Source organism: Marmota marmota, unplaced genomic scaffold (genome assembly GCF_001458135.2).
Source record: "Marmota marmota marmota unplaced genomic scaffold, marMar, whole genome shotgun sequence".
Lineage (NCBI taxonomy): Eukaryota > Metazoa > Chordata > Mammalia > Rodentia > Sciuridae > Marmota > Marmota marmota.
Window position 1 is genome coordinate 12,206,247 of NW_026000075.1, and position 121,766 is coordinate 12,328,012.

General features: G+C 35.3%; 2 protein-coding genes across 12 annotated transcripts in view; one reads left to right on the top strand and one right to left on the bottom strand.

Moving 5' to 3' along the window:
* The first annotated feature begins 26,385 nt into the window (after positions 1 to 26,385).
* Phc3 (polyhomeotic homolog 3) lies at positions 26,386 to 107,861 on the top strand. 10 transcript variants are annotated; one of them, XR_007351651.1, is made up of 17 exons: positions 26,386 to 26,462; positions 29,839 to 30,004; positions 34,952 to 35,107; positions 36,162 to 36,239; positions 58,268 to 58,426; positions 60,405 to 60,503; positions 66,822 to 67,068; positions 73,312 to 74,183; positions 74,485 to 74,532; positions 78,973 to 79,126; positions 84,247 to 84,497; positions 88,315 to 88,474; positions 91,196 to 91,310; positions 93,111 to 93,243; positions 93,343 to 93,574; positions 96,896 to 97,028; positions 98,799 to 98,936. XR_007351651.1 is itself a non-coding variant. In XM_048814310.1 (16 exons), exons 1-16 carry the CDS (start codon positions 26,449 to 26,451, stop codon positions 98,951 to 98,953), a joined length of 3,039 nt encoding a protein of 1,012 aa, XP_048670267.1. In that variant the 5' UTR covers positions 26,386 to 26,448; the 3' UTR covers positions 98,954 to 107,861. The 10 variants fall into 10 exon arrangements, 9 of the variants coding, with proteins under 9 accessions (XP_048670267.1, XP_048670268.1, XP_048670270.1 ...); XM_048814310.1 differs by lacking the exon at positions 96,896 to 97,028 and having other exon boundaries at positions 98,799 to 107,861; XM_048814311.1 differs by lacking the exon at positions 96,896 to 97,028 and having other exon boundaries at positions 34,964 to 35,107; positions 98,799 to 107,861.
* A 2,556-nt stretch (positions 107,862 to 110,417) lies between these two features.
* Positions 110,418 to 121,766, bottom strand: part of Gpr160 (G protein-coupled receptor 160) — a 49,386-nt gene continuing 38,037 nt past the window's right edge. For both annotated transcript variants that reach the window (XM_015494347.2, XM_048814318.1), the window contains exons 2-3: positions 114,668 to 114,765; positions 110,418 to 111,580 (exon numbers count right to left, since the gene is read on the bottom strand). In XM_015494347.2, coding sequence (XP_015349833.1) covers positions 110,498 to 111,514 — 1,017 coding nt within the window. In that variant the 5' untranslated portion in view covers positions 111,515 to 111,580; positions 114,668 to 114,765 and the 3' untranslated portion in view covers positions 110,418 to 110,497. The remainder of the gene's footprint in view (positions 111,581 to 114,667; positions 114,766 to 121,766) is intronic.

The following is a 121,766-nucleotide window of genomic DNA, read 5'->3' on the forward strand; positions in this document are numbered from 1 at the left end:
CGGGTCCAGCACGCCTCCCCGCCGCTGTCGCCCCTCCCACCTCGCGGGCTCCCAGGGCCCACATTCCGGGGGAGGGCGGACGCAACCATCCGACCAGTTCAAGGAGCCTTCGTGCCGGGCCGAACCATCCTCGAGGAGGCAGAAAAAAAGAAGAGAGCTAAGGAGCCGCTAGTTATAGCCCCAAACCTCCAAGAATCGCGCTTTCCGTGGGAGCCATGGTAGATCATTTATGAGTATCGGTCTGTAAGAATCCTCTCCCCTGCAGGAAACATGGTCGTGGTCAAATACTACAGCATCTCACCCCAGTTCCCAACTTGGTCGCGTCCACACTCAGCCTTCTTGGCACCTGGGATAGGTTTGTCCTGCGGGTTTCTGGGACTTGGAGTCCGGGTGGGATTCTGGGACTTGTTCCTTCTGTGTGGTGTGCCGCGCCTTCGGGCTGATGGTCAGACTCTCTAGCTCCCCCGGGCGCTGTGGGCGTAGAGACTAAATACAGCTTGGGTGTCTGAAGGCGCTGGAAATCACTGGGATTCGTCACGATCCAGACTTTGTTCTCTGATGAATTCTCTCCAACAATTCTTAAATAATCTAAATGACAATGCCTCTTTTGGGTAACATTTGGTTACCTGCTCAGCAAAGCTTCTTTTATGGAAAGAATTTAATATTATATGTAACAAATGTACTAATGAATGTAATAAAGGGAGAAACTCAATCAGAAGATATGAGGGAAGACAAACTTTTCTTCCCTCACGGCCCTTAGTAGCAGGACCCCTGTGCACTGTCATTGGATGGAATAAGTGCACAATAAATACTTTACCAACCAGCATTTGTTGCATTGACACTGGCTGACCAAGGACTAGAGGTGTTTTTGTTTGTTTTTTACTGGAGATTTAATCCAAGGGCACACTACCACTGAACTACATATCCAGTCCTTTTTTATTTTGAGACAGGATCTCATTAAGTTGCTCAGGCTGACCTAAAACTTGAAATCCTCCTGCCTCAGCCCACGGAGTTGCTGAGGGCCACAACGCCTGGTTTTAACCAAGGATTAGAAAGAATCTGTCCCTGTAACTTACTCTCTCACTTTCCTCAAGTCTTGGCTCTATCACAAAAAAATACTACAGTTACTGGTGGCATGAATCCAGGCCCTGCGACTGTTCTGGAACCAAAACGTGCCAAGAGTTGGAATAATCAGCCTAGCGTGATGGCCCACACTGACAACAGGAGGGTAGCAAGTTCAAAGACAGCCTCAGCACCTTAATGAGACCCTATCTCAAAATAAAAATAAAAAAGAGTTGGGGATGTAGCTCAGTGGTTAAAGTGGCCCTGGTTTCAATCCCTAATTAAAAAAAAAAAAAAAAGATTTGTAATATTCAAAGAAATAGCTTTCTTTACGACAGTAAATTAGGCTTAGGGGGTTGACTCATCAGAGTTATGTGTAACGCTTAGCTTCTTATGATATTCTCCCACTGCTATGAGCTTGCATCATATGTTTTAACGAAAATTTCCAGAGCTGAGGATGTAGCTCAGTGGTGGAGCATGCAGCATGAGGCCCTGGGTTCAATCTCTAGTACCATTTTGAAAAAAAAAAAAAATCTTGTTGAATAACTTACTATCAAGTTTTCTGACAATTGGGTACCTGAATCAGCATGTTAAATATAGAAATTGGATTACTGGAGAATTTGATATGGGCCAAATCTGAGATTACATGATGGCTTACTATGGGTGGGGGAAACGCCTTAAGTCATGTAAAGAATAAAATTTAATAAAGAAATGAAAGTTAAGGTATAGGAAACATTTTTTTTCATCCTTATTCCTTAGCACTTTTGAAAAACCCTTCATTTTCCTCATAGCATACATTGAGGGCAACCATCATTACCAAAGGAGGTTTTCTATTTACTTTATTCTCTAGAAGAATTTGTAAATATTTATAATTCACATCAATAAATAAGTACTCTTTTTTTAAAGATGAAAACTATTAAGAGCAGAGTGTGGTGGTGCATGCCTGTAGTCCCAGCTACTTGGGAGGTTGAGGTTGGGGGATCACTTGAGCCCAAGAGTTGGAAACCAGTCTGGGCAACATAGTGCCTGTAAAAAAAGAGGGTGGGGGAGAAAGACACAAGAGCTTTCTGCTGCGATTACCAGGGAAAGCATGGCATTAAAAATTTTAAATAGCTTTATTGAGATATAGTCCACATACCGTACAAGTCACCCATTTAAAATATATAACTCAATAGTTTTTAGTATATTCACAAAGTTATACAACCATCACCACTGTCTAAATCCAAAATATGTGCATCACCCCAAAAAGAAAGTATATATCCATTAGTAGTTACTGGCCATTCTCCTCAGCTCTAGTGAACACCAATAGCTTGTATTGCAATGGATTTTCCTGTTCTAGACATTTCATATAAATGGAATCATATAATACGTAGCTTTTTTTTTTTTTTGGTGGTGGTACAAGGGATTGAACCAATTGGCACTTAACAACTGAGCCATATCCCTGGCCCTTTTTCACATTTTATTTAGAGACAGGGTCTCACTAAGTTGCTTAGAGCCTCACTAAGTTGCTGAAGCTGGCTTTGAACTTGTGATCCTCCTGCCTCAGCCTCCTAAGTCACTGGGATTACATGTGTATGCCACTTTTGGTGTCTGACTTCTTTCACTTTGTTTAATATTTCTGAGATTCCTCCATGTTGTATCATACATCAGTACTTCATTCTTTTATATAGTTAAATAATATTCTCAACCAAAAGGATGTGTTAATGCTACCATAAACATTCATATACTAGTTTTTGTGTGGACATAATTTTTAATTCTGTTGGGTATGTATCTAAGGGTAGAGTTGCTGAGTCACATGGTAACTATGTTTAACATCCTGAGGGAATGTCAAATTGTGTTCCAATCTACCATTTTACATCCCACAAGCTTTGTTGCTAAGGGCCTTGGTACATGTTACTGGATTCAGTTTTCTAATATTTTGTTTAAGGATTTTGCATCTGTACTGAAGAGATTGGTTGAGTTGTTTTCTTATGTATTTGATTTTGATTATCAGTTTAATACTGTCCTTATAGAACTGGTGGGAAGTATTCCCTCTTCTTATGTTACTTATAATAGTTTTTGAGGAATTAGTGTTAATTCTTCTTTAGATGTTTGACAAAATATACCAATGAAGACATCCAGGCCTAACTTTTTTCGTTAAAAGAAGATTTTAAGTGACTAGTTCAACTATTTTACTTGTTATAGGTTTATTTGTATTTTCAATTTTTTTCTTGGATAAGTTTTGATAGTTATGTCTTTCTAGGAATTTGTTCATTTCATCTAATTTATTTACAAAATAGGGTTGTTGATAGTATTCCCTTAATAATTCTTTTATTTTTGTCAGATTGGTATTTAAATTTAAGCCCTCTTTCACATACACACACACACACACACACACACACATTTTCCTCCTTGGTCAGTTGAGTTAAAATTTGTTAATTTTATTGATCATTTCAAAGTAACAAGTTTTGATTTTGTTGATTTCTCTAAGATATGGAAAACAGCAAACCCCAAAATAGTGCGGCCTTGGAAGAGGGAGTAAGGAATAAGGCCAAACATTGATAAAATTGATCATTCCCCAATACATCCTTCTCAGTTTTGAAGACAATCCCTGAGAAGGATATCCATCAAGCTGAAAATGGCAGTCTTTGGGGGGAAGCCAAAGCATCGATCATTCCCCAAATAAATCCTTTTCCAGTGACAGTATAATGGGACCATGAAGGGAAAGAGAGAAGCACTGAATGCTGACCCCCCAGACCCACCATTCTTCCCCAAGTAAAAACATTGCCCAGTAAAAACGAATTTCAAATTCTCACAACCTGTTTCCTGAGTGCCCAAACTGACATGCTTTGTCAATAATTAAGTCACCTCTCAGTGGAGCATGTATAAGCACAGATTCCTCCTTTGGCCAGTGGCTCAGTTTCTACCCAGAAAATGTGCCCACCAGATGCATGACTTCTCTGCTGAACAAAGGCTTTGCTGATCAGTGAAGTTTGCACCCGGCTCCGTCATTTTGTGCTAAAATTTCTCTATTGTTTTCTGTTCTTTTTCATTAATTTCTGCTGTAATCTTTATTATTTTTTTTTCCTTTTTATTGCTTTTGGCTTACTCAGCTTATTTAGGTGTAAGCTTAAGTTACTGATTTGAGATTGGTTTTGCTTACAGCCATCAAAAAAAAATACTCCAAACACTTCTTTAACTGAACCACATCAGTTTTGGTATGTTGTATTTTCATTTTTATCTTATGACATTTCTATTTTTCTCTTGATTTCTTCTTTTTAGAAGTGTGTTGTTTAATGCCCACATGTTTGTGGATATCCCAAATTTCCTTCCATTATTGATGTATAATTTCATTCCATTGTGGTCAAAGGACATGCTGTTTTAGTTAGCTTTTTTGTTGCTATGACCAAAAGACCTGACAAGAACAATTTTAGAGGAGGAAAAGTATATATGGGGGGTCAAAGCAGTTTCAGAGATCTAAGTCCTTAGATGGCTGACTTTATTGCTCTGGGCCATAGGTAAGGCAGGACATCGTGACCTAAGAGCGTGCCAAGGAAAGCAGCTCAGGACATAGTACCAGGAAGCAGACAGAGAGAGAGAGAGAGAGAGAGAGAGACTCTTCTCACCACTGCCCAAAGGCACAACACCAATAACCCACCTCCTCCATCCATACCCTCTCTGCCTGCTAGTACCACCCAATTATTCCCTATGAGTGGATTTATGCACTGATTAGGTTAAGGCTCTCATAACCCAATCATTTTACCTCTGAACTTTCTTGCATTGTCTCACACGTGAGCTTTTGGGGGACACCTAATATTGAAACCACAACAAATGCTTTTTATGATTTCAATCCTTTTAATTTTATTTAAGCTTGTTTTATGGTTAGCATATGGTCTATCTGGGAGAATGTTCCATGAGTACTTGAGAAAAATGTGTATTTAGCTGTTCTTAGGTAGTTTTCTGTTGGGGATGCAAATCAAGTCAAGATGGCGCCTGGCAGTTTGCCAGGAGGAGTGGTTTGTGAAGCAACGCCAGCGAGCCATTTAGATGGTGGGGATTCCTTATTAGCTGACTGCTGTATCTAGATGATGCTAATTGAGTCAAGCTGTATGTAATCAGTTAGGTATATATACCTCTGCTGTCCCGCAATAAAGGGGCTCCCGCTTAATAAAGCAGTTCCCACTTCAATCTCAAGTTGCTTGTCACCTCCCGGTTATTTTGCCCAGCCGGATTGCGGCATATGGTGGCCCATACGGGGAACTCCAGGATGCTCAGGGGTAAGTGACAAGGTAAGCTGCCTGTCCCTAGAAATAGATAGGACAGGAGGAAAGCTGCTCACCCCTGGGGAAGCAAATAGGGTGACAGGAGGGATGGCCATTTCAAGAAAATGCAGAAGATTGATACAGTGTGTTTTTGTTTTGTCTTATCTTAGTGTGTTGTGTTGTCTTTGTTGCGGAGGTATGGGATCAGTAGTTAGTGGAAATCAAGCCGAGGGGGTGTTAAGTGAATTGCTAGAGGAAGGAGGCACCCCAGTAAAACCAAGAAGAGTTAGGGCATATGTTGATAAAAGCCCAGAAACTCTAGTCAGAAAGAGGAAGAAGGTTCAGAGGAGGAAGGACTATCAGGGAAGGAGTTACAACAAAAGGCTGCTACTAACCACTTTTCATCACCAGAGGGTGCGTGAAGGGGTGCAGCGTGGCAGCCACCGCGTTCGCGAGCAGGTTGTGGCACAGCAGGGCCCCCCGCCCGGGGAGCAGGACACTGCGGCCTCAAGCCCGAGCAGGGACCTGCCTGCCCGACCTGGAGGCACAGTCTCGCAGGCTCTTGCTCCCTGTGCAGCCTGGTGGCAGTTTGAGTCCAGGACACTCCCCGGGGCCATCTGAGGTTGCCAGGGGACAGTGATAGGGAGAGAGAATGGCCTTCCAGCGCCACCTGAGGAAAACAGCTTCCTTCAAATTGGCAAAATAATGAAATGAAAAATTTGAACATTTTAGCTTTGGATGGGAGCATAAAAATTTGCCAGCAAGGTGCCAGTGGAGACTCAGAGGGCTACCAAGGATCTTGCCACCTTCCTCGAGAGGGTGGAAAAGAGCCTCCAAAGGAAATTCCCCCCAGGGTCCACTTCAGGATTGGCCCTGCTTTATTAAAAAAAAGGGGGGGGGAACAACCCGCCCTTTTCAAGCCTTCTGAGCTTTATAAATGCAGGGCTAGCAATATCTCAAATCCATAACAGCTGAACTCCAGTTTTCAATTATGGTGATAGCATTTACCTTCAGATGCTTTGGTATTTTACAGCTTTCACCACAGCTGCATCAGCTTATAGTTATTATCATTAAAGTTCCTGACCCAGTGATTGTCTGGAGTCGGGGGTCTGTTTGTGTGTTTCCACAGGGAGAACAGCAGCCGATTTGGATTCCAGAGAGACTAACTAAAGCGATTTCTACAGACCAAAAAGAAGATGATTTGGCTCAAATCCATAACAGCTGATATCCAGAACTCTAGTTTAGCTATCCTTACATCTGCAACAATGGTTCTCCCACACCTGGAGGCTAATGAATAATGAGCACCATTAAGGCCTATTTCAAATGTAAAAAACCTTGAGGCTTACTTGTGGGAATACCTTCAAACACATATGCAAGTTACAGGAAGAAGGATGAGATATCAAAAGAAGAGTCAAACCCAGGTGGTAGCCAGGATGCTTTTTTCTATTTTATTTTTTGAGCTCATACAGACCTAGGTTAATGTTTTTCTGATCAGTTCTATTTTGTTTTGATCAACCATGGAGTTTTTAAACATTGCAATGGAGATTTCACCTGTGAAAAGCTACAAGGCCTCTATTATTGTGTTATGTGTGCACACTTGTGTTATGTGTTGTATGTCTGTATATGCATATGTCCATATATCATTTATGAGGAGCGCTCATGAAAATTTAAAAAATGGATCCAAATATTTTTTATTCACATGATTTAAACAGTTTAATTTAAATTGGGTATTGTTTCCTTTTCATTATATTTAATAATTCTGTTCAGGATAATGTAAATTGTTCAGAAAATTGTTTTCTTAGTGCCTGCTGGAATGCTACACAATTTTCTTTAGCCATCATTGCCAGAATTCCTACCTTCATCCCAGTGCCAGTGAAGACAAAAAAAGAAGAATTTCCAGTATTACTGAAAACCAAATGAGACTTCGGAATTACAGCTACCAACATCACAGCTGTTGCTGTTTCTGCTGCTGCTACTACAGCTTTTGCGATAGCTATCACACAAACTGTACAACCTGGACTGTGTATCACTTCTATGCATTATGAAACTATTGAAACAACAAATTGTAACTCTTTTTTTTTTTTTTTTTAAGAGAGAGAGGAGAGGGAGGGGGAGAGAGAGAGAGAGAGAATTTTTTTTTTTTTTTAATGTTTATTGTTTTTAGTTTTCGGCAGACACAACATCTTTGTTTTGTATGTGGTGCTGAGGATCGAACCCGGGCCGCACGCATGCCAGGCGAGCGCGCTACCGCTTGAGCCACATCCCCAGCCCCCAAATTGTAACTCTTAATAGTACCAGCGTATCTTTGCTGACAGTGTCATTGGTGGTACAGTTTTTCCAAGGGTTTCTCTCTTGGAGTCATCATATGGCTTGGTATCGTGGCATTTTGTATCCTCCTCCTCCTTTTGCTTGTGGCAGGTTGTTTATGGTGTTTGTGTAAAAACCACTATGGTCATTATCCACAAGTATGGCTAAATAATGTTGGGCCAGTAGTCAAAGCCAGGTAAGATCCAATTACAATGGTACCAACCTAAGACAGGAGGCTGACAATTTGAGGTCAGACCATCCAATGACGGGTAAGGACCATATGTAGTATTGGACAACCTAAAACAGGCACGGTCCCTAAGCCACATACTGGTTGTTTAATAAAACAAAAGGGAGGAGATGTTGGGGATGCAAATCAAGTCAAGATGGTGCCTGGCAGTTTGCCAGGAGGAGTGATTTGTGAAGCAACGCCAGCGAGCCATTTAGATGGTGGGGATTCCTTATTGGCTGACTGCTGTATCTAGATGATGCTAATTGAGTCAAGCTGTATGTAATCAGTTAGTTATATATACCTCTGCTGTCCCGCAATAAAGGGGCTCCCGCTCTATAAAGCAGTTCCCGCTTCAACCTTCAAGTTGCTTGTCACATCCCGGTTATTTTGCCCAGCCGGACTGTGGCAGTTTTCTATAGATATCACTTAGGTTTAGCTGGTTTATTGTTTTTTCAAGTATACTATATCTTTATTGGCATACTGCCTAGTTGTTCTATCCCATAATAAAAGTAAGATACTAGGGGCTGGGGTTCTGGCTCAGTGGTAGAGCGCTTGCCTAGCACATGCGAGGCCCTGGGTCCGATCCTCAGCACCATATATAAGTAAATAAAGGTATTGTGTCTAACTACAACTAAAAAATATTTTTTAAAATGTAAGATATTACAGTCTTCAATATTTGAATAGTTTTCTCTCTCAATTGTTAGTTATTGCTTCATGTATTTTGGGATTATGTTATTAGATTATATATATTTTAATTTTATATCATTCTGATGAATTAACACTTTTTTTATTATAAAATGTCCATCTTGATTTCTAGTAACGGTTTTTGTTTTAAAGTCTATCTTTCCTAACATTAATATAGTCACTATAATTCCTTGAAGTTACTATTTACATGGTATATCCTCCCTCCCATTCTTTTATTTAAAACCTGTTTATATCTTTGGATCTAAAGTATATGTCCGGTATATGACACAGAGTTGTTGGAACTTGTTATTCAGTCTAACAATCTATGCCTTTTGATTATTAATTCACTTTTAATGTATTGACATGGTTGGGTTTACATTTGTTGTTCTTTTTTCTTTCTTTCTTTCTCCCAGGCTTTTTCATTTTTTAATTTGGGACAGGGTCTTGCTAAATTGCAAAGTCTGGCCTCAAACTTGCTATCCCCCTGCCTCAGTCTCCTGAGTAGCTAGAATTATAGGCTGTGCACCACCACACCCTACATTTTCTTTGTTTTCTATGTCTTATGTCTTTTCTGTTGTTGCTCTTTTGTTAATCTTTTACTAAATCTTTTACAATGACTACTTTCAAATGTAATATTTAAATGCCAGCAGTGACTTCTTGAATACATATTTTTGAGTTCTTCTCTTTTTGTGGGGAGTACTGGGGACTGAACCCAGGAGCCCTTTACCAGTGAACTACATCACCAGCCCTTTCTATTTTGAGACAGGGTCTCCATAAATTGCTGAAGCTGTCTTTGAACTTGCCATCCTCCTGTAGCAGGCTCCTGAGTTGCTGGGTTACAGGAATATGCAACTCTGCCTGGGTTTTTGTTTTGTTTTTGGTACTGGAGAATTGACAGCATGGGTGATTTACCACTGAGTTGCATTCCAGCCCTTTTTAACTTTTTAGAGACGGGGTCTTGCTGAATTGCTTAGGACCTCACTAAATTGCTGAGGCTTGCCTCAAACTTGCAATCCCCCTGCCTCAGCCTCCCAAATTGCTGAGATTACAGTATGTATGCACCACCCCACCTCGCTGGCTCTTGAGTTACTTTCTTAGTAGTTGCTCTGGGGTTTAACATTAGCATTTAAATTTTTTAATTTATTTAAAATCTAAAATTTATTTTAAAAATTTATCACTTCTATCTCACATGTATAGTAACTTCATTCCCATATAAAGGAATAGAGTTCCATAGGAATAATGTTTCATAGTTTGGTGATGTTCTGTAATACACATGACATATAAATTTATTAAAAACCAAACGATTAGGGCTGGGATGTGGCTCAAGCGGTAGCCGCTTGCCTGGCATGTGTGCGGCCCGGGTTCGATCCTCAGCACCACATACAAAGATGTTGTGTCTGCCGATAACTAAAAAATAAATATTAAAATTCTTTCTCTCTCTCTCTCCCTCTCTCACTCTCTCTTTAAAAAAAAAACAATTAATTATTTTAATTATCTGCATAATTTTATGTTTTTTTAAAGACTTTTTTTTAGTTGTAGATGGGCACAATATCTTTATATTATTTATTTATGTGGTACTGAGGATCAAACCCAGAGCCTCATGCATGTGAGACCAGTGCTCTACCACTGAGCCACAATTCCAGCTTTAATTTTATGTCTTATAAAGAAACGGAAACAAGGGAACAGTTGTATCCTAAGATGTGTCTGGGTATGTATCTCTTCACATTTATCCTACTTTATGAGTTTCTTGGATGTTTGTTTACATTATATTTTTTGTTGAGAGCCACAGTTTAGTCAGAATGACATCTGGCATTTTTGCGAGAGGGAATGGTTGAAAGGTGACCCTGCTCTGGGATTAGGGCGGCTCCAGGGGATTAGGGCGGATCCAGGATTAGGGCGGATCCTGCTGCCCCTACTTTGGAGTTCCCATTGAGTTCTGAGAGAATTGGCCTGCGGAGCCCTGTGGAAGCAGTGTGTTCCTGGGAAGTGTGTGTAGAGTGCCGGTGAGAGTTCGGGAATAAAAGATGCTGTTTGAATTTACAAGGCCATGTGGCGGCTCGATTATTTTGTGCCCAGCCAGACTGCGGCAATTTTTCATCAAATTTGTGGAGTTTTAGCTATTATCTTTAGGTACTTTTTTTTTTCCTCTTTCTTTTCCTTCTGGTATTTCTTTCATGCATGTGTTGCTACACACACAGTGGTATCCCATATTTCTCTGAGGATATATTTTTTTCTCCTCCTCCACCCTGTTCTTCAGATTATATAATCTCCACTGATCTTTCTTCAACTTTACTGATTCTATGTTCTTCCAGTTCAAGCCTCATGTTGGGCCCTTATTGCAAATTTTTCATTTCTGTACTTTTCAACTCTATGTTTTCAATTTGGTTATTTTTGTTTTGTTTTGAGTACCAGGAACTGAATCCAGGAGAACTTTGCCACTGAGCCAAATTCCCAGCACTTTCTATTTTTTATTTTGTTATTGTTTCAAACTATATATTTTCATTGTACCAACTTGGATACAGAAGACTGGTTATCATTGTGGTTGTTCACTTGTTTGTTTTGGTGACATGTCTAGACTAATTCAACAAAGTCCACTTTGCCTACAGTATGCACTCTCCAACAGTGCTCCTTAGAAGAAGTGGCTTTGGCATGCATACTGTCACTCTGCTTTCCCCCTCTTTCTCTCCAGGTATGATAGCCATATTTGTAGCAGATTCTCTTTGTCTGTTTCCCTCATCTCCCTAAATTTTGGATGATTTGCCTTTGTTGATGTCACTTTCTGCTAATTACTAACTGACCACTCCAATGTTTTTTGGTTGGTTAGTTTGTGGTACTGGGGATGAAACCCAGGATCTCACACATCACTTCTACTGATCTAAATCCTCTAGTGTTTTTTGTTGTTGTTGTTGTTGTTTGTTTGTTTGTTTTAAATATTTTTAGTTGTAGATGGGCAAAATACCTTTATTTTATTTATTTATTTATTTTTATGTGGTGCTGAGGATCAAACCCTGTGCCACACACATGGGCAAGCGCTTTACACTGAGCTACAACCCCACCCCACTCTAGTGTTTTTGATAATCCCCTGAGGGATAAATTGTTCCCTGGTCTGATCCTGGTCATTTTTTATTTATAATTTTCATTAGGTGTGGTTGTTTTCACTGTGGAAATGTTCATAAAGTTCCTCATTCTAGAAGTACTCCGAGGTGTTTTTTTTTTTTTTTTTACCCCTCCAGTGCTAGGGATTGAAACCATGGCTTCACATATGCTAGGCAAGTGCTCTATCACTGAGCTACACTTCTAATTCTCTGACGCTAATTTTTAAAGTCAGTGTGATGCAGTTAACATAAATATAAGGTACAGTAATGCATGCAGGACAATCGGGATACACAAGTGTCATTTTTAGTGACAAAATACTGGGAACTATTGAGCCATCTCTTTAATTAAAACAATAACAAAACAGAAGCCAGTAAAGGGGTTTAAAAGGAACCTGGTAGTCATATTTTCAGGAAATATGACTTTTCTTATTCAGACTGGTTGCTTTAATGAGAAAATGACTAATCAGAAGAGGCTGACCTTTATATTCAATCAGAATTAGCCTTACCATTTGTGCCTTTCAGGAAGGATCAAATAAGAAAACTGATTTGCCACGTTCTTTATATCATCTTAAAACTCTTGCCACTGGCTCTTTGGTGTCTGTTTCTCAAGTGAAGATCGAATGATAGAGAATGTGAAGGCAATGATAGATAGTGTGTAAAAGTCTTCTAGCCCATTTGTCTTTCTTTTTCTTGTTTTTTTTTGGGGGGGGGGTACTGGGGTGCTTAACCACTGAGCCACATCCCCAGCCCATTTTTCTATTTTATTTAGAAACAGGGTCTTGCTGAATTGCTTAGGCTGGGGATGCTAAGTTGCTGAGGCTGGCTTTGAACTCAAGATCCTCCTGGCTCAACCTCCTGAAGTGCTGGGACCAGCCCACTTTTCTCTCTGTTGAACTTAAAATGATGCTTACTAATGCCCTCCACTTTCATAAGCCTGTCACCCTTAGCTAACTTCAGTGATTTCACTGAACCTGTGATAATGTCATTCAAAGGAGAGAAAAGTGTTCCAACTGGAAATCCTGATCATTTGAAGGGATTTTGTGCCCTTATGGGACTAAACATTGGGCACTGGCTGGAGCTATATTTGTCTTTGTTCAGTATAATACCATTAATAGGAGAAAACAAATTAATGCTAATTTACATAGGCTTAAGAGATTTATGTATTCTTGGCCAATATTCTCTTCTTTTGTGATCATTAGAGTGCTTGCCCCAATGTGGAAAAAAGAAATAACCTGCTTAAAAAATGGCAAATGAAGGAATAAATAACAGGCACACAGATTCTGTATGATCATTTCCTCATATCATACTATTTTACTTAACCCATGAAAGCAGAAGTGAAGACCAGAAATGACTAAAACTCCAGATTGGAGTGAGACAACAGAAATTAATGAGATAATTTAGTTTTTATTCTGTTAATTAATCTTACTGGGTTAGCATAGCTAGCTAATGTCCCCTTTCACTTTCTGTTCTTTTTCTCCCTCCTACTCCTACTCTATTTCCTCACCACTCTGTTAACATTGCCTACTTTATCTCTAGGTCATATCTGGGTTCTCCCTTCACTCCAGCCACATGGGTTAATCTATATTATACTTCCCACACTGCAGATAATGACATATAGCAGATTGAGCCTTAATCTAGTTTGCCTTTGAAATATAATTGCTTTACTTTGATTTTTAAATAATATAAAAATTAATGTTGTGCCAGGCATGGTGGCACCTGCCTGTAATCCCATCTAAGGCAGGAGGATCACAAGTTTGAAGCCAGTCTCAGCAACTTAATGAGGCCCTCAGCAACTTAGAGAGACCCTGTCTCAAAATAAAAATATAAAGAGTGGGGGTTGTGGCTAAGTAGTTAAGTGTCTATAGGTTCAATTCCCTATGCTCCCTACAACAAATGTTGTTCCCTGACAAAGGAAGTTCATTACTGATGCCAGGATATATATCCTCTGGTTATATCCTCTGGTTATTCTGAAATGCCCTCTCGAATGCAGTCCCCACCATGCCTGCCTGACTTCCCTGCTTCTCTTCGTACACTATTTATAAACTTGTCTCTGCCACACAGGCTTTTATTCTTCCTTTTCCTCTGTACTCCTGCTCTACAGTTTATACACAGTATCATGCTACTTTAATTTTCTTTTGACATATTTATAAGGCTGGGATTGTAATTAGTTCACCTCTGTGTCTCCTGTACCTAGCATCTACTGAGCGCTCAATGACATCTGAACAGTATGACTTTGCTTCGTGTTCCTATCTATAAGACAAAGGTAAAAAAAATTCTTTACTTGAAATTGGAATAATTATTTAATTCTTAAAATGTAAAATTATGTGTGTTATGATTTAGATATGAGGTGTCCCCCTAAAAGCTCCTTTGTGAGACAACGTAAGAAAGTTTGAAAAAAGATGAAATGACTGGGTTATGAGTGCTTTTAAAAATATTATTTTAGTTGTAGATGGACACAATACCTTTACTTTATTTGTTTATTTTTATATGGTTCAGGGGATTGAAACCAGTAATCCAGTGCCTCACGCATGCTAGGCAAGCATTCTACCACTGAGCCACAACCCCATCCCTGAGGTTTTTTTTGTTTTGTTTTTATTTGTAGGTGAACACAATACTTTTATTTTTATGTGGTGCTGAGTATTGAACCCAGTTCCTGAGCACTAACACTGAGCTACAACCGCAGCTCCTGGGTTATGAGAGTTTAAACCCATCAGTGCATTAATCCCCTAAGGGATTATCTGGGTGATAAATGTAGCAGGGAGGTTGGGACTGGAGGAGTTGGGTTGATGAGGGTATGCCTTGGGGTTTATATTTCATCTGTGGTAAGGGGAGCTTTTTCTCTGCTTTTTGGTGCCATATCCTGAGCTTCTTTCCCCTGCCACACTCCACCATGATGTTCTGAGTCATCTTGGGCCCAGAACAATGGAATTTGTTTCTATGGAATGAGACCTCTGAAACTGAGACCCAAATAAACTTTTCCTCCTTTAAAATTTTTCTCATCAGGTCATTTGGTCACAGCAGCGAAAAAGCTAACAAAAACAGTGGGATAGTCATACTCCTGTGATTCCCATGACCCCACCGCAAATTAAATTTGCCCAATGTTAATATAAAAAGCAGTAAAAGAAGAAGTTTATTCTAGTGACCCACACAAATGGACAGGTCAAGAATCAGAGAAGTCAACAGTAAAAAGGAAGAAGAAGAGAAATTATAAAACATTTAATTAAAGCCATGGAACACTAAAGACGTCTAAGAAAACTCAACATAATTAACTTTTATAGCCTTAATTAGTACCAGGAACCATGCCCTCTCCTTCCTTTCAAGAAAGTTGCAGTTCAGATATGATGATAGGAAACAAGCTAATAAAGAAAAAAAAAAAAGCCAAATAGTACCTATTACATGCCAGTAAACAATAAAGAATAATTGCAATAGCACATGAGTGCTACCTCATCTTCTTTGAGAACCAGAAGAACCCACTTGTGTCTGGCTATACTGCAAGGCATAAATAGACTAATAAGATGACACAGTGAAAGAGACTCCTTCAAAATACAGAAATTTCATCTAGCAGTATCACCATTTAATGATGTTTGCACACCAAGTACGCTGCCACTAACAACAATTAAACATAAAATCTAAGCTACCCTTCAATTTGAAAAAATGCAAATCTTTTTGAAGCTGTCGTGTTCAATTGAAAATGTAAACCTATTCTAGTAAAATCTCCCTGTTCCAGTGGCTCACTCACCCAGCTTTGGGCCTCCTTCCGTAATCCAGTTCTCTCCCACAGCCTCTGGTGTGAACATCTCCCGCTCTCATTTCTCCATGACCTCCACCTAGTTCCTGTTGGACTCAGTATTTTCATATCGAATTTCTGTTGATCTCCAGTGAACTAAGCCATATACTATTTTAGGCCACTGATAAATCAGGAGGAAAAGCAGAGCTAGTAGTGCATAGTGATTTCTGGCTGCCTAATTGTATATACAATGTCAATGGGAACACTCCAGAGATAAAGCTGCCTGTCAGTTTACCTGCACACTGTGCACAATGTATTACCTGCACACTGTGCACAATGATATGACTTTCTACTCTAGATAATAACAAATTATGAAGAAGCCTGTAACTAAATTGGCTCAGGGCTCCAGATACTGAGTCTTTTAAAGCAAAGCTACCATATTATATGCCTAAAGAGCAGGAACCTTACCTTTTCTTTTTCTTTCTTTCTTTTTTTGTATCAGGGATTGAACTCAGGGCCATTCGACCACTGAGCCACATCCCAGCTCTATTTTGTATTTTATTTAGAGACAGGGTCTCACTGAGTTGCTTAGTGCCTGGCTTTTGCCGAGGGTGGCTTTGAACTTGCAATCCTCCTGCCTCGGCCTCCTGAGCTGCTGTTATTACAGGTGTGCACCACTGCGCCCAGCTTACCTTTTCTTTTTAATACTTACAAAATTATAAGTATTGAACAAATAATAAGCCTGTAGCTATATCCTTTTAAATACTAAAAGTTGATGACACCGTAGAAGCAGGGCAGAGCAAGTCCTTATTTCCTGTTTCCCTTATTAATTTAAAGCTGTGACTTGAAAAGTTAATTCAGCTTGCTGAGCTGTCCATTCACTTAAATCAAACACAATTCTTAGGGAAGAGTTTGAGCTCTCATTTTACCAAACTTGGAATCTTTTAGGCAGAATCAGGGGATATAGAATTACTAGCTGGAAGTTACTCTGTATCATTAAGGTTGTTTTCATAAACTTTAATGTGTACATAAATTAGGTGGGGATTTTGTTAAAATGAATAATTTGTTTAGAAGGGTTAGGATTGGGCTTCAGATTCTGCATTTTACACCAATTTTCACATGTTGCTGCTATTGCTGATCAACCCATTATGGTTTCAGAGGCAACAAATCTAGGCTAACATCCTTCTTTCATAAATGAAGCTCAAAGTGAAACGATTTAGTGATTTTATACTTGTTTATATATATATATATATATATATATATATATATATTATATATATTTAAAAATATTTACTTTTTAGGTGTAGATGGACACAATGCCTTTATTTTTATGTGGTGCTGAGGATCAAACCTGGGTCCCGCCCACGCTAGGCGAGCATTCTACAGCTGAGCCACAATCCCAGCTCCTCAATATATTTTTCATTCTTTTTTACTTGTATATGGACTCAATGCCTTTGTTTTCATATGGTGCTAGGATCAAACCCATTGCCTCACACTTGAGAGGCAAGTGCTCTACTACTCCAGCAACTCATTCTTTTTTTCTAGTGATTTAAAAAATGTGTTCTTATTAGTTATACATGGGGGTCAAATGTATGTTGACATGTTATACATATATGGAGTATAACTTCCCATTCTTCTGGTTGTACATGATATAGAATTACATTGTTTGTGTATTCATATGTCACATAACAAAGTAATGTCTGATTCATTTTATTGTTCCTATTCCCATTCCACTTCTCTTCCCTTATTCCCACCTCCCCTTTTTTTTCATTCTTTAGCATAATTTAAGAATAGCATGAATTTGAAACAGGAGCTGATTTTTTGGAAGGTGAGGAAAAAGTTATGAAACTTGACAAAATTTTTAGTTTTGCTTTTTGTGTTTTATTTGTTTGCTTTCCAGGATTTAACAGCCATGCTAGCAATGTGTGCTGAATTCATTGTTATTTGAGGATCACTTTAGCCCACAAAAATTGTCACAATCAATAGGGTTACTGTATTACCACAGATCCATGGTAATGTTCTGAGGATCATGTCATGATATGCATTCTTTCTCATTTAGTCACCTTTTATTTAGCCTCAAATTTATATTTGAACTATATAGTAGTTTTAAAGATTCTGCTTCTGTTCAGCAAGGCACTCCATCTCTTCATCGCATAATAAGGAAGCAAGCTCAATATGAGAATAGAAACAGATTCTTTCTCTACTTTCTGACTCAGTAATTTAAAACTACAACTCAGAGTTCTCTTTAGAGTTTAATTTACTAGGTTGTAGGGAGCAATTCTACTAATCTTCCTTATCCTTTTAAAATATCTAAAACCTTTTAGATAATGATATTAAGAAATTCTTTAAAAAATATGTGTACTAATTATTAGGGCACTGGTCTCTCCATTTCTCTAAGAAAGCAACATTTTCAAATCACTAGAACATTTCCAAATGAAAGACTATGCTTCTTCTCCAAAGTCTCTTACTCTAAGAATACAAGCTGCTTTCTTACCCCAACTTCTAACCAGGCCTAACCTGCTTAGCTTCTGAGATCAGACAGCAGGCATGTTCAAAGTGGCATGGTAGTAAACTAAATAGTTGTATATGTCTATGGGACGATATGAAACAAAATGAAACTTATGGTTAATAACTTTTTATTATTTTTTTGGGGGGGGGTATCAGGGATTGAACCCTCTGAGCTACATTCTCAGCCCTTTTTACATCTTGCTAAGTTGCTAAGGGCCTCACTAAATAGCTGAGGCTGGCTTTGAACTTATAATCCTCCAGCCTCAGCCTCCTAGGTTGCTGGGATTCTAGGTTTGCACCACCACATCCAGCTAATAACTTCTTATTTTAAAAAATGAATTGTTTGAATGCAGATAATATCAATAAATCTGCAGTATGTCCACTGGGTACAGGGCTCTATATTTCATATAATAAACTATAAAATAGTTGAGGCAGCCTACTTGGGAAGGCCACACATAAATCTGTGACTAATCAAATAACATTTAACATTATATAACAATCCAAAGCAATAGAGCAATACCAAACAATTTGTTGTTAGTTTTGTGTAAGGGAAAGTAGGACCTATAGAAATTCAGAGAAAGGAGTAATTATGTAGAGTTAGGGCAGAGTTGTTTTTTTTTTTTTTGTGTGTGTGTGTGTGTGTTTTAATCTCTGATAACAGTTATCTCAGAAGATAAGCATGGTATGAAACAGAAGCAGTTGTCTTTCATCTAGAAAGGACTTTCATCAGGACTAACTGAAAAAAAAAAGTTTTATCAAGACCTAAAAAACTCTTTTGTTAACTTATAACAATCAGAATGTAATTTCAAAGGCAGCTAGAACCCTCATTTGACATAAAATAGGTTACCAGCTGCTATTTAGTTTTTCAAGGTCCACTCTAAAACCCATTCTATTTTAGAAATGTAAAATTCTAGGACCTCTTGGGAACTTATGGTTTGAAAAAGTCATTAGATTGTCAGCTTCATGTACAAAGCTTTGCTATCACCAAACGGAGTCTAACATTTGGTATTTGTTGGTTGATATTAGAAATCTCTAGTCAGCTTTTCATTCATTGAATGTTTATTGAACATTTATCATGTCCTAGGACTTTATTATGTTTTATGCTAGACATGAAAGTAGAAAATAAAAACCTTTCCCTCAAGGAGCTCACAGAAGCATACTTGTATCAATATTTATTTAAAAACATGTGATAAGAGTCAAGACTATTCAATAATGAAGAGTAGTTTAGCTGTTGTTTTGAACAAATAATGTTGGGACAATTTGACATCCCTCTCAAAGGAGTAAAGGTGGACCTTTACCTAAACCATTTACAAAAACTAACTCCAAATGGATCAGAGACCTAAATGTAAGAGCTAAAACTATAACATGCTTAGAAGAAAACACAGTAGTAAATCTTTATGACCTTGAATTAGGCAATGGTTTCTTAAATATGACACCAAAACCACAAATAATAAAAGAGAAGATAAATAAACTTAAAATTAAATAAACTCAAAATTAAAAATGCTAGTGGATCAAGGAAACATTAAGGAAGTCACCCTGGGTGGGGATGTGGTTCAACAGCAGAGTACTTGTCTGCTTATCCAGTATGTAGAAAGCTCAGGGTTAATTCCAGCACACACACACACCCCACATACACACACACGTGTGCACACAAAGGCATCCCACAGAATGAGAGAAACATTTAAAAATTGTATATCTAATAAGAGACTAGTATGCAGAATATAGAACTAACTCTTACACTAAACAATAAAAAGACAACTCAATTTGTTTTTATTGGGAAAAGATTTGAATAGATGTTTCTCAAAAGAAAATATTAAAATAGACAATGAAAATATAAAGATAGTCACCAAGGAACTGCAAATAAAAACCATAATAAGTCAAATACAGTGGCACATGCCACTGACTCCCAATGACTCCGGAGGCCAAGGCAGGAGGATTGCAAGTTTGAGGTAAGTCTGTCCCCACTTTCCCCCAAAAAAAGTCCCTGCAGTAAGAGCACATTTGTATCACTTATACCTAGTTCACTGCAGTTACAGAACACTTTAGCATACACTATCACATTTAGATCAGTTGATTTCTCCCAGTAAACTCACCTGGTAGAGATTAGTGTTAGCTCTGCTTTAGTGATCAGAGGTTAAATAAATTGCCTAAGAGCATCCAGCTGAAAATCGGCATAACCAGCCGGTTAAAAACTCAGGGTTTTAACTCTAAAATGGCAGTTCTGCCCATCAGTCTGCATAGAACTAGACAAACATTCACACACACACACCCATTCCCCACCCCCAAATATTGAACTACCTGGAAATGTTCCATACATGTTACAGAGTAGATTGCTTCTGGGCTTTTACAAATGCCATATTGAAACAGGAAATTTACTGTAGATTAAATAGTAAAGAAAATTATCAGCTTTTTATTGTTTAAATGTATTTCCACAGAGCTACTTCAAGGAAGTAACTATTGTTCCTCAAAATAAGTATGCCAATATTACACAAATTATTTTATTAAAGTTATATATAGCCAGGCATGGTGGCACTTGCCTATAATCCCAGCAGCTCAGGAGGCTGAAGCTGGAGGATTGCAAATTCAAAGCCAGCCTCAGCAATTTATGAGACCCTGTCTCAAAATAAAAAAAATAAAAAGGACCAGTGATGTGGTTCAGGTGGTTAATTACCCCAGGTTCAATCCCTGGTACCAAGGGGAAAAAAGCTATATAAATATGTAATATATATTTATATAAATCATTATAGCAGAAATCATTCTGAAATCAATGTATATCATACTGTGCCTTGTATGCAGTGTGCAGTATACATACTACAGCAATAATTCACATGACAAAATTAATCTATTTAAAGTATATTTTTAATGTATTCACATTTTTGTGCAATCCTCACCGCTACTGAATTTCAGCATCTATTTGTCACCCACCAAAACATCCCACACTAATTTTGTCATTCCCCATTCTCTATAGATTTGCCTATTCTGGGCATTTAATATAAACGGAATCATAAATAATGTGGCTTTTAAAGAAGTAACATCATTTATTCAATACATATTTATTGAGTACTTAGTGTTTTAAGAAGCAGGAATACAGCAGTGACCAAAACATGGTGCTTACAACCTGGAGGTTGGTGAGAAGAGTAAATAAATAAACAAATATGTGTAAAACATAATATCTGTTGAATCAGTGTGCTAGAAAGAAAAAATTTATGGGATATGGAAGGAAAGTGACAAGAAGACCATGTTAGGTCGGTGGTAAAGGAGTACTCTCTGAGATGGTTGAACAAAGGTTTTCATGAAGTGAAGAGATGAGACCAATGTGAAAGGCAATATAGAACAAGAGCTAACGAGAAAAAGGAGGCCAGGGTGGCTGGAGTAGAAGGAGCCAGGAAACTCACACAGGACCTCATAGGCTCATGATGAAAACTCAGGGCTTCACTTAAGAGTGATGGAAAGACAATGCAGGATTTTTAAAAATGTTTTTATTTACTCTTTTCTTTTTTTATGTAAATTTTTAAAATTTATATATGACAGCAGAGTGCATTACAATTCTTTTTACATATATGGAGCACATTTTTTTCGTATCTCTGGGTGTATACATAGTATATTCACACCAGTTCGTGTCTTCATACATGTACTTTGGATAGTAATGGTCATCACATTCCACCATCATTAATTACCCCATGCCCACTCCTTTCCCCACCAACCCCTCTGTCCTACCTAGAGTTCGTCTATTCCTTCCATACTCCTGCTCCCTATCCCACTATGAATCAGCCTCCTTATATCAAAGAAAACATTCAACATTTGTTTTTTTGGGGATTGGCTAACTTCACTTAGCATTATCTTCTCTAACTCCATCCTTTTACCTGCAAATGCCATGATTTTATTCTCTTTTATTGCTGAGTAATATTCCATTGTGTATATATGCCACATTTTTTTTGTCCACTCAACTATTGAAGGACATCTAGGTTGGTTCCACAGTTTAGCTATTGTGAATTGTGCTGTTATAAACATTGATGTGGCTGTGTCCCTGTAGTATGCTGTTTTTAAGTCCTTTGGGTATAGACCGACAATGCAGGATTTAGCAGAACAGTGACAAGTGTAATTTACATTTTCTCTATAGGTTGCTGCATGGACAACAGAGTGTAGGGGACTAAGAATGAAGGCAGGGTGACCTGTCAGGAGTATATTGCTGTAGTTTAGGAGAGAGAAAGGTGGCCTGATCTATATTGATGACAGTGGAGGTAGTAAGAAATGACAAATCTGATTTGTATTTTGGTGGTGTATCATGGTCTTGTGGCCAGAAATGAGGTGGAACTGACAGGATTGCAAGAAGTCCACAACACAGTGAGTTGGCAGAACCAAGATTCAGATTTGTTTGATTCTAAAGCCCTACTTACAAAAAGTCCCCTAGGCTGATGCAATGCTGAGCAAACACTAAGCATCAAAGCAGAATGGGAAGGACTGTACGCAGCACCTCAAGTGTTTCTCGAGCACCAACACACTTGTTCTAAGGTCTTGTGGCATATGACCCAAAACTCTAGACTGGATGGATAGAAGGTGCAAATTCAAATTCTGCATGTGCTACGGATTGTTCCTCCATGTGGATTCCATGACTTCTAAAGGCCCTTTCAGCTTTAGTGCTCTCTGTTGCACCATTCAGCACCTGGAGGGATAGCCACTGTGTACAGTGCCACTCATTGATACAGAGAGATAAGAATGATAAGCATAGAATTGTTACAAGAGTAGGTAAGAGGTGGCAGCACTACAGGTTATGTTTTTGGTTTCAATACTATTCAATTTAGTTTGATTTTATCATATTACTTTTTCAATTTAGCGAAAGCATTTGGTTTTAGCATTTTACTTTAAAGAAAAAGAGAAAGCAATTCTATGTATTGTGCCACTCCAACTTACAGGATATAATAAAATTTTATGCCTCATTCATCCAAATATCCAAGTGTTAATCATCTCAAAAAAGTATTTTGTGTCTATTGAGTATAAAGTACATTTAATGACGTTTATTGAGCAAATCTGGATGGAGGAAGACCCTGGTGAAAAGTTTAAAAAAAACTTTTTTTTTAGAGTTTACAATTTAGCCTTTTTGGATTTTATAACAATCTTGCAAGGTATTATTGTCCTCCCTTTTGTTCACATTACAAAATAAAAATTGGAGCAGTTAAATCACTTGCACAAGGTGGCTCATTTGGTAAAGCAGAAAGCTCAGTATTCAAATCTGGGTCTGCTGCACTTTCTGTCTCACTACCTGGGATTCCATGACAGCAATCATGGTCTAGGTGGCTCCCAGGACAGGGTACGTCCTATATTAACTACTCTGAAAGGGTGAACAGTGATCTAGAATAGGGGTCAGGAAATTTTCCATAAAGGACTGGATAGTACAGTATACTTATTGGCTCTGTGGGTTGTTAGGTTGTTGTTAAGAGCGAGACTCAACTCTGCCCTTGCAGCCCATCAGTCATAGACAATACATAAAGGAACAAGCAGGGCTGTTCTACAAAAGGATTTTACTTATGGATAGCGGAATTTGAATTTCATGTAATTTTCACAACTTTATCACACAATATTATTCTTCTCTTGATTTTTTCCTCCCAATTACCGGAAAATATAAAAGGCATTTTTACCTTGATGGCTGTTCAAAAACAGGTGGCAGGCTGGATTTAGCCTTTGGGCTGTAGTAATGTCAAGACTAGTGCTGTTAAATAACACTTTCTGGGATGATGGAAATGGTCTAATCTGCATTGTCCTATGTAGTAGTGGCTAACTACATGCAGATATTGAGCACTCAAAATATGACCAGTGTGACCAAGGAACTAAAATTTTGTTATAATTTTTTTTTTTCTAAGACAGGGTCTAACTATGTTACTCAAGTTGTTCTTGAACTTTTTTTTTTTTTTTAAGTATTTTTTAGTTGTTGATAGACCTTTATTTTATTCATTTACTTATACGTGGTGCTGAGAATCAAACCCAGTGCCTCATACATATCAGGCAAGCGCTCTACCACTGAGCCACAATCCCAGCCCTGTTCTTGAACTTCTGGGCTTAACTTATCTTCCTCCCTCAGCCTTCCCAGTAGCTGGGACTACAGATGCATACCACTGTGTCTGATTTGGGACTAAATTTTAACTCAGCCCTCCTTTCCATTCCTGTTGCCCTTATCATTTCTTTAAGAGTTAATGCAGTTTCTCAACTAGTCTCCCTGTCTCCTATTTTACTTTCTTTCCAATCCATCCTGCACAAAGCTAAAGAGATTTTCCTAAAATCAATTAGGATCCTAGCTCTTTTCCAAGGTACTATTACTCCAAAGTAACAATTCATATGAACTTTTGAAAGTTCAACCTGTCATCATGCCACATCCACATTTTCCTTAAGAAAGGAAACAAAGAGGTTGAATACTTTCCTCTTGTTTGATCAGATAAGTCATAGTTAAGTTTCTTGAAAGTTGTCCATCACACTTGTTCTCCTCTGTTTCATAGTGGCTTGCTGAATAATGTAGTGAAGGAAATTTGGCTTTGTAGATGGAGAGCTATTTAAGCTTAGGAACCATTTCTGGTATATGTTAGCAGTCAGGAAAGGCACCTAATTACCTTGAGCCTCACTTGAAATTAATGTGACTTCAGTGCTAAATGAGAATGATGATAATTATATTACAGAGTTGTTGTGAAGATCAACAAATGAGTTAGGTGGAAATCTTTTGCAGTGAGTAAGAAGCTATACAAATGTTAGTTGTTGTAATAAACAGAGTCTTTAAATGGTTCTAAAAATCAATAATGATCTAATTTTACCTAATGTATTTTCTCATTTTGAAAGCCAATCGGCATGAGGCCACAAAAGGATATAGGCTTTCAGTATCCAAAGGAAAGGGGGATGAAAAAGAATTTTGGCCTATTCAAATACCCTTGGGTTGTGTATTAGTCTTAGGTCTAAGATGGTGCTTTCTTGCACTTCTGTTTTTCTAAATAATAATTTCAGCAATAAATATTAATAGACAGTTGATTCTAGAGAGAAGAATGACAATGACATCATATCAAATCAGAAAGAAAAAGTAGTAATAGTTTTAAGCATCTAAGGGGCTTTTCAAAGTATCTTTCTCAGTGAGTTCTAGTAGGAAGTGAACTGCTATCAGTCAGGAAGAAGATAAAAAAAACAAAACAAAACAAATGATGTTATCAAATAAGAAAAGGGACAGCTTAAATTCACATAAGTATTTTTTTCCCTTCCTTAAGCACATCCCAGAACACAGGATTTCTAAGGATAAGTATACTTTTCATTGGAGCACATTACACTTTTAAGATGAATTTACACCAATACCTCATTCTTAGTTCTTGAAATGAGCATGACTCCGCTGTCTTACCAATACAAGAGACATCCTTGCCAGGCACAGTTGCATAGACCTATACTTTCTAGCTACTCTAGAGACTGACTCAGGAGGATGCAAGTTCCAGGCCAGCCTGGGCAACTTTGGGAGGTGGGTCTCAAAAACAACAACATAAAAAAAGGGCTGGGGATGTGGCTCAAGTGGTAGCAAACTCGCCTGGCATGCATGCGGCCCAGGTTTGATCCTCAGCACCACATACAAACAAAGATGTTGTGTCCACCGAAAACTAAAAAAAAGAAAATAAAAATAAATATTAAAATTCTCTCTCTTAAGAAGAAGAAAAAAAAAAAAAGGACTGGGGATTTAGCTTAGTGATGGCGAGTCCCTGGGTTCAATATCCAGTACAGCCAAACAAAACAAACAAAACCAAAAAATCTATTGTTTATGATCGATATTCTTTTTTCTACAAAGAGTAGTAAAGATTTTTTTTTTTTTTTGTTCTTTGAATTTAAGGTTTCCAAAGAGATTGATGGGTCTGTTCCAAAGCACTAATGTCTATAAAAACCACTCACTCTCCAGATTGACTTATTTCCGGGAACACATCTTTACTATTTTATAGTTATAGTTAATATTTTACTCATCTTTGTATGTTTGTCTCACCCCGCCTCAGAGGAGTTGGCATATAGTAAAATGTACTAGCAAACTGGCGGCCTTTCTTGTTTGTGTCCCATGCTATTCAAGTCTGCACTCAAGCGCTCACTAAGCCCACTAAGCGCTCACTTAAACTCTCGTGGAAGAATTTATTTCTTAACCACCCACTCACCAGCATCTAAACATCACCTTTGAACCCGGTAGAGTGACCTCTGGGTAGGACCACCAAACTCAAGCGCGTCCCAGGCTAACAAGCCCCATGGTAGCAGCACCGAATTTCCTTTCTCTCTGAGACCTCAGCATCTTCGTGGGTATTTTATTTCGAGACCCTCTTTGCGTATTTGTGTAGATATTCTTCACATATTTAACTTAACAGTCTACGCAGAACTTATACCTTTCTAAGAGGAAGATCCCGGGCAAGAGAAAGTAAAAGCTTGCAAATGAGATAGTGGAAAATAAGGTGGAGAAACCTGGTCAATTCAGAGACAGCAGGCGCTGACGTGGGCGGGGTATTGGCAGCTGAGGACCCCACATGACCATAGGGGCCGACCCCGCCTCTCTGTCCGCCGCTGGGGGGCGCATGCGCAGCCCGTGCTAGTGATGGAGGAGAGAAGATGGCGGAAGCGGAGTGAGTGACTTGCTGGTGACTGATGTCGTAACCGGGGGCGAGTGGGGGCAGCGACACGTTCCTCAGTAGAAGAGCTCAGGGCTCTTTCGCTAGCAGTGCATGGAAGGGAAACCTGAGAACTACATTTTTCTGCTGGTGCCTGCTTGGCCCTAGTCGGGGGGCGGAGGCGAACTGAAGGGTCCAGTTGCCCTGCAGGCGGGAGCGCCCCTTCTGCCGTCTGGACCGGGTCGGCAGAGCACTGAGCGCACGGTCACCCCTGAGGCCCTGTCCGCTAGGGTTCTCCAGGAAACAGATTCCTGTGGGCCCCTCAGGCGCTGTCACCCCTTCAAGTGGGCCCTGCGGGCTGCGTACGCCAGGGGCCCGCGGAGGCTGGGTAGGGCAGGGCGGGCACTGCCAGGCCTCCTTCGTGCTACCATCCTTCCGCTCCGGCGCCTCCCCGCTCTCAGCCAGAGAACGAGAGACCCAGCTGCCCACTGCCCTCCCGCGGTGGGGTAGGGCGAGGGCTAAGTGTCTTGGCGCCGGCCTGAGGGCGGCGGAGGTTGCTGCGCTCTGTTGAGGCTGAAAACACCCCGGAAGGAAAGATCTTTCCCTCGGGTCTCTGGCTGCAGGGTTGCTGTCTCCCTAGAGGGCCACATTCTTGTGTGGCAGTGTGATGGTATGCTTAGTTAGCGACTCTAAAACTTAAATATTTCTCGGGTAGGCCTCTTGTATACCAGAACTGCAGTCTGTATTTTGCAGGTATTTATATGCACAGACGGTGGAGTTACCAAAACTGTTCTTTTGTGCCAGGCCTCGAAATGCAATACCATGGTTTGGCCTGTTGCCCTCACCGATGCCTAGAATTTGTATTAGACTTGATGCCTAGAATTTGTATTCTCTGTGACCATTTTCGGTTAGTAGTTAGAACTGTGCCTGGGTTTGAGGATATGGTTGAGCAGAACAACTTTAAAAGTACCAGACTTTAAGCTGGCATTTTGCATATCACTTGGTGCATGGCACACACGTGTTATGATAGGCAGTAATTTGGTAAAAAGTTTTCCTTGTCTACTACTGATTCTGTATAATATTGAACCATATGATACTGTGATTTGATAATTGGAAGGCAATTTGAAAAATAGCGAAGAAGTGTAAAAACATGATTCACTTCCTTTTTCCGTTTTCTTTTTGGTACTGCGGATTGAACCCAGAGGTGCTTTACCATCGAGTTACATACCTATCCCTTTTCATTTTTAAAATTTTAGTTGTAGTTGGACACAATACCTTTATTTTATTTATTTATTTTTATGTGGCGCTGAGGATCGAACCCAGGGCCTCGCACATGCTAGGCAGAGTACTAGGTGAGCCCTCTGCCGCTGAGTCACAACCCTGTCCCTCCCTTTTCATTTTTTGTTTTGGGACAGGATTTGGCTGAGTTGCTGAGGCTGGCCTTGAACTTATTATCCTCCTGCCTCAGTGTCTCCAATCATCATTTTCTAATAAAAAAGAGTAACTGAGGAATCAACTACTTCCTTTATTCTTTCACTTTTTCTCTTTTTTTAAAATCTTTTTAAAAATATTTATTTTCTAGGTATAGGTGAACACAGTGTCTTTATTTTACTTTATGTGGTGCTGAGGATCGAACCCAGTGCCTCATTCATGCTAGGCGACTGCTTCACCTCTGAGCCACAATCCCAGCCCCTCACTTTTTCTCTTAAAAGGAGATTGGTTCCTCAGAGCCAAATACTGTTTACATAGTGATATAGAAAAAAGGAAATTTGTACATAAAGGAAGTCCTATCAGGATAGTATATGAGTACCCAATTAGTGCCAAATTCCTTTTGCTTTTTGTGAAGTAGAAGAGTTTTTGTTACATTCTTGTCACACAGGTTGTGTTTCTCCGGAAGAAATGACTGATAAGAAAAGGCAGATAAAAGAAGGAAGATAAAAACAGTATAATATCAAGTGTATTTTTCATTATTATGTGCATTATGACCCTATAAAAATTACAGTAGTTCTAGCTTCTAACAATATTGAAGCCCTTAGAATTGATTTTTTAGTGTTGAATTTAATCACATATGGATTCTGTATTGGGAGAAATTTTGTATCACAATATAAGTGGAATTTTAATATTGGAAGAAATAGAAAATTTGGTACAAAAATGTACTTTACTGTCTATACACAAGGAAACTGTATTTGAGGAAAATTACATAGTTATGCTGCTTTTAAAATTTAGAGCAATTCATCTTGAAAAAGATTTCTATAAGGATGTGGGAAGTTGCTGTTAACTGCTACCCTTATTTCCGTAGAGTAATCTGTTCTTAAGTCAAACTCGATTATTAGAAATAGTAAGGACAGGGCTGGACTGCAGCTCAGTGGAGGAGCACTTGCCTAGCCCATGTGAGGCACTGGGTTGGATTCTCAGCACCACATATAAATAAATAAATTAAATAAATATATTGTGTCCTACAACTTAAACAAAAATTAAATAAAATAAAAGAAGGACAGTGTTGTAGAGCAATTAGAGAAAACCTGGTATGAATTAAACTTTTTTTGTTAACTCTTTTAAGATAACTTGTTTTTTAAGTAAAGTGTATATAGCAACCAAAACTAAGCTACTCAACAGAAGTCATATTCTTTTAAAATGTATAAATACGAGTGACTGTAATTTGTTGTAATCATCAAATGAATGCAAAGAATTGTTTTAAAGTACTCCAATATTGCTTAAATTTTTATTTTTCTAGTTAGTGTGGTATTCTCTTACCACCTATTTTGATTTTAAATCCCTCCTTTCAATATTGCAAAGATAAACTTTAGACCAGGTTTTGTCAGTTACATATCTTGGCTCACTTAAATTCAACATAGATAGATATTAACTATTAAATATCCTATGTATATGTATTTTTCCCTTCTAAGTGTTTTTTTTTTGTGCTAGCTGTATTTTGTTTCTTTATAGAGGCTTAGACTCTTGCTGATTATTTTCTTTTTCTTTTTTCTTTTTTTTCTCCTGGTACCAGGGGTGCTTAACCACTGAGCCACATCCCCAGTCCTTTTTTTTTTTTTTAATGTTTCATTGAGAGATGGGTTCTTGCTAAGTTTCTAAGGCTGCCTTTGAACTTACAATCCTCCTGCCTCAGCCTCCTAAGCCCAGCTTGCAGATTATTTATTGAAATGAATTTTTTTTTTTTTTTGGTACTAGGGGTGTTTAAGTACTGAGCCATACCCTCAGCTTTTGAAGTTGCTTAGGGCCTTGCTAAGTTGCTGAGACTGGCTTTGAAGTTGTGATCCTCCTGCCTCAGCCTCCCAAACCACTGGCCACTGTGCCCAGCTGGAATGAATATTCTTTAAAGCTCATAAGATTATTCTTTTTGTCAATATAAATCCTTTGTGTTATCTGCCAGATTTAAAGACCACAGTACAACAATGGATAATGAACCAAACCCTGGAGCATCTTCTGTGTCGACAACAACCAGTAGCACAACAACCACCACCATCACCACTTCCTCTTCTCGAATGCAACAACCACAGATTTCTGTCTACAGCGGTTCAGACCGACATGCTGTACAGGTATTTCAGCTATAATGATGAGTAAAATTAGACTTGGAGTATCATATTGCTTTTTGTTTAAACCAGATCAACGTATTGATTCAGATCCTCAAATATACAGTTATAATTGTTAAGATCTGGGCTGGGGATGTAACTCAGTGGTAGAGCACTTGCCTAGCAGGTACAGGGCCCTGGGTTCCATCCCTGGCACTGCTTAAAAAAAAAAGAAAAATTGTTAATGTTTGAAACAACCAGCAGTTATTTAATAATTATACTGTTAAATAGTTTTTTAACATTTATGTGTCAGGAAAATTATAATTGGAAGTCTCTTGATGTTGCTCTAAAGAAAAGGTACTCAACATAGACCCCTAACATGCAGAATGACTCTAGGTTCAAATTTTGTGTTTGAATCCAAAATATAGACTTGGGGAATTCTTTTCAAGTCTGTAGTTGCGTTAAGAGGTTTGTTTTAAACCCATGTGGCCTAAGAACCCTAGTAGGAAGATGCCTTCTATAGTTCCTGGGGCAAATGGGAAAGGAAATATTTAAGAAGAGTCTTGGGCTAGGTCACTTATTAACTTTTAATAATAATGGAGATAATGTGGTATTGTATACTACATGGGCATTGCATTCTGATATGCTGTTTGAATCCCATTTTTGTTATCATCAGTATCTATGTGGCTTTGGGTGGGAGGCACAATCTCCTTGAGCCTCAGGAGACTAAAATGAGGACAAGACTACCTTTTTTATTAGTTTCTTTGAGGATTAAATGAAGCCTCTAGAACTCTGTGGAATATATTATAGGTACTTAATAAATACTAGTACTAGTATCTATTGAACAGTTGCTATGTGCCAAGCATCTGATAAATACTTCATGTGGATTATCATGTTTAATTCTCACTACACCTCTATAAAGTAGACATATGGGAAAACCAGTATTTTAAGTAGGCTAAATAATTTCCCGAAATTCATACAGCTAGTAGGTTTTCTGATTTCAAAGTCTGCACCCTTTATACCCTGTGAGTTCTTGTGTTTTTCTGTTATACCTTCTTGCTTCCTCTACCTCCTAATTGCATTTTTTTTTTTTTTCAGTCAAGGAGGGGCCTTGGGAATGCTAGGCAAATACTGTATCACTGAGCTATATCCCCAGCCTCTCTAATTGTATTCTTAACTGTTTGTGGTATAGTCTTCTCTCTGCTCTATTTTTCTCTAGTGTAATAATTATTAAACTGTTCTGTGGTTTAGGATTTAGTTTTCTGAAGTCACTGTAGAGTGGAATCAGAACTGTTGGGGACCCAGCCAGCTCAGCAGAATTCAAACTGGAATGGAGAGTATGCATTTAATGTTCTTCACTTTTCTCTGAGGCAAGGGATATGGGGGAGAGTATCTAGATCTTTGAGATAATGGGATTTTTTTTTTTTGTGAGGGTGGGGTACTGAGGATTGAATTCAGGGGTACTTGACCCCTGAGCCACATCCCCAGCCCTATTTTGTATTTTATTTAGAGACATGGTCTCACTGAATTCCTTAGTGCTTCACTTTTTGCTGAGTCTGGCTTTGAACTTGTGATCCTCCTGCCTCAGACTCCTGAGCTGCTGGAATTACAGGCATATGCCATCATGTCCAGCTGGTGATAATGGGATATATATATATATATATATATTTTTTAATATTTATTTTTAATTGTAGTTGGACACATACCTTTATTTTATTTATATATTTTTATGTGGTACTGAGGATCGAACCCAGGGTCTCACATGTGCAAGGTGAGTGCTCTACCTCTGAGCCACAACCCCAGCCCCATAATGGGATATTTTAATATGACATTTCATTTTCTAGTTTTCCCTTAAGATGGATGTATTAATAAAAATAAAGTATTATTGGAGATGTGTAGATGTAGATATACCTCACAAATATCTCTAACTCTAGTTGTTACAAAGATTATGGAATTGCTGTCCTAAAGAGCAATCAAATCAATATTTATTGAGCTATCTAAGTAGTTCTTTATTCTACCAGTTTTTTTTTTCCTTAGTCCTGTGAATTCTCTTTAACTTGTTAATTCCTGTAGAGAAATAAAATAAGAACAATGTTCTGTACCTGTAACTTGTATTTATGCAATGCCAGGAGTATAGTGTTGAATAGTAATAAAAGATTACCAACTACAGAAAATTACTGCACTCTGATAAAATTATGTCAAATAGAGTGTTTATTTGTTTTTTCAGTTTGATTTTTAGAATTTTATTATAGAATTAAAGAAGATATATAGATTTGTCTGACAAGAAAAGATAAATTAATGTAATTCTGAATTACTTAATGCTGGTCTGTAGTCCTCTATAACCAGGAATCAAAAGCTTACATTGATTTTTGTGACAGGAGTTTTTAGCAAGTATGCAATTTGCCATTGGAGAGATGACATATGCATGCCTGAAGTAAACAATAATTCATGGAAATGTTCTTTCTTGAAATTTGGGTTCATGATTTTATGGTTATAGGTGTCCAAAATTTAGATTGTGAAGCTATAGGATTATGGCTCTATTACTTCCTAAGCACTTTGGAAACTCTGGTTTGATACTAAGATTGGGGTTCTGTGCTGTTTTGGTTACTTGGGCATGATATGACCTTGGGATGTGGCTGCAGAGGATTGGACTTATCTTTTGAAGAGATGCAGGATTTTTCTCTGGTCTTAATAGAATACTCGACTTTACCACATTTATCTATTTGTGAAATTTCATGATTAGATTTTATATTATTAATATTCACAAACACTTTTTAGGAGTCTTTTTAATACTAATATTTAAAAAAAATTTTTTTTTTTAGTTGTAGTTGGATATAATACCATTATTTTATTTATTTATCTTTGTGTGGTGCTGAGGATTGAAATTGAACCCAGGTCCTCGCATGTGCTAGGTGTACGCTCTACCACTGAGCCAAAACCTCAGCCCCAATACGAATAATTGTATTCTATGTGGAAAATTAAGAACTCTGACATTTAAAAACATTAAAAAATAATTATTGAGTAATTTTCAGAAAAAGAAATAGTTTTGACAATTTTTGTAGGATTTTCAGACACTTAAAGAAAAGTTCAAACCAGAAGATAAAAATTACCTCTAACTAGCTATCCATCTACAGTACTCTTTTATGTTTTTCTAGACCCCTAACGTGCAGAATGACTTTAGGTTCAAATTTTGTATTTGAACCCAAAATATAGACTTAGAGAAATCTTTTAGAGTATTCCTACTCATCTGTTGAGTATTCTACTCATCTACAATCTCCTTGAGCCTCAGGATAAAAAAAAAAAATCAAATGCAATTATAAGAAAAATACAATTATGAGATAGAGGAAGCAAGCAGGTATAATAGAAAAACACAAGAACTCACAGGGTATAAAGGGTGTAGACTTTGAAGTCAGAGAAGCTACTAGCTGTATGAATTTTGGGAAATTATTTAGCCTACTTAAAACACTGGTTTTCCCATCTATAAAATGGAGATAATAATTATGTCTACTTTCTCACTACATCTATAAAGAATTAAACAAGATAATCCACATGAAGCATTTATCAGATGCTTGGCACATAGCAATTGTTAAATATATACTAGCTACTAGTGTATATTGAGTACCTATAATATATTCCACAGGGTTCTAGATGCTTCATTTAATCCTCAAAGAATACTCAGATTACTGAGTTATTTTGATATAAAAATGATTACTCAGTTAATTTGGTATAAAAATGACATCTTACTCTAACTTTCTTCACCTGCTAATATATTTGAGAATGTTCTTATTAATAAATACAAGTCTGTATCTGCACTGTGAAATATGGTAGCCATTAGCTATCTGTGTACCTATTTACATTAAAATCAAAGTTCAGTTAAAGTTAAAAACCCAATTCCTTAGTTGCATTAGTCATATTTTCATGTTCAGTAGACACAGATGGCTAGTAGCTACTCTACTAAACAGTGTAGAGCCATACTACTGTTTGCAATGGCTCCATAACAAAATATTCCTCTTCATACCTAAGCCCTGAATTCTTCCAACTTTTATCCAAAAAATTATACCAACTTAAATTCTCACTGACAGTGTGGGAAGATTTATTTTCTCAAGTAAAAGTATTTTAAATCTTTATCCATCTGACAGTCGGAAAATAGTATCGTTTTAATTTGTAAATTTTTTTTTAAAGAATTTGTTAGCCTTTATTCCTCCTTTTTATTTTATAACTTTATTTTATTTATTCATATGTGGTGCTGAGGATTGAACCCAGGGCCTTGCACATGTGAGACGAGCACTCTACCGCTGAGCCATAACCCCTGCCCTAATTTGTAAATTTTTGATACTAGTGATATTAAAGATTTCTTCAAATACTTATATGGTCCTTTTTAAAAAAATATTTTTAAGTTGTTGATGGACCTTTATTTTGTTTGTTTACATGTGGTGCTGAGAATTTGAATCCAGTGCCTCACACATGCTAGACAAACACTCAACCACTGAGCTACAACCTCAGTCCTTGTATGGTTCTTTTATGGATTTATCGCTACTGGGTAATTTAATTTGTATAATTAGTGAATCCTAGCAATATGTAACTGGGAGAGAAATATGTTAATAAACTTGAGGACATTGAATCTTAAAGTAGTAAAATTTTAAACTGCCATTTTTATACTTCATTTTATAGTTAAGATAAAGGTTGGGCTGGGGCTGTGGTTCAGTGGCAGAGTGCTTGCCTAGTATACATGGGGTACTGGGTTTGATTCTCAGCACCACATAAGAATAAACAAATAAAATAAAGGTATTCTGTCCATCTACAACTACAAAATAATAATAATTAAAAAAAAAAGATAAAGGTTGAACTGGAGATATGGGTGAGTGATAGTGTATGTGCAAGGTCCTGGGTTTGATCCCCAGCAATGGAAAAAAAAAAAAAAAAAGATAAAGGTTGAGATTATAATTTGACATTGGTTCAATTGACTTATCACAGGTAATTCAACAGGCATTGCATCGCCCCCCCAGCTCAGCTGCTCAGTATCTTCAGCAAATGTATGCAGCTCAACAGCAGCACTTGATGCTGCACACTGCAGCTCTTCAGCAGCAGCATTTAAGCAGTTCCCAGCTCCAGAGCCTTGCTGCTGTTCAGGTGAGACTGAAATAAATTAACAATTTTTAAGGCCAAACTTTACATTTTCTTCAGATACTTACTGAAAATAAATACCCTGGGTATTATTTCAGAGTTCTCATAAGTCTTGTGATTATTTGTGCTAAAGGAGATGTTAATAGACTACCAAATAGAAGTTAATTGGAGGAAAAATGAATATGTTTTATAATTGTTGCCAGCTTTTGTCTCTGTTTTTTATCCAAAGTGGATGGTGGTATGGTTTTGTATTCAAAAAGTTCTAGGTACAACAGTGGCTACTTAGGGCTTCATGAATTATATTTCTATTTTTTGAAAAAGTAAAGTTTTATTATGTAAATAATTTATATTAAAAATATCAATCAGTATAAAATTTTAAGAGGCAAATAAAATAGAAATGTTTCTTTTCCGTATGTGCCATTGTGTCCCACTTTCAGAGGTGACTGTTGTAACAATTTAATATATATCCAAAAATCTTCTATATAAAAATGCATATATACACTTTCCTAAAATCTAATCATATTATTTCAACTAATAACATAATTTTATGATTCAATACCTATGTTTAAATTTTTTTGTTAATATTGTACAACTTAAATAAAACTGTGTGAGATTTAATCTTAAATCTCCTCATCAGAGAAGGATCTCAGTTGAGTGAACCTGAAAAAAGTTTACTTCTGTTATTGATAGATACCAGATGTTACTTCTTTTCAGTAGTGTAATTTTAAGTAACATCATGTTCATAATATGACTTAGGAAACTGAAACCCACTGGCTCTTGATGTAGCTCAAATGTCTTTTTTGTAATGGTAGAGTGGTGATTCAGCTTCAGAAATGTCAAGAAACCTGAAGAGTGAAACTGACAATGAGTACAGCTAATCAGATTAGCTTTTGGGCCTGTTTTCACCATTCATATTTTTCTTTTCTTTAAAAAAAAAAATCTGTTTGGCCAAAGATTAAATTGAGCTTTGGTTCTTATTTTGTTTTTGTGTTATGCTGGTAGCAGAAAGGTTTTAACTTCAGGTTTTTGCAGGCATATTATAATGGTCTTATTGTTTTAGGCAAGTTTATCCAGTGGAAGACCATCTACGTCCCCCACAGGAAGTGTCACACAACAGTCAAGTATGTCCCAGACATCTGTAAGTACCCTACGTTTTTTTCTTGGATTTAAAATTAAAAAAAAAATTTTAATTACTGTTTTCCAAAACTATACTGTTGTAATTCATGAAGCTATTAGTGTAGATTTGTTACATACCTTAAGTAATAATAAGTGTTTAGGAATACGAGTGATGAAATTGGAGAATTCAGAATTATCGTTAAACTTCTGAAAATCTTAAGTTTTAATAACCATTTTGTGGGGTTGGGGTTGGGGTTGTATCTCAGCGGTAGAGCACTCACCCAGCACATCTGAGGCCCTGGGTTTGATCCTCAGCACCACATATAAATAAATAAAAAATAAAGGTACATCAACAACTAAAAAATATTTAAAAAAAATATTTGGGATATGTATTTCCTAAGAACAAGATTGTTCTTTTATGAAACCATAGGAAAATTATTAGATTACAGAAATCTAACTGATATAGTATAGTTTATGTTGGAATTACATCAGTTTTCTCAGGTTTGTCAGCCTTGAAACTAATGTCATTATGGACCATAGTTTTTTTTAGTGTGTGGCTGACTGTCATGTGCATTATGAGGCATCATCCCTCGAAGTGGATACCAACAGCAGACTATGGCTTTCTCCTTCCCCCCAGGTGACAACCAAAAATGTTTTATGGGGGACAAAACTGCCTTTGGTTGAAAACCATTGTGTTATTCTAAAAATGTCCTTTCTATACATTTTTCCTGGTCCAGTATAGTAGTACTTTCATATTCTGTAAAATTGACTTTAATAAAATATAGATTATAGGTTTTAAGAAACTTAAGAGGAGCTTGTGCTATATTCTTCAATTAAGGATATGGTCTTTGCTAAGTACATTCTGTGTTCAGCATGTAGGTGTTTTTCTAACTATTGATCTGCATTTTTAATTAAAAAATTCTATTTTTAGCACATAAATATCCTGGATTATGACAAAATTCGTTATGAATATTTTATCTTAACTCTCAGCCTGAATACTGTAGTTAATGATTATTAATATCAGATGTCTTGATTTAATACAGATGTATTAAGGAAAGGCATAGTAAATACTTTGTGTGTTAGTTGAAGAATTATAGACAAATTATTCTGTGAAATATGGAATAACATTAAGATATATATGTGTATGTTCATATGTATAGAGTTTTGTTGTCTTATAATTAACAGATATCCTTTTAAACTGTTTTATTATGATTTTCTGTATGTGACATTCACAGAAATTAAGATTCCAATGATTGTGCTTATTTTTTTAATATTTTTTAGTTATAGGTGGATGCAATATCTTTATTTTATTTTTATGTGGTGCTGAGGATCGAACCCAGTGCCTCTTGTGTGGTAGGTGAGCACTCTGCCTCTGAGCCACACCCTAGCCCGATTGTGCCTATTTTTTAAAAATAATTTTTTAGTTGTAGATGGACACAATCCTTGTATTTTATTTATTTATTTTTATGTGGTACTTAGGATCGATCCTAGTGCTTCATACATGTGGGGCGAGCACTCTACCACTAAACCATAATCCCAGCCCTGATTGTGCTTATTTTTTATGACATGGTTAATGCTGCTTGTTATAACCAGGCAGTATTGTACCATGTAGTAGGCACTTGTGAATGACTGGTTGGGGAAAAGAAGCATGAAGGGAGAATAGATGTCTAGTGTGAAATAAAGAACAATATATCATATATCACATTTGTTTTATTTATAAATCCCAGGTAGCTAGTCCTCAAATGAATTGACTAGCAGTATATATTATAATGGCCAAAGTAACTTAGTAAATTGAGGTTACTATCCAAAAGAGAGGCAGAACGTGGTAATAGAAGTATCTAGGTAATGATAATAATGAGCCATTAGGTGGCAGTCTAATATTCATAGTTTTGGTTATTTTGAGGTAAGTTTTCAGGTAAAGTGAAGCTATGGGAATGGTTTAGCTTCCAAAAAGGATTACAGGGTAGGCTGTTGAATAATTAGCTAGATTGGTTGGGATATAGAGTCAGAATGGGATCTCAGTGAGGAAATGAATATTATATAAAAATCAAACCAGATACCTAGACATATAACCTGGGGAAACTGTGTAGTTTGGGAAATAAACTTGATAATTGAATGTATAGGTAACTAGCAGGTGCCAGCTTTATCTTCTTTCTCCTTATGGGATCAGGATAGCTAATTCTAGACTAATACTAGTAGTGATGGTGGTGATTTTATGGTTGTTTGACTCTAAAATTAATTGGGACTGAACCTTTATGTTGGTATCTTCAGCACTTCAATTGAAAGAGGGTAAGGTTTAGTTAAATTTGGCTTGCCAAAATGAAATCTGAACCAATTAAAAACTTTGCTGCTGCCAAAAAAACAACAGAAACAAGGTTAAAAGTAACACAGTAGAAGAGAATATGTTTGCACCATGTATGTCAAATGGCTTTTATTTCTAAAATCCAAAATGTTCTTTTTTAAAAATATTTTTTAGTTGTAGATGGACATAATACCTTTATTTAAATTTTTTTTTTAGTTGTAAGACACAATACCTTTATTTTATTTATTTATGTGGTGCCGAGGATCAAACCCAGTGCCCCATGCATGCAAGGCAAGCATACTACCACTGAACCACATTCCCTGCCCCCAAATGCTTTTATATTAGCAATATAAACAATGAACATTTACAAAAGACTCTAATTGGGAATTAAAAAAAAATTTTTTTTAGTTGTAGATGGTCACAATACCTTTATTTTGTTTATTGTTATGTGGTGCAATGATCAAACCCAGTGCCTCACCCGTGCTCAGCAAGCACTCTACCACTGAGCTACAACCTTGGCCCATAACTGGGAATTTTTAAAAGAAAGACTGGGTTGGGAGTACATCTCAGTGGTAGATCACTTGCCTAACATGCCTGAAGCCCTGGTTTCAGTCCCCAACACCAGGGGTGGGGGAAGGACTACTTTTGACTTTAAACATATAAAAATATATTTATTGTATTAATAATAAATATATGTAAAAACAACCATGATGTCCCATTTTTACCTGTCAAATTCAAAAGCAAGGCAAAGCATTTAAATAATACTCATTGCTGGCAAGGATGTAAAATATTTGGCACACACATATACTATTAATGGGAATGTAAATTGGTACAACTTTTCTGGAGAGTTATTTGGCAGTATGTATAAATATTTAAAATGTGCATGCCCTTTCATATGGAACTCTTTTTTTTAAAAAAATTATTTTAGTTATAGATGGACACAGTACTATGGGAGCCCAACCTTTTACGTGACTGAGTCACACTCCCTGGCTGGATGCTGAGGCACTCAGTCACAGAAATGTTGCAGAGCTTTCCCCACCCTTCTTGGGTTTGAGGGATGGTGTCTCGTGCATGGGTGTGTCTTGCTATAGCCCCATGGGTGGAGCTATGCTCACCTGTTCCTTTGTAATATAACCCCTTGCCCTGTTTAGGATAGAATCTTCCATGGAAGTGCCTTGTGTGTGTCCCCTTCTCTTACTGTGCCTTTGGGTGTGGCCTACCCATATGTCAGTCAACCTGGTGACAGTGGACATCATGAAGATAGACTCAGCCCCCTGAAACCTGACCCCTTGCCTCATTTGAATAGCTTCTCCCCAATAAAAAGGGTCAGCATGTGTGTGCTCTCTCTCTCTCTCTTCCTGCGGACCTTTAAGGTCAGAGGAGCCATCACAGCGACCCCAAAGAAAAAGGTATTTGTGTCTCTTGTGTGGTTATTTTGCGCAGCCCAATTAGTCCAGTTTCTCTGGAGTGGCCCCTGAGCCTTTTAGTCGCGAGAACAGAAACCCTGCACAGTACCTTTATTTTATTATTTATTTTTATGGGATGCTTAGGATCAAATCCAAAGCTTCACACATGCTACAACCCCAGCCCCTCATATGACTGTTACTTTTTACTGATATCATTAAAAATGACAGGACTGTGGATGTAGCTCAGTGCTAGACCATTTGCCTAGTATATGCAAGGCTATGGGTTTGACCCCAGTGCTGCAAAAAACACAAAAAACAAAACCAACCCCTCCCCTACATAATTATGTGTATATGCATGGTTTACAGTAGTAAAGCATTATATACAATCGAAGTGTCCATTAATTGTAGGACAGTTAGTGTTAATTCATACAATGGAGTACTGTAGCTACTAAAAAATGCTATACATGTGCATACAGATAGACTTTGATTTTTATTATGTATTGAGTATAAAGAGCAAGAATGCATAGTATGATCTCTTTCATTTTGATTATTCTATTTTTCAGTTCTAAAATTTCCATTTGTTCCTTCTGTATATCTTTTATTTCTTTGTTGTGACTATTTTTAATCTGTTGACACCAGAGGGGATGCTTCCCATAATTGCTGAACTGTGGTGGAAATTCTGGCTCTTCACTGGACCTCTATGGAAGCTTCCCTGACTGGGAGGAACAGGAGTGCCTTGTTACTGCTTCCTATGTAGTCTTTCCACCCCTATTCTGCACAGTACATTGTGATGGTGGTGGTAGTTTATTACTACTTGGTTGGGATGAAAGTCCTGGCTCTCTACTTGGCCTTTTCTGACACTAATTAATTATAGAGGGTTGATTGAGGGGATGGGATGCCTTTGCAGGTGAAAGTATAGTTTTTTGTTGTTGTGGGTGGAGCCACAGTTTTTTCTTTAGTGTTTGCCCATAGTAAAGTAATTATTGTCTTAAGTTTTTTGTGTTGCTGGGCTTTCTCTTTCCCGATCCTTTGGCTAAAAAGAGCAGGCTTTTGTTAGGCTGTTTTGTTTGTGCCCATTGGTGTCTGGGTTACTGAATTCTTTAGTTCCAAGTTTGGGTTATATGAGACAAAAAAAAAAAAAAAAGACCCAGGGAACTCACCACCATGATGTACATGGAGTCTTCAGTCTCCGGCCAATCTGCTTTTCTTCATCTTTTGGTATCTTTATGTTTATTTTATATGTCACAAGGGTTTTTAGTTGTACTTAGTGGGAGGAATAAGGAAAAGTACATCTCCATCTTTCTGAAAGTAGACTTCTTGTCATTTGACTTACTTTTTAAAAGTTCTAACTATACAAATATCTGATTATGCAGACAGAAAACCTTTAATAATACAAAACAGGTATTAGTGGTTATCTCTGAGAAAAGAGGCTGAAAAGCTTTGTTAATATTTATGTTGCCTAAATAAAATTAAAGTTTTTGGTTAAGAGATAGACAATAAAAGTGATAGAGCAAGCCCAGCATGGTAGCCTATGTCTGTCATCTCTGTAATTTCAGTTACTGGGGCGACTGAGGCAGGATGATTGTAAGTTCAAGGCCAGACTCAGCAATTCAGTAAGACTCTATCTCAATTAGAAAAGGATTGGGGATGTAGCTCAGTGGTAAAGTGCCCCTGGGTTCCATCCCAGTACTGGCGGTGGGTGGGGAAGTATAGAGAAAAAAGTATAGAGTGAAAGTAAACATCCCTTTTCCACACTTGCCTTGACAAAATTTGTGTGACGCTCTCCTATTTTATTACTTGCATTTATATATATAAATGCAAAAAAATAAGTCTTGTGATTAATTTTGTTTTAATGTAAGTGAAGTACCTATCTATATTATTCATCTATAGATAGAAAATATTCTATCTAGACTTTCTCTTCTAAGTATTTTGGCATTTTTAGCTGGAAAAGATTATGTGACTGGAAAAGTCAAAAGTCCTGTAAATGACTCAAGGGGTACTTGAACCTCAATAAGGTTTGCCTTGTTGCTTTTTGGCCCTGGAATCTACATTAATCCCAGATATTTTGACTTCAGTTCACTGTACTATTCTCCCCAAATGGGGAAAAACTTGGTTTTAATAGCTTTTTAGTTATATTACTAGACAAGATGAACTTTTATTTTAAGCTCAGTTAGTTTTGTAACTTTATTAATTCATGCATTCACTCATTCACCAAATACTTATTGAGCATTGAATATGTGCTAAATACTGGTCTAGGTATTGGAGATATAGTAAAAGAACAAAAAAACATTCCTGTAGTGGAGCTAGGGATACATAGTCAACAAGGGTACAGTAAGTCAGATAGTGGTAAGTACAAGTACTGTAGAGGGAAATAAAGCAAGGAAGAGGAATGGGGTGGAGGGATTTGCTGATTTACAGTGGTTAAGGAAAGCCTTGTTAATAAAAGTAGCATTTGAAAGAGGATAAGGGAGGCAGACATGCTCAAAAAACAGAAGGGAGGGCATTGTGACTGGAGTGAAATGAAAGTGACATGTGGTTTAGAGATGACATCAGAAAAGTAGTTCTAGCCAGGTGTGGTGGCATACATCTGTAATCCTAGCAACTCGGGAGGCTGAGGCAGGAGGATGGCAAGTTTGAGGCTTGCCTCAGCAGCTTAGCAAGGACTTAAAGCATTTTAACAAGACCCAGTCTCAAAAATAAAAAGGTCTGGAGATTTGGCTTAGTTGGGAAAGTACCCCTGGGTTAAATCCTGGTTCCAAAAAATAAAAAAATAATCATAAAAGATAATTCTAATTCTAGTCATGAGATTATTAGCCTTTGGATTTTACTTGAAATGAATTGAGAAGCTATTGAAGAGCAGTTTATAGGGGGAAGTGACAATCTCACAGAAGTAACATGATCTCACACTGGTTTTTAGCTTCACTCTAATTTTGAGAGCAGGCTGTTAGAGGCAAAGACAGAAGCATGGGAGGGCACTTTAGTGGTTCTTTTAATAATCCAAGTGAGAGGTATTGATTCTTGGACTGATGGTGATGATGGGTGAGGGCTGAAAAGTGGTTAGCAAGATTCTGAATATTTTTTTCTTGAACATTTTATTATGAAAGTATAGCTAGCAGGTTGAGTAAAAGATGTAAGGAAAGGCAAGGAGTCAAGGATGATTCCAGTGTTTTGGCTTAGGAATCTAGAAGGATGGAGTAGTAAGTAGGTGTTGGGGAAGAAAAGCAGGAGTTTGGTTTTGGGTATGTGAAGTTTATGATGTGTATTAGACACACTTGTAGTTGTTTAGTAGGTATTGGACAGATGAGTTGGGAGTCAAATGGGAGTTTCTGATGATTTAACTATTGTTTGTGGCATTTCATAAGAGAAAGTTTGGGAGAATGGAGATGAGGCATCTGGGTTCTAATGTTAGATTCTGTGACTGACCAGTCGTGTGATTTCAGACAAGTTATTTAACCTCCCTGTACTCCGAGTTTTTTGTAAAATTAAGAGGTCTAATTAGATTTATTTTTATTTTTTTAAAAGTGTTCTCATCTAGGTATCTCTGGATCTGGATCAAGGAGAAGGTTTAATAAATGATGATGTGAACTAAATTGCCTCCCTGAACTCATATGTTGAAGCCCTGACTGGTTGTATTAAAAACAGGAGGCCTATAAGCTGGGGTTGTGACTCAGCGGTAGAGCACTCTTCTAACACGTGCGAGGCACTGGGTTTGATCCTCAACACCACATAAAAATAAATAAATAAATAAATAAATGTCCAATTACAACTAAAAAAAGTATTAAAGAAATAGGCCCTTTAAGGAGGTTGGGGCAGGGGAAGGGCAAGTAGATCTCAGTTTTAGGGATTATTATTGTGTGGGATCCTGTGTTGGTCCATACTAACAAGGATAATCTGTTTCAGTACTTTCAGTGCCTATTTAGTGTTAGGCATAATGTCAGGTACAAAGGATTCAAAGTGAACAAAGGTTTAAGAGCACACTGAGGATACAGACAAGTAAACTGATAAGAATGTGTTTTGGTGAAGTATCTATTTTTAAAGGTTACATGGAAAATAAATTTTGAATCCCTTATGGAACTGAAAATTCTCTCCCCATACATGTTTTTTTTTGGCGGGGGGTTACCTGACCACTGAGCCACATCCCCATCCCTATTTGTATTTTATTTATGACAGTGTCTCACTGAGTTGCTTAGGGCCTCGCCATTGCTGAAGCTGGCTTTGAGGTTGTGATCTCATGACTCAGCCTCCCGTCCCTATATATTTTTTGTAACTATTGTTACATGAATTTTATATTGAAATTAATTATTCTTTGGAAATTTGAAAACAAGGATTGTTTTCAAAATTTTAGTTATTGGGACCTGGGCTGTAGTTTAGTGGTAGAGCGCTTGCCTAGCAATTGTGAGGCCATGGGTTTGATCTCCAGCATCACAAAACAAAAATAAAACAAAATAAAAACTAACAACAGAAAGAATAAAAAGCCCACCAACTTCAAAATTTTAGATATTGCTGAAAAAAAGGCTATTATTAGTCTCATTATCATTGCTCTGGGGTAACTGCTTGTTCTTTCTGGAATCTTTTAGATTTGCCTATTATTCTCTTTTAGTTTTTTATTTTTTCTTAAGTTTCATGAGGATATGTCTAGAAATCATGGTGTAGGACACTTGTACGACCCTCTCTGGGTGAAAACTAGGTATTTAATGTTCATGTATGTGAAAATAAAAATTTAAAAGGAAAGTTTTCCTGTTGTTTCTCTGTTCTTGTTCTCGCTTCCTCCCTCCACCTCTCTCTGTCTCTGTGGTGCTAGGAATGGAACCTAGGGCCTTTTGCATGCTAAGCATGCACTCTGCCAGTGGGCATCTTCGCTCTCTCTTTGGAGCTCCTTGGTGAGTTTTGTTTTTTCTGGATTGATCTTTTATTTCTTTTACCTTTTCATTCTTTTTCTGTTGTGGGATGTTGGACTTTTTTTTTGTTTTAAACAATTTACTTGAACTCTCCCCCACCCCCCCCCCAAGTTTAGTTCAGCCATTGTATTTCCAATTTCTAGGAGCATCTTTTGTTTGCTCATTCTTTTCAGATGATCCTGTTTTTCTGTATGGATGATATTTATCAGACTTTTTATTTTTTATCTTTGTTTCATTTTTTTTGTTGTAGTGGGGATTGGATCCAGGGCCTTGCACATGCTAGGCAAGCATTCTACCCCAGCCCTACTTCTCAGATGTTAAAAACGATTTTCTCTGTTTCTCTATTAATCTATTTTCCTTAGGAACTATCTTAGTCTTTTTCTCCCATTGTGCTGCTGGGTTTTCTCTTGTAAGAGAAAGCTATCTTCTTTTCAAATTCTTAGTTTTCTGCTTATGTTTAAGAGTGCATGATTGTCAGTTAATTAGGTGGGTTTCCTCCACTGCACTGAAGGTACATTTGTCCCCCTGTAGGGCCTTTTCCTTAGCGGAAAAATTGGAATGTTGGTGTTTGCATATGGGAATAACAGTGATTGTGATTGCTGCTATATATTGGTCTGTTTGGAGTTAAAAGTGCACAGGTATGGAGATGACAGTTTAGTTGTAGAAGTTAAGTTACAGTGTCTAAGTATCCATTTTAGAAACCTAGCATTTCTTGGGGCTGGGCTGTAGCTCAGTGGGAGAATGCTTGCCTGGCACATGGGAGGCGCTGGGTTCGATCCTCAGTACCACGTAAAAACAAATGAACAAAATGAAGGTATTATGTCCATCTATAACTAAATATATTAAAAAAAGAAAGAAAGAAAGAAACCTAGCATTTCCCTGGCAGTTCCTTTGACTTAGAGAAGAGTCCTGTCTTTCTGGAAGGTTCAGATGCTGGTTGTTCTAGGTGTTAAGTGTAGTGAGCTTATTATACGTGAATCTGTTTTGTGGGTAGACTTTCAGATAACTCTCCTGTTTTTAGCCACACTTCTTAACTCTGCCCCTATACCTATAATCTCTGGGTTTACTTTTGCTCTTGTTTCTTCCTTCGCATATTTTGGATTATAGCCACCTTCACTCTTTTATAGAAATGTGATAGTATAATTTTTTACAACTTTTTTTTTTTTTTAGTTGTAAACGGACACAACATCTTTATTTAGTATTTTTTTATGTGGTGCTGGGGATCGATCCAGTGCCCCAAGCATGCTAGGCAAGCGCCCTACTACTGAGCCACAACTCCAGCCCAATGATAGTATAATCTTGATACAGATGGCACCTCCTCTCTCTTTTTATTTTAGTGTATGTATGTCTTTTGTTTTATGTTGTTCTTTTATATCCCAGTTTTTTTTGTTTTGTTTTGTTTGGTACTAGAAGTTGAACCGAGGGACAATTAACCACTGAACCACATCCCCAGCCCTTTTTATTTTTTATTTTGAGATAGAGTCTCACTAAGTTGCTTACAGCCTTGCTAAATTGCTGAGGGTGGTCTTGAACTTTAGATACTCCTGCCTCAGCCTCCAGAGTCTCTGGGATTACAGGCATATATCACTGAATATGCCACTGCATATGCTTGTTGTTTTGAAATCATTTAAACCCATAGAAAAATAGAAATACTAAGCAGTGAACTTCATATGCCCTTCTTATAATTATACCAATTGTTGTTTGCCGTATTTGCTCTATCTCTGTATTTGTATATAGACTGTTTTCCTGACGATTTGAAAATAAGTTTATTTTAAAAAATATATTTGAAAATAAGTTGTAGGCAGCGTTACCCTTCAGTCTAAGGAGATTTTCCTGCATAGCGACAATATTGTTACATCACACCTAAGAAACTGAACATTAGTACACTAATATCTAGCATGTGGTCCATATTCTGATTTCCTTTGTAGTCTTCCAAAAAGGTTATTCTTTTTATAAACTTTCTTCCCATCCAGGATTTAATTAAGGATCATAGTGCATTTGAGTGTTCTTTTTGTCCTATAATATAAAAAAAGTCTCCTTGTCTTTTTTTGTTTTTCTTTCATGACATTTGAAGAGCTCAGTTCACTTGTTGAATGGAATGTCGTACTGTCTGAATTTCTCTTTCTTCAATCCTTTTTGTTATTGTGTTGCTATTTTAGTGAGTCTTAGGAGGGAGAAGCAAATGTTCATTGATTTTAAGTATGATTTTTAGTGGCTGAATAATGTTCTATTATTTTCTCTTTCTGGTGATTTTAATTTTCCTTGTTTGCTATTATAAGTAAACCCACATTGAATAGCCTGCTGCATATCTTTGTATACATTTATAATTACTGCCTTTTAAGGTTCCTAAGATTCTACTTACTGGGTTAATGAAACGATTTTTAGATCAAGACCCTTAAAAATGTTCAGTTTTCTTTTAAACATATCTAAATTAGAACAATCATTTATCAAACGAACCATTAACTGTTTGCTTATAATCATTTCAGTGTCCTCATCCTCTCATCTATTTTAGGAAGTACTTTAAGTTTTAAAACTCATTGTTTCCAAGGATTGATTCTTTAGACTATAATTTCAAGTGGTAGAGTACTGAAGCCTTTTCCAACTATTTGATACCAATCTAAAAATCAAAACTGTAGTCTGAATGTTTATATGATCATGAGCAGCTTTACTGTGTCCTTGTAAAATATTTCAGCAATTTAGAAAAAGTAAAAAAGTCGTAAAAGTCCCCTTCAGCCCCATGTTCTTTTCTGTCTCTCCTCCTTAGTTTGCTGTTTACTCCTTCAGATCTTTTCTTATGTATTATGGACATAGATTTTATAAAGAAATGTGTGTATATGTGCTTAACACTTTTTAAAAAATACAGGTAGGTATTTTGCATTTTGCTTTTTTCACTTAGTATGTCGAGATCTTTCTGTGTTATCACGTGGATCAGTATTTAAGCTATTATATAGAATGGTGGAATTTATTTTATATAATCATCTTTTTTGTTGGACATTTTAAGTTATTTTTCCAGTATCTTCATTGTTTTGACATTGCAACTTTTCTTTTTTGGGTTTATAAATCTAAAAATATTGGGAGATTGTGAGGTTGCTGTTTTTGTTGTTTTATTTTTGCCTGTTTATTACAGAAAGTGGTAATTTGTTTTGTTTTGTTTTTTCCAGTACTGGTAATTGAACCCAGGGGTGCTTTACCATTAAAATATACCCCCAGCCCTCTTTCTTTTGTATTTTGTTTTGAGACAGGGTTTCCCTAAGTTGCAAAGGCTGACCTTAAACTTGGAATCTTTCTGCCTCAGCTTCCTAAGTAGTTGGGATTGCAGGTGTGTGCTGTCTTGTGTAGCAAAATTGTCTATAACAAATAGGAGAGACTTTTTTTTTTTTTGCTGGGGATTGAACCCAGAGCCTTGCACGTGCTGCCCCTAAGCAACATATACTCCCCCCGCAGCCATTGTTTGATTTCTCTATTAAAAAACAGCAGTAGCTTAAAAGTCCTTTGTGGATATATTATTACCTACAATTTCTATATAACACTGTTCACTTACAGATATTTGAATTCGACACAAACAGGCATTTGAATATACATGTTCTCACTGAATAAAGTTTATAAACTGCTTTAAAGTGATAAAAGCAGAACAATGTACTAAGGCAACCATTTTTTAAAAAGGAAAAATAATAGCATTTCTATTCTCATTCTAATGTTTATGCCTACATGGACAATAATTTTTAAAAAGTGAATACAAATAATTCCAAATTTTATTTCTAGTAGGCATTATCCTTTAACATTTTGGTGACTTTTCTCCCAGATATCAGTGTATATTTGTTATACTTCTATATTGAATCTAGCCACATGTAGTTTTGTGAGTATACATTATTGTGTATATACAATGCCATTTTCTTTGTCAATGTTTTTTACATATATAACATGTATAGACACAGACATTTGTTTGTAATATACAAATGGGATTATACTCTACATGTTACCCTGCAATGTTTTTCACTGACCTGTGGGCATAGAATATAAATGTACATAACTCCCTTTTAAAGTCTATAAAGTATGTACGATATACCTGATTGATTCTGATCAAATGGCAGAGGTGGCTCTCAAAAGGGCTTTGGCTATAGTGAGTACTGTGGGCCAGACACTTCATGGAGCTTATGAAATAGGGCTCAGGGAGTAAGTTCCTTTGTGGAGGAGAGGACTTGAGTTCTGAGGTAACAGAATTGACCAAGGCTTTAAGAGAAAGAGAATTAAGATGAAATTGACAGAGAAAATAATGGAAACATGTAAGGGCATCTGGTTTAGGTGAGTAGAACAAAGTAGAAAATAGACCAAATCCATAAGGAAAGGAAGAAAATTCTGTTTTAATTAGACTGACTGGGGAGATAATTTCTTGGTGATCTGTTGGCCTTCATGGATCAAGTGTTTCTTAGTAGACAGCTGCCTGCATTGTTACTTGCTATATGGAATTTAAAAGTAGATATGATACTTATTCTTCTCTAGCCTACTGAGTAGCTGGGATTACAGGTGTGCACCATTTTGAGACAGGGTCTTACTGAGTTGCTGAGGGTCCCACTAGGTTGCTAAGACTGGCCTTAAATGTGTGATCCTCCTGCCTCAGCCTCCCAAGTTGCTAGGATTACAGGTATGTACCTACCACTGTGCCTAGCCTTTCTTGCATTAAGAGAGAGAGAGAGAGAGACCGAGGCATTATTACTGCAGAGTATCCAACTCATAGAAATAAGAGGTATAAAAAAGAAAAAAGGATCCTGAATGCCAAAATACATGTCAGAAAACCAGGGTCCAGCTCTACCCACTGAGTGATTTCGTTTAATCTTTGGAGCAAGTGGTACACAAAAAGAATATTTTTTTTCTTATTTATTTATTACATAGCACATCAAAAGTGAAGTTGAACTGATATCACTATAATATTTCTACATTTTTTACTCTGTTAGGTGCTATACCAAAATTTTTCTTCTCTTTCATTCTCTCACTCTCTCTCTCTCTCTTTGTATTTGGCTTAAATATTACATGAAAGCTGAAAGCTATGTATGTATGCCTTAAAATAACATGGCATTCATTAACTTAATAGACTTTTATTGGATAAAAGCTATTTCATAGATTTTGGATATATGAAGATGAGTCATACCTTAAAGAAATGATTGTTTAGATGGGTGAGATAAAAATATATGCTAGCTGGGCATGGTGGGGTGCATGCCTGTAATCCCAGCAACTCAGGAGGCTGGGGTGGAAGGATCATGGGTTCAAAGCTAGTCTCAGCAACTCAGCAAGGCTCTAAGCAACTTAGCAAGACCCTGTCTCAAAAAAAAAAAAAAAGTATGTATGTGTGTATACACACACACACACACACACACATACATATGTTATACATATATGGGCATATGTAATACATATATATGCATATATGATATAGTTGAGCATGATGACACACAACTATAACTCCATCTACTCAGGAGGCTGGGGCAGGAGGCAGTCCAGGCAACTTAGCAAGACCCTGTCTTAAACATTTTTTAAAAGACTAGGGATATAGCTTAGTGGTAGAGCACTTGCCCTGAATGTGAGAGGCCTTGGGTTTGATCTCAGTACTAGGGGGGTGCGGGAGAGACAAGAAAAAAGAGAACAAGAAAGAATTTTATGGTAGAAGTATATATATGTATGTTAGCAATGAGGTAAAGTGTAGGGGAAGTAGTCAATTCTTTGGGATATAGGGATGCCTTTAAAAGCTTATTAAAGTAAGTGATTTTTGAAGAGTTGTTCACTGTATGGATGGGGAAGACACTCATTCCAGTAAGGACATTGTTACTAATGCCATAGGCCTAAGAGATCATGACATTTTAAATAGCTTTGTATGGATAATGTGAATGATGTGTTTACAGGAGTGAGAGGGGATAATAGGGATGTTATCAGAGGAGGTTGACCATTATCCAGAAAATTTTTCTATTTGGTACTGGGGATTGAACCTAAGGTCCTGCTTGCACTAGACAAGTGCTTTACCAGTATACTACATCCTCAGCCCTATCCAGAATATTTTTAGGTGGGTAATTAATATTAATAAAATCAGGGAAAGGAGAGGTAGAACAAGTTGGTGGCTAAATAAAATCAGATAAAGATTATTTGGCAAGTAGGAGGAGATACAATTCCAGTGAGGTAGAACAGTTTGCAGCTGTTAAAGTAATATCGCTGGGAGTATCAAGGGCTAGACTCTCAAACTAAGTGATTAAAAAAATCAAAAGGGAGAAGAACAACAAAAGATGTAGAAACAAGACATATGACTATTTGTTTGTGTGTGGTAAGGGTGAAGAAAGAATCAGAATGATTCCCAGATAATATATGTTGGGGGGAATTTTAGAAGATGATAGTGCCATCTTCTGAGAAGCTGGTATAGAAGGAATAACAGTCAGTTTGATGTTTAAACAACTTGAGTTTGAGTTGATAAGAAACACCCAGAAAGAAGTATTCTGTAGGTATTTGGATCTAGAGCTCCAAATTGAGAGTCATCAGGATTGGATCATCATGGAAGTAGACATGATAATCCATGTCTACTAGGAAGTGAAGGATAAAAGTGTTGAGGACAAAGGATGAACATTTTGTGGTTAGATCAGGAAAAAGAGCTGGTAAAGAAGACCAGGGGGTGATCTGAAAGGAATCTCCAAATTTGTTAGAGATCATTAGTGACTATTAATAATTGGGTTTCAGTGATGTGATAGAGGTAAAATTCAGATTACAGAATGATTTTGTATTATATTTATACGTTGAACTAAAGATTTAAATATTTTATTAAAATTAAAATTATGAAATAATTGGAAGATTTAAGTTGAAAGGATTAAAGAATTGGATAACCAACTATTATGTACCCATTATACTTTTTATTTTTAATTTTTTAAAATTTATTTTCTGTAGTACTATGGATTGAACCCAAGGGCCTTAACCACTGAGCAACATCCCCAACCTTTTTCTTTCTTTTTCTTTTTTTTTTAGTTGTACATGGACACAATGCCTTTATTTATTTATTTTTATGTGGTGCTGAGAATCGAACCCAGTGCCTCACACGTGCTAGGTAAATGCTCTACCACTGAGCCACAACCCTAGTCCCCCCCACTTTAAAATATTTATTTTTTAGTTGTAGTTGAACACAATACCTTTATTTATTTATTTTTTAATTGTTTTTATTTTTTAAATACATGACAGTGGAATTTATTACAATTCTTATTACACATATAAAGAACAATTTTTCATATCTCAGTATATAAAGTATGTTCACACCAATTCATGTCTTCATACATGTACTTTGGATAATCCAATGATGTTCATCACATTACACCATCATTGCTAACCCCCTATTTTTTATTTATTTATTTTTATGTGGTGCTGAGGATCTAATCCAGGGCCTTGCATGTTCTAGGCATACTAGTTGAGCTAGGTGTGCGCTCTACCACTTAGCCACAACCTCAGGCCTCCCCAGCCTTCTTTTATATTTTAATTAGAGACAGGGTCTTGCTGAGTTTGCTTTGGGCCTCAGCCTTATGAGCTGCTGGCTTTATAGACTCATGACACATCACCTAGCTCAGCTTACTTTTTATTATTTAATGATTATAGACTCATGAGGAGTTACATATGAGTCTTTCTAGTTTCCTGTAGTCACTATTCAGTACAACAAATGTCCTGGACTACTAAAATGCTAGAGTCATTTTGTTTCTGATGTCTCAGTACATTATTGTTGTCTGCGTGCTATCATTTTTTGAAATTAAAAAATGTTTTAATTGACAGTAAATTGTATTTGTTGTGTACATATTTTGGTGTTTTGAAATATATATACATTGTGAAATGGTTAGAAGATTTTGCATTCACTCTCTTTGCCTGTGATTATTAATTATAGTGAACATGGTATACAGTAAATCTTTTGAACTTATTCATTCTACCTAACTGTAATTATATGTCAGTCGACAAACATTTCCCCCTAATTGCTCCAGTTTCTAGTAGCCACCATTCTACTCTTATATGAGATAAACCTTTCTAGATTCCACATGTGAGTGAAATTCTGCAGTATACGTCTTTCTGTGCCCGACTTATTCCACTTAACATACTGTCCTCCAAATTTATCTATGTTGCTGCAATTAACAGTATTTAATGCTTTCATTACAGCTGAATAGTTTTCCATTTTGTATATATACCACATTTTTGTTCATTTTTCTGCTGATGGACACTTAGGTTGATTCTATACCTTGGCTATAGTGACTAGTGCTGCATTAAATGTGGGAGTGCAGGTATCTCTTTGACATACTGATTTCATTTCCTTTGAGTGTATGCCTAGTAGTGAGATTGCTGTATCATATGGTAGTCCTATTTTTAATTTTGTGGGTCATCTCTATACTGCTCTCCATAATATGTATACTAATTTGCACTCCCAGCAACATTGTGTAAGAGTTTATTTTTTTTCCATATCCTTGCCAATACTGTTATCTTTGATAATAACTATTCTAACAGGAATGAGATGATATCTTGTTGTGGTTTTGATTTACACATCCCTGATAATGAGTGATGTTGTACATTTTTTCATATTCCTGGCCATTTGTATGTCTTCTTTCAAGAAATGTTTATTCAGGTCCTTTGTCCTCTTTTAAGCCTGGTTACTTATTCAAAGGTTTACTATTGAGTTGTTTTGAGTTACTTATGTATTTTGGATTAATCTCTTACCAGATGTGTAATTTGCAAGTAAAGTGTTTTCTCCTGTTCTGTAGGTTGTCTCTGCATTCTGTTGTTTGTTTCTTTTTTGTGTAAAAGCTTTTAGTTTGTGATCCCATTAGTGTATTTTGCTTTTGTTGTCTATACTTTTGAGGTCATATCCAAAAAGTCAGCTCCCATACCCATGTCTTAGAACTCTTTCCCTATTTTCTTCTGGTGGTTTCATAGTTTCAGATTTTATAATTTTTAGTGTAGAGGTCTTTCACTTCCTTGGTTAAAGTTATTCCCAAGTATTTCATTTTCCTGTAGCTATTGTTAATTAGATAGTATATAGACATATTACTGATTTTATATGTCTAATTCATATCCTATAACTTCACTGAATTCATTTATTAGATTTAATATTTTTGATAGAGTTTTAAAGTATTTTATCTATTTAAGACCATGTTATTTGCAAATAGTAATAACATTTGGATGCCCTTTATTTCTTTCTCTTGCTTTGTTGCTGTGGGTAAGACTTCCATTACTGTGTTGGGTATAAGTGGCAAAGTGGGCATCTTTGTCTTGTTATAAATCTTGGAGAAAAAGCTTTCGTTTATTCCCATTCACTATCATGTGAATGGCTGTGGGTCATTGCTGTGGGTTTGTCATGTATTATCTATTATTGTCTTGAGGTACATTGCATCTATACCTAATTTCTTGAAAATTTTTATTATAAAGGGATGTTGAATTTTGTCACATTTTTTTTCTTCCTGGATCAAAATACACTTCCTGGATCTGTTGAAATGATTATACAGTTTTTATTCTTTAATTCTGTTAATGTGTTGTGCCACATTTATTGATTTGTGTATATTGAACCCTGGGACGAATCTCACTTGATTATGGTGAATGATCTTTTTAATGTGCTAGTATTCAGTTTGCTAGTATTTTGTTGAGATTTTTGCATCTGTGTTAATCAGGGATAGTGGCCTAGTTTTCTTTTGTTGTGTCCATATGTGGTTTTGGTATCAAGGTAATGCTGACCTTGTAGAATGAATTTAGAAGTATTACCTTCTCTTCAGTTTTTTGGGAATAGTTTGGGAAGGAATTGGTATTATTCGAATTCAGCAGTGAAGTCATAAGGTCCTTGGTTTTTCTTTGATGGCAGACTTTTTATTACTGATTCAATTTCCTTATTATTGGTCTGTTCAGATTTTCCATTTTTTTTTAAATAATTTCATCTTGATAGATGGTATGTGTCTTTTTACCAGTGAGTTTTATACTTTCAAATTCCCTTTAATATTTATTGTAAGACAGTTCTGGTGGTAACAGAGGAGAGTTTTTCTGGGTACAGTCTTCTTTTTTTAAAATATTTTTTTAGTTGTAGATGTACACAATATCTTTATTTTACTTATTTTTATGTGGTGCTGAGGATCTATCCCAGTGCTTCATGCATGCGGGGCAAGAGCTCTACCACTGAGCCACAACCCCAGCCACCCCACCACAGTCTTCTTGATTGGCACTTTTTTGTCTTTAACACTTTGAGTATAGGATCCCACTTTCCCCCTTTCTTGTAAAATTTCTACTGAGAAGTTTGTTACTAGTCACATTGTAACTCCTTCATATATAGTTTACTTCTTTTATCTTACCGTTCAAAATCCTCTCTTTATCTTTAGTCTTTGACAGTGTGATTAAAATATGTCATGGGATAGTCTTAAATTTTGAGTAAATATTGTTGGAGATTTTAGACCTTTATGTACCTGGATATTTAATTTCTGGGGATTGAACAAAGGGATGTTCTATCAGAGCTATATCCCCAGCCTAAGTTGCTGACACTGGCCTTGAATTTGTGATCCTCTTGCCTCAGCCTCCCAAGTTGGTGGTGGATTACAGGTGTCACCACCATGCCGGGATATAACCTATTTCTCTTTTTTTGTAGTTCCTTTTGAATACAAATGATTTATGCATGTGTTCTTTTGATGCCGTCCCATAAATCCTGTACTCTTGGAGCATTTCTTTTATTTATTTTTTCTTTTCTCCTCTCTATATTTTCGAATACCCGTCTTTGGGTTTATCCATTATTTTGCTTAATCAGTTCTACTATTGATGCTCTGTTGCATTTTTTTTCATTTATTGTATTTTTCAGGATTTGTGTTTGTTTTTTTTTTTTAAATCAATTGCTCTTTTAAATTTCTGTGACAATTTTCTGACCTTTTTGTTGTTGTTTACAGAGCTTCCTTAAAATAGCTATTTTTAATTCTTGGTCAGGCCATTCATACGTCTCCATCTTATTAAGGTCAATCACTGACAACTTTTGTCCATTTGGTGATGTTATTTCCCTGATTGTTTTTGATTCTGGTCTGCATCAATTAAGTAGGGACTTATCCCAGCCTTGTACTCTGGCATTTTCTGGGAATGTCCTTCAATAGCAATCCCTAAACCCATGATTACTGCAGCTGTGGTAGTTATGGCCATAAGCCCTGGATTGCATGACTGGTGCAGAGTGGGCTGATATCCTGTGACTTCTGAGGCTGGCTCAACACTGGATTGGAATCCTATGATTGCTGAAGCTAATTCAGCACTGGGGGATACCAGAAACCTACTGTTGCTGAGATAAACCTGCAACTGAGATTTGTACTGAACTCAAGGCTTTTTCAGTAACTTGGTGCTGGTGGGCTACAACACAAGACCTTTACAGAGTTACCATCTGATGCCAGTAATATAAAAGTGTTCTTCCTACCCTCTTCAATGTGTCTATAGGCTCAGTCTGGGTATCAGCATGGAGGTCAAGGGCTGTCAAAGTCTGCCTGATGATGGGTTTTACTATTGGAGGCCCAATACTGAAGTCCTATGATTCCGACCTCTTCTTTCCCCAAGCAGATGGTATTTCTATCCGTGCTGTGCTGCTGCCTACAACTGGGGGAGGGGTGACACAAGTAATATAAAAGCGTTCTTCCTACCTTCTTCAATGTGTCTTTTATTATTATTATTATGCTATAACCAGATACTGAGATCTCTTACCAGATTTCTTTAGCTTTTGTGAAGGTAATTTCATACATGAATAGTCATTCAAATTGATGGTTCTTCAGAGGGGTGATGACTGGAGAGTCCTCTTCCACCATCTTGCCTTACCCCACTCTGGGAACTAGACCCTAGATGCTAATCTATCAGGATGGGTTGTGAAACTACACAGGAATCATAAATTTAGATTCTTACATTATACAAGCCTGGAGTTTTGATTCTCATAGGTTCCTCCCTCCATCCCTCCAGTACGAGCAGGCCAGGTGTGAGGCATGAGTGGAGCTTTTTCAGTTCCCTTTTCACATACTGACCAGCCCTTTTCAGGATATTGTCTCAAAATTTTGGGTATTTTGTCTGCGTAGCCCCAACATACTCCTGTAGACGGCCTTGGGAGTCAGCTGGAGCTTTTATCTCTGGCTTTGTGTTTTTTTCTCTCTCTCTCTCTCTCTGGTACCAGGGATTGAATCTAGGAGTACTTAAACACTTGAGCCACATCCCTAGCCCTTCTTTTTGTGTTTTATTTAGAGATGGGGTCTCACTGAGTTGCTTAGGGTCTTGCTAAGTTGCTGAGCCTGGCTTGGAACTCACTATCCTCCTGCCTCAACGTCACTGGGATTACAGACGTGCACCACTGTGTAGTTTTCAATTTCTTTCTTTCTGGCACTTGGGAATTTCCTTCTCCCTTCCTTCTTTTTGAAAAGGGCTAGGGGTATAGCTCTGTGGTAGAGTGTATGCCTAGCATTGTGAGACCCTGGGTTTGATCTCTAGTACTGAAAAAAAAAAGTGGGAGCAGGATTTGAGGTTGAATTATATTATTCTCTTTTTGAAAATATTTATTTTTTAAATGGGTGATAGATACGTGGTTGTGAGCTAAAATTGGAAAGATAAAAATAAGTGTATGTGTCTTCTTTTGCCTTGTTCCTGTACCAGTCCCATCCCATCGCCTTTCCCTAGAGATTGACCATACACTAATTTATTCCAAAAAGCAGTTTTAAACTTTATAAAGTAGTGATTATAGTTTAATTTCATAACCAATATTCAGGATTTTCCCCCATATTTTTAACAAGTGGTTATTGTGTTTTCTTCTGCTCTGAGAGCATGTAAGTTAAAACTTTATATTTCATTTCTATGTTTTTATGTATGTTAATGGATTATCTGTGTTTCAATCTTTGTTCACTTTAGAAACTCCTCAAAATGTGAATTTGACAAAAAAGCATAAATTAATGATTAGATTGTTTTATGTGAAATTTTAAAATAGTAGAACTTTAACCCTAATTTTTGGGAGGTAGTAGAAATGATATTTTAAGATATTGGATCTTATTTAAACACAATGCAGATATCCTTAAAAATTGTCCCAATTACTAACCAGTCCATGCTGTTGATTGCAAAGGTACAAATAATTGCTCAAAGTCAGAAGTCTGTCAAAGATAAAGGTCTCTGCTGGGTGTGATGGCAGCTTGGCAGCTAAGTCAGGAGGATTCTAAGTTCAAAGCCAGCCCCAACAATTTAGCTGGGCTCTAAGCAACTCAGTGAGACCCTCTTTCTAAATAAAAAAGGGGCAGGGAATGTGGCTTAGTGTTTAAGCACCCCTGGATTCAATACCTGGTACTGAAAAAAAAGATCTCTTTTGGGTTCCCTAGTCACAATTTATACCACTGATTGCCTAACTACAGCTTGGTGAAATTTAGTAAAAATTTAGGCTAGAAATTGAAGTCTTTTTGACATAATATGTTTTCTTCCTTAGATCAACCTCTCCACTTCTCCTACACCTGCACAGTTAATAAGCCGTTCCCAGGCTTCCAGTTCTACCAGCGGCAGTATTACCCAACAGACTATGTTATTAGGGAGTACCTCCCCTACTCTAACGGCGAGCCAAGCTCAAATGTATCTCCGAGCTCAAATGGTAAGATACGAGCTACCAAAGTCTTTCAGTGTTCAAGGACTTAGAGATCAAATGTTTCTTGATTTGATGCAATGAGGAATTTTTAATATTTAAGATAGTGCCTAACAATTTTGTGTATATGATCAGTTTCTTATACATTTATGAAAGTTATAAAAATTCTAATTTGAATTAATAATACTTCTTGGTAATAAATAATATTGTTAACTTTGGGAAGCTAACAGATTCTATGACATAAGAATGGTATTTTTTAATAAGTTTACCAATTTCAAAAACTTTTTTCACATTTTAACATCTCTGAAATTGCATTTTATCTTACACTTAATAATTACTACTTACAATGGTACATAAATTGTTATATATTTTTGACATGTTAGATTTGATGAAATAGTTAGAAGTGTTAAAGCCTCATTATTAGCCATAAGTAAGAGGTTATATCCTGGGACTGTCTGAAATCATATTGGAGTGCCTATAATTTACCAGATGATTCTTAGCTTTGGTTATTCCCATCTCAGATTCTGTATGGTTGTATTATTAGGCTTACTTTGATTTTTTTTTTTTTAATTAACACAGGAATGTGAATTTGGTATTCTGTGATTGGGTACATACTGTTTTTTCTAATTTAATTGTTGAGCTTCTTTAAGGAATGTAGAAATGGTTGACATATATTTTATTTGATGTCTTTACAGGAAGCTAGACAAAAGCTTTGGCCCTAATGTACTTTTTTGTGTATTTCTGGATCCCCAGTTCACCACCTAAAATTGGAAAGGAAGTTTGCAGTCACATTTCTAACAGTAAATAATGATATGACTAACCTGTTATTCACAGATTATTCGAAGTATTACCATATTTCTGGGTCCCCTCATGATATCTTCTTTAAGTAATAATGTTACTTTAAAATAGGGCAGAACCATTTTAAATGGTTGCTATTTGGCCATTTTTGACCTCTAAAATTGATAGTTCGTATGGTTCAGAATAAATGGAATATCTTCTCTTTGGGTTAGTGTTTCCAGGATGTTTGTTTCATAAATTAAATAAAATATCTTTATGTGAAAGTTATACTTTGTTGTTAAATTCACTTGAGTTTAATGAAAGACTAAAGAAGTTTCAAAAGATCCCATAATTGGTTGTTTAATTTAAATAGCAGTGAGGAACTGAATAGTCCTTAAAATAATCTTGAAATAATATATTTATACATTCTTTGAAGCAACTGTCATAAGTTACTAAATTGAGTTGGATAATGTGAGTGAATTGTATTGCCTTAGAAATTAATGACATTTGTTTAACGTTAAAATTTTGAAAGAGATGGTGATGAGTGAATGAATTGAGTATGACTTTCCTTTTTTTTTCTTCTTTTGATGTGAAGCTCTTTTGTTCTATTTTAACATTTTGTGGCATTTACATTTAGAATATTTCTTTACAAATAGTTTTTAAATCAAAAGAAACCTAGGTTTGTCCTTTAGATCTTCTCTAGCTGAGAGAAATGTTATAGTCTAGCGTGTGGCATAGTTATGCTCGTGGTAAAGAGGACTGAAGAAACTTTTTAGTGTTTCTTTTCATGTTTTTCACTGAAATTTAATTTGTGTCCCAAAATAGTAATTATAGTTGTCTGTTTTAATTTCCCATTTTAGGGATCCTGAGATTGTAGTTTGAACTGGGAGAAAAATTAAGTATGACAGCTTATTTGGGACAAAATTTAGTCTGAGAATTTCATATTACCAAAATATATTTTCTTCTTTGAACACTGATTTATTTTTGTACTCATCGAATCATGAGCTCTTTCAAAACCGTTTGATTTTTTTTTTTTGAGTTCTCTATTATCAGAAACTTCCCTTTGTCATGTAAAATGTTTTGCTTAGGAGATATTCCTAAACTGCATTGTCTTTATGTCATAAATTTCAGTCTTTCTTGCCTGCTATACATTGTGTGTGGGACATGTTCTTTTGTCTTAGAGTATTTTTTTGGTTTTCTGTCTGTACAGCTGATTTTCACACCCGCTACCACTGTGGCTGCTGTACAGTCTGACATTCCTGTTGTCTCGTCGTCATCGTCATCTTCCTGTCAGTCTGCAGCTACTCAGGTGAGCTTGTCTAGCTTCATAATGTGGTACTTGAGGTCTGGATTTTTAGGTTAAAGATATTGCATTTGTAGTTCAACTACTGATGGTTTCAGAGCTCTTTGTCATGCATTTCAGATTGAAATTTTATAAGATACAATAAGAATTCCAAGAAATTTTTTTTGTTTTGTAGAAATTATAATACAATTAAACAGATATTTAGGTTGTCTGACATTCATTTATGAGAGTTATGCTAATAACATTTTTAGATTTATTGTAGATTTTTCTTATTATATGTGACTTTATTTTTTGCAGATTCATCTTCAGGCAACTGTGAAATAAATCAGGGTGAATGATGGATTTTAGATTTAAAAATCAATTAAATTGGGCAAATTTTAAATTTAAAAAATTAAGTAGAATATTCTTTTATTTGATGCCATGGGAAAATAAACCTACCTTTCTCCTTACACCACTCATAAAAGTAAGCTAGAAGAAGCATGCAGACTTAAAGATAAAAGCAAAAACTGTTAAACATCTAGAAGAAATCAGGAGAATATCTACAAATCCAGGGTAGGCAAGGCCTTTTTAGATAGGATACACAAAAACACTAATCATAAAAGAAAATAATGATAAGTACTTTTGTACTCATTGAATCATGAGCATTACTTTATTAGAATTAAAAATGGTTCCTTAAAAGACTTCCTTAAAAAAGTGAAGAGGCAAGCCACAGATGGAGGGAAAATATTCATAATACATGCATCTGACAAAAGACTTGTGTCCAGAATATACAAAGTATGTTTATAACTTAATAATTAAGTTCTAAGGGCAGGAGAATCACAAGTTTGAGACCCACATCGGCAATGTAGCAGGACTGTGTCTGAAAATATAGGGCTGGGGAATGTAGCTCAGTGGTAGAACACCCCTGGGTTTAATCCTCAGTGCCAAAAAAAAAAAAAAAAATCAAACAAAAACAAATGGCAAAAGATTTGGAGATGTTTCACAAAAGACCAGTAAGCACCTGAAAAAATTCTCAGCATCATAATAATTATAGAAATTCAATCAAAACCATTGTGAATATTACCATACACTTAATAGAATGGTAACATGTTGGTGAGAATGTGGAGCAACCAGACTCATGCATTGCTGGTAAAAATGTAAAATGAAAAAGTACAACCATTTTGAGAAAAAAAAAATTGGTAGCTCCTTATATAGTTAAATATACATTTAACATATGACCCAGCAGCTGTCCTCCTAGATGTTTTCCATGAAAGATATGAAAACATACATCTACATAAAGACATAAACTTTTAATGTTCTTGATAGCTCAATTCAGAATAACTCCAAACTGAAAATACCAATGTCCTTCAAAAAATTGTTGTGTATTCATACAGTGGAACACTACTCAGAAAGAAGAAAGGAATGAACTACTGATGCATCTCAGAAACATGTTTAGCAGAAGTCTAGGCAAAAAGAGTATATCCTCTGTGATTCCATTTTTATGAAAATCTAAAACAGGCAAAACTATCCATAATAAGGGAAATCAGATTAGTGAGTGGTATTTGGGGCAGAAGGTGGGGGAGATTGGGAAAGGGTATGAGTCAACTTTTACGATGATGGAAATGTTTTACATCTTGATCAGGGCAGTGGTTATATTGTGTGTATATAACTCCTAGAACTGGTTCATTCATTTCATTGTACACAAACGACATCTCAATATATTTGGTAAAAATGATTTAGAGTGAATGAAGTTTAAATAATTGAGTAGAATATTACTTTGATACAGTTTTGTTATTTTTCATAGTAAATGTTTTAGACTCCTTATGGCAGAAATGGATGTTTATTATAAGGATCTTAATCTTCTAGTAATAAAAAAAATGAGATAGTTCTTTGGTATTTTCCATATTACCTCTGCATATTATTTTCTTTAGTAATAAAGGCTAGTTTTCACATGAGTGTATGAAGGTGGTAGTCAGTTAAACTCAGGGCTGTTACAAGGAATAAATGTGACAACAATCAAAAAGTACTTAGCATAGTACCTGCTATACAATATCATATAGTACTAATTACTATTTTTGTTCTACATTGTCTGAAAATGAATATAAAGTTGGTTCTAGGATTTTAAGTAGCTAGTAGTAAAGAGAGAAACACAACCACTTAAAGGATTTACAGTTCTCAAGGTAAAAAAAACCAGTTGCTTGGGAAAACACAACTGTTTTTAACATGCTCTCTAGAACACAATTTGTTTATGAGTTCTCATGAAGAAAAAATCTTAGGGGTGTGTGTGAGAGTGTGCGTGTGTGTGGTATAGCACTGAGGAATCAACCAGGGACCCTTTACCACTGAACCATATCCCCAGCCCCCTTTTAAAGTTTTTTTATTTTGAGACAAGTTCTCAAAGTTGCTGAGGCTGACCTTGAATTTGGAATTCTTCTGCCTTGGCCTCCTAAATTGATGGGATTATAGGTATGCACCACCGTACCAGGCTTTACAACATCTTTAATGTGAGTATAGTCAAATTAGTTTATTAAAGTATAATCCCAGGTATTCAGGATGCTAAGGCAGGAGGTTTGTGAATTCAAGGCCAGCCTAGACAGTATAGCAAGACCATGTCTTAAACAAACAAGTAAATAAAAAAGTGGTCTTTGAGTCCAGTTTGATGTGGTCTGTGTGATGATCTGTCTTAATTCAAGAATGTGCTTTCAAGGAACTAGAGAACTGGATTGACCTTTAGGAATCTCTTGACAAATGTTTTTTTTTTTTTCTTTGCTGGGCTTTGGAAAGGGGAGTGAATAAGGCTAACAGTGGTAGGTGATGCTAAGGCTTTTTAACACTGAGGGTAACTTTCCTCAAGTTCAGAACTGTTTTGGAAAATTTCTGCTCTACTCTGATTTAAATTTTTTTTTTTTTTTTTTTTTTTTTTTGCAATTGTAGATGGACAGAATGCCTTCATTGTATTTGTTTGTTTTTATGTGGTGCTAAGGATCAAACCTGTGCCTCACACGTGTTAGGCAAGTGCTGTGCCACTGAGCTACAGCCCCAGCCCTTTACTCTGAGTTTTAAAATTATATTTGCAGTTTCTAAAAAAATTGTATTTGTAATTGATAGATATTTGAAGTTTTATTTTAATATTTTAAGCTACAAAAGTCAATATAGCATTTAATTTTTCCTCAGCATTAGACAGTTTTTATAATATACTATTAAAAATGAGAAATTTGGGATATCTTACCCTTATTTATTATTTTAAGTGCTCCAGTCCTTCTATCATGCAAAAAGAAAAAATAATTTTAGAAAGATATTATAGGGCAAAAGATATATAGAGAGAGGGAGGAATAAGAAATTTCATTTACCAAGGGTATCTGGGGAATGAGAAGGTGACAGCCATTAAGATGTACCTTGTATAAAATTTGTCCACAATAGGTAGGCTGTGTATATTTGATGTAATAATAGTTAAGGGTTTTTAAAATTTGGATTTTGGAAATTATAATACAGTCTTTCCCATCAGCATTAATCTCTGCTTAGAATTGTTAAATCTGAATCTTAGATAAGTACTATACAATTTGATATAGAAATTAATAAAATCCATTCATAGTATGTATATATATCTATCTGGTTTCTTTTTTATAAACATCTGTGTCCCAGTCTCTGCTCTATGGCCATACAGATAAAAAATAGCTAGAATTTAAAAGCTAGAAACTCAGCTTTGTTGCCAGCGCTGTGATATTGACTCTTAATTTCTTAGTTACCTTGCAATGATAGTATGCTATGATAATTTCTACAGCATTTGTTTGATTTGAATTAAATAACTGATGTAAGAGCATTTTGGCAGTGGAGACTCACTATAAAAATGTAAGGTGTGAAAATTAGCAAAAATACTTAATGCAAAATTAGACTCAAAATCAGAATGTTTCCCTCGTTTGATAATAGGAAAGGTTCAGGTGAAATGAAAATTGGATATAGATTGCCCCAATATTCCTTGTCTTAGGATGGATTTTTTTTTCTCCCCCCAAACCAAGCTCTGTCAAGGAAATCTGAACATGTGGTCTATTAACAGCTAAATTATGTTTTGGCAATATAGTTTACATGGTTGGGATTTGTGTATAAGTTTTTATACACACACACAGAGATATATATATATAGCATTGTATATAAATATATACACGTGTATTTTCTTGCAGAATTCAGAAACAACGGGAAAATTAGAATGTACTCTAGAAATGGATATGGTGCAGGTTTTAGGATTCATTGTGTCAAATCCTCATTTATTGTGAATATGCTTTTCACTTCAAGGAATGCTCTCAAGATTTTCAGATGATTATTTACCCTTTGGTTATCATTTTTGCATAGTCTGTTTTATAGATTATTTACAGCTAACATAGATTCTATATTGTCTTTCTTTACCTGGGAGATTTTAATGTGCCTCCATCAGATACTTTGTTGAGGTTTTTGGGGTATATGTGAACAGATTTCATTGTTAGCCTGAGAACTGAGTATACTGAAAGAAAAACGCTGTGTAAGATGTATTTCAAAATCAGATATAGGAGAATACCTGAGATTTGTGAAGTTTTTGATATGTTTAAACACTGAAATGTAGGGAGTACAAAAAGGAGTGTTGGGCTGGAGTTGTGGCTCAGCGGTGGAGTGCTCATCTAGCACCTGTGAGGCCCTGGGTTCAATCCTCAGCACCACATAAACATAAAATAAAGGTATTGTGTCCAGCTACAACTAAAAAAAATAAAATAAAATAATTTTTTTAAAAAAAGGAATGTTAGAGATAGAACCTATTAGCTAGCCATAGTCTCAGTATTTCACAGACACATACATTAATAATTCTAAAGTAAGCTAAGACATTGTGCTGTAGGCCAATATGATCCCAATTCTATGGAAAAATCCTTTTAGAGGAAAGGGAAAAAATTGTTTTCCAACAAAGGGCTTTGGGGTTATTGCTCTAGGAGCATGAATGGGATTTTATTAGGCTTGGAAGAATGGACTTCAGGAGATAACTCTGAGGTGGATTGGCATTTAGGCAAGAGGAGTTTGTGGGGGAAACGAAGGAAGTGCTAGATATGTTTTGAATGGGGAACAGAACAGTTTGGCAAGAATGTGAGAATTGTGGGCTAGAGGAATAGAAAATGCGGCACAAAATGGTTTGGGCCTAGATTGTGAAGGGTTTGAGTAGCAGTCTGAGAAATACCTGCATTGGTGATTTTATTTTTGTATTAAACTTTAATAATACAGTGGTTATTAGTCCATTATGTTAACATTGATAACTAAATATTTGAGAAAAATCAGATGTTCCATATAGTTTCACTTAGAAAATTCTTTCAGTAGCTTAGAATAGAATTGATTAAAACTTAGACTTCCTAACATGAACATTTTTTCAATACCTGCTGTTGACTGAACACTACATTGGAACTTGGACAGAAGAAATATAGCCTTTAAGCATCAATTAATGATGTATTTTAAGAAAAAGGGCACACATGAAACTGAAAAACACTTATTTATAAAGCAGCAGTATGTTATTTGCTTTGTCACTTTGCAATTTCTTTTACTTCAGTTTCCTTCTCAGGACCAGTGCTAGCACTAAATGTATTTGGTATATTTATTCCAGATAAGCAAGAAGTTAGGCAGCTTACTTTCTGCCTTGCTGTTTGGAAATGTTATAAATCTCAGGTGAGAGTAATTGGGATAATCCTTGCCTCCATCCACATATAGTATATGTAGAATAGCCCCAAGTATAGATAGGAGCTATCACACAAACCATGAACAATTTTTTCAGTTCCTGAGAACTAGTTCTCAGAGGCAATGAGTGTTCAATAACAGCAACAAAATTTAACTAAATTAAAAAAAGAGTTTCTGAAAATGCTCTTAACAAGTATCACAATGGGGTAGGTGATTTGATGAATTAATTTTCCTTCTTACAAGATTAATATCCCCTTACAGTCTCTATAGTTAGAGCTGGTCACTTTTAATGTTATATGTTACAGAGTAGTTTCCTCATATTCATAGTCCATTTGAGATATAACCACCCACACACTCACAATCTGTTGTCATTTAGTCTTTCATGATTCATCCTTCCTCTGCATTATTCAATCCCTCCCTTCCCTTTCTCTCCCCTTACCCCTGCCCCTTACATCTTTTTAAAAATTACTGCATGATATTTAAGATGTGATTACTTAGAATAATTCTCCTTTTCTTCAGGATTAACCACTTGTTTTAAGTACTTGGAATGTGTGACAAGTATAATATAATATAATATAAATGTGTTGTCATTGTTGTAATTGTAATGATTACCACATCAAAATCATCTGTTTTCATCCTTATTTTCTGTTATCTGATTCTTAGGTTCAGAATTTAACATTACGCAGCCAGAAGTTGGGTGTGTTATCTAGCTCACAGAATGGTCCACCAAAAAGCACTAGTCAAACTCAGTCATTGACAATTTGCCATAACAAAACAACAGTGACCAGTTCTAAAATCAGCCAACGAGATCCTTCTCCAGAAAGTAATAAGAAAGGAGAAAGTCCAAGTCTGGAATCACGAAGCACAGCTGTCACCCGGACATCAAGTATTCACCAGTTAATAGCACCAGGTAGGATAAAACTTTTATTTTATACTTGCTTTGTTTATTTTCTTAGCAGACAGAGCAAAAACAAAGATGTCTATGACTTGAATAAGAATGACATTTTAAAATGTGAATTTCCTGAGTTAAAGAACATCTCTCTATGTAGCTTTTTAAAAGGAGAGATTTAAAAAGCCCAATAGCTAAAACAGTAAAATAGACATTCTTTGTTAATTGATGGTTGACTAATGTCTTTATTGAGTGCTGGTCTCTCCTTGTAGAAATAAAATCTTTTAGCTTTTAAAAGAGATTTGCCTACTATGTTGCCTATAGTTTATTATATTTTAGTGGAACAAATTTAAAAGCTTCTAAAAAAGCAAATACGTTATTCTGTTTAAAGTCATCTATGGGAAGAATTTGTCACTTTCCAAAAATGAGGACTATGCAAATAAGTAAAGTTATTTTCCTTACTATGTTGTTTTTTTTTCCCCCCTCTCTGATTTCATCTGGGAGAAAGATGTCAGGGAATCGGCTAAGTCACTTTCATTCGTGTCAAGCTTTAAAGCTCACCTGTGCTTCCTCTTCTTTCTACAGATAACCTTGCCTCATGGTTCTTACACTGAAAATGTTGGGGCCATCCCATCCAGTGTGAGCTTCCTATCTCTTACATTCATCTAAGTATTTTTTAGGATTGAGCTTCCTTCACTTCTAATAAGATAAAGTGTTACCTGCTTTCTTCTTAAGATCAATACCATTTGCTTATGAGCCCATCTTTTTTTTTAACCTGTTCCTGACCTTGTTTAATAGTTACTGTAGCATGTTTTATCTTCTCATGCTGATCCTTTGCTTCTCGAGCATGTTAGGTCTTCCCTATTCTTAACATATCTGCATATTTTCGACAGCAGTATAACTGTTATTTATTGTGTATGTGTGAAAGAGATGCACTAGGCTAGACACTTCATAAAAAAAAAAATCCTTTGTTCCAACAATCTTATTAAGCATCATCGTTCTGTTTCTTTTTACCTGGTTTTATCTTTTTTTTTTTTTTTTCTTTTTTCCCTTCTTTGCAGTACTGGGTGCTCTACTGTTGAGCTATATCCTCAGTCCCTTTAAAAAACAATTACTATTTTTTTTTCTCTATTTTGAGACAGGGTACTAAGTTGCCAGGGCCAGTCTCAAACTTATGATACTCTTGCCTTAGTCTCCTGGGATACCAGGCATGTGCCCCCACTAACTGCTTTACTTTTTAGAAAGTTTTTCTACACTATTGAAGTTTGCTTTTTTTCCTACTTACATCTATTTCTATTTTCATTTTTCCTCTATGTTAAATTTAACATCATTCACTACTTCACCAAATGTTAGAATTTTGGGTTGGTCTGATTTCTCTAGTTAAAAATTTCTCCTCACTGAATACTTGTAACATTTTGTGCTCTTGTATGGTTCTTTTTTTCTTTTATAGTTATCTATATAATTATTGATCTTAGCTTCTCTATTAGATAGTAAAGTCCTTAAGGGGAGATATAATATTGAGTGTTTCTGTATTACCTTTTTTTTTTTTTTTGATACTGGGGGTTGAACTCAGGGGAGCTTAACCACTGAGCAGCATCCCCAGCCATTTTTATTTTTTACTTTGAGACAGGGTTTTGCCGAGTTGCTGAGGGCCTCCTTAAGAGGCTGGCCTTGAACTTGCAATCCTCCTGCCTCATCTCCCAAATTGCTGGGATTATAGGCATATACCATTGTACCTGGATGATTCCTGTATTTTTGATAGATTATGTTGAAAATTCTGATTTTTTTTCCAGTGAGAGTACTCTCTTTAAGGAAATGTGGGATCTATCTCTCTCTCTCTCTCTCTCTCTCTCTCTCTCTCTCTCTTTCTCTCTCAGTTGGGAACTCTTTTAGGTTTAGTTCAAGCAAGGAGATTTACTTTTGGATTATTAGGTCCTCTTAACCAATACCCGGTTGCAAGTTGCAACTTACTCTTTCCTCTTTGGTTTGTAGTTTGCTAATTATCTTTACTGTTATAAGGGCAATATTTTATGTAGGTAATAACCCAGACTGCCAGAGTCTCAGGTCACTTTCAGTTCCAGATTCAGATCTTACTTACATTAACCAAATTCCAGTTTTCCACGATCCTGTTGATTAGAAAAAAAATCACACCAGAACATCTTAAACCACATAAACCTTCCCAGGTACCAAACTTATAAGTTTGTTTAAGCCTCATGTTGCTATTACTCAAAGCAATTCATATATTCTGGCAAGGCAGCAGCTATATTTTATACTCTCCTAGTTTCTCTCCTCTTATTGATGGGAAGTTAATCTGAAACTAAGATATTTTGAGAGATTATAGAATTGGTAACTTGGCCTTTTCCTCAACCAGAACTGTTGCTTCATTTTAAATATTAAAAAAACTACCTGTGTTCTAATGTAAACCACATTAATAATAATTATATTGGACATGTTTATTGTTTCCTTTATATGTATTTTTAGAATGCTAAAATAATATTTTCTGAACCACTTCTCCTTGGGTGTAGAATTCCTGCTTGTTAGTAATTCTTTGTGTGTGTGTGTGTGTATATATACTGGGGATTGAACCCAGAGGCATTAACACTGAGCTACATCCCCATTCCTTTTTATTTTGAGACTCTCTTGTTAAGTTGCTGAAACTGGCTTCGAACTTGTGATCATCCTATCTCAGCCTCCTGAGTCATTGGGATCACTGGCATGCACCACCTTGGCCTGGCAGTAATTCTATTTTAATGCCTTCAGTAAAGGCAAACTTAAACCAAATGTATCAAAATCATGAACTGTATTAGAGATGAAAATTTTTAAAACAGTTTTTAGAGCTTTTATTAAATTAGTCTAATTAGAAAATACATCATTTTTTTGCAGACATTAATTAAGTATACAATGAAAATATCTGCTTTAGCTGCTATAGTAAAATACCTCAAACTGGGTAGCTGGAAAGCCCAAGATTAAGGTCTGGCAATATACAGTTTATGGTGAGATGTCTTGGTTTGCAGATGACCTTTTTCTTGTTATGTGCATTTCCTCTGTATGCACAGTGGGGTAGAGGTAGCTCTTTGATGTCTCTTTAACATAAACACACAAATCCTGTCACTTCAGGGCCCTACCCTTAAACCTCATTTAACTTTGATTAATCTTTAGATGCCAGGGAAGTTAGGGCTTCAACATATGAATTTTGTGGGGTAGGGGAAACTGCCCATAACAAGTCCCTAGACTCAGGATTATGAGTTCTATTAGACCCAGTGGTGTCCCTTACCTGCATTTAATTACTAAGAGTTTGTTAATCTGTAATATGTTGGATTAGTATAGTGCCATGCCTACCTCATGGCGTTGTAACTTGAGTGAAAAAATATATTATTATAAAGAACAGAGTTATTTGGGGCTGGGGCTATAGCTCAATGGTAGAGCACTTGCCTTGCAGGTGTGAGGCCCTGGGTTTGATCCTCAGCACCACAAATAAATAAATAAATAAATAGAGATCGAGTCCATCTATAACTAAAAAAATATTTTTAAAAAATGTGTGTGTGTGTGTAGGAAAGAGAAATGATGCCAATCATTAGTCCTCCAAATAAAAATGATGCCAATCATTAGTCTTCCAAATATTCGGCCACCCTGATAATAATTGTTTAAAATCAGAGGAATTAAGCAACATGATGTGTTTTTCTAGAGTACTAGGCTTTTCTTGTATGATGGGGACATTGTTTCAGATATCCTCAAAATTGGGCTGGGGATATAGCTCAGTGGTAGAGCACTTGCCTAGCATGCACCGAGGCCCTGGTTCCATCCCGAGCACCATTAAAAAAAAATCACAGTTATAATGTCAAAATATTTTTCTCATGTGGACTTATGAACTAATGTAAAATATATAAATTTATTTTGACTTCTGATCCAAGAAAAATTTAATGTAGGTGAAAGGATAGGCTATTACTCTATTGAATTATCAGCTCTAGAATATAAACAGATCATTTACTCTCTAGCGCACAAAAATCAAGTATATGATAAATTTAGGCTGGGTGTGGTGGCACATGCCTGTAATTCTAGTGTTTTGGGTGGCTGAGGGAAAATCACAAGTTCAAAGCCAGCCTCAGCAACTTAGTGCCCTAAGCAGCTTTGTGAGACCCTGTCTGAAAGTTAAAAAAAAATAAAATAATAAAAGATCTGGGGGTGCATCTCAGTGGTAAAGCACCCCTGGATTCAGTTGCTAGTAACAGCAACAACAACAAAAGAAAATGGTAAATATAATTTATATTTTAATATAATTTATACTTTAAAATTGAATTAAAGTTTATTTCCTTATGTATAGGAAGGGGATAATAATTTCTACCTACTCCACAGGCATTTTATAAATATAGATGAGACATGTGAAAGCATCTTGCCTTGGAGGAAAACCACTATATGAAAATCTGAGATTTTGTTAATCCACCTTCTTTGAATACTGTATAACATAGTCTATATGCACACATTTATAAAGAGCTGACAGTCTTTGTTTGAAGTACCAGTCTACTTACTATGTGAAAATTATTTTGTTAGATGAAATTTTAAACTTAATTTCCATGTGTGTGTATTTTGCAGTGCTGGGGATTAAACCTAGGGCATGCTAAGTATGTGTATGCTCTACCACTGAGCTACACCCTCAGTCCCTCATTCTTTAAAATTAATTACTAGATATCTACTGAATCTTCTAAACACTCTTTATTGAGATGTTAATTAGATGTTAATTTCTTTAATGGATCCCTAAAATTTTAAATAATAACCAAATGTGAAAGTATTTAAGAAAAAAGGTGCTGGAAGTTTTTATAAGGCTTTCGTTACACATGTTGTTAAATGTAAAAGTAGATAAAAGGAGCTGGGGTTGTGGCTCAGTGGCAGAGCACTTGCCTAATACATTCGAGGCCCTGGGTTCCATCCTCAACACCACATAAAAATAAATAAAATAAAGGTGTTGTGTCCAACTACAACTAAAAAGTAAATATTTTTTAAAAAGCATTTAAAAAAAATAAATACAGGGCTGGGGCTGGGGCTCAACAGTAGCGCACTTGCCTGGCATGTGTGAGACATTGGGTTTGATTCTCAGCACCACGTATGAATAAATAAAAATAAAATAAAATAAATTAAATGCAAGTCTTTCAGACATGTAATAGAACTTTTATCATTTTCTGAAATTTCAGAAAAAAATTATGCCCTATCTTTAGATCTATTTTAAATTGTTTGCAGTTTATCTTATAACAAACCCAGTTTCTATTTTTACTTACATAGGGAGGATTTTGCTACTCTATGTAAATATGTGCACCAGCATGCAGAAGAGGCATAATGATGGGGCAACTCTTCATAGCTCAATTATGATATCCTATATATTTTTATCCCTGTTGTGAATGTTTCTTCAGTGAAGAAGATCTGATACCATCTCTTATGAATTACCGTGGGTTTTTGTGGTGGGGGGAGCGTTAAAGAAGATCCTTTGGACAGCATGGGCTTCTGATTGCCTCATTTTCTGCAAGCAAAACTAGTGTTCTCCTAGTTTTGGAATGGCCTCTAAGTTTCACTTATTATAATGGTTATTTAACTATGCTGTAAGACTTACACATATTTTGCTTAATTGAATTACATTTTTATACAAAACATTTTCTCTTCCTGGAAAAATAAACAGAATATTTGATCTCAAATTTTGAAACTTATTTAGGTAACTTTGTAATCTTGCCTATGTTTAGACATAGGATGAGATATTTATTTTATTAATTTTAATATACAGTTTTATGACTTAAAGTTACCTTTCTATGTACTATACTTGTTCATCTATGATACTCTCAAAAAGAAATTCAAGTGCATAAATTTTGCTAAAAGTTAATGTGGCTATTCTGATGACCGATAAATAGATTATTTTAGGCAGTTTTCTATTGGAACTTTTCATAGTACAGGTATTTTATCACATTTTTATAGTCTTGGGGCTGGGATTGTAACTCAGTGGTAGAATGCTTGCCACTGGGTTCAATCCTCAACACCATAAATGAATGAATGAATGAATGAATGAATCATGTCCATCTACAAATAAAAATATTTTTAAAAAACTTAGTCTTTCAAGGAAAAACTGTTTCTTACAAAATTTCAAATTACCCTTATCTTAAAGACTTGCTATAGAATTCTAAATGATTATGTCCTTCATGATGTGAAGTTTCTACCTTTATATTTATTTAAAATTTTCTGACATTTTTTGAAATCAGTACTAATTGTTATTTTTTTTTCTCACAGCTTCATATTCTCCAATTCAGCCTCATTCTCTAATAAAACATCAACAGATTCCTCTTCATTCACCACCTCCCAAGGTTTCCCATCATCAGCTGATATTACAACAACAACAGCAGCAGATTCAACCAATCACACTTCAGAATCCAACTCAAGATCCACCCCCATCCCAGCACTGTATACCACTCCCAAACCATGGCCTTCCTCCAGCTCCAAGTAATGCCCAGTCACAGCATTGTTCACCAATTCAAAGCCATCCCTCTCCTCTAACCGTGTCTCCCAATCAGTCACAGTCAGCACAGCAGTCTGTGGTAGTGTCTCCTCCACCACCTCATTCACCAAGTCAGTCTCCTACTATAATTATTCATCCACAAGCACTTATTCAACCACACCCTCTTGTGTCATCAGCTCTTCAGCCAGGGACAAATTTGCAGCAGTCTACTGCTAATCAGGTACAACCCACAGCACAGTTGAATCTTCCATCCCATCTTCCACTCCCAGCTTCTCCAGTTGTACACATTGGCCCAGTTCAGCAATCTGCCTTGGTGTCCCCAGGTCAGCAGATTGTGTCTCCAGCATCACACCAGCAATATTCAACCCTACAATCCTCTCCAATCCCAATTGCAACCCCTCCACAGATGTCAGCATCTCCTCCAGCTCAGATTCCACCACTGCCCTTGCAGTCTATGCAGTCTTTACAAGTGCAGCCTGAAATTCTATCCCAGGGCCAGGTTTTGGTGCAGAATGCTTTGGTGTCAGAAGAGGAGCTTCCAGCTGCAGAAGCTTTGGTCCAGTTGCCATTTCAGACTCTTCCTCCTCCACAGACTGTTGCGGTAAACCTACAAGTACAACCACCAGCACCTGTTGATCCACCAGTGGTAAGCCCTTGGAAGCTCTTTGACTTTCTTGCTGAACTAAAAGTAAAAACTTTTTTCTCCCACACTGTTATATTGCTAAACCTAAATGCCTATGAATTTTAAAAGCTTGGTATTTCCGTATGTCAGTATTCTGACAAACATGCTATATGGGCAAAAAAAAAAAAAAAAAAATGCCATTATTTATTGTAGTATGGTTGCATGCTTGATAATCTGTGATGGTTATTTAAGTCCCTCGTTAATTTTATTACTATTTAAACAAATCCATCTGCTATCTTTACAGAGTTGATTTTTTTTCCCCAAGGGAATGCATTTGAACCAGTGTCATCTGCACAAAGTTTTTTCTCTTAAGGTGATTATCCTTCATAGATCCCTTCTGTTGGCTTGTGTGTTCTTGTGGTTTATCTAGCTACCCTTTTTGGTTGTATGCATTCAGAAGTCCTGGGCCTTGAGAGGCTTTGGTTTCAAGGTGGAGGAGGTATGCTTGTATGATGTAATTTTTTGGTAAAATTATATTTTGTAATTAAAATTTTATAAATAATTATTCTAGGAAAGAGCCCAAGTTTGCAAAAAACATAACTGATATTTTATTTCTACTGAGGGAAAGTATATACTTAAAATATTTCTAACTTAAAAAGCTAAAAAATCTCAGTAAAAATTGCAACGCTGGGAATGGAAGAAAATCTACGGAAGGAGTAAAAATTTTGAGTAATTGAGATTGTAATGAAATTTATTAGAATAAACTTCTAAAAATGGTTACATGTTGTTTAGAAAGGAAAATTATCTTGAAAAACATTTAAAAATAGCATCTAAGGGATTTATAAAATAATTTACAATAAATTTGGAATAAGAACTCTAAAATATTTAGTCAGAATAATCTAATTTATATTTTTTACATTTTATATTTTATATTTTTATATTTTGCATTTTATAAATCCAATTTATATTTTTTTCTTTTCCTTTTAGTACTAAGGGTTGAACTCAGGGCTTCTTGCATACTAGATACATTCCCAGTGCTTTTACTTTTATTATGATACAGGGTCTTGCTAAGTTGTCAGGCTGGCCTTGAATCTGTGATTCTTCTTCCTTAGCCTCTTGAGTAGCTGGGATTTCAGGTTTGAGCAACCATGCCCCACTCATAATTAATACTGAGAAGAAGAATTTTCCTAAAAGGAGGTTTTTGCATCATACCTCACTGAAAAGATTTTATTACTTAAAAGCTAATTGGCTTAGAATGGAAAGGAGTTTCAGAGTCTCCATAATGGGAAACATTTGGGATCTCAGAATGCAAATTTATAGATATTTTATTCTTATCATTCTGAGTGATCTTAATAAGCATAGATTGAATTCCACTTGCTGTTACCCTTTTTAACAGACCTTCACAGAAACAACAGTACTAGAAATGTTTGTCATTTATAATTATTATGTCTCTATATTTTCTTTTAATGGATTTCTTAAGAGTTTACAGTGGGTACTGTCACAAAAACTGTTTAGGAATTATATGGTATCTTCAGAGAAATCAAATTTAATTTAAATTTTATTTTCTATCAGGTTCAGTTGTTTGGCTCTTAACAAGTAAAAAATAAAACACCTGCATATTCCTTATATTTTCTAATTGTTTTTATTAAGGGAAAAATATTTGGGTAGAAATATAAAAAATAGAACACTTTAAAAACTAATTAAATTAAAACTGAAAATATTTAAGGTTGCATTTTGTTGATTCTTGCCTACCTCCCTTTTAAAGATTTTTTTTTTTTGAAAAAAGTTTCTTATCTCATTTTTGGAAGAGTTTTTTCCTATGAAATACATAATTTTCTCTGTATCACGGATATAGTCATTATGCTTGCTGTAGATGTTTTCCATTTACCTTTCCTCATCTTTTAACTTTCTTTGAGTAACATAGCTCTGTTTGTTAAATTACTATATTTTCTTCTATAATCCTTGTATTATTTTTCCATCAAAACACTTTTATTTACAAATTACAGTTTCTTGGTGGTTCCAAATATTTAAGGTAGAGAGATATACTTATTTCTTTAGAGATGAAGTTTTGAAAGATAAGAGTGAATTATCAAAGTGAAATCAGTATGTTTTTTGAAAGACATTTATAAAAGCATTAAAGTTTTTAATTGACATTTGGGTATAAATGAGATATGTTGAGGGTAGATAATTTAGAACTAATAAACAAATGTTCCTCAGTTTATTTAGGAAAGGGAGACAGATGGGAATAATGGACTTTATTGAGGTAAGTTTGGCAGTCTTTGTTATTTTTAGAATAGTTATAGTTACAAGTTAAGCAGAAAATGTGATGTGTAGTTTCCTAATGATCTTTTGAGCAAAACCTCCACTTTGCTGTTTTCAATATTTTAGTTATTGCATTTAGATTTCTTTGTGCTGATCATGCCAGATGTCTGTGACAGATTTGTTTTTGCCTACTTCTTTAAACTTTTTAACTTACTTTGCCTTTACATGGGAAATTGGAAGAAAAGTATGTATAGTTAGCCTTAACTATAGAGAATGAAAAGTATTTTACAGTATTCTTTGATGGATTATTTTTTAATGCTGTTTGTATTATAACTTCATCCTTTAAAACACTTTCATTATTTAAAAAAAATCAGTTCAGTGTATGATAAGCTTTGATTCCTTAAAAGGTACTATAGCAAATAAATGTTTGAGTAACATGCTGACAGCATTAAGATGAAAGTGACAGTTTCAGCTTTTCTTTGGAAGAAAAGTAGTATCTACTCAAGAAAATGCTATCCACATAAAATTGAACTGGTTAATAAAAAACATACTTGTCTAAATACGCAGGATTAATTCCCCAACCACTCAGACACATTAATGGGGTACCAGAAAAGTTTCTTTCTTTCCTTTTTTTTTAAAAAAATTTTTGGTTAACCCCGAAATGTCTTTCTAGTTGATTTTCCCTATATTGGGTATTAACATCATTTTTAAAATTACTATTATCAAGAACAGATATTAGCATTGTTATACTGTATAATAATAAATGATTGCTTTCTTCTGAGACCATACATGAGGCAAGGAATCTATTTTGGTGAAGCAGTTTTCCAGATGTAGAGTTATAAGAGAATTATTTTAATAACATTACCTACTTAGAGGCTGATTGAGATAATTCAGAATATTGCACTTGATATAAAGTTATCAGTAACAACAGAATTTTTTATTTTTATATATTGTTTTTGCCATACCTGTTATCCAACCCAGGGCCTTGTACATAATAGGCAAGTACTCTAACCATGTGCTACACCCCTGGCCTAGCTAGTAATGTAATTTTTAAGTTTTAAAAAAGACTAAAAACGTCTGGGGTTGTGACTCAGTGGCAGAGCGCTTGCCTAGCATGTGTGAGGCACTGGGTTCGTTCCTCAGCACCACATATAAATAAATAAAATAAAATAAAACAAATACAGGTTCATCAACATCTAAAAAATATTTTTAAAAAAGGACAAAAAAAAATTGGGGGCATTATAATCATTTAAAAAACTTTTTTTTTTAGTAGAGGCTGGGGCATATTTTTATTTTTATTTGTAACTCTCTTTCTTGTTGTTATGTGTACCTATGAAGTTTCATCTATAAACATGACTCATGCTGGATTCAGAAATCTTGATCACTTTAATTTTATATAGTTATCAAAATTTTTATTATTAAAAAATGTTAGATGTCACAGTTATTTTGTGAATATTGTTGATTTTTACTGGAATATTAATCAGTTTCGTTAAACAATTCTAAAAAACTCATAATCCTTTATAAATTTAGGTAAAAGCCTAGCACATTTATAAGGAGGGAGGTGAACTGTTTTGTAGCTTTGTTTTTAGTGTCTTTATCATCTTTCATAAATAAATGGTTAAATAAATAATAAATGATGACCAGTTAAAATACTTATATTATAATGTCTCTAGAAATGCACTTTGAAAATTAAGCCTTCAGTTTAATAAGTTAGTTATTTCTATTTATAATGCTTTTTCTCAGAGATCTTTTGATTCCATGTTCTCTTTTAAGTATAATCTTTACAGTTAAATAACAGGGTAGTTAAAGTTTTAAAACCTTTCCCCCATAAATATGGAACAATATTAAAAAACTAAAATATACATCCAAATGGCTTAGTGTGTGTGTGTGTGTGTGTGTGTGTGTGTGTGCGCGCGCGCGCGCATGTGAGGGTTTTAAAGAAAGTTATATTTTGCATACATGACTAGCTTGCAGATTCATTAATTCTTGAGTAGAACAGAAAAGGAAAGATAAGTTGCATTTTTTTTAAAGCTTTTGGACATTACTTTTCATAGTTTAATCTTTAGTTCACAACATTATGATAAAAAGAACCTGGGATATAGTTTTAATGACAGTACTTTTCCTGACCTATTATATTATTTTGGAAATTTGCTTAGTGTGCTTTTGAAAATTCCTGTTACCTACTTGGACTTTGACAAGTAGAAATTAAAAGACACAGTAGTAGTATTCTTGAGATTGATATTTGATTATAGTGAAATCAAAACTTTTTAAAATTCTCAAAATTAAGAATATGCTTAGCTTTGACTATTATTATTTTGGAAAACTTTTGGCCTAGATAACTGATACACAGCTGGATTTCAGTGAAATATTAATCAAGTATTATGAAAAACTTCATTTGAGTGATTATAAGGTTTTCCTTTCAACTTGTCAGAATAGTCATTTTTACTGTTTTAAAGTTTAATACACTTAGAATTTAATTTTTTAAAATCAATAATACCTCATTAAATGTATTTTTGGAAACATTTTAAGGCAGTGTGGTTTATCATTGCAGGTTTATCAAGTAGAAGATGTGTGTGAAGAAGAAATGCCAGAAGAGTCAGATGAATGTGTCCGGATGGATAGAACCCCACCACCACCCACGTTGTCTCCAGCAGCTATAACTGTGGGAAGAGGAGAAGATCTGACTTCTGAACATCCTTTGTTAGGTAAGAAAATGTCAGCATATAGGGGAATTTTTCTATTTGATTAACGTGAGTAATGAGAAGTATTTTTTTCAACTAGAGATGGTATTAAACTAATTTGTTGCTGTGGTTAACTATAGCAAAAGGTAGATTAGAAGTCAAGATTTCAAAAGATTTTATTTTCCTTCTTGGAAAACTATTTAACAGCAGGGAAACTTTGCAGTTTATATATTTTTCAATACCACTCAAATGAAAAACATGCCTTTGCAAATCTTCTAATTTTCAGTCGCTTACGCTTATACAGATGTGTTTCATATGCCTATTCAGATTCTTGAATTATTTTCATCTTAAAAGTTAGAATAAATAAAAATTCTCTCAAAAGATTTAAATTACACTTTCTAAAAATCATAAAGCATTCTAAATCATACCTGATATTCACTTATTTGTAATCAAGAAGACCAAGTGCTTTTAGTTTCTTTAATATTATAGTACTTTTCTTAAAAGAGACATAAGTTTTTAAAAATTCTTGCATTTAAGTAAATTCTTATTCATTAATTCATTACTACTTATGAATTCAAGTACATCTCCTGAACATCCTTCCTCACAATATCAAAGTTCTTGTGAACCTTAGGTATCTTATTGAAATATTAGTTTAGCTTACAACTCAGTGTCTCATCTTAAAACAGATAAGTTCCATGTTTGTTTTTTTTTTTAATTTATGAATATTCTCTCTGGATTGGGGGTTGGCAAACTAGTTCACTTTCAGATATCTTCTGCTGCCTATTTTTGCATGGCTGAAGGTAAGGAGGGTTTTTAAATTTTTGAATAGTTGAAAAAAATCAAAATAATCATTGTTCATGTCATGTGAAAATTATTTGAAATTCAAACTTTATTGAACATAAAGTTCTGTGAAGCATAGCCATGCTTATTTGTTCAAATATTATCTATGGCTGCTTTTGTGCTACTATCCACAAAGATGAGTAGTTGCAAAGACCAAGTGGCCCTTCACTGAAAACCTGCTGACCTATGAGCTAAAATATATCAATATTGGTTTTGGCTTTTTTATAAGTATCCTATTCTGTTGAATATCTCCTGGCCCTCATGATTGTTTTCAATTAAGAAAAACTACTGTAATAGGCATGGAAGCCAAATGTAATGGGACACTGGCCCTGTTTTATACCAAAGGAACTCTTGCCCTCTTCTCTTCTTTATCATGCTACATCCTCTTTCCTTCCTTTCTCTCAAGCTTTTATTTCCTAACTACTAATGTGGATCTCTGTAAAGTATAAAAGGTGAAAATTAGTTTTCTTGTAACTTTTTCCTCTTCTGAATATTGAAAACATATAGTCAATAAAATTATATAAAGTAAGATGGATTAACATTATTTCCTTTTATATTCAAAGTAATACCTCAAAGATAGATTTAAGTCTGTAATATCAAATATATGTGGTTTTTTTACATGAAAAATGCATTTTGATGCTAACAGTTTTTCTGGAGTTTTGATTTAAAAAGGAAAAATATAAGTTTAATTGAGTATTAAACATTCATTGTGACTGTGATTTAGTTACAAAATAAGCATCACTAATGATACTAAAACCAAATTTAAACATTTTTTGCAATGTTGAAACAATATCTTTACATATTTTCCTTAGGAATATATTCTGAGTTCCTGTGGATGCATATTCCTCTGGCTAAGTTGTCAACTACAATATAGTTATTTATCTTCCTTTAATTTCCTTCATACTTTTCACTCTTATATTGTACATGGGCAGTAGGTGGGGACAGGGGAATACAGGTTGATTTTTACAAACTCTCATCAACTAACTTGTGAAAATAGACTTGTTTCATCTAGGATTTAGTTTTTCTAAATCTTTTTTTCTAAGTAAAAGTATGCAAAAAGCTAGGAAAAGTTTTTAGCTTTTGAGTAGGAAATGAGCTGCTGAATAGACACTAAAGTCTATAAAATAGCAAAGTTATATAAGTTAAGATTTTCTAAAATACTTGCCTTAAATCTAAAAGGTTTCATAATTGTGTTTCTGTTCTATGGTAATATGTCACAATGTTTCTCATGATTTGGTTTTATTTTTGTCTTGATGGTATTAGGAATTGAACCCAAGGGTGCTCTACCACTGAGCTATATCCCCAGCCCTTTTTATTTTTCATTTTGAGACAGGGTCTTGCCAAGTTACTGAAGGCTTGAGTTGCTAAGGTTGACCTCAAACTGATGATCTTCTTTCCTCAGTCTCCTGAGTTAATGGGATTATAGGCATATGACACCACATTCAGCTGTTTTCAGTTTAACAGTTTTTTATAAATTGGCAATTAATAGGCTTCATCAAAAAGTCAGTAACTTACAGCTCTATTGCTTTCTTTCAATATTTCTTTATTTTTCTTTCTTTCTTTTTTTTTTAAACTGAGGTTCAAATCCAAGGGTGCTTTACCTCTGAGCCCCAGCCTTTCTTTTTTCTTTTTTTAATTTTAAATTTTGAGACAGGGTCTGGAGGCTGGCCTGGAACTTATGATCACCTGCTGCAGCCTCCTGAGTCTCTGGAATTACAGATATGAGCCACTATGCCTGGCTTACAGCTCTATTTTTAACAAAATTTAGGACTAAGATTTAAATATACGATCTAAAAACTAATTAGAATATACACCAAGCAGTATTTTCTTTCTTTGTGTTTTTGATGTGGTACCGGGGGTTGAACTCAGGGGCACTCAACCACTGAGCCACATTCCCAGTCCTATTTTATATTTTATTTAGAGACAGGTTCTCACTGAGTTGTTTAGCTCCTCGCTTTTGCTGAGGCTGGCTTTGAACTTGCGATCCTCCTGCCTCAACCTCCTGAGCTGCTGGGATTACTGGTGTGCGCCACCATGCCTAGCCCAAGCAGTATTTTCTGAACAAACCAAATTATACTTAATTATGTTTAATGCAGTATGTCTTAATCCATTTTGTGTTGCAAAATATAACAGAATACCACAAACTTGATCATTTATATTGAGCAAAAATTTATTTGGCTCCTGATTCTGGAATCTGGAAAGTTTAAGATCAAGGGGCTGCATCTAATGAGGACCTTCTTGCTGTGTCATAACAGGGTAGAAGGTATCACATGGGTAAGAGTATGCATGCAAAGGGGAGGTCAAACTCACTTTTATATCAGATCCATTCTGGTGATAAGAAACCCACTCCTAAGGTAACAACATTAATCAAATCTTGAGGGCTTTGCCTTCAGGATCTAATCACCTTTTAAAGGTCGCACCTCTTGTCAGTGTTATATTGAGGATTAAATTTCCAATACATGAACTTTGGGATTCAGACTATAGCATGCCACTTTGTATTTCTAAAGTAAGGAAGTATCATAAACCTATAAAGGATATTAAAATTTTATTTTGTTTCAGTTCCCCTATAGATTAATTTTATCTTTCCAACAGAAAAGAGAGTTCCCTTTCAGAATTTTTGTGTTTTTTATTATTTGATATATGGGATAGGCGTTTTGTGGAATATTTTTGATAATACATATGTACAACTGTATATGTGTTACTAGAATTAGCATTTTTTATTGAGTTTTTAAAGATTGTGTGACCTTTCTAGTGTAGTTTACCTTTGTAAATTTGGTGGAAGTAAGTTAATTTATGACTGTAACAGTGCCATTAAAAACTACATAGTGATATTTATCATGTTGGTGATATTAATGGTGAATTGTTAGTGTTTCTATTGCTTGTTTCATTCATATTAATTAATTAATTAATTAATGGTGCTGGGGATTCAACCCAGGACCTTGCATGTGGTAGGCAAGTGCTTTATTGTTAAACTAATCCCCAGCCTGAATTTCCATATCTGAGATGATATGCATAGGATTACTACCCTATTTTATTAGTTTATTTTAAATTTTTTTGTGGCACTAGGGATCAAACCCAGGACCTGTGCTTGCTAGGCAAGTCTCTATTGCTGAGATAGATCCCTAACCCTACTACATATTTTTTATTTTTGGTACCATGGATTGAACCCAGGGCCACTTAACCACTGAGCCACATCCTCAACCCCTGCTACATATTCTATTAGCCGAGTTTTCTATTCTTTGGGGATTCCTACTCTTTCTTCTACTGTACCTAACTGGGTTATATTTTGAGTACCTTGATAGTTGGTATCAGTTCTTTTCATACTAATGGTGGAGAAGAATTAACAGAGCTGTTAAGAGCATGATGTCTAGGACCAAACTGCCTGGCTCAGTATCCGAGCTCCATTGCTTATTTGCTATGTGCCATTAAGGCAGGTAATTTAAGATGGAGATGATAATAGTATCTACCCATAGGCTAGCTGTAAAGATCAAATGAGTTAGAATATGTAAGGCATTGAACATAGTGCCTGGCATATGAATTGCTCAGAAGATATTATTATTTTCTTCAGACATCTATATTCACTGATATTCTTAAATAGCCACTGGTTCCATCTTTCCACTTTAGTATAGGCAGTAAAGGGCTGGTGCTACCAAATGGGCATAAAGTACCCATCATAGCTGTCAGGACCATCTTACTGTGGTCCTCAGAATTTGAAGAGAAAGAATCATAGGGATCCAGTCCAACATTTTGCATTTGACTAGTGCTGCAGTGTCCCAAAATTGACACATACAGTGCACATATATAGTGCCATTGAAGAGGGAGGTATCTTATTGCTTGAAGTTAAGAGTGATGGCCTTTGTGATATTCTGTGGATTTCATGATCCTTTTTTTATTTTCAAATTATTTATTTGCCTTTCTATCCATACCACCAGGAATATAGAAGTAGGAACATAGGGAATTTAATACCTGTGTACTTTAAAAAACAAACAAAAACCACCACCCATTTTTGTAATTACTCTTTGAGTTGATATTCTAAAACATTTCCTGACTTACAGGGCAGTTTTTTTTTTTAAGCCATGTGTGGATGATAACTTTGAACAAGTTGACCTCTTTTATAAAATGGAGATAAAAGTATTTCTACTTTATGATCACTGTGCAGATTAAATGAGATAGTAAATACTAAGTTCTTAGAACAGTTTTTGCAAATAACATATTGAATATTATCAATAACAGTGTTTATTCTTGAATGCTTTTTAAAGACTTGCATGGACAAAATGCTATAAAACAATTTTTTTTTTTTCCAGAGGAAGTGGAATTACCTGCTGTGGCATCAGTCAGTGCTTCAGTAATTAAATCACCATCAGATCCTTCACACGTTTCTATTCCTCCACCTCCACTCTTACTTCCAGCTGCTACCACAAGGAGTAATAGTACATCTATGCCCAGTAGCATTCCCAACACAGAAAATAAGCCTCCACAGGCTATTGTTAAACCACAGATCTTGACTCATGTTATTGAAGGCTTTGTGATTCAAGAAGGATTAGAGCCATTTCCTGTAAGTAGCAAGCATATTTGTGGGTTTTTAAAAAATTATTATTATTCACATAACATTATTTTTTAAAAATTGTCTATTCTTCTATAAGAGAAAGCTTGTAATTTTATTTCAAAAAAAGTTGACTTTATCTGGAATTTAACATTCTACACACTTTACATATGTAACTTCCAAATATATTTCTACAAATTTTATGCTAGCTATTTAGATGTATAAAGTAAGGAAAAAAATGAAAAAAATTCAGAGTATAGAGGCATTACATCTGAAATTTTTAGAGACAGATAGTTGGAAGTTTACTTCAACAAAATAAACCTTTTCATTTTTTCTTTTTGACGGAATTGAAACAACACTTAGTACATTATTTTAAGAATGGTATTTTCTTTATGTGATTTTTTTTGTGAGTTTTAATTTAGATACAGACAGTATTAACTTCTCAGTGCCCTAACACTTGAAGTTTACCAATTTATCATTTATAATTACCAGATAGTTTTCTTCCTAAATTTCAGCCTTTGACCAGATTTTTTAAATGCTTTAAAATGTTCACCTCAAAATGGAGGTATTCTATCACTATGAGTTTTACAATTTGAGATTAGCTGTAGCTGTATGTAATTTATATGATAATATCTAGAGATGAAAATTTTTCCTTAGAAAATAAATCAAGGACAAGTAGACATGTAAAAACATAAACTTCTCTTGAAGATCTTTGAATCATCTATTTTCAGATTCATGGGTGAAATTTTTTTTTTTCAGTTGTAGTTGGACACAATACCTTTATTTTATTTATTTACTTTTATGTGGTGCTGAGGATCGAACCCAGCGCCTTGCACGTTCTAGGCAAGCCCTCTACCGTTGAGCTACAATCCTAGCTCCGAAAATCTGGTATTTTGATAGTTGCTTTTGTGGTGTTTTCTGCATGTGTATATGTGTGTTAATTTGGATTTCTTAATATGTTGGTATTGTAGATGGAGGAAGTCTTTTCTCCCTACTTAAACAAAACCATATGTGTAATTAAAACGTTTTTTTTGGATCCTGATTGTGCTGCATACTGACCGATTTTGTAAAGTTATTCAACCTTTCTGGTCTTCATTTTGCTTGTCTGGGACATGGAGATGTTTCTTTACTCTTAGGGTTGTTGTGAGAATTAAACGTGCATACATTATTCTGTGTAGTGACTGACACATAATAGCCATAACAATTATTCTTTATTATCACTAATGATAATTAGAACTTTTGTTTTCCAGATTGCACAAGCAATATACATGTTCTAAATGAGAATTTGGGAAATGTATAAGACCAAGTAATATCACAGTGTGTGTATGTTTATATAATCAGAATTGTCATTATTACCTATATAGTCCTACTTTCACATCATAAATTTTGTGCATTTATCATTCCATATCTTTTTTTAAAAGAGATCTTTTTTAAACTTTTTTTTTTTGGATACTGGGGATTGAACCTAGGGTCACTTTACCATTGAGCTACATTGCCAGCCTTTTTTATTATTATTTTGAGACAGAGACTCACTAAATTGCTGAGGCTGACCTCAAACTTGCCATCTTCCTGCCTCAGCGTCCAGAGTCGCTGGAATTACAGGTGTGTCCCACCATGCTGGGCTCCCTTACCATATCATTAATAACACTTTGGAAAAATTTTGTAAGGTTTCATAATCCACTTTATTGACAACCATAATTTATGTAATCCTCCCATCATTGTTGTATTATTTTAACGTTTTCACTGTTGAAATAGTTCTGTGAGGCTGGAGGTATAGGTTGTGTACATGCTCTGCATGTGTGAAGCCCCCCACCACCACAGAGAAGAAATTCTGAAAGAATTCCTTTTATATAAACCTTTGTCCTCCTTTCAGTAATTTTTTTAACCTAAATTCATAGAAATAAGATTATTTTATCATATTACATATAGCCAAATGACCTGATATATATTGTAAAATTATTTTATGGAAAGATTAAATTTATTCATCTGTCAAAAGTATATGGCTTTGGCAGCACTGAATATTAGTTTCTCCCCTTCAGGAATAACTTCTATAAATTTTTTTGAGGCAATTCAATATCTTAATGAAAGAAACAAAATTTTAAAAATCTGTTTCATTTAAAATGCTGATAATACTCTAAAGTTAATTTTAGAAATTTTCATTAAGCTGTGATTTCCTTATGTGTAGCTGATACAAAAGATTTAACCAGCAGTCTGGAGAAGAAAGATATTCTAACCATCCTCTTTTCTTTCTTTCTTTTTTTTTTTTTTTTTGGTACCGGGGGTTGAACTTGGATGCTCAGCTACTGAACTACATCCCGAGCCCTATTTTGTATTTTATTTACAGACAAGGTCTCACTGAGTTGCTTATTAGTGTCTTGTTGTTGCTGAGGCTGACTCTGAATTCTTGATCCTCTTGCCTCAGCCTCCTGAGCTGCTGGGATTACAGGCATGTGCCACCTCACCTGGTATCTAATCATCATTTTTTAGCTGAAGGCTTACCTGGAGAATCAGTAAATGTGTGTGTATGTGTGTGTGTTTAATTTCTCCTGAAAATAGTTCTGAGTATTCAAATGAGTATTCATGATAATCAGGTAACTAAACATTGTGAATATGCTGTTGATGTTAATGTTAACAATGTTTGAGGACTTTCCTTTTGTGATTTCAGTAGGTTAGGTTGCTGACCTACTAGAAGTTAGGAGACTTGGGTTCTAGACCTGATTTTGCTTTTATAAAGCAATAACCTTAGTCCATTTAAAGAGTTTCCTTATCTGGGGCTGGGGTTGTTGCTCAGTAATAGAGTGCTTGCCTAGCACGTGTGAGGCACTGGGTTCGATCCTCAGCACCACATAAAAATAAATAAAATAAAGGCATGCTGTCCATTTAAAACTAAAAAAGAAAATTAAAAAAAGTTATAAAATATACACAATGTGGGCTGGAGGTTATAGTTCAATGGTAGAGTGCCTGCCTAAGCATGTGGGAGGCCCTTGCTTTGCCCCACTACTTAAAAAATATATTGTTCATCTTTTATTTGTGTTGCATTCAGATGGAAAACACTAAAGTTTCTGAAGGAAAAAGATTAGTCACCACATAGTACTTGAGAGAGAATTGTTTAATTGAGTAATGTTTTTTAAAGTTAACAAAAGAGCTGGGGGTATAGCATGGTGATGGAGCTCTTGCCTAGCAACCTCAAGGCCCTGGAGTTTAGTCTCTACCACCACAAAACAAAAACAACAAAGGAAACCCATCCAGCTCCTAAATGTACTAATGGTTATAGCCTTGCTTGGTGTTGGGCAGAACTACTGAAATATTCATAATGTAGGATAACCTGCACTATGTTTGTATTAATTCTGGAATTACTAAATCAATTACTTGCCTAAACTAAGACACTAGTTTCCATTTCACAAAGACTTTGAAGCCTTTGCTCTGCTGGTAACTAAAAATAAGGTGTTTGTGTTGAGACTTCACTCGCCTGTAATCCCAGTGGCTCTGGAGGTGGAGGCAAGAGGATTGAAAGTTCAAAGCCATCCTCAGCAAAAGTGAGCACTAAGCAACTCAGTGAGACTCTGTTTCTAAGTACAATACAAAATAGGGCTGGGAATATGGCCCAGTGGTCAAGTGCCCCTGAGTTCAATCCCCAGTACCCCCCCTCCACACACAAAAAAAGAGACTCCTTAATCCTTAGTTGAAAAATGAAGCACTAAATGAATGGAGCTGATCACTGAACAAGTAAATTTTCACAAGTATTGTTCATTTCAAGAGATATTTTAATCAAATTATTTCTAGATATCTTTTAGAGATTATTTCATTTTATTTTCTTTCCTTTTTAAAGGTGAGCCGTTCATCTTTGCTAATAGAACAACCTGTGAAAAAAAGGCCTCTTTTGGATAATCAGGTGATAAATTCTGTTTGTGTTCAGCCAGAGATACAGAATAATACAAAGCATGCAGACAATTCTTCAGACACAGAGATGGAAGACATGATTGCTGAAGGTGTGTGGATTCACTTAAAATACCCTTTAACTTGTACTGTTTGAAACAGGACATGGAATTTTACTCTTCACAGATTTTTACTTAAAATTTTGCATTTTTATTCTCATGCAGTACATTATTTGACTAAAATAATGAGAAAGCTAACCAGACCTGTAGTGACCAAATAATTAAAATAGCAAAATTGGTGTTAATTTGTACAATGTGTTTGACATTTGGGAAAAGTTTCATCATGTATAAGAGAAAATAATTGTAAGTTTTGCATCAAAGCAACAAATTCTTCTTTTTCTTTTCTTTCTTTTTTTTTTTTTTAAAGGAAACTTAAGTAATAAATACCATTTTACTGAATTTGCTTAAAAATTTAGAGCTTCTGGGTTGTTTGGCTTTAGACTTTCCATATTTTGATGGGTGAAACCAGGTTGTATTGAAATTATATGATGGATATACTCTTCAATCAATAGGTGATTACATTTGTTCAGAGATAAAAATATCACTAAACCTCCTTACTGTCAAAGAATCTTCTAAAATAGACTTTATTTCAATAATGAATAGTCCATGGAAGTCAAACTGGTATTCAGAATGACTGAAGGAAAACACAAATAAACACAAAGTTTTTTTTTTTTTTTTTTTTTTCAAATGAGATTCTGAAGGTCTACTTTTGTTAGACTATTATCCTTAAGCCATATATCTCTTTGGTATCTCCCCCTCTCACCAGCAAAAACAGTTTCTTGTTCTTCATAAGGTATTCTAACCTGTTATCAGGTATTATATATTGTTTTGTTAATGTTAAAATAACAACTTTGAAGCAAAGGTTTGGCTGTAGCCTGATCTTGGAACAACTGAAGAAATGGACTCTTTAGGGTTGTATCAGTAGTGTAGTGGTTAAGTGAGAGGTTCTATCTCTGTTATAGGCTTTTCAAAGTTCGATCAGGTGATAAGCATAACAAATATAATATATTTGGGAGTTCTGATATTATGTCCCAGGAATGTGTTGGTAAGATGTTTTGACTGGGACACAACTGTGTCACAACTGTCAAAATCATCCCTAAGTCATTGGAAGGAATGATTTTTGTGTTTTTTTTTTCAATTGTGTTGAGACTGTTTCTTCCTTATTGCAAATAAATTGATGACTTCTGCTTTTGAAGTCTAAAAGTCTAAAGACTTTTAGAATTTCCTTAAAATAGCCCCTTAGGGGCTGGGGTTGTAGCTTGGTGTTAAGAGTACTTGCCTAGCATGTAGGGTTTGATCCAGAAAGGAAGGCGGGAGGGAGAGAAGAAAGGAAGGATGGACAGATGGACCACTTTTTAGTTCATGATTTTAATAGATAATATATTTGGAGTCCCATAGTGTCAAATATTATTTCAGAGTATGTTTTTCTTACTGCCTTAAACTGGGATAATGTGAGTGGCTGAGCTTACAGAGTACATGCCCTTCATATTTACATTTTTAGAGTCCCTGACTTCATCTTAATAAGTCTTTATTAGAGTAATATAGAAAGAGTACATATGAGCTCATAGCTAAATGATTTAGAGTGCTTTTTAACTGCATATTTTATATGACTTAGCATAGGAATTATGATGCAAGAAAATGGTAACATATGATAGATTTACAAATTTAACAGGTTTCACTAAAGTATTTCTTGAGCACTTATACATCTTATTACTTTTAGTTCTTATGCGAAAAATAGGAAATGGAACTGTCACATTTTTCATGCCTATTGTCTTTTGGGCACTCATTTGTTACTTAAGTTCTTTGGGAAAGGTATTGTAAGCTCCATTTTACAAAGAGAAAACTGGGTCATGAAGATTAAATTGTTTGCTTATAGTGACTGCTTCTGAGTATTTGAGGATTTAGTTTGGAAGCTTCTGTAGGTTCTGGCGTATGGTCTAAAGAAGAAAATGTAGTGGTAGAAGGAGAACATTCTACTTTAATGGGAAGCATGATGAAAAAATTATCAGCTGTTGAGAATTATGAAACAATTTGTGATTTTTTTAAAGGCTTAATCTGTTATTTTTTATTAAATACAATATAACTAATAGGAACTGTTTTACAATTAGATATATTTATCTTTATATGTTCTATCATATATCCTAGCAGCTCTTTTAGAGTTATTTTTATATGCTCTTTTAATATCAGACATATCAAAATTGCACAATTATGAAGTTATCCTCATACTTTCAGCTAGAATTAAGGCTTCCCTACTATATATCTCCACAGCACAATTTTTTAAAATTCACATCTCACACAGTTTTTTGAAAGTGTTCTTTGTGGAGGATAGTGATTATGTCTTATTCATCTTTGTTTCTCATAGTGTTTATAAAGTTTTCATATTTTAGACATGCTGGATCTTAGCAAAATGAACCTTTAAAAATGTTATACTCAGGCTTGAGATATAGCTCAGTTGGTAGAGTGTTTGCCTCGAATACACAAGGCCCTGGGTTCCATCCCCAGCACCACAGGGAAAAAAAAAAAAAAAAGGAAAAATGTTATACTCATTTATATAGAGAAAAAGTCCATATGATTTTTTTTTTTTCCATATGATTTTTATGTGGAAGAAGGAGGTGGTTGTTTTTGAAGGCTTTGGCTCTGCCAGAGGGACTATGAATTAAAAAGCAATGGACCATTGGTCTAGTAGCAGTATTTAACCCATATAGAGCTAAAAAAAAATATGCTACAATTAACTTTTTGGAACTTTTCCCCTTTGTTTTATTTTATTTTTTTTAGAGACATTAGAAGAAATGGACAGTGAATTGCTCAAGTGTGAATTCTGTGGGAAAATGGGATATGCTAATGAATTTTTACGGTCAAAACGATTCTGCACTATGTCATGTGCCAAAAGGTATTTCTGTATTCTTGAATTCCCTAAAGGACAAGACAATAACCGCTGCCAAAAAAAAAAGCCTCTTGTATAATTTAACAATAGAAAATGTAGATACTGTAATTCAGAGGAATAATTAGGCATTATATGGAGCTACATTGGTATTATGTTACTAGATTACTATGTTACTAGATTATGCACTGTGAAAATTACCTATTCATAACACTTAGAATCAGTTTTACAGTGTAATATAATATTGAAGTATACCGAAATGGTTTTTAATCATCCACTTGTTTTACCAGTACTGAAATATTTGGATTTAATTTAAAGTGCTTTCATTTGTTTGAATCATATTCTATACATATTTTAGGTTTGTTATCGAATAACAACAGATAAGTTCTCCGAATTGTTAACATCAGACAGAAAAATATCTTTTCTAAATTAATGTTTTCAATGGTAATTATTAGACAAAGAGTATTAATAGCAAAAAAAAAAAAATGTTTCTTCATTAAGCTTGTAACTCCTAAGTGTAGTATTATCAGTACCCACTCTGATATTTACCACTAAAGTTGATTTTATGCACAGGTTGGTTATTTTGAAATTCTCTGTTCAAAAAAGTAATTCTCTTAAATTCCCTCAAAGAATTTAAGATCTTAATTTATATACACCAGTGAATTTCTTTCTTGAATATTTTATTTTGTATTGGTGCCACCAAAGTATACATAGTAAAACTCTTATTACTTGTTTCCTCCAAAAATGGATTATTTCACTTGTCAGTCTATTATTCAAGTAGTCTTTCATATTGATAGATCTGTAATAAAATTATATTGAACTCATGTTTTAACTTAAATTCTTAATTTGCACATACCACAACATGCAAAGTTTTTCAGAAATTTGTTTCTACGATAATTTTGTTTTATTCTTTCTAGGAGTGAGTTGGCAAACTCACCCAGGACAAGTTCTTCCTGCTGCTTATATATTTCATGACATGTGAAAATTACATGAAATTCAAATTTCAGTGTTTAAATTGAAAAGTTTTATTGGAACACAGCCATGCTCATTTAGCAGTTTCTGTGGCTGCTTTCACACTACAGTGACAGGGATGAGTAGCTGTCATAGCCCATAAAACCCATGGCCCTTTATAAGAAAAGTTTATCAGTCTTTGTTCTAGGGCTCTGAGATCTCCTAGATGGTGTAAGACTCTTTAAAACAGCATCATGCCTTATAAAGATCTGTGTTCAAAAATATTAGGCAGTCTGTGGATATAAAAGAAAAATAAACCAATTTTAAAGAATCAAGATGTCCTTCCAAATTTCCTGAATAGTGAGCACAGTGCATTTGTTGTAACTTTGAAATTCCAACTTTATATATTTTTACTTTGATTTTTATAATATTTTAAAAAATTTATTAACTGCTTGAGATCCTCCCTCTACCACATCAATATCTTTTTTATTAATCTCTCTTCAGAAATTATTACTTGGGAAAATACCAGTTTGAATAGATTCTAAATATTTACTACAATTTTTTTTTTCTGGAACTTTGAATGTTTTTGTTGCTATAAAAATTAGTTGTATTTTACAGAAAGGTTCTCACAATCATGCTGTAATCGGTATCTTTTTATAGGTATCCAGTGTTATATTGAGATGTATTATAAATACACAAATCCATTGACTAATTTGGGCTTTATTTTATGAGGTATTATGTTCCTTAGTGAAGAAAAGGCACTTCCTGATTCATAATTGCACTTTAAGTCATAATTAAACACTAAATGGAGTGTCTCATGTCATCATTTAATATTTTTTTCTCATTTGAATTTCCTAGGTACAATGTTAGCTGTTCTAAAAAATTTGCACTTAGTCGTTGGAATCGTAAACCTGATAATCAAAGCCTTGGGCATCGTGGTCGTCGTCCAAGTGGCCCTGATGGGGCAGCAAGAGAACATATCCTTAGGCAGGTCTGTAGAAACCTTGCTTTAATATACTGTACCCTTTTCAGAAATGGCAAAGAAAATGCAAAATACAATGCTGTATTTTACTTGTACTACATTTTCCAGCTTCCAATTACTTATCCATCTGCAGAAGAAGACTTGGCTTCTCATGAAGATTCTGTACCATCTGCTATGACAACTCGTTTGCGCAGGCAGAGTGAGCGGGAGAGAGAACGTGAGCTTCGAGAAGTAAGAATTAGGAAAATGCCCGAGAACAGTGACTTGTTACCAGTTGCACAGACAGAGCCCTCTATATGGACAGTTGATGATGTCTGGGCCTTCATCCATTCTTTACCTGGTATGTAATTCACCATTTTGACTTTAATGTTTTTCTTGTGTATTGAGTCTCAGGAATGATGTTAGATCCATCCATATTTTTGCACAAAAGGGCTAGAGAAATCTGCGTGTATGTATAAATTAAATGGCATTTGCTATTGAAGTTTGATCTGTTTCCTCTTGCTTATTCCCTCAGCACAACTGGGTATTTTTTCATACCCCAAGTCGATAAAAACTGACTAGTCCTGCTTCTGTGACACCCCAGCTGGTGAAGATATTAAGGTGCTCTCTTCTCTTCAGTATTAAGGTGCTCTCTTCTCTTCAGTCTGATTTCTCTCAAGAGGTCAGTAGAGAGATTGAATCAGACACTTCTTCCCTTCTACTCTATTTTTCTATTCTATTTCTTCTTATTTCCTATTTTAACCTTTACAAAAATGAAATGAGACTAGTATTTTTTAAACATTTTTGAAAGCTAATAAAGACATATAAGATGATAAAATTTTGGTTTCTTTTTAAAAAATCAAGCTGGTTCTTTTAAAGGAAGCAGCATTCTTTAATTCCTTTCAATAAACAAACATCAACAGTTGAAATTCAGTTATTGATTCTAATATTGAAGGTAATCTTCTTATTTATGTTTTCCTGTTCTCTCAGTTTGATACTCTTTCCATCAACTTAAGTCTCCTTTTTTCTTTAAAGCAACAATAATCTTCATATCCACTCTATCCAAGGGGTGGGCAACTAGAGACATCAGTTGCTCATGATGAGACCTGTACTGTTTATATATATTAAGATGATATATTTATTTTAAATCAGCAAATCTTACTCACTTTGACTTTATGAGTATGGTAAATGAGATTTTAAAATGTTTCCTTTTGGTTTTGTGAATCATATTATTTTTCTTGATTCAAGATTTCTAGGATAATATATCTCATCAGAATTATCTACCAGACTCCTATAAACAAATTATTTAGCTATTATTGCTGACTTTCTGTAAAGGTGACCAAAGTCTCAGAAGAACACTTACAGCTAATGTGGTATGCAAGAAAATATATTTAGAAATAATAATTTTAAAAGCTGCTGCCCGTTTTAACTTACATACAGAACTCTGGTGTTTTATTAAATATAGTTTTTATAAAACTTTTATAAAATGTTAAAATATGGCCATTTTAATAGAAAGATGGAATTGTTTAAAGCAGGTATACTTTTTTCATGTGAAAATTTTAAGCATATGCCTAAGAAAACTAAGGTCTGAGTTAATTGCCCACCATGTGGGTTTATAACCTGCTTTAAACTCAATATACTAGAGGATAGTGAATCTTCATTGGTTGTGGTTTTAGTATTTAATAAAACAAATTTTACTCTTGGGACCAGTATAGTTGTCTTAGGAATTACACTGGAATCTGTACTAATCATCTGGGGTTGCACTTTGATTCTATCATCTTCAGTAGTCCTCATCTTCCAGTTGGAGCATGTGATCTATTTGTGAGTCTCCTTTCTCATTTGGGAGAAATACTCCTTTCCTTTTGGAGAGGAGAGTTGGTATACATCCTCAGGAAATTAATTGCCCAAATAATTAATAAATAATAGCTATTAATGATTCTTTTATCACTTAATGTGGTTTTTTGGGCTAATTTTCCCAGGATCCATTTGCTCTATTGCTACTATTGGCTGCTTTATTAGAACATAGGCCAACTTTTTGTGTCCCATTCGTGCTTCATTTGAGGTTAAAAAAAAGAAATTCAACTTATTACTGCTAAACTTGGGGTGCTTGTCAATGAGTTAATCTAGGCACTTAATTTTGTTCTGAGTTCTTTAGAGAATATTATCCTTAAAAGGAGACTGCCTTATAATTTATAATTTCTTGGTGCTGTTTTAGAGTCTACTTAGTGTAACTCTTTCCCTTTACTGATAAAATGGGAGTATTTCTTGACTGCTTCGACAGGCCAGATAAGCAGCTTATTTCTGTGATCAATTACCCCACCTTTCTTAAATTTTTTCTCTGAATAATGCCTGTAGCTTAAGGTAAATCTTATACCAGGACATGCCTGTATTCTCTGGGCTTTGTGAATTTCCTTTTGAGTCTCTTTTACTTCATTCAGGACTGTTTATTTTCTTGGAGTAGTGTCTTCCCAAGCTTTTCTCGTGGTATGAACATGCTCATCAATTTTGTAATCTCTTGTATTGTTTCTTTCCAGGGTAGACTTCCTTCCCCTTCTAATCAGGGCACCTCTATTTTACTGCTAAGGTTTTCTGTTCTTTTTGTATATCATCTTGTTAAACATTCTGTTGGGACTGTTTGTGCTTACATGTAGTACACACATCTCTCAGAACTGTCACCACAGTTAAAAACTGTCTTATAACTTCTCATGCATTAAAAAGTTCTCTATAAGAACAATTCTTATTTTCAAAAAATTATGTGGGTTATCTTCTTTAACTCTTCCTTGTGTGGTGAATTACCTTTTGAAAAGATTATTCTGTATTATGTGGATCAACAAGATTTCTCTACAAGCATGTAAAATAGGGAATTATTTCTTCAAAGTACGAATATTTAACTGGTATTTTGTTAAACTAGTTTTGAGAGTTGTTTATTCTGTATTGAGTGATAAGTGATCTTTTTACTAATCTTACTAATCAGTTTTTATGTAGGGCATTTTTTAAAATTTTGGGTTTAAATGGGGAAGTGATTCTGTTCATTTGTAGGGATCATTTGAGACCTAGTGCAAACGTCTCTGTCCATACTGAGAACTACACTGTGCTTGGTTCCCCTGAGGTAAAAGCAGAGCCGACTGGTTGCTTCAGTTGGTGTATATTTGTTGCACATTACTGAGTTCCAGCCATTTTACAGAAGTATAAACTAATGTTGGAAGCTCACAGAACTTCAGTTCACTGTATCTTGAGCACTTGGTTTTTTAAATGTTTTTCTACACTGAGTTTTTAGAAGTGTATTCACTTCTGTTTCCCTGTTCCCCTGTTTTAAAAGGCACTTCATTTTCTCATATTTATACTAATGTAACTATATTTTTTGGAGGTTGGCGTAAGTTAGTTTTGATCCAAGTTTCTCAAAATATACTTTCCTGTCTAACGATGCTGTTTTCCAAATCACTTTTTGTTCTTTATTATTTTACCAATACTTTTACTGTCCACCTATGAAAAGACATCTGATCTGCAGAGGAATCTCTCAATGCAGAGGAATAAGAGCGTGCTATATATTTTCCTTATGGAGAACTCATTTCTGTTCCCAAATATAGCTCTTATGGTCCTCATTACTTCTCATTGCTCCTGTTTTCTGAATCTAAGTTCTATCCTATCTTTCTCTTTCCTTTCCTGTGTTCTTGTAAGTAAGACTGAAGAGAGAAGAACACTAGTTCTTTCATAAAAAGAAGGATGAAGTCACAACTAGATGCAAGATTAGTCAGTTTTGTCTGCCCAGTTTTGTTGAGAGCTACCTCTGGGAAAAGAAAAGGGGCTTTTCTATGGTGAGTAATCTTTCATCTCTATAGTTTCTTTAAAATGATACATGGGCAAAACCATAAACATTCTGTAGAGGGTACCAAAATGCTGACTTTAAAAAATCTGAGAAATTATTAAAATAGAGAAATTGAAGGGCTGGATGCTGTACAGGAAATAGTAAAGATAAAAACAGGACACAGGAAAAGAAACAACTAAGAGAAAAGGTGGCCTCACAGCTGAACACAAAAAAAGTGATTTACTCTTACAGATAATTCTTCTGTAGTAGAGTATATTTTTGTTGTTTATATTTTATTCACTTATTCAATTCTTCACTCATTCATAAATATATGTATTTTGCACCTAAAATGCTTTGCGTTTGGTGCTGATGTTATTAAGGTAGGAGACATCTTATACAAACGAGAGGATGATATATTTGCAATAGAAGACAAATATTATTCTAACAAATTGTGATGGCCAAGGTGTAATGTAATCATTTCTATTCTTCATTATCTTTTAGTTTTTTTTTTTAATTTTAATTTTTTTTTAGTCATACATGACAGCAGAATGTATTTTGACATATAATACATACATGGAATGTACATACATCTTTTTGTTTTTGTATTTTCTCTTTGAATGCTAATTGAGTAAAATAAAAACACTTTAAAGTTGTTAAGTTTTTAGTTCATTTTCATTCTTTCTTCTTGGCTTCATCATTCATTTCCTAACCTATTGGTTTCTTTACCTCTAATACGGAAGTTACTGAGTAACTTGGATGTGCAAAAATTTTGCTATATACCAAAAACATTTGAGGCTCAAGTGGACACTAGTATTGTTACCTGCTAAAGCATCTGATTTAAACTGAGTTAAAATATTCGTTATTTGTCAGAAGATTGGCATGGAAGTTCATAATTTCAATGAGAATGTGTTTCTTAAGATTTAAGGTTGAAATTATAATTTTTTTATACCTTTATTTTTTTATGTGGTGGAGGATCAAACCCAGTGCCTTGCATGTGCTAGGCAAGTACTCTTCCCCAGCCCTGAAATTATAATTTAAGTAGCATATTTCAGCAATATTACAATACATTGATAACTATAATCTCAAGGGATTGGGTCTGTCCTGAGTGAACAATATTTCAGAGATACTTGGCAACAAAGATTATAATTTAGAATAAGGTACAAATGATAATGAAAATGGTATTCTGATACTTAAGAAAATATTTCCAGATTATCATTTAAATAGCAGAACATTATATTTCTTTTAAATTTTTTTTTGGTTGTAGTTGGATATAATATCTTCATTTTATTTATTTATTTTTATGTGGTGAGGATCAAACCCAATGCCCCGCCTATGCCAGGTGAGCGCTCCACCACTGAGCCACAACCCAGCCCCAGAACATTATATTTCATTCCTCTGTACCTATATGTGAAGGATATATTATACAAAGCTCATGAGATGTATCTGCTAGTTAATCCAAGCATGTGTGGCATGCTTCAAGGTGATAGAGACCTTTTTATGAAGGAAACGTTATGATTACTCTGTACATTTTTACCTCTATTTTTAGAGCAAGAATTCCAAGGAAGTCTCTTTACACAGATTTTGAATTTTTATTTTCAGAATGCCAACAAATACTCTCTTTTTCAAGGATGAATCCCAGGCTACTGTATATAAATTTCATTTGTTTATCAACTTGTATTTCAGATTCTTAGACCCAGTGAGAGTATAGCTATTGCTGTTAGGAATTATGTCTAGTTGTCAAATATTTAATTCTAAACTCCGTCCTCTGATTAAATTCCAGGTTGTCAGGATATTGCAGACGAGTTCAGGGCACAAGAGATTGATGGACAGGCCCTTCTCTTGTTAAAAGAAGACCATCTCATGAGTGCAATGAATATCAAGCTAGGCCCAGCCCTGAAGATCTGTGCACGCATCAACTCTCTGAAGGAATCTTAACAAGAACAATAAGGCTTTGATATAACACCAGTTTTACTCTTTTTTAAACAGACTTGTAAGGTAAAGGCCTAAGTTGGCCTAGAATATTACACTTATGATAGATGGCCAAGCACACTGGGAACTCCACATCAAGTGTTGACATTTCTTCTACAATATAATTATTCATCATACATTTTCATGATTAGTCAACATTGGTAAAATTGATTTTACAGGTTACATGCAACATTGAAAAAGCTGCTATAAAGGGCCATGGTATTTTTCAAAGAAACATGTTATGCTAGATAATTTTTAAAAGTGATGTTTATCATTAATATAAAGAATTCTTTTGAAAGTAACTTGATGATTTACACTTCTCTTTTGATTCACTTTTCTCATACATTTTTGTACTCTATTCATTCTCTAAAGGTTGTCATAAAGATATGGAATGATTTAGGAGTCCAATGATGGGATCATATGCATTGAAATATCAGTTTGCGTTCTTAAAAATGTCTTTAACAAGTGCTCTAAGAAAGGATTGTGTTCTAGCATAAATGATACTGATCTGGAGGTCAAAAGAGTTGATTTCTATTTCAGATAATTTGGCTTGCCTGACAAGTTTTCCTCTCAGAGTTTGTACATTTAGAGCTGTGCCTCTTGATAGAGATTGGTTTGCTCTCCAGGGAACATTTGCCAACATCTAAAAACATTTTGATTGTCACAGATCAGAACTGAGTTTGGGTGAGGTTGCTACTGATGTCTAGTAGGAGGCCAGAGATGTTACAAAATGTCTTACAATGTGTAAGCCTACCACAACAAAGAATTATCTAGTAAAAAATGCCACCAGTGCCAAGGTTGAGCAGCGCTGATGAGGAAGGAATAAAAAATGTTAATTCTTTCACTCAAAGGAACATTTTAAAGAGATGGCTCATAATGAGGAAACATGTGTAATGGAAGTATTATTCAGATAGCATTAATGTTCTGAAGTATTTTTCCAGTTTATTAAGCATAATAGAAAAAGATAAATCCATAAAATTGGTCTGTCAAATAAAGACTAGCTTACAATTTGACACTCAGTACTGATTCATATTAGTTATCTTTCTTATCTCTGTGCTGCGCACTGATGAAGGCATGATATAATTACACTTAAGAACCAGGGCACCATTTTCTGGCAAGGAAGTTTTGGGTGGATATGTGATTGCACTTTGGATTTCTTCTAGTATTGAACATGCACATTCCTTTTTCCTTTACTAAATCTTCGCATGCTTCCTGCAGAATACTTAACAAGTGATTTCTTTTGGATGATCAGATCTAACTTAAAAAAACTATGAAGCAAAACTTTTTCACTAACTTTGCAGTTAGTTTTCTATAGAACTAGGACACTAAAAAAATTGTGGAGTCCTGACAGCTTTATAGTCTTGGGTGTCAAATGTTTTATTTGAGAAGACTGTGAAAGTTTCCGTCATTTCCCATATCTTATCTTTTACATGTGATTGAAGGAAAATACACTGATATTTGGCCACGAAGTTCATTAAGTGAAAACAGAGAGTCCGTGAGTTTCAGTCATTTCACTGCTCTTTTCAAAAAGATTGCGTTGAGCTAGTAAAAAATTAAAGATGTCACAAGACATCACAGATATTTATCTTTTGGCTTTGTGTACATTAGAAAATGTTGATTATTTTTATACAAAAATATAGCGGGTAATTTTTTTAATCTTTAGATGCCTCTTGTTTGAATGTATGCTTTGTGGGATTCTTTGTGTAGTTGTTTTTAAAAAAGATGTTTACTGATAGTCATGTGTAGGGTTAGAATGTGTAATATAATGGAAGGCTCATGTTCCAGACCCACAATAGCTTATAGTCTATGTTACATATTTCTTTGTATCACAGTTTTAATTATTGGATTAAAGTTCAAGGAAAGGTAGGTACTCTACAGTTTTCATTTATTAATAGTTAATCATCAGGACATAATTGTGATGTGCTTTTCCCCTCATCTTGCAATTTCAGAACATAAACATATGCTAAGCAGTATTAAGAGATTGTCCATGTATGGAGGGAGGGAGGCACAAGGGAAAATCTCCCCTGGAATTAAAACTTTATTGTAGTTAATCCACAGTTAATATAAAATTGATTTTTCAGGGATAGCTCCTCTAGCAATAATTATTTATCTCCCATAACTATTTTGTTTATAACCTTTAAGGTATTAACTTTGAACTATGTTGAAAGTTCCTTTTATTTTCTTCTTCTACTAATGTAAGTTGTTCTATACTGGAAAACCCCTGTGCCCAGAGGAGTTTCTGTTGGAGAACACCTACTTATGGTCCTTGTAATTCTGTTGTAACCCACTCAAAACATACCTAGAAGATAAACTTGCTTTTTTCAAGTGAGTTGATTTAGAAATGGCTCATCTGTTTATCAACTGGTAATTCTCCCATTGATGCAGCAATTTCTTTCTAGATGATTTAGTCTTCTTAATTTCAAACCTTCTTATAGATAATGGATATATATGATACTGATCGTCCACCTCTCCTGAAGTTTAGGCAGCTTCACTATGATATATGTGGGGAGAGTGCTATTGTTTTCATTTCCTTTCATATTACTGAGTGTTTTAGGGTTTTGACTAGGGAGAAGGAATAATAAGCAAAAGGGAACATGGGGGATTCTTCCTATTTTTGCTATCTAAATTTGCATTTTTTAACTTCTTTAAACTGTTGCACTCTTTTCCCATTGGGGGTGGGGGGAAGACCATAATTTTGAAATGTTAGTTGCTTTAAGCTTTGTGTTCCTAGTCAAAAACCTTGAAAGAGCTGGTTTGTAAAAAAGTTATTTTTATATGACATTAATATGCATCAAGCTTTGTGTAGACGTGTGTAAAACACAGCTCTGCAGCTTTGATATAATCAGTACAGTAAAAGAGTTGTTGTCATTCTTTGGTGGCATATCACTTTTTAAAATTTGCTATGGAGTCCTTTAAACAGAACTTTAAGTCTAAGTTTAAAGGCCACCTAGGGATAGAGAAGGCAGAATGGAATTAAAGAAATGTTAATCAACAAGCTTGAGAATGGGAAAGCCACAGACCAGGACATTGGCCTTTTTGTTATTGTTGTTGTTAGTTTAGCCCATTTCAACACTGAACAGATTGTTTTACTTTTGATGTTAATGTTCACATTTTACCTAATTTAAGAAGGAAATGATATTTTAAAAGGTATTTCACTGTTTATTTTTGCTTCCTGGTATGCAGAAACACCCAGAATAATACCTAAAACAGGTATTATTGTGACCATGCCTTTGAATAATTTTTTGACATACCTAATCATATATTGTGTGAAACTATACCAGACATTTATTCACAAAGATAAGTCTTGGATTGATCTCTGTCTTATAGTGCTCCAGCTCTCACTGACATGTTCAGGTAAATTTCTTAAAGCCTAGTATATTTTCAAGGTTTTGGTACCACCAAGGCACAAATATAGTAGGGAAACAATGGAGTTGTATAGTCTTAGCCTATGCTTTTATGTGTATTAATTTTGGAAATTATTATAGATGTAAGTGAATGAAGCTGACATTACTACTGTGTCCAGTGGGTAAAATCCCTGACTGGAAACCCTTAAAATATTTTAAAGTTAAGTTTTCAACCAGAAGATGCTGGTTATAATTTGTGGTTCAAAGACTCTCATCCTTGGTGAGTGGCAGAAAATACATGTTGCCTACTGGTACTGAGCATTAGCTGAGGGCCTGAAAGGGGTTCACCTCACTTCCTCCCCTAAAGCCTCCAGCCCCCACCAAAAACTGCACAAAAACTTTTTTCTTAGACCTCTGCTTGAATACCCAGAGAGGATTTTGTGATGGGGCTGATTATAGAGGTAGCTTGGGAGGCCTAATGTCTAACAGTTATGTTTCAGTAAAAACTTTGGGGCAATGGAGACTGGCCCTTCTATGCAAATTGTTTGCTCAGTCTGTTTCTCATGCACAAAATGTGAAACTAGTTGTGTCCTAAAGGTTTTGAAGGGGCAGGGGAGGGGTTGGAGGAAGAGACCAAATAGGAAGAGAAGCATTCCAGAACCAAAAGGATCTAGAAGAATTTACATTACATGAAATCATCTAATGTAAAGGTGGCCTTCATCAATAGTTCAAGATAATAAATTATAATTATTTGATTCCAATTTTAGCAGGTTTGTTTTAGCCTTTCATCTCCATGAACAAAACACCCGACATTAACAACTTAGGAAAAGTTTGTTTTGCAGAGGTTCTGTCCATGGTTGGCCAGCTCCATAGCTCTGGGCTCAAGGTGAATTAGATCATCATGGCAAAAGGTGTGTGGTGGAGAATAGCAGCTCAGACAAGGCAACCAGGAAGCAGAGAGAGCTCTATGTTCACCAGGGACAAAATATGAACTCTGAAGGCACAACCCCAGTGACCTACTTCATCCAGCCCACTCTGCCTGCCTATAGTTACCACCACCCAGTTCATGCATATCAGTGGATTAGTCCACTGACTAGGTTACTCCTCTCATAATCTAACCATTCTTGCATTGTCTCATGCATGAGGTTTTGGGACCTCATATCTAAACCATAATAGGGTTCTGGTTTCTTTATTTTTTCCCCTTCTCCTCCTTTCTTTTTTTTTTTTTTTGGTAGTGGTGGTAATGGGGGTCCTGAACCCAGGACCTGAAACTATCCCTGAACTACATCCTCCAGCCTACTATCATTTTTACTGGGTTAAAATTTGCCAATAATCAAACTCACTGTTTATAGCACCAATGATACGTACACTAGTAATTTTTGATTTCTGAAGATGAAAGCTATTATAGTTGAATATGTCAGAGATTCAAAGGTTCATTGTTATAACTGAGTGGCCAGAATTATGGAGTTTTCATTTTCAGATACTACAGTTGAATCACCTTTGTAGACTTGTTATAAAGAAAGGTATTTTAAGATAGCATTTTGTGGTTGTGTCTCAGTCTAAGAATTGGGTGACTAAAAGCTATAGTTTTCTCTTTACTAGTCTGAATTTCATTAAACACAAGCCTACCTCTATTTCTTTGGTGCAAAGCAGAATGGATTGTGACATGCACTATTTAGCCCACATTCATTGATACATTTTATAAATTTATTTAGAACATTTGATGAAATCAAATCAGATTGTGGTTAAATTTAGATAAGCACAGATACACTATTAGGAAAAATTAAATATGCAATCTTATTAAGATTTAATTTCAACCCATTAAGCTGTACATCTTAAAAACATTCTTTGGTAACATATCCCTCTTTTCTTTTGTTAGAAGATTATAAAACATGCCCTATAGTTTTCTTCATAGCAGCAGTACAAGCCATTTCTTTGATACAAAATGTTTAAAATTATACTACCTTCTTTGGAAAAAGTGTTTCCTAAAATTTTTTTATAATTTCCAAAGTTTTACATGTTATTTTTAGAGCTTATTTAATCTCTTTTAAATTATACTATGAAAAGTTCTTTCTGAAAGTTGTAGGGCACTAATACAAATATAATCATTACCATCATATTCCAGAGAAGAATGGGGAGTCCCTTGCAATCATTTTTAAAATCTTAAATGTAGCATCTTAATGCAAGCTCTTCATTTTACTCAGACACATGCACATAACCCTTGCAAATGTCATGTTCATGGAACTTTTAGAGAACTATCTACCACAAATGCTATTTTTTCCCCTTTTTGTAGCTTGTGAACAATTTTATTTTCAGATGACAATTTTAATCAAATGTTAGATAAAAGATACAGAATTAGTTTGGTTAAAGCTTTATACTTTAGAATTTTTTTTTTCTACTGCCTTTTGAAAAATATAATTCTTAGTGATACTAGTGATGTTTAGTGAGAATCCATAGAAGAATGTGTTGTTTAAAAGAAGTATAGTAGTGAGTGAATTTTAATTTGGAAAAAATGAACTAATTTTAAAAGGTTCTTATGCTTGCATGGCATAGTTTTAATTAAATGTAAAAGTAATGCAGTAGAATTCTTTTTAAACTGCTAAATTAACTCCACTAATCACCTTAAGGATTGATAGCTGCCATCATTTATTGGTTGAAAAGTTAAACTTCATGGCATGTTGTTGAGTGTTAAATCTATGTTTTGTGGAGCTTTATCTGAGGGCAGTGAAAAAGCTCATGCTTATATGAGAGGTGGGTGCTCTTGAAGTAAATATCAACCTATTTTAGAAAGGATGATTTTTTTGTGCTTCAAGTAAACTAGAGGTGTCCAATGTTTAATTTTTTTTCATAATACTTAAAAGTATTCTTTTTCTTTGGATAGTATTAAAAATGAGTAGAAATAAATCATATACTTACTAAATTAACATGACAAGCGAACCTAAAACACACTGGCTTGGAGACTGAGTTTTGACTTAGTTGGTTAATTAGCTGTGTGTGCACTTTGAGGTAACTGTTTTTAACCTCTTTGAATGTGCAATGTGGTGCCTACACTCTTCAAAATGTTGATTTGGATTTAAATCATCATTTGTATACCTCTCAGCTCTAAAGTTACTATGGTAGGCCACAAAATGAGATATTTTTAAAGTTGCTCCTACTCAGTTCTTTTTTGCTTTTTAATGGTTCATTTGATACTTAATTAGTAAACATCCATTTTCTGTGTCACTTACTTGCTCTAAGGATTGAGGTAGAAAATTCATACAGACAAGGAAATGAGGACCTTTTTCTAAATGCTACCTATTAACTACTGAACATAAAAACACATATGCATATTGACATTCATGCACTTTCATCCATTTAGCAAACCATCTGAACACTTATATTGTTTATGGAATACACGATGAAGAAACTAGTAAGTAAAATCTTCCTGACCAAAGTTCATTGTGGCTTAAATGAACAAGGTCATAGTTAGTACTAATTAATGTACTGAATGTAAACTTGGAACTGAGGGGGAATTTTTTATGCTTTGGGTAAAAGACTAGATGGCATAAGGGGTTTGAATCAATCATAGTTCTTGTAACATTTCACATACTGCACATCAACTGACCATGCACCTGATAGGCTACAAAATTAAGGATCCTTTAAGAGCTTATATTTTGAGATTGTTGTGATATCTTTATTTGGTGCTTGAGTGTTTCAGAATTGTGGCTGTACATGGTGAGTGGTAGAACAATGATTTACCGCACATTTTTAACTACAAAGGCTTTCTATACAGTATTGACACTGTAGCAGTTTTTCAAAATTGAAACGTCTCAAAGGAAATCACCAGAATAGTTTTTTTTTAAGCTAGAAAGATTACAAACAATAAATCTTGTTGTATTTTAAGGGTATTACAGATAGCTACCTTTTAAAAATATATGAAAATTGGTAATAAAAAAGCCTATGTATTGCATTAATAAAAGGGTGCCCTTTAAAATGCAGAACTGCTGAAGAAAAAACAGTTCCCTGCTTGAACTGGCAAGAATCCAGGAAGTAAACATGGAATGGGAAAATCAATTAATTGGGTAAAATTCCCTTGTCACTCTGGGATTCTGTGAATCACATTGTAATTCTAGCTTTAAACATTAACATCAATTGACAGTAATATTCTCTATAAAGATATAAAACGAAAAACTATTTTAAACTTTTATGCATCAGAGTTGCAGCTTTTTAAAGCAGGAAAATGTCCAACAAAGTGTTCATTTAGAATCTACATTAGACTCTTTCAAACTGTTCAAAAACACTTAACTTCTGAAGTAGCCAGATAGCCTGGGTTTTGTAAATTGTTCCATGAAACTAGTTAAAAATTACTTTTAAATTTTTAATTTTTAAAGTGTTCCTAATTTTTCAGATATTTTATGCTATTGAAATGCCTACTATGTATGTACTTTAATATATGTATATATGTTCTTAAATTTTAAAAAGTCAACTGAGTGCAAAAGATGGTGCAATTTTGGATATATAATTCCCACATTGTTTGATTAGATTCCCAGTCACCTCATTTAAAAAAAAAAAAAAAAAAAAAAACGTTTTGTTTTTCCCATAAAGGGGGAAAAAGTCAAAGTTACAAAAAGTATCTTCACAGTAAGGATTACACTTGCAGTGAAGGCTGGATGTTACAGATGCCAGTGCCCACGGATAGGTGCTGCTGGGGTGGAAAGGCTTTTCAAGGCTCTTGATTAAATCAGTACCTTTTGACTTGTTGCTCATTAAATTTTTGTTAATTTAACAAAGGCAAATTGTTGTGATAACTTGTTTCAAAAATGTTGATGCTTCAAGTACATTAACTAGTTTAATTATTTCTTTTGGTTCCTCCAGTTCTAAAATAGGACTTTCATATTATCAAAACCTCAAAAGATGACCTACCTGGGATGAACTGAACAAATATCACCAAGGGAGAAGGAAAGCATTTTTTATCTTTACTGAAAAAAATTGAGATTATATATAGATGTATTCTTACATTGGACATTGTAATAGAGTCCTCCTTATGGGAAATGGAATAGTTTTAGCACTCTTAGCATTAGAATTCCTAGACTGGTGTCTATAGCTACAGTTTTAAAATGTATAACCTGAAAATGAAGTTAATTTTGCATTATAAGAGCACACCATGATCTATGTAAAAAGTGTTCATTTGGTGTATTTTTTTAAAAAAAGAGAAAGCACTTTCATATTAACAAGTAGCATGTGTATGAATTTTAGATTTTCCTGTTGTGTCTATTCAGTGAAGTAAGATTGAGCATTCAAATGTTTGTTGATGGCAACATTAACTATTAAATGAAAGCACCTTATACTCTGCTGCTTAAATTTGCTTGTAATTGCACCTTTGTTAAACCTGCACATTTTCACATAGAATGTTGTTGTAACATTGCTTCATGTGGGTCTGGATAGAAGATAGTGGGCCTGCAGGATCATTTATTTATATTGTTTATATTACAATAATATATTGTAGACCATTGTAAGTTCATTTCTTTACAAATAAAAGCCTCTTCCATTTGGCTGGTCTATTGAATTCTTTTTTCTTTAAGCTTATGCGATATGGGGAGAGATTGTAAATAGTTTAAATTCTGATTTGAAATCTGCAAAGAGTATAGTTGTTACTAGTTAAGCTCAATATGTTTAAAAGTATTTCATTTCTACATTATGGCCAATTGGAAGACAATATATATATTCAGAGGAAAAAGTAACAATGAAATAAGAAGATCCAGGTTTAGACCTTTCTAAACCGTTTAAATATATACCCTATTCACTTGAAAAAAGGATTACTTCAACTGAACTTTGGATACAGTTGGCTATTTGCATTGTTTTTTTAATAGAACATGTGATTTTTATTCCTGAATTCTATTTTTAAAAAATATTTTTAGTTGTAGATGGACACAATAACTTATTTGTTTGTTTGTTTTTTAATGTGGAGCTGAAGATCGAACCCAGTGCCTGACACATGCTAGGCAAGTGCTCTACCCCTGAATTACATCCCCAGCCCTGTATTCTCTTTTTTTAAATTGTACCATGCAGTATAGTGGTTCTCTTCTGTTCAGTGTCTGCTGTTATCAGACCATGATCACAGCAGTGTGTATATGATTCAAGTCAAGCCAAATAGTCATTTCCTGAGAATTTACAACTGAAACTAGGAGGTGCTTTAAACTGGAATAAAAGTCCTTGGCTGTTGGCAGCCAGAATGCCCACCGACAAAACTGGAGAAATTCCTAGTATTTTACATCATCATCTTGCCAATAAAGAGCTTTTTCTTAGAATAGCTCAGATTGGGTTTTGTATTACAGGTGGAGTATTCCTTATCTGAAATGCTTGGGACCATAAAGCTTTTCAGGTTTTGGTATATTTGTATATACTTTACTGGCTGAGCATCTCTAATTCAAAACTCAAAAATACTCCAAAATTCAAAACTTTTTTCAGTGTTAATGCTTAAGTTTCAGAATTCAGAGCATCCTGGAGTAGGGGTGTTCAACCTGTACTCAGAATTCAGTTCCTAAATTCCCAGCAGCATTTTCCATCTTGTCCTCGTAGGTGGCTAGTGGTAACTAAATAAATGTGTGCTCAAGGAAATGATTTTCTTTACTATGGCACCTCAAATCCGTAAGACACTGCAATTTCAACTGAAAAATAATTAGGAAATCACATTCTTTACATTTGACTCTAACAAACCATTCTTTTGAAAAACAATGAGTGGGAGCATGAACTCTGGAGCTAGACCTCTAGGTTTGACTCTCAGCTCCCCTAATCATTAGCTGTGTGATCTTAAATGGGTTACTTAATTCTGATGTCTTAATTTCCTTATCTGTAAAAACGGATAACAATAATACCAATCAGAGAGTTGTTTTAAGAATTAAATCAGTTGCTGCATTTAAAATACTTAAAACAGTTCTTGGCACACAATGCTTCCTAAATCTTTGCTGTTATTAGTGCTCCATAGCACTTGTTTTAGGACATTTTCAAAAAATGGAAAGTAATCCATTTGTAGATCATGAACTCAATGGGTTACAATTAGCATTTGTAAAAAATGACACTAATTATGTATAATGTAGGGATAAATATTTTTATGACACATAAACTTCAGTATGTATATAAATGAATATCACTCCTGATGTAAAAAAATATATATCTTACTATAAATGTGAAAAAAATCCCAATTTTACAAAAATGGTTTAGATTCATGCAACATATATTAGTATATGTAAATGGTGATTAAAGTAGCTACATAGCTTAATTCATAAAGTGAACTGAGATTATTCTGCTACTCACATTGCTTGACTCCAATGGTTCTTAACTGGGAGCTGTTGAGCCCACCCACCAAGGGAGGTTTAGCCTTGTGTAGACATTTTTCATGGTCATTACTGTGGAAGAAGAGCTACTGGCATCTGGTGGGCAGAGGACAGGGATGCAGCTAAACATCCTACAATGCACAGGGCAGTTCCCCACAATAGTTATCAAGCCCTAAACCTCAATATTACCAAGAATGAGAAACCCTACTTTACAGTGTGATATGTTGCTAATATGATTATGATTTGATATGCAATTATGTGACATAAATGAAAATGAATCTAGTATTTCATGAAAGAGACCTAGTCACTACTCCCAATTCCCAGGGTAAACAGCTGAAATTCTTTTCCAATTCTTCCAATAATATCTGCATTAAGAACCAATATATTTTTTAAATTAACTAAATTAAAATGAGCCAATCTCCTTCATTAAATTTTATACCAAATCATTTAAATAAAATAGTCTTGACTTTTTTCTCTAAATTTGATAAAATGTTTATTAAAGTTGGTAATGAAATCTCAGATTTACATAACATTTGCATCCACTTTTGGGGGGCAATACAAACATCAATGTGGCCAAACGTTATTATTTAACTTTTGTATTAATAAGCAAATTAATATTTATAGTGTTCCTGAACAGACTTTAAAAACTTCTTGGCATCTATTTTGTTTTTAAAAGAAAATACTACTTAATAAATATAGCCCTAAAAGATATGCCAAAAAACCTGTAAAAAGTTAAGGGGAAAAGAGCTTCTGTTCTTTTTTTTTTTTTTTTCCGGTATGTCCTCAGTTGCCATTCTTACTAGTACAATTCTGATTCTTGTTGTAGCTGTTTTAATTAGTTTTAACATGAAACGTTAACAAATTATTATTGATATAGGCTTTTCAATTTGCTCAAGATTATTAATTGTAAGTGGAATAAAGCAGCATTTCCAGTTGACGAACGGATCCTTAAGTAGTGTGATCTCTCTTAAGTAAAGCTTGTGACAATTAAACCAATAAATTACAGCAATGAGAAAACTGTTGACAAAGTACAACCAGGGAATGTTCATCTCAATATATGCTGGAATTTGTACTTTAAATAAAATGATGACAACCTGAAGTAGTACAAATGGCAACCAGGTACCAAGAAAACAGACAATAAGCTTGGACAAGAGTATTTTTTTAGAGTTCACAGTATAACTAGAGTGGGATGAAAAGGGAAAATATAGTATAGTTTCATTCTTATAGGATGTTATCCTAATAGCCTGGATCAAGGTAATAACTTCTGACCAAGAAGTTATAAAAGCCACAAGTAAAATCAGCATCATGGAAAATGATAGCCAGTAACTCTGAATGCTGACATAAAAAGGACACTGGTAAGAATAAACATTCTGTGCCTTCAGGCTTTGGTAAATAGCTGGATCTCCCAAAACATAAACAAGGACTGAAATCCAAATTAAAATAACGATGAAGAAATAAAATAACTTTTGACACTTAGAAGAAAGCTTGTTGATTTTAAAGAAATTCAAGCAATAATCTATACAAGCTATCAGGAAAACCGGGTAATGCAAAAAGCCATAAGTAAAGGAAATAATTTGAGTAAATAGGCAGATGTGATATTTAGTAAACCTAATGCCTAAAAGAATAAAATCTGTGAAATAGGATATAATGGAAATGTTCACCAAAAGTAAAAGATCGACGAATGCTAGTGAAATGCAAAAATATTCCATAAAATTTTGATAGGTGTTTTTTCTTCTCATTCCTAGTGTGAGGATATTCAACAATATTTTCCCAAGTATGATCAAATACAACAGACTATTAACATCTAGAGGATGGTCTGGTTGGTGTAACTGGTACTGAAAAGAACAGTTCTCTGGAGAAAGAGCTGTCATAGTTTTAGTTTTATTTCAAGAAGACCTGCTGAAATGCATGATAAAGCACTGCTGCACTTTCCATCCCTGAAAAAAAAAAAAAAGCGAAAAGAACACTTTGATGTTATCTTAATGCTGTATCTGTTTTAAAACCTTACAAAGCAAGCACCTCTTTCCTTGAGGGGAAAAAAAAACCTAAATCATTTTCCAAAATAAGTAAATATATAAATAGGAATTCTATTTCTCATATTATTTACAGGATATAGAACGTGATCAAGAAAAGTTAACGTGAATACACTGGTCATTTTTTGAGAGCCATACATTCCAGAACTCTGATATGTAAACTAAAATTTGTATATAAATGACTAACTTCTATATTAAGTTTTAAAAACTTGTGAAGGAGATAGAGAAATACTTTTACTTACTGAAGCCAAAACACATGCTTAAAATAGTAGCCTGGTGGTAATACTCAGAACAATCAATGATAGTTCTCATACAGTCCCACTGACTCTGAACAACATTACCACCACCCCTTTTTATCTTCCTGGCAGTGAAAGTAAGAGTCTATGCATATGCATCCTTAAGCATAGCAGTTTTCACCTATTTTTAGCTGCAGGATCATCATCTAGATGAATTTTTTCTTTGAAGCTCAAACATTTAAAAACAGATGGTTCAACTGAAAATAATGAGAACATATGAAAAGGAAACAAGGATATTTTCTGGAAATGATCTTTCAGGTATGGCCCCTGAAGAAAATAAAGGGAAAAGAATAAGATTCAACACAAATAGATAACTGAGGACCTTAAGAAGTGGTAGGAAATGCAAAGAAGTAGGAGTTGAGGGTTGGGTCATTCTGCATTTGAAAGCAAGAAAGAAAAGTGATGAAGTCAGAAAGGAAGAAATTAGGAAAGAATGGAAGAAAGGAGATTAAAAAAAAAAAAAAGGTTGACTCAAAGGTATTTCTGCAATACTGTTTAATCACTGTGTAAAGAGCAAATTCCCACCCCAAGAAACCAAACCAAACCCAAACAATAAGAACAACAAATATCAACAACTGGAGACTGGTTAAAAGTAATATGATATACTATTATGCACCTAATAAGAACATTTCTCGGACTGGGGTAGAGCACTTGCCTAGCACATTCGAGGTCCTGGGTTCGATCCGCAGCACCACATAAAATAAACAACAACAACAAAAAGTATTGTGTACAACTATTTTTTAAAAAATTTAAAAAAAAAAAACCATTTCTCTGCTCCTTGCGTGGCTGAGGTAGGAGAATGGCAAGTTCAAGGCCAGCCCAGGCAATTTAGTAAGACCCTATCTCAAAAAAAAAAAAAAAAAAAAAAAAGGCTGGGGATGTAGCTCACTGGTGGAGCATACCTGGGTTCAATTCCTAGTACTGCAAAGAATAAAACAACAAACTCCCACAAAAATTTTTTTTCTCAATATAGGAGGAAGATTTAGTTTTCTACTGAAAACTATCCTTTCTATACTTGTTCAATCTTAAGCCTTGTGAATTTTTTAATTGTTAAAAACATGTCTTCATAAAATTTTATAATGTTAAGTGCAGGTTATATAATTATGCAGCAATACATAATCTAATTCTTATAATAAATATACATGCATAAAAATGATTAAAACAGTACACATCAAGTTATTAATATGGTAGAACTGTACTTGTACATTTTCTGTATTTCCTAAATTTTACACGATAAAATAAGGGAATAGTGTGTTTGAAAAGCAAAAGAACTGAATTTGACTAAAAGCAAACCACTGATGATTAAATAAATCCAAAGGAGTAGTGAAAAGCTTGAGGGTAAAGAAATCAGAGCGAAAGAAGGCTGTCAGGTTTGTGGACAGATTGAATTCTTACAGGGCCATAAATCTATTGTCATAAACTTACCGTTTATTATACACAAATGATCCATCTTCTCTCTCTCACACACACACACACACACACACACACACACACACACACACATATATATGTAAAGATAGTTATAAAAATGCAAAAGAACCAGTCAAGCTAGTACTTTCCTATACTCATTTTTTCCCCTATAGTCACACATACTACAGTGTTTAACTTGACTTAGTCTAAAGAAGTTCCATGCCAGATTTGGAGGTAAAAGGACACAAACAGCTACCCACTTGACAACTTGGCAAATGCCATTGGCCTCATAAGTGGTGTTCCCTGAATAAGAAGCCTAGGTGGAATGATCAACCAGGTGAAGTCTGGGGACCAAAGGAAAAAACAAGCTTCATTTTAAACCAGCTAATGTTGGTTTAAAATGGACTGAGGAAGGGAAATACTATAGGTTCATATTTATAAAGACCATTATTTAAGAGAAGTAAAAAGAATGATCTGCATTATGTGATTTTTATAGCCTCTATTCCAAAATAAAACAAGTAAAGCTAAATAGGCACCATCCAAGGGCTGGTTCCCGAGTTTTCATTTCATCATTGAGTCAGATGGAGTCCACTGGAAGTCCACAAAAGCTGGCTAATACCTACAAAAACCCAATGTGTCTTAGGGGCTCAGAAAGGTCTGCAGAGGAGGAGGATCAACAATGCTCACCAAGAGCCTCTGCGGAAAAGGACCAGATGAAAGAAAAGCCTAAAATAGAGTTTGTAAGGGAATCATAAAATTAGAAGAAAATAAGGTTCAGAGAAGATTTACAACTGGAAGCAATGAAAGTAATCAGAAGGAAGTACACTGGAAAATGAAATTTGGGTCATTTTACAATGGTTCCTGAGTATCAGGATCACAGAAACCAATCAAAATGTTCTTGAATGAGACCAGTTTTATATCTGTACTCCAGTTCTCTAATAACCACCAAAAGTATTCAAAGTTACAATATTTTGTTCTATAAACTGGCTCCCAGAAAAAAAGACAAATCCTTTAATAAGCTACCCATCCTTAATTTTCCCATGAAAAGTATTCATAGTAACTACAGTGATACAGAAATCTATAAAATATGGCTCTTTTCCAACATGGTTTTTAAGTATATTTGAATCAACTCATATGACACCTAAAAAGTTACTGTGGAAATCCTTTACAAGGCATCTTATCTCTTCTACAGGCTTGCTGAGTGCTCTGGCTCCCTTTGGAAGGATTAGACTCTGGGAAACAAACCATTCACTGACCCAATTCATTTTTAACACACAATACTTACTCTCCAAGGGGTCCTCTTGACTAATGGTCCTCCTATTTTATGTTACTGCTGGTCCCTTGAATTCATTGTGCTATACCAAAAGGTTATGTGAGTTAGCCCTGTGTGAAGACAGAAAACAAAACAACCATTAACAGCCATTTGGCAGGGGGATGGGGAAGGGCAGGTACTGGGGATTGAACCCAGGGGTACTTCACCACTGAGCTTCATTCCCAGCCCTATTCTTTATTTTTTGAGACAAGGTCTCAGTAAATTGATTAGGACCTTGGTAAACTGCTGAGGCTGGCCTCAAACTCACAATCCTTCTGCTTTAGTCTCCCAAATTTCTGGGTTTAGACAACAGCCATCTTAATGAATGGAGTCCATCTAGTGTGACTGGCTCCAGAACCCTGCTGAGAAAAACTTTCACCTTCTGAGGGATTATGGTCCATAACTGCTTATGTTCTTAGTTTCTTTCCAGCAAAAAGGAGGGAAGAGAACATTTAATTGAAAGTTCACAAAACACAATGGGAAACGGACACACATAACATGGCATCCGTATAAAGAAATCTTGCTTTACATGTCAGATCTCACCCCCAGGCTCCAGTTAAGCCATCAGTTCTGTTTCACTTCAAAATCCTTTGACACGTGCTGCATGCTAACATAAAAAAGTTTTTTAAATGAAAATTTACTATATTTTCCCAAACAAGAAAAATATAGTGAGCAAAGTGGCAAAATTTTACACTTCACATATTGCTTTAGTATCTGGCTTACTGGCAGACAGTGGGATTCTCATTTACACTTCATCAATTAAGATCACATATATTGGGTAGCTTCTGGAAAGTTCTGTGTACATTCATGAGGGCTGCAGAGTAGAAAAAGGTCAATGACTTCAAGTATTAGTGTAATCAAAAAACTGCTACATAATCTCATTTTTATCTAAGAAAAGTTTAACAAAGCCATGTGCATTAAACAGGACTGGACTGCTACTGTGTAGAAAATGGAGCTAGCACTGTCACTGTATTCGTGAGCCTGATAAGTAGAAAGAGCCTGTGGGAGAAATAATATAGTGAGCCTTTTAGTCCTTAGAACGTCTATGTATCTTTTAGTTAGTCCTTAGAACAATCATGAAAAGTCTGTTTCCCCCACCAAGAAGAAACAGACTGGGGTTAAGTATACACATTTTCCCCAAGTGGTAAGTATTGGAGCTGAAGTTCACCCTCAGTTCTGATTTAAAAGCTTGTGTTCTCCAGTAAGACAATCAGGGACCAACTCATAACTGGAAATGTAAAAAAATCCCAATTTACATATGTGAATGAACTTTCTAAAAAAGTATCATCCAAGTTAAGATAATTATGTTAATTACTGATACCCACAGGAGACCATGACTATCAATTTGGATAATAATTTTATTCCTCTAAATATAAACTCTTCAAAATGTGGTTCTTGCTTGATGTTATGTATTCAAATTCAATGGAAAAAAATAACTCTGATAACTCAAGAAACAGATGTTTTGTATTTATCTGATTACATGGTAAACACCCAGTATAGAAAAATTAAGAAAATATAGGAAACAACCTTTAATAAAACGTCATATAATTTACCTGATACAAAACTGAAATTACACACACAAAAACGTATACAGTGAAATTACCTACCCTACTCAATACTTCAACTTCTCCATCCTTCCCGTTGGCTATCTAACCCGGGTTCCTTTCATAGATAAAACCATTATAACTTGTACATCTTTCCAGAGATATTCTATAAGAACATTTTAAGAAGAAATATGAAATTTCCATGTTGTTAAGGCAATTATCAAGGGATTCTTGATTTGCCCTTTCCTGAGTCTTATTTACATAATGAAAATCTGATAAAAGAGCCACAGAGTTAGAACACAACCAAGCATTAGTTAATGATCTGCAGACTACAGGAGTCATTTCCACCAAACCAATCATACTACGACTGTCCACAAGGAAGGTCAGTGATGCCAGACAACAAGAAGGGGTCACCTCAGTGTATGGGATAGGTGATTTTCATTTTTCTCCTTTGATGTGGATTATAGTGCTGATCCCACAATGAGGTGACTCATGTGATCAAAGCATCTAACTACAGAAGAGATGCCCTTCAGTGTCCTCTCTTCCTACCATATGGAGTAGACAGACCATACATTCTACAAGGTACAGCTCAGATGGGTCTTTGAGTTACTGTGTGTGGAGCAAAACTCACACGAGCAAGAAAAATATCTCTGTTGATTAAATCACAAGATTTTGTGATGATCTGTTATGGCCTATCCTAATACAATTCCTTACCATTCTCTTTGTCCTTTAAAATGTTTTTTTCTTCTTTTTTTTTATTTTTGTTCTAGGGCCATATCACCCTGAACATACCCAATCTTGTCTGAAATGTCTGTCTTTTAACCTATGTATTATTTACAGAATCAGAATTTAAAATTTATAAAATAAAAATAACTTTGAAAAACAGTAATATAAATATAAGAAAGTTGATAAAAATATTCAATTTTAATAACTGCTTTCACATTTCCTTCAGATTTTCATGTTTGCCTATGAATACGATGACCTAAGTTTAAATCATAAGAAAGAGTGAATTAAATCTAAAGTAGACTGAAGGAAGGACACAAGAGCGAGCAGAATTCAATAAAATTAAAAAGCAACAATGGAGCCAGGTACGGTGGCTCGTGCCTATAATCCCAGCAGCTCAGGAGGCTGAGGCAGGAGGTTAGTGAGTTCAGAGACAGCCTCAGGAAAAGTGAGGCGCTAAGCATCTCAGTAAGACCCTGCCTCTAAATAAAATACAAAATAGGGCTGAGGATGTGGCTCAGTGGTTAAGCACCCCTGGAATTTAATTATTTTTTATAAGACATAATACCTCTAGGACTCCCTGGGTGAATTTCCATCTGGTTACTTTTTGTTATGGTTTTGATTTAAGAAGTCCCACAATAGTTCCTATGTGAAACAATGTAAGAATTCTCAGCACGTAAGTTATTAGATTATGAGAGCCTTAACCTAGCATTAATCCATGGATATGATTAACTGAGCAAAAACTATAGGCAGGTAGGGTGTGGCTGGAAGAAGTAGGTCACTGGGAGCATGCCTTTGAGGTTATATTTTTCCCCTATCTCTCTGTTTGCTGGTTGCCAGGTCCTGAGCTGCTTTCCCCTCCCACACACACACCCTTCCACCATGATGTTCTGCCTCCCCTCTGACCTAGAACAAGGGAGTCTGCCAACCATGGACTGAACCTCTGAAACCATGGGCCAAAGTAAATGTTTTTTTCCTTGATGTTGTTCTTGTCAGGTTTTTTGGTCACAGTGGTGAAAAATGTGACTAAAACAGAAATTGGTACCAAGAAGTAATTTCTATGACTAACCTGACCTTGTGGTTCAGAATCCTTTGGAGCTCATTTGTGGGGGCTAGGAGGGATTAGTGAAAAGTTAGAGATGCAAGCTGAAACAGCCTCAGAATGGTATAAGCTGAGTTTAATGGACCATTCTGGTGAGAGTTCAGAACACCAGAATGGCAAGAGGACTGCGAACAGTAAAGACTGGGCTCATGAGATTTTGGAGGAAAAGGTCTTTATTGGAAATTGAACTAGAAGTCATTCAAGATATGCTCTGGGAAAGAATTTGGCTACGTTTTGCCCATGTCCTCAGACTTTCTGTGAGTCTGATTTTAAAGGTGATATACTAATTAATCTGGTGAAGGAAATTTCAAGGCAGCACAGCATTTAAGCAATATCATGGATATTGCTAGCATCTTTAAGTCAAATTTACTGATTTAAAAAGGAGTAGAGAACAGAGCAGAAAGNAAAAAAAAAAAAACAACCAATGGAAAAACAGAAAAAGAAAAAAAGCAATGAGACAAAACTGGTTTCTTAAGGGAAAAAAATAAAAGTGTTAAATTCCTAGCCAAACTACAAAAAGACATCACAAAGTAAATTAGTAAAGAGATTACCTCATCATGCACACATGCACAGCCTCATGTGGATAAATTTGACTCCATAAAAAACACTTCTCTTTGAAGCACAGCAAAGAACATAAAATGACAAGCTACACACTAAGAAAAATATTCACAATAAATATCTGATAATGACTTGGAGCCAGAATACAAAAGGGCTCTTATAACTCAATAATAAGACATATAGAACTTTACAAAAATAGGAAAAGATTTGAACGGACACACTGGAAAATGCAAATGAAAATAATGAGATCTGTGCATATCCATTAGAATAAAATAAAAAGACTGGCAATACAGGTGTTGACAAGGAAGAGGAATGACTACACCTGGACCCTCAGCTAGGAGTGGGGAGATGGAGATATATATATTTTATTTATATATATATATATATATATACACACACACACACACACACACACACACACACACACATATGGGGATGGTACTGGGATGGAACTCAGGGACTCTTTACTATTGAGCAACATCCCAGTTCTTTTTATTTTTTGAGACAGATCTCGCTAAGTTTCCCAGGCTGGCCTTTAATTTTCGATCATACTACCTCAGTCTTCCAAGCTGCTGGATTATAAGCATGCACCCAGCACCCAGTGAAAACAGAAGATAATCTTTACAATCCTGATTAGGTTTATTAACTTCCTAGGGTTGCCATAACTGATTACAACTGGGAGTATAAACTAGATGGCTTGAAACAACATAAATCTGTTCCCTCAGTTTTGGCAGCCAGAAGTCTAAAATCAAGATGCCAGCAGAGCCATCCTTCCTTTGAAGTCTCTAGAGGAGAATTTTTCCTTGCCTCTTCCAGATTCTGGTGGCTCCTGGCGTTCCTTGGCTTATGGCAAGGTAAAGCCAGTCTCTACCTCCATCTTTACGTGGCCTTCTGCCTGTGACATGTCTTCCTACTGTGGTTTGGGTAGGTTTCCCAAAGATTCATGTGCTGCGGGCTTGGTCTCCAGTTTGTTGGTACTGAGGTGGCAGGACCTTTAATTAGACAGTAATTAGGCTGCTGGGGACACTGCCCTCAGAAGGGATTGCTAAAGTTCTCAAGGGAACTTGGTGAGGTCTCCTGCCAGAGGGTAGTTATAAAAAGTGAAAGCCTAGCTCCTCAATTTCTCATTTCCTTCCTGTCTTACCATGTGATCTCTTCTGTACATATTTTCACCATTGGGATGCCATCCATCATAAGCCCTCACCAGAGGCTAAACAGATGGGTACCACCCAATCTTGTACTTTCAGCCTCCAAAACAGTGAGCTAAATAAACCACCTTTCTTTATAAAGTTCCCAACCTGTTTCTTTTTTTTAAAAAAAAATTTAGTTGTAGATGGACACAATACATATATTTTATTTATTTTTATGCAGTGCTGAGGGTCAAACCCAATGCCTCACACATGCTAGGCAAGCACTCTACCGCTGAGCTACAGCCTCAGCCCCCAACCTGTTTCTTTAATGAAAAAAAAGTTCCAACATGGAATTCTATCCCAAGCCAAATGGTCAATTAAGTATAGATACAAAATAAAACCACATATTCAAACTGCTTTCCTCACACAAACTTCTTAGGAAGTCAATGAAACATACACCATCAAAATGAGAGAATAAACTAAAAAAGAGAAAGAACTGAGATCCATGAAATGAGATGCACCAGAAGAAAGGAAGAAGGATTCCTAGGTGAAGATTAACTGTGCACCAGATCTAAGTGACACTCTAAATTGGAGTTGTGAATATGACTGAAGAAATTTCTATAAGATAGAAATCCCAAGTATCTTTTGAGTGTATCAAAACAAATTTACACAAAAGTAAAATCTGTGGTTGAATAAGTGCAGCCACATATGACTTAACAATGGTATGCATTCTGACAAATGTGTCATTGGGTGATTTCATTGTGCAAGCATCATAGTTCACAAACTTAAGATGGCTAAGATATGACTAGACAATACTGTATAGCATTCACCATGGTAAATGCAATCCTCTGCTGACCTAAGCATTATGTGTCATAGGACCATATACAGAAAAGGATAAAGACAACTTTCAGGAAAAACAAAAATGTTGTTGAGGAAAGGACATATAATTATAGTATAAACCTTTGGTCAGCTGTGGCTAGATGTTGTAGAATCATAATCTCTTAATACCAAATACTGATCTAATCAAAATTACAGTTTTAGTGGCTGCATGGGTGCATGGTGGTGGGCTTGCCTGAAAAAGAAGGTCCTAAATAATCACGGACTTTTTAGGAAGTCTATAGATAATGCTTTAAAATGAAAAATGTAAGCAAGATAAGCATGTTACCAGAGATAAGGAGGTAGGCAACGAAAGAATCAGCTAAAGGAGCATAAGTTGCCTGTGGTGGGTAGAGAGAGAAATGACTTTCCCTCCCTGCTCCTGGAATAAGTCTTGTGGCCAACTAGGTAAACGTATGAATAGCATGTTTTTGTTCCTCAGGTAAAAAATCAAATACACTTAATAATAAAAAGAAAATTTTATTTTAAAACAAAAACTATATTTTAACTACTTTATATCTCAAGTCAGTGCCGCAGTCTGGCTGGGCACAAAATCACGAGCCACTCAAACAGGAACAAACTTTATTTTTGAAACTGCCGCCAATGCCCCGTATGCTCCTGGGAAATATGCCGACCGACACACGCAGCGTTCTCCCGGACCCCAACAGGAAGTCCCTCCTCCGGAATTCCCTCCTACCGCACTTCCCCAACCAATGGGAACTCTCCAGGAGTCCCATAGCAGGCCAAGGTGGACAGCAGGAGTCCAATATCCATATGAATGCAAATCTTAACATAATCATATCATCTCAATGGCTTGCTGGTGTCACCTTTCAACCAAAAATGCCATGCATCATATTACTTGGCTGTGGCTCTTAGCATCTCCCCCCTTCTGTTTAATTAAGCAACAAGCAATGTGGCTAGGGACCGTGCCTGTTAGGTTGTCCAATTCAACATATGGTTCTTACCCGTCATCGGATGAACTGACCTCTAGGCGTCAGCCTCCTGTCTTAGGTTGATACCACTGCAATTGGATCATACCCATCACTGACTACCGGTCCAGCATATAGCCATACTTGTGGATAGGCCTATGCACCAGTGGAGGGGTGAGGTTCTTTGCCTCACCTCTGTTGGCCCCCAAA

Bases quoted from the DNA above. Each gene is read 5' to 3' on its own strand.
- Phc3 (XM_048814310.1), top strand. The intron at 35,108-36,161 runs GTGAGACTGAAA...TTATTGTTTTAG, and splicing joins AGAGCCTTGCTGCTGTTCAG to GCAAGTTTATCCAGTGGAAG. The intron at 67,069-73,311 runs GTAGGATAAAAC...TTTTTCTCACAG, and splicing joins TCACCAGTTAATAGCACCAG to CTTCATATTCTCCAATTCAG.